Source organism: Aphelocoma coerulescens, chromosome 1 (genome assembly GCF_041296385.1).
Source record: "Aphelocoma coerulescens isolate FSJ_1873_10779 chromosome 1, UR_Acoe_1.0, whole genome shotgun sequence".
NCBI classification, from domain to species: Eukaryota; Metazoa; Chordata; class Aves; order Passeriformes; family Corvidae; genus Aphelocoma; species Aphelocoma coerulescens.
The window spans coordinates 66122253-66266431 of record NC_091013.1 but is presented as its reverse complement, the minus strand read 5'-3'; the positions used below and the strand labels follow the sequence as shown (position 1 = coordinate 66266431).

The following is a 144179-nucleotide window of genomic DNA, read 5'->3' as shown; positions in this document are numbered from 1 at the left end:
TTGTGGGGTGAAGGAGACAGAGCAGGAGATGGTCCTCAAAGCATCTGACCAAGGGGGAGGCATGGATGGTGTCAGCCACAAGGAGCTCGGACATGTGGGAAAAAAAGGAGTTCTTCCACATTTCAAGGCACCTCTTTGACATGGAAAGAGGCTTTGGCTTTCTGAAATACCAGTACACAGCCTGCTACCCCCATGCTCATAGCCCAAGGCCTGAGGTGCTGCAGGAGGAGCCTGTGCAGGTGCTCAGCTACGAGCACAGTAGCAGCTGTAGCAGGATGGAGAACCTTGCTGTCACCCCCCTCAAAGGGACAGTGTCAAAAGAGAAAGATTGATGACAACTTTCCAGCTCACAGAGCAGTTCTGAGCCAATTCCCAAAGCCGTCCCAGTGGTAATCAGAATAAGGTCTCAGGAAGGGTCCAGAGCCAGGTTTTAATAATGTCCTGCCATATTATTAAAAACAGGGTGGGTAAATTCAGTCAAAGACTTTGTGAACTAGTTCTGTTGATTGGGTGGCTTGAATCGATTCCAGGGGAATGGCAGGTCTTTTGCCTGATTGTGCACAGGAGAGACTGAGAAGAGTCAGAACAGGCTGGAATATCTCCTTTCCCAGTGCAGTGTGCAGAGGCAGAGCCTGTCCATCCAGAGACACTCTTTACTGAGCAAACAGTGGCAGAGTATCCACATTAAATCAGAGGGACAAATCTTGGCAAGGTTGGACTGCTCTCTCTCTAAAGTTATGTGGGCACATAAGGCTTTCAGCGCTTAACTTGGGAACAGAACAGAGAATAAATATCCAGGGGCCACAAGGGTGTAGCCATGGGATAGAACTGACCCAAATCTTCTTGTTATTTTTGTAGCTATTGTTTTTCTATTAGTTCCTATTACAGCATGTGAAAGGTCTGTTCTTGACCCAACAGTAAAACTGGCCTCTTTTGAAAACTGAGTCCCCCATGACTGTCAGGATTGGAAAGCTGTTGTATGGGTTAAAATTTGTGTTTTGACATTACAATTTTGGCAAATTTTAGAGATGGAATGAACCAGAGCTGGTAGCTCTGGTGTGGGAAGGAGAGAGGGGAAAGAGTTAAAAAGGTTGCAGAAGTGTAGATATGAAACTGAGGAAAGTTAAATATCACAAATCACTTTTGATAAAATGCAGAAAGTATTCTTGTTTGGTTTCTGGTTTCATTTCCCATTTGAAGTTGAGCTGAACTACTAAATTGTTATTGCAGGAGGTACGTCAGAGTGTGCAAAGGAATGCAAAAAAGAAATACCCTTCAGATTATAAATACTGGAATCATCAGTCATTAGCCATAGTGAGGTCTTCTCACTGCCTAGTGTGCAAATTAATTCAGAATAGATTTTGAACTTGAAAAGCAGGGTGTGCTCTCTTCTAAAATGCAACACAGAAACATTAAAGAAAGAGACAAGTTAAAATGATCTGCAGACAGCTCCCTGTGGCCAGACCAATAGGAACATTCAGCATAGAATTAGCTTAAAATTAGCCCTAGTTTTCATTCAGAGCTGGTACAGCTCAGAGTCATTAGCCACCACACTCTGTGTCAGCTGCTGCAGGACCTGCTGAAACCCAGATCAGGCATTTCAGCATTCTGGCCTGCCAAGCTTCTTTCTACAGAACAGGGAAGTTTTGCAAGAAGTCTTTGCAAAATGTTGTAATAATGAAAACTTTAAAAATACACAGCTGTTTTGCAAAACCCTTGTAACAAAGACTCCTTTGAGATCAGCTCCACACAGGCTCCATAGTGGATGTGCTACCATCAGTGCTCTCAACAGAGACATTATGCAGCCTAACATTTCCTCCATGCCTCTCTCACCCCACAGGTCCTCTGCCTGGACCTTGTTCCTTTCAGGCGGTGCTGCCTGCTCAAATCCCTGCTTCAGTCCCTTTATTCAGGTGCCAGAAACTGCTTGCAGGGGTTAGGCACATTTGTCCCTTGGGGTGACCTCTTCATAGGGCTATTTGTCCTTCCTTGATGCTGCTGTGGCTTAAACAGGACAAGCTGGTGCATCATTTCAGGTGAAATTTAGCTGCAGATGAACTGGGTAATACTGAGGAAAAGACATCCATGAGACCTACAGATACCTGAGCAACTGAGCTCCCACTGTGTTGATTCAGCCTTCCTCCATATGCACCAACATGTTTGCATGCTGTGAGCACTGTACGGGGTGCTGCTGTTCCTGAAACCTACTTATTGGTGGTTAGCATCAACCTGGATTCCTAGATCATTGTTACTGACAAGTGTTTAGTGGAATCCATTTTCCAACGTGAGTAGTTTATTGGGATTTGAATAGTTGAAGGGAGTTCATTGTTGTAAATAAGGTAGTGCCTGACTAGGAAATCTATTTATGGTACTTTTATTACCACAGAGAACATGGGGATTCAGCTTTTCAGTGTTACAAGTATTTCCCTGAAATACTGATCATTAGAAGAAATAACTCCTAGATTCTCAAATGCTGCTATCTGTACATTAGCTACATTTCCAGTAAATTTTAATGAAAAAAGAAAGCTGGCCAAGGCAGTACACAATGGCTTTCACTCTCCTGCAGAAGCCAGGAGGAATTTCCCATCAGTTTGAGCAGGACCTGGCTCCTCACAGCCTATGCTGCTGTATCTCTTTGCCTTAGAATCAAAGATGGGTGAGGTCGGAATCCCAAACCTATCAGGAAGGAGTAGATGGGGAGGAACCAGCCTGTCCCAGACATCCACAAGATAAAACTCTTATGTTTGTCTTCTGTGGTTCTTGTTCAGGGTCCTGAACACAAACAGGGTAAGAAAAAGGTGTGGTTATACTCAGTGGAATTAAAGCCCTGTCTGGCTTAGCATCCCATCTCTGAAAGTGGACAGATGCACTCCTCAGGAGAGAGAACAGAGGAAGCATATACCATGCTCCCTCAAAATGCCCTGCCAGACTCAGCATTCTACATCTCAAGGACTCCCAGTGGCCCCCAGCCAGGAGACCAGAAGACATTGTCTCACCAAGCATTGTGGTGGGTGCTGCCTTGAGGAGCTGTTGGACCAGGCTTTCAGGGGGGTACACACTCTGTGTGACACTGAGTCATCAGTGGTAACATTTCACTCATGGCTCCTGTTTTTTGCATAGACAAAAGACTGGAAGAGGCTCAGCTTCATCTGATCCACCACACTGCTGCAGCAGTTAGGAGTATATGACCCCTGACAGATGTTATTCTCACCTGCTCTTGAGGCGAGCAGAGGGGAGAGCCACAGCCTCCCTAAGCAGTCTGTGTTTCATCACTCTCAAAGTTGGGGATTTGCTTTGTAACATGGAACCCAAATATTCCTTGCTGCAAATTAAGCTAAATTCCTCTTGACCTTTTCCTGACAGCTACAGGGGACCATTTTAATCACTGGCCTCTTTGTTGCAGTCTTGCATTCTGGAAAATGTTTCACATCCCCCTTAGTCTCTTCTCCTCCAGAAAAACAAATCCCATTCTCCCAACCTTTCTTTGTAGGTTATGTTTTTTAAACCTCTTCTTGCTGTCTTTTGGGTTCCCATAAGGGTGTTTGCTTATTAAAATAGAAGCTTAATTTTGCAAAGGTTGCTATGTTACCTGGCACGGCAGAAAATAATAACAAAGGCTACACTGCCACTAGGAAATCCAAGACAAGATCTCAGAGAGGAGGGATAGGGTGGATCTCAAGAGATCATCCAGTCTGTTTCCTTGCACTAGGGCAAGTTCAAGTGAAACAAGAAAATCCCTTAAGATTTGTCAGGTCAATGATGACAACTTTCAGTGATGGCACATCTCCAGTTTCCTGGCAGTCTACCCCATGGATTTTACCGTCCTTGTAAGAATCTGTTGTATGTTGTTACAACAGTGAGGATTAAACTTCTTAAAGATTTTTAAATCACATATGACTATTGAGCTCCAAAGCAGAAAACAGTCTCAGGGAATAGAAGTATAAAAAGGGATGGATTTACTAACTGTGAAGATGAAGGGGTTTTTTTCAAAATTTTTCCCTATTCCTGCAATTGACTGTTAATTTCTTTTACCTTTAAAGCATTCAACTACAGTAAATGCATAAAATAAAGATGAGATAGGTAACATATTTAAGAACCTGGCCTAGAAATCCTGATACATAACTTGCACTTGGCACTTTCTTGGCAGAATTTCGGCCACAGAATAATTTTTCATGCTAGAGGTGGCAAAATGACAGAGTTCCCTGGCAAAGGCCAAACTAATTCTCCTCATCCTTTGGTTTTATTGGTTCTAGGCTGATCTCACCCAAAACCAGGTGAAAAAAATAAGCTCCTATTCCTATCAATGCCCTACCATAGATACATTGGCAGAATGTCAGCTATACTGAAGGTTTCCTTGGGTCTGAAGACCATGGTGGGTTTCTGAAGGCTGCAAGTCAGAAGACCTTTTGAAGGTTCCAACAGGAGCTGTCTGGAAGTTTCATATAGGCTCAGAATGTTCCCTTGAAGACGTGATTTTATGCCACTGCTCTCTTTCCAAGAAACAACCCTGTTCACGTAAGGGGACCCTCCATCCCAGACAGGGTCCTGTCTAAACCACTTCTCCATGCCCTGTATTTATGGCAGGGTCCCAGGCCAGCAGGTGCTGCCTGTCCCAATGTGGTCAGAGTGGAAGAGTTATCGTACCGGCATTGGCACTGGAAGGCCTTGTGTAAGCCCTGAAAGCAGCAATGCAGACCATGCATGTACGGCTGCTCTGGCTCTTGCTCAACTATTTCATTGTTACCACTGCTCATAAACAGAAATGTTTCACTCCACAGGATTTCCTTGCATGAATCCTGATGTCATCTCTCTCCCGTGCACACAGGCAAGAAGTTTCTACCGGGACAATCAGTGTGGGAGAATAGAAAAAGAGGAGTGATGTGCTTTTGCTTTAACAAAATGGGTCTTTCAAAAGCTGAAGCTAATGAAGATCCACTTAGCAACCTTTCATATAGCTCTGGTAAACAAAATGTTTCCAACTGGAACTTAAAAAGCTGAACATAATATTATGAAGAGGGAATAAGAGCTTCCCCTTGTCAACTGGCTACTAACAAAAGAAAAATATGAGGAGTGAATACTTAAAAAAAAAGACCAACAGTGCTGTAATATAATTAAAACCATTAAAAATGCTGTACTCTGGTTTTGCTCCCTGAAGCACTATGTTATTTTTCTTTTAAAGCTGTCACCACATTTTGATACCATAAGGAATAAACTAAATCAAGACAAACCTCCATTTCAAAGTTGAAGGATTTGCTAGAAATAGTAACTTAAACTTCAGTCACTAGCAGATGATGGTCAATCAACTGCAGCCATCAACATCTCTCTTTTTATTTGTTGACAGTAGGTATTCCTCAGGTACAAAAGCAGCACTGAAGTGAAAGAAGGACAAATGCAGAGACAAGCTCAAGAGAAAGCACCCACAGAAAGCCTGCAATTTTAGAAGCTCAGAAAGGACCCCATTCAGCAAAGCACTGAACTAGAATGATCTGTATTATATGTGTAACTTAAGAGTATGCAAAATTGAGATTTTTTCATTTGGCAGCCCTTCAGACAGAGGTAAGACAACCTTCTTGCCCCTTGCTATCACCTTCTGAAGTTTTCCCGATGCCATGGAGATGATGTAATTCTGACACATGAGCAGAGATTCCACTTGCCAGAAAACTGCATGGGACCACTCTTCTGCTAGAGACATAAAAGTATGAAACAAGGGGTTGCAGGACTGAGCCACCTCATGCATTTGCCTCTTTTACTTTTCTTCTTGAGGAAAAATGCAGTCCACTGTCATTGGGAATGGGACTAGAGGGCAATGCACAGAGCAAAGAATGTTCACAAAAATTATTGCAATGAATGTACAGTAATAAAATTTTAAGCAATAAACCATGAAGAAAAAAAAGGGGAAATGTATTAACTACATTCCTGGCTAGTCAAGCAAATTTGTCAGTTATCATTTTTGAACCTTGTGAAAAAACAGATTATTTAGGTAAGTCAGTCAACCTCTACACCACCACCTTCTGAAAACTCGAAAAGCAAATCGAGAAAGATGAGTATACACTAATAACAGATTTCTCACTGAATTTGTGGCACTACACAGTAACCCAGACAAGCAATACTGGACACCCCAGTTGTTATCTTCCCAAGGGTGAACAAACTGTTACTTGCGCCACTCTGCAGGACCTCAAGGCATTGCGGAGCTGGAAACTGGATGCATCAGATCCCGCACAACCTCTTTTTATGATCTGAAGTTGCAGACTTCTTCTTTCTCATCCTATACTGTCAGGAAAAAGAAGACGCAAAAAAATACAAGAAATATGCTGTGAACAACTCTTTCAGTGATAGGGGACAGAGGCCACAGTACTGACATGGCTGTGCAGTCACAATATATTCAGTGTATGCTTAGGAGATAGAAGAATAGTTGCAAAAAGAATCTTCTCAGTGTGGCCAATTGTACTAGTTTGAAAACAAACCAGTGGGAGGCACCAAGTCAGAATAACAATTTAATAGGGAAATTAAAAAAAAAAAAAAAAGGCAGAAAACAGTGGGTTAAACTGACAGAGTCAGGATACAACTTGACACCCTGTTAGTCAGGGTGGTGGTGGCAGTCCGATAAAATGGTGGCTGCAGTCCTCCTGTAGGGGTGGATGTTGTTCTGTTTAAGCAGTGATGCTGTAGAAAGGGTCTGCTCTTCCTCAGAAGGTTCAGTGGTGGCTGTGTAGCTCCTGTCCTCTGGGAATCCAGTGGAAAGGGTGTCTGTGGTGTTCGGAATCTCAGATTATATCCAGGATGGAATGCTTAGTTCCTCCCCCTGGCTGGAGCATCTCACAACGGGATGATGAGTCATGAGGCCAGGCGCTGATGGGCTCATTAACAGAAGATAGTCCGGAGGGAGTTATCTCTGAGTCATGCGGCAGGACAATGATGGGCCATTAACAGATAGTCTGGGGGCAGGAGGCAAGGAAACACTGCCCCACCTGGTTTCAACAGCTCATGAGGATGGTAATAGATACACTGCAACACAGGACACCAATTACCATAAATTGGCTACGTTTCAGTAAACTGTGCTGCAGAGTTGCGTTTTGCAGAGAAGCTTTATAGAACTGCTGGTAGTGTAGTAGAATAACAAAACAGAAATGAATGTTGTTGTTCAGGTGGAATGTAGCTCATAAAATGTTGTCTTCACAATTTCTTTACCCAATAAGTCAAAACCAAATTGTTTACCACAAGCCCTTGGTACACTGTGCCCTAATTTTACTCAGTTTGTTCCAGAAAATCATTGGTAGAAGAGAAGCATTGTTGATCCAAGCTTCCAAGATGACAATATGAAGACAAGTTTCTAACTAATATAAATTATCCCTGGCACCAGCCTAGCAGTCAAACACAACACACACTCTCAGTTGGAGATTCACAAACCTGCCCACTGAATCCTCAGAGGCCACATTTGTTCTCTGCTATGACATGTTGAACCTTTTAGCTGCATTCAAGTGCTTGCACATAAGATCTGCAGAAGAAAACATCTTCTTTTGCTTTTTTTTGTTTCCTACCACCCTGTTTTCAGTGACATCTGGACCTTTCAGATGAGGACAAGAATATTCCATCAGTAGGAGAAGATCCTTTGCCTTGACATCACTGATTTAAACGGGAAAAGGCCCAGAAAAGGCACCCAGCAGGATTTGAGATCAAATCCTGAAAATTGACTTAGCTGGCCCAGTTCTGGAGAGGAACTTCAGCCACTACTTCTTCCACAGGGATAAAACTCCGAACAGTGAGAGGAAAGACAGGCCCAAGGGTTTGTCTCAGGGGAATAAGGTACTAAAAAGAGTTTGTGGTAAAATAGTCTAGCAGAGCACTTTGTGTCTCCTCTGACCACAGATGAAATGATGGGGCCAGATGTGTCTCATGGGCCACCGACTAGAAAAAAACTGGTTGTGAACCTTTCTTGGATCAACATGAAAGAAGCCTAAGGTTACAGAGTACCAAAGCTGCCAACAGATGAGACTCTTTGATGTTTTTAATGAACAAAAAAATGGACAGAAACATTTTTAATTTTGCATTAGCATTTTGTGTTGTGTGGGTTTTTTTCCAACTGACTCTGTGATTGTTGATATTAATTAAAGTGAATGGTAGATTATCTTCTAAAGGCTATAATTTAAACCAGTAGTGGAATATAGACTAGAGTGTAACATTCTTCAGCTCAAACCACAAGGTATGCAAGCTGGGAATGAACTCTATTTCTTTCCTGTTGAAGGACAGATTAAATATTTTTTATTAATTCTAATGCTAGCAAAGAAAGTAAGATCCCCATTTTTCCTTCAATTTCTCTCTTCACTTAATTGATGTATTTTACCAAGCTGTCAAGCTGCTTTTAAAACCCATTCTTTTTCGTAGAAATATTATCCTCTTTTTATTAGTTTGAGTTGATAAATGAATCAAGAGCCTTTGAGGTATTGTGTACTGTCAACGGAATACATCTTTCAGATGCATCCACTGCAACAGAGCTGAAAAAATATATATCATGAAACACTTAATAAAAAAGATACACAGATTTGTCTTTTACAAGATCATGGGACTTGAGTCTTTCTCCAGGGAGGAGTTCCAACATGAGAAAGAAAATACATAGTTCAAAAGCCCATGTTTTCAATTTGCGGCCACATGGTTTAAATTATCCCTGTATTTATTAAGGGCGCTAAATGGGCAGCTTGACTTAGGGGAAAGGGTCATTCAAGTTGAGAATAGTCATGTTTAATCCCTCAGCTAGCTGCAGGTTAAATTTACTTTAAGATGCTGAATATTCTTTACATAGTGTGTGTTAAAATACCACATGAGACACAGCTGGAGGGTTTTTGCCATTTATTTTTGGTTTATTTGGGTTTTGAGTTTTTTTTTCTTTTATATAGCTGCATTGTGAACAACAATAGAAAATTGTTAAACACCTAGTGTGGAAGCACAGCATTGTCCTATATGCTGTACAAAACCTATCATATTGCTTGTACTTCAGTTTCACACATGAGTGTGCTGTGTTTTGTAGTCAACTCATGATTTTCCTGGTACACAATGTTGTACATGTTCATGTAATCGGAACCACAAAAGAAAGAGTAGTGTAAGATGTCTTTTCCACTTTGTGCTGAGGCCTTGAGATAGTAGGTTTTTGGATATCGCATGTACTTGCCTGTGAACTTGCTTGTTCAGCATTTCAGGAAAGAAAAAATGAAAATTAACCAAAATCCAAAAAGCAGAAATTAGAGCTAACAAAAGCGCATTTCCAAATGGACAGGCAATATGAATTTTAAGGATTTTCCCCTAAGACAACAATTAAGATGAAAATAAGTAGCTATTGATTATCCAGGCAGTTTATCCTAACATTATTATCCTTTTATATTGGCAGTTTGCCTACAGATATGCCCTGGTGGGAATTTAAAATACATTTCTTGTTCTATCTATTTGTTAATTCACCCACATAATCGCCTGGATTTCGTTCATGAGATGCAAATGGACGGTTGCCAACATCCAAAAGGCCCACTGTTTTTGACACAGACCTGAGATTGTTGCTTTTATTCTTCAGCTGGGCTGAAGCTGAAAGCTGTGGCCTAGGTACTCACATCCAGCTTCAGTGTCTGAATGTTTTCAAGGAGAAAAAAAAAAAAAAACCAATAACCAGAACACATAAGATTTCTGAGAAAAGTCATGTCTAAAGTCACTTTTAAATTCAAATAAATATTGGTGGGAAAACTGCTTTCCCTATTCTCCTAGCACTCATAATTTAATTATAGTAGCCGCCAGGCATCTTTAACTTTTGTGACCAGAAGATCACTCTGGGTCTCAGTGACCTTGGCTGTTGTAACAGGGTAATATTTTCACAAGGATGAAAAGTTCTTGAATATATTTCTCCAATGTACTGGTGTTTACAGGCATTTCTCAGCAGATCTGACCTGAAGTGCAAACACAATTCTTTTGTTTCACCTAGAGGTTTATTTACAAACTCCAGAAAAATCGTGTTCCTCTTACATTTGCAGAATCCCACTGTCTGTGAGAAGACAAAGCTGCTGGTGTTCTTCCTTTGAGTCCTCCATCATCAGTGGGAGTCTGAACCAAAGGTCTGAACCAAGGGTCCTTTGAAAACCATCCAGTGGCCACACATTAAACATGAAGATAAAAAAGAAGGCAGTGAAAAAGAGCACGAGAGAAAACAGGTAAGAACTCAATCCTCTGGGTTTTTCTTCCAGATATTTCAGTGTAATGTTTCATGTAATATTGCTCCTAAAGTTCATTGCAAACATTTGTCAACAAAGTTCAATGAAAAAACCCAGGCGGGTGGGAATTAGTGTTCTAAAAATGCCATTCTTTCACTAACACTTTAAGCAATAGTTGTGAAATGCAGGAATTAAATCATCAGCTCAAGAAAGATGCAATCACCAAAATTTCTGCATTCTTTTGTTGGTGAATAATCTTCTATTCTACACTCATACAATGTCACTTTTGCTGGGTTCTTCTGAAAACATCTCAATCTGTTTTCTCAAACTAAAGAAATCTCATGTATTAAGACCTTCAGCTTATGACCTATGGCTCGTTTTTCCACTTTGGATCATGCAAATGCAAATCCTTACCTTTATCACAGAATAAGAGGATCATAGGATGGTTTGGATTGGAAGGGACCTTAAAGATCATCTAGTACCAACCCCTTTCCCATAAGCAAGGACACCTTTTGCTAGACCAGTTTGCTCAGGGCCTTGAACACTTACAGGAATGGGGCATCCCCCACTTACTCAGGCAACCTGTTCCAGTGCCTCACCACCTTCATAGAGAAGAATTTCCTCCTGATATCCAATCTAAACCTACTCTTCTTCAGTTTAAAGGCATTCCCTAGTACTGATCCCTGTGGAATGCCACTCATCACTGATCTCTGCTTGGATGTCAAGATGCTGACTGCAATTCTTTGAATATGACCAACCAGTCAACTCCTTATCCACTAGGCGGTCCATCCATTAAATCTATGTCTCTCCAATTTAGAGACAAGGATGTCATGCAGGAAAGTGTCTATTTCTTTGTATAAGTTCAGGTATATCCGTTTCTCTTCCTTTATCCAATTCTATCAGGGCTTTAGTTTTCCTAGCATGATCTCTGCCTGCTCAGACAATTTATCTGTATTCCCCCCAGGCTACATATCCTTCCTTTCACTCTCTGTAGGCTTTCTTTTTTGTGTATGAATTTGTCCAGGAGCTCCTTGTTCATCCACACAGACCTCCTGGTGTTTTTGTCTGATTTGTTCTTTGTTGGGATGCATAACTCCTGACCTTGGAGGAGGTGATCCTTGAATATCAACCAGATTTCTTAGGTCCCAATTCCCTCCAGGGGATGATTCCATGATAATCTTCAAGTAGTTCCCTAAAGAGGCCAAAGTCTGCTCTCCCAAAGTCCAGAGTAGTGATGCTGTGCACTCTCCTTGCTGCCTTAATGCTCTTGAACTCCACCATTTCATGGTTACTGCGCCCAAGGCTGCCCTTTAATGTCACACTCCCCATCAGCCCCTCTTGTTGGGAAGAGCAAGGATTCTTGTTGGGAAGAGCAAGGATTCTTGTCGGTAAGAACAAGCATAGCACCTCTCCATGTTGTCTCCTCTATCACTTGGAAAAGAAGCTATTATCAATGCATTCCAGAAACCTCCTGGATTGCTTATGGCCTGATGTGTTGTCCCTCCAACAGCTGGGGTGGTTGAAGTCCCCCACAAAGCCCAGGACTTGTAAAAGTGAGGCTGCTCCTATCTGTCTATAGAGGGACTCATCCACTCAGTTTTCCTGGTCAGGTGGCCTATAGCAGACCCCTACTAGAATGTGAACTCTGTCTTCCTTTTAATCCTGGCCCATAAGCTCTGAGTTGGCTCTTCATCCATCCCCAAGCAGAGCTCCATGGTCTCCAGCTGGTCATTGACATAGAGGGCAACACAGCCTCCTCATCTCCCGTGACTGTACTTTAAATCATATTGATCTGAGTTGTCCATAAAATTTTCAAGGAAGCTTAAGAAGGCATTCTGAACACATTCATCTCATTCAGAGAAATTATGTACAGCTTAGTTTTCCAAATGCCATATTTTGGCTAAGTTAGCTTTATATTTTAGCTTTTCTCTGCTGGAAACTATTATGTTAGTCCTTGAGAAATTGTGGCAGTATAATATAGCAAGCATATGAGATACAGGCCTTAGGAAAAAAGATAAGGTCTTGAATTCTTGCATGGTTAAGGTTATTTTCTTGAACAAGAGGATAAAAAGCCCAAAATACTGGATATCTAAGAGGCAAGGAATAGGTCTCCTCAGAAAATGTTTCAGCTAATTTTTTCAGAGCCCTGAGTTTGAACAGATCATATACTGACACAAATATTCTCTTAATCTCTGGGCTCTTATGAAATGGAGAGATGACTCCAAATCAGTTTAGCCTTTATATCTAAATCAAAGGCAGATTGATCAACAAAACCCAGAAGGTTTTGACTATCTGAAGTGGTTGCAATGTGCTTAATGGGCTTCAGACACTTTGTACCTAAGCCACAAACTCAGTCTGGTTCAGTTTCATAATGTATGAAAAACTTCAGTGCAGAAGGTTTCATTAGCTAATATAATCTGATACATAACAAGGACAGGCTTGACCTGCTGGGTTTTGCCCTATATGCTAAAGATTTCTGCCCACAGTCCTGTTTTTCCTGAGAAGTGATAGACAATTATTTGTTATTTTAAATCAAAGGGAGTGTTTTCACTCAAATGGTGTCCTAACGCATACATCTTGTTCAAAAAGTTTATCTGACTGCTATGACTCGAAAACCACCATATAAACTACTATCAAGTAACCCAGAAGTCCAGAAAAACTTCAGTGCTCTGGGTTAGTATGCTGGGTAGCTTTATGAATCTGAAGTTGAAACTAGGAAATTTCAGTAAGAGCAAGATCTGATGTGCTAACAGTACACTTAATGACATCCATCTACTCAGAAAACCTCAAGCACTTTTGTCAGGACATAAATGTTTGCCTCTTCAAACCAGAAGACCTGTCACCGTGCTCAGAGCTTGACTTTAAATTCCTTGAGTCACATCTCATGAAGATTCCAGGATACCTGAATTTTCTCCCGTGTTCCTAGGTAATTATGCCCCCATATTTAGTGTGCCACTTAAAAGCCAGTCATTAGTTTAACATACATGTTGTGTTACTAATTCAAGTATGTAGGTGCCCCAAATGCCATATAAACTTGTATTTAAGGTCAGCTAGGTTACCTTGACTTCCCTGCCCATGCCTAGAACTGAGGACAAAGTGGCCCCATCACAGTAGTGTTAAAGCCTAGACCCTCTGGGTAGTAAGAAAGCAACCACACCTCCAAGACTATAACTAATATTTTTAATATGAATCTTTTATTCTTCGTACTTTTTCTTCAGATGGTTTGTGGGGAATTGACAGCATCTCATACTGCCATGCTGGATTGCAGCATTTTTTAGCAAAATAGGTAAATATGCAAGGTGTCAAAGTTCAGCATTTTGAGGGCTATACAGTCTAGTTCCTGCAATGGTCATGAGAACAGGGGGTGAGCAGGAGGAATGAAAGAGGAATCCCAAGTACAGATGTACTGAGCACAGACCCACTGCAACCAAGAACAGATTGTTCACTGATGGCCTGAGGCCAATTGGATGAGGTTCAACAAGGCCACGTGCTGGGTCCTGCACTTGGGTCACAAACAACCCCTGCAGCGCTACAGGCTGGGGGAAGAGTGGCTGGAAAACTGACCAGCAGAAAACGACCTGGGAGTGCTGGTTGACAGCAGCTGAACATGAGCCAGAGTGTACCCAGGTGGCCGAGAAGGCCAATGGCATCCTGGCCTGTATCAGCAATAGTGTGGCCAGCAGGAGCAGGGCAGTGATTGTCCCTCTATGCTCATCACTGGTGAGGCCACACCTTGAATCCTGTGTCCAGTTCTGGGCCCCTCAATTCAGGAAGAACTTTGAGGTGCTGGCTGGAGCATGGCCAGAGACGGGCAATGGAGCTGTGGAAGAGTCTGGAACATATTTCCTATGAGGAGCAGCTGAGGGAGCTGGGGGTATTCAGGCTGGAGAAAAGGAGGCTCAGGGGGGACCTTATTGCTCTCTACAGCTGCCTCAAAGGAGGGTAGAGCCAGGCCAGTGTCAGTCTCTCCTCCCAAGTAAACAGTGATGGGACAAGAGGAAAAGGCCTTAAACTGCACAAGTGAAGGTTTAGGTTGGATATTGGGAAAAAAATTCCCCTAAAGGGTCGTCAGACATTGGCACAGGCTCCTCAGAGAAGGGATAGAGTCACCATCCCTGGAGGCATTGAAAAGATGCATAGATGAGGCACTTGGGGACAAGGTTTAGTGGTGAACTTAGCGGTGTTATGTTAATGGTCATACTTGATGATCTTAAAGGTCTTTTCCAACCTAAACGATTCTTTGTTTCTATGGTTTATTTTTCTGCCAACAGCAACATTAGGGATGGATTTGCCGATTTTAAGAGACTCCAAGAAGCAGTGTGTTCGCTGTCTCAGCCAATATTTTAGTCCTGTGTTTGATTACCTTCACTACAGAGAGAATATAGTAAGTATGCTAGAGGGATATTACAGATTTAAGAAATCACAGTTAATAGCATTGCTCCTCTGCTATATTAGATCGTATTTTAAAATTAATTCTTCATTCAGTTTGTATCTCTCTGTAGATTTCTGTAGGTTTAAAAAACAGAACCATCATTTTAACCATTGACTTGAAATAATTTAGATTGCTGAAGGTCATCAAGCCCAGCTGGCTCAAAACAGGTCCAGCTGGGTTAAGCTTTTGCAGTACAGTCAGGCTTTGAACACCTCCAGGAACAAAGACATCAAAACCTCTCAGGACAACCTGTGCCAATATTTTGCCACCTTTCTGAGGAAAATCTTTCCTGATATCCATCAGAACTTCATTCATTGCAATTTCTGTCTGCTGTCTATTATTCTGTCAATGTGCACCTGTGTGAGCCATATAAACCTGTCTACTTTATCTCCTCCCATTAGCTAATGAGCAGCAGGACCAACAGCACATCTTACCTAATTGGCTCGTGGTCTGCAGTGTCAGGAAATAGTTCTTGCCAGTCTTTAGAAACTTGTCGGATTGCCTGTGCTCTGCCATGTTGCCCATTCAGGTGGTTAAAGGCACCCATGAGAGCCAGGGGCTGCAATCAACTCCTTTCATGTCTCTGCTGACTTCTCACAGACCAATAAAACAAAACCAGAAAAGTGGAGTGAAACTGAAATCACAGCTGATGGGCCTTATGAACAGTGACCGATTTTTTCAAGTTGGAACATTTTACCCACAGCATTTTGGTGAACATTTATTGTTCTCTAGTCCTTTTATGCGTGTACAAAATGACAGCAACTGTGTAGCAAAACTTCAAAAGTCACTCATTCTCACAGTTATGCTTGAAATTAATCATCATCATCATCACCTCCACAGGTAATAAATTTACACGTCCATGGCATAAGCTAAGTATTGAACATTAGCAAATCGCTCATATCTCTCTTGGTTACAGCTAACATTCCTAACCCAAAAGCCAGCATTTCAGATGGGCACAGACAAAATATTTATCCACCTTTCTCCCTTTTTTTTTTCAGCATTCAGGATTTTATCATGGGCATCAACAGGCAGAAAACTATTTTGGCTTTTTACAAACTCAAAAAAACAGCTTATCTCTTTTAACTACATTGGGATCAGACCTGTTTTCTGTTCTTTATATATTTTTTAATGTTTCATTCTTTCTTCATTTTACTAGGGAAGGGTTTTTTTGCTGGTGGTGTTCTACATAACCCTTTTTTTGTTGATGAAATCATGGGCTTTGGAAAAACTAGCATAATATTCTTGAACAATTCCTGATTTTTCTCAGTGCCTTTCCACTTAAAATGCGTATGCTCAGTCAGTTATGCCAGCAGATGCTTTAAGCTTTGAAAAGCTGTCTGTGTAAAAGTTCCAAATGGTCAGATTTTTGCTCAATGCCCTATTTCATTTGTATAAAATAAATCTAAATTGACTGTGATCTCTGGTTCCTCAGCAACTGCGCTTTTTTTGGTTTTTAACTAACACTTTCTCATTCAACAGACTTAAGTCCACTATCAGGTTACTTTGTACTGGATACAGGATTTCCTGTTTTGCAAAGAAAACATTATTATTATTTATAGAAACACTAAGGAAATTTGTTATTGTCTGCAAGACATCAGCACCAAATGGCTCTCTGGTTGAAGACATCCATGATAAGTTTCTTGCTTGCCTTTTTGACTGCTGTTATTTCCCACATCCCCTACAGATTATTAACTGATGCTTAAAGAACAGCCACTTTTATCTCCTAGAAATTGTTCCTGAGCTATAAAAGACCCTGACCTGTAACCTATCTTTTGCTTTAAATAACTGTGAAAACTGAGTTTTCAGGTTTAAACAACCTTAAAGATATATCTAGAGGGTATGAAGAACTGGAGTAGAGAGATTGGCACATTAGTAGAGACCCATGGACACAGCACAACACCTACCTCTTTAACAGGATGAGGCCCAGAGGCAACTTATGTCAGTAACCTGGACACTGCACAGGAGACAGTAAGAGTAAACACTGTGACCTTGTTAGTTTGGGCCCAGACAAACATGGCTACATTGCATCTGTGCACTTCCCTTCCTCCCCTAGCACACTTTCAGCCAGCTCAGGTGTCTCTGTACCCACCGTCATCCAACTTTCCTGTCACTAAGAGATCCAGGTTTAATGGCAAAGAGTAAGCTCAGGTATCTCTGAATCTGTCACTGTGATCAAGATCAAGATCTTCCCTCAGTCTTCTGTTTTTCTCCTTCCATTCTTCATCTGAACCCTTGGCTTTCTGGAGCAGAAGCAGGGAATGGCCAAAGACTGAATCAGGAATGAGAAAAGCTGACAGCACTGGTTGCCTCATCTTCCTTTTATCCATCAAGCATAAGCACTGTTTTAAATTACACAAAAATAGCCTGTAAAACTCTCATCAATCTCATTTGCTCAAATTCAGTTTTTTCACATGAATCATTTACTGTGACACAAGTAAACATTGCCACATGTTTCGGGTGCAGTGGTGCTCTTACATTATTCATTCAGCCTAAGGTGCACTGGTTTGCATGACATCTTACTCCCTCTTCTCCCTCTTAAAAAAATTACATGAAAAAGAAACCATACAACCACCTTTTCATTTAAGAGTCAAAGACAGGAATATTGAGGGAGCAGTTGTTTGCCGGCTGCCCAGCCAAGGAAAGGAAAGCATCACATTTCAGCCTTCCTGCACTCATCCTTCCTTTCCCTTTCTGCCCATAAAGACACCTGAACTAGCTCTAGCCAATCCTGATCAAATATTGGAAACAAGGCAGCTTCATTAGCACAGTGTGCCACAAAATCTAACTTCACCTGCCTCTAAGCAGACATATGGCTGTACTTCTTGCTAGCCCAAACCAGCTTGCTGTCTGCATCCAAAATCTTTGTTCTTTTTTTTTTCCCCACCCAGTGTAACATTTTGTTGTAAGAGAGGGCAGCATCCAACAGTTGTTCAAGAAAACCTACTTCCCACTTCTACACTTAGTGAGTTATGCTAAAAAGTCATGGACAGGTTTTAACAGTCTGTTCCTTGTGCTGTGCCATTTAGATGCACTTCATACAATTTTTTTATTTTCAAAATAGGTTTTAGAGTAGAAAGAACTTCATAAGCGGGAGGCTGAATTTCAAACCCACAAGCATTCAGTCCTGGGGTGTAAATTGGACTCCATCCCTGCAAAAAAAAAAAAAAAAAAAGTATAAAAACACTCCCTGTTGCTACCAGCTCTCTGGATTTATCCAATGTTTCACAATTGTAAAGCTGGTATTCAAGTCCCAGCTTAGAATGAAGACACTGAACAAAAACCTCAACTTTCATTCCTGCAGGAGAAGTTGCCATCCCTCTTGTTTGCAGAGAAAAGTTTGAAAACATGACCTGACTGGGCTCAAGCAAGCTGTTGGGAAGGGAGAAGGAGCTGACTCATGATTTTTGCTACCCAGGGATTGCAGTGCTGGGACATTACCCAGAAGGAAGCAGAATTTGTGACTTCGGAGCCTCATTCATTGTTACAACTGTGCTGTTACTCTGGAAGATGGCACTCTTTGCTAGAATGGAGGCCAAGGTAAAATGTTTTGGTTTTGAGGAGAGGTGTCAGTCAGGTGACCTCTCCTCACAAACAAACTTACCTTGGAGAAGGCTGTGTTCAGTGTAGTACAAACAGATCTCTGGTGCCCTGTTCCTCCTGGTAAATGACAATAAGCAATATACCACCACCACCACATTTGCCCACATGTCAGCACCTTCTGAGGGATGCCTGGCTTCTACCCATCACATTCAGTGGTGTTCCCTTCCTAAGGCAAGAATGTTGGCTGTGCTTACCTCAGTGTCATCATTTCTTACAAACTTCCTCCGTCAATGGCCCCTAGTGAAATAACCCAATGGCCCTGCCTGTTTGTGTTGGCTACCTTTACACAGAGTTCAGCCTCTTGACAAAGCTCATATTAAAAAAAACAACCAAACAACTGCTCTAGTTTTATAAGAACTTCCTAATTAAAAAGCATAAAAGCACTAATATTATGATGCTAAAGGGACAATTGCATCGGTGTGATGGCATGGGGCACTGATGTATAATGGTATATCAACTGACCCACTCTAGCCTTGTAGCTGACTAGGAAAAAGTAGAGAGAGAAGGGAAAATTGTGTCAGCTTTGTTGAAGAGGGAGAGGGAGAGGGAGAGGGAGAGGGAGAGGGAGAGGGAGAGGGAGAGGGAGAGGGAGAGGGAGAGGGAGAGGGAGAGGGAGAGGGAGAGGGAGAGGGAGAGGGAGAGGGAGAGGGAGAGGGAGAGGGAGAGGGAGAGGGAGAGGGAGAGGGAGAGGGAGAGGGAGAGGGAGAGGGAGAGGGAGAGGGAGAGGGAGAGGGAGAGGGAGAGGGAGAGGGAGAGGGAGAGGGAGAGGGAGAGGGAGAGGGAGAGGGAGAGGGAGAGGGAGAGGGAGAGGGAGAGGGAGAGGGAGAGGGAGAGGGAAGGGAAGGGAAGGGAAGGGAAGGGAAGGGAAGGGAAGGGAAGGGAAGGGAAGGGAAGGGAAGGGAAGGGAAGGGAAGGGAAGGGAAGGGAAGGGAAGGGAAGGGAAGGGAAGGGAAGGGAAGGGAAGGGAAGGGAAGGGAAGGGAAGGGAAGGGAAGGGAAGGGAAGGGAAGGGAAGGGAAGGGAAGGGAAGGGAAGGAAAGGAAAGGAAAGGAAAGGAAAGGAAAGGAAAGGAAAGGAAAGGAAAGGAAAGGAAAGGAAAGGAAAGGAAAGGAAAGGAAAGGAAAGGAAAGGAAAGGAAAGGAAAGGAAAGGAAAGGAAAGGAAAGGAAAGGAAAGGAAAAAGTTGTGAACAAAAGAAGTGCGATTTCTAGTACAATTTATTGCTGAAGCTGCCAAAGCTGATAAGAATTTCATTGTCCATATGAACACATGCAGAATTAGACCAATGGAGGACACCTCTAGAAATGCCAAGCATCAAGTATATTGTGTCTGTTTACATTCTAAAACCAGCAGTAACATAATATTGGATTTAAAAAAAGCCTTGGCTAGCTAGAAAAAAATACGAAACTTGGATTTAAACTGTGTATTCTGTAATTGCAAGAGGAAGACATTGACAGGAATGGGTGAACAGCAAGAGGTGCTGCAAGAGGACTATGTGAGAGCTGACCATTCTGCTAGAGTTCCAGCTGAGCAAAGCATGAGGATCTACACTGCTCCTTCAGAGCACTCAATACCCTGAGTACTGGCTACATGCTGGATGCTGAGCTACTTGCTAAGGGATTGAGACTTGTTTCAACAAGCAGAGGTGCTGTACCTGCCCAGGATCTGGATTTCTCTTCATAAATTCCATACAGCTAAGCAGCTATCTGGAAATCTGCTTAGAATGAGAAACTGAAGAAGTGAGGAAGGGCAGGAAGGAGAGAAGTAATGTGTGCATGTGTGTATGTGTGTGTGAGTGTTGAGATTTCTTTTACCAGATTGCATTATTTTTCTGGCATTTCATTTCTCACTGTTGTCCTGACCTTTGGGTGTGGTGAGTTCCGAGTTTTGCCGTGTGCCTTTAGAAACAATATTCTCTGGGCAAAATTGCTTTTCCATTTCATTGCAGCATTGTGGTTATGTATTTATTTCATAAGGAAAGGGGGTTATTTGGCAATTTAGGTTCATCTTGTGGGTGTGGTCCCTGACGATAGTTTTCTTCTGGATTAAGTCTTTGTGAACTGTTATTTCCCTGGTAGTACACCAGTGAGCAGCACACCACTCTCCAGACAGGATTTCATTTTATCTCCCATTTTGTGAAATCACCTATTTCATCTGGGTCATCAGCTACACTTTGCTGTGACAGTCCTGGGCTCTTCTCATGGCAGGTGGCTTGGCTACCACCATCACTTTACCTGAAGCACAGAGCCTTGCACAGGCATATTTTCCCATCATCACTGTCACCCTTGCAGTATCCCAGTGCTCTGTCCAAAACTAGCCAAGGTATCTCTTTGCATTGCATTTGACTGTGGAGCATGAACCTACCTACCCTGAAGAATCTCTTGTAGCTCTGGAGTGAGAACACAGGAAGAAGGAAGGGACACAGAAGCTGGCAATGGAAAGCTGTAGCAGATGCCATGTAATTTTTTTATGCCTCATGATCACTCAAGGAGCAAAGAGCACTTCTGTTCCATCACAGAAGCAAGCAAGAGAAGGAGTGTATTCACACCTCCCATGGCAGGTGTTTATGTTGCGAAGGGGGTCTCCCTCTTTACGCTGTGTATTCTCTCTCTTTCCAGAGCACAAATAAGTGCTTGAGCATGATTTCCCTCAGATGACTATGGATATGGAGCTAAGGAGAATAGCCTCTTAATTCCAGGTATGTCAGGTATTTGTCTGACATGCAGTGATGTGAGTGTATCTTTAGACCTGTTCAGCCATTTCAGGGTATAAATCTCTTTGCTATCCAAAATCATACTTTCCTCAAGAAAGCACTAGGCAAGCACCCCAGGGTTTGCACTGGTACCTGCCTGTTCAATATGTCCTGAATATATCATGGGAAATGCAATTCCTAGCCTGTGGATCAGGTCACATCTCGATGAACCTACTACTTAGACCCAAACATCTGGAAAATCAACCTGTTTCCCATCAAATTGAGGGGGGGGAGGAGGGGGGAGGAGGGCAGGGGTGGTCACTGGCCAAACACCAGGCAGACATCCCTCCTGCAGCAAGGCCTGTGCCTCCAGCACCAGGAGTGTGACCTAAGGCAAAGCTTTGCCTCCAGCTGCAAAGGGAACTGCAACTGTAGCAGAGCCATTACTACAGAGACAGTAAAATCGCACATATCACACCACGGTATTACAGACACAAAATAAGTCTGGTCTGAGGCCCTTTAAAAAAATCAAAAAGGTCCACTAGGTTTAATTTAGAATCTCCCTCCTTGCAAGTACAGAGCAGATTGACAAAACAGACTTTTTAAATCACCTATGAAACTTCAACAAATGACAGGATACCAAAAAGACTCTTTTGTATTAAAGTGTTAATTATTAAAACATGACCAAACGGTTAGTTCAATTTACAGCATCGCCATTAGAAAGAAGGCTGGAAACAATGTGCACATTAAAAGGCTATGTTATATGTTCTGTTACTTGGAGAGTCTCTGAAGTGAGAAAAGACAAGTTACGGAGCCAAAAAATTCTCCACTGGAATGGTGTTAGCTCTTTTTTTCTCTCAGTACAATCTCATTTATCTGAAATGCTACAGGAAGCAAAAATTATTCAACCAACAAGAGATTCAAATCACCAAAAGAAGTCCTAGGGAGGCAATTCAGCCAAATATTTGAATGGAATGGACAGTTTGGATGAAAATGTCAGTTGCTCAAGCTAAATGGCAGTTCATTTTCCTTCATCGTTAGCTTGTGGCTGAATCACTTGTTCTTGCAGTTTCCCATTCTGTGACCATCCGAATGATTTATAAAGCAATTTACAGAAGGTTTCCAAAATATTCAAGAACAAATGGATATGTACATAGCTGTAGCTTCCAACATTCCCCCTTGAAGTGTCTGTTTTTCTATCCTGCCCAAAAGACAAGGAAGGGTGTCAGGCTGAAAAAACCACTTTGCTGACTTAGAGAGTTCACTGCACAGTCAGACAAAGGAGAAAGATACCGAGGTTGCAACTCAGTGAATTATTTAGAAGCACCTAAACACCAAACTGAGATTTGGGTTCATTTGGTAGCAGCATAAATCTATCAAATGGAGACAATTGGATGAGTATTTCTCTATTGACTTGAGCTAAACAAGTACAGTGTGTTTTTTTAAAAAGTAACAAGCCATACACAAAATACTGAAACAAGTTCAGTAACAATTTCCATAATTATCTATTATTCATCACACCAAAAAATGAAACACACCCAAATCCCCCTCCCCCCAAAAGCCCAAATCACATCAGCTCTTCTGATGAACTCTTTTGAGATTTGTGTCATTTACCCTCATCTGGGGATCTGTCATGGAATCTACATGTATTTCACAATTTTTTTTCCCAGACTTTTTTTGTTCACTGAGACCTATTATGTACTATAACAAAACAGACTTTGAAGCTGTGTAGAAGTGTTTAGGTCATTGATAGCAAACTGGTGGGAAGCGAGAACAGAGCCAGATCCTGTGACTTGGTGTAGGGTTTTTTTCCTTCACTCTCATTCTTTATTTAATTTACAACCTCCAGTTCTGTTCATCTTGCTCCATTCCCAAGTTCTAAGTAATAACTCTATTTCCTTAGCTCTTTTCCCATAAATAATTCTCCTGAAATATCATGAGGAGAACCTACTTTCCTAGCTCAGTCCCCCTCAGAGAAGGCCAGGAAATCAATTACTCCCATTGAAACACCACGGGAAAAGGAGAATTTCAGAACAGGATTTCACACAACAGTTTATAACAACAGTGTGGGAGAAGGAAAAGCAATGAACAACTTTACTGTGTGCTCCTATGTAGCAAAAAGAGTTTAAAAATACCCAGACATCACTAGAAATTACTCTCCTCAGTGCTTATTTCCAATTGACTTTTCTCCACGTCTAAGTGTTATCATCTCAGTGATAGCTACTGTAGCAATATATAGACAACACTGTTCCATAACTGTTCCCTTTAAGTTAGCGTACAATAAAATCAGTCAGCTGTGCCACTGATTCACTGCTGCATTGTACAGTGAGACAATATAGGGAAAGGACTTAAAGGACTTAAAATTAATACTGGTTCAATGGAAAAGATCTCTAAAAAACCTGTTTATTAAATGTAGTAACTGCATTTACTGAACGTATTTCACACGATGTAATTTTACACCGTTTTTGAATAAAGTGGTTATTTCATTAGCAATAAAAATGCCCCATTGTAATTTTTTGTAGCTAATGTTTGTTGACTATTTCTGATGCTGTGCAAGTCTGTGAATGCAAATAGCATTATTTCAACTTAATGTATTGTTGAATTAGGACAATCAAAGGGTACAGTAGCAGTAGTTTTGAATAAAAAATACACCTTTGAGAGTGGGGGAGATAATAACCTGTATTTATCCATATGGTATCTAAATGAACCTTCTTTTTTCTTCCTCTCTTCAGAATAATTTCAACTCCAATTATAAGAGCACAAGTAAGTGACCTGGCAGCAGAAGGCATGTTTGAACATGTCCTCAATGATAAGCAGTTTCTTAATTTCTCTAAAGGTTCCCCACCTAGATTCAGTCCAGTCAGTTTCAAAAATAAAGATAAATATGTTTCAAGTGCTGCACTTTTTAATCTCTCATCCAGCTTTAGGGCACTTTACTGGCCTTTTCCATTTTAAAGAAGCTTTTCTTTCCTCCAGAAACAGGGGGATCTGGGCAAACAATAATGCTCTGTATTTGGATGCAGTGAACAGGCGATCATCAGAGATGTTAAAGGCTCAGTTTAAACACACCAGCAAACGAGCTAAATAGGAAGCACAGAAGAAAAATTTTCTTTGCTCTTTCAGTTATGTTTCTTGGCATATTAATATTAATTAAAAACAAACAGACAAATAAACAACAAATCCCAGCAACAAAGCTGTTCATTTTAAAGTCCCCAAATTGCCAGCACAGGGACAAATTTTCCACTGATGTAGCACAGCATAACTCAATCACAGAATTTTGCCTATTTACACTGACTTAAGATCTGTCATATAATCTTCTAATATATGAAGTTGTCCTAGTTCTTGACCAATGAGCAGGGTGCTATACTGATTTAGAAACATCCTTCCTTTCTTAAGAACTTGCCCTCTTACTTTTCATGCTGATTAGTGTCAGTTCCATCAATTTACCTTTGGGTTTACAGCCAATGCAAAAATATGAAGGCCAGACCAAGAAGATGGAGACAAACAGCAGTTATTTGTAACAAGAAAGTTTGATCTGTCTCAAGTGTAAAGGTTTTTTTGCCTCCTGCAATGACATCTCCTGGCTTCCTGAGAAAACACTAATTGTCAAAGGCAAAACTGTCTTTTAACATAGCAGATCTTGAGTAAGCAAAGAAAGTCCAAGGGCAAAGCAAGGAGGTCAAGAAAAAATTATTCGGTAGGAAAGATTGAAGGTCTGGTGCTGTTTAGTCTAGAGAAGACATGACTAGTGGGAACAGTATGGCACAAAAATCCCCACCCTTTCGTGCCATGCTGAATATAGTGGAAAATGTAAAGCTGGAATATGCTTCAGCTGGTACAAAAAGCTTTCCAGCCACAGGACAGGACTGGCTGGAGACATCTGCCTGCCACAATCTAAGCGTGAGACAAGCAGTCTTCGCCCAGGAGCGAGAGCGGCCAGGTCAGCGCAGTCCTTTGCAACTCCATGGAAAGGCAAACAGTGGCCGAGGAGAGAGAGAGCACTCGGTCTGAGTCAGAGCAACACATCTTTTAGAGGATTAAGAGATGATGTAGGAAGTTGAGACTGCAAGTTGTCGACAATGAATACCAGACGGCCGATGAGGAGCTGCCAGCTCATCAAGGACCTGACTCAGCAAACGGCTCTGCTTTCTGCGACTGCCGTGCCAAGGGTTTGCTGCTCCCACACTACAGTGCATGCCTTAAAAGCCAGAACAATCTGTCTTCTTTTCCTTTTTTTTTTTTTTTTAAACTGAGGGAAATCCTAAGCCAGGGTCTCCTAAACTGGGAGGGCAGAAGATAAGTGGCGAGGGAGCTGAAGAACGGAATCTTGACTCCAGGACTCCCTGTGCTTCATGCCCACCTATAGACACACAACAGTTCTACAGGCATCTATGATCTGTAAAACAGCTGCTTGCCAGTCATCCCCCCACCCCAGCTACTGTGGAAACCCTCCTGTGGCAACCACAGTGCCTGTGCTCCTCTTCTGCTCCACCTTCCTGGTGCTGGACAGAGGATCCCTCCCTGCAACCAGAGTGGGCAGCAGCAGTCCTTTGCCACCCACCTGCACACAGGAAGAGGGAAAGCCACCCAGTGCACAGACAGGGGGGAAAGAGAAGCAGGAGAGGACTTTAATGGATGGTAGATTACAACAGATGGAAGAAAATGGGGATAAAGTGAGCAAAAAAACTTGCTGAGTGGCACCATAAGAAGACAGCCAAAGGATCAACTATTGGTGGCAGTTTGCATCTCCCATGAATGGCAAATGAGCATCGCATTTGCCTCCCTGCTTCCTGCCAGCAATGCCCAGGCTCTCAGACAGTCTTTTGTTTGCACTGTCCACCAGGACACTGGCTGGTCCCATGGTCAATATGAAGCTCTGGAAATGGGTTTGCATTACTGCCTCTATTGTAGAAACAGCTGAAAAATGTGGATTTTCCATGTTACCTGTGAATTCTGATGCTAATAAAATTTCTCCTCAGAGCTCGAGTGACAAGACTGCCGCAGATCATTGTTCAAAAGGAAAAAAATTTAAAAGATCTAGCTTATTTATTCCAGAACAATTAATTGGGCTGTTCCCTGAGGTTTGGTGTCCAAGGCACCCAGCAGAGCTGCTGTAGCACCCAAGGTATCAGCACAGCCAACAGCCTGCTGTGAGCTCCCACAGAATGGATCCGATTCTGGATGGAAACCTGCCTGTATACACAGGGACACCTGTAGGTCTCCTCAAGACCCCTGCAATAAAATGCTTTTTCACCCACTCCAGGTGTTTAATCAGAAAGTTTATTGGTGCATTATTCACAGTCTCACCTGTGATATTTGGTCTACTTTTATTATGTTTGGTTTTAAATTGTTCATTATAAACTTTAATGCCCCAGAGATATATTTTCAATCAGTGTACTACTAAACTATTAACATGTTCCTCTTAAGAAGCAATAATAGGGTTAAGTATTTGCATGGCTCATTTATTAGAAAAATGTGTGCAAGTAACTCAAGGAGGTTTCAGTGAGTTACTCTTTATGAGTTAGATTCAATCAAGATTTCTCCTGGCTTCAAGGCTGCAGTAATTGTCCAAGGCAGATCAGCTGCCCAAGCCTTGGAGCCCAGCCTGCACCAGGCTGATGTGGCTTCTCATGGCAGCTGAGCATGCACAGGGTCTGTGGCCCTTCTCAGCCACCACGCAGCCAAACCCAGCAGGTCTCCAAGACTCAAGAAGAGATCCCCAGGACCCCAGCTGGCCTCTTTGCCACTGCCGTGGTGTGCTATCCCAAAAGAACCCTCAGATAGGCCAGGTTAAGTGTCAGGGAGTGCCAAAGGTGGATTGAAAGACCCCAGCTCCTCAAGAGCACCAAATTTGTCTGAGCTAAAGGTGATGTGGGAAGTTGTCTCACTGAGTGCACCCCTGGATCTTCCACATGGGAAAGAGTCCTGCTCAGCAAGCCCTTCCATTGACCTAGATGCAGACATTAGAAAGTGGACTTCTCTCTCTCTCTCTCTCTCTCTCTCTCTCTCTCCCCACCCTAATGGATTTTTCTTATCTCTAAACAAGATTTATTTGACCTGAAATAATAATTTTTATTAGCCTAGATGCATTCATTCTCATTTTCAAACTGAAATCTTCTTAAATTGGTGTTTAGAAGATGTTTTCAGTTAGAGACTGACTCGTTTTATTTATTTCTTTTATTAGGACTAAGCAGGCCAAAACCAAGATGTTCTATTTTGGATTAAATAAACCATTTCAGGTTGACTATCCCCTCTCATGTACTTGAAGTATGAAAAAGAAATAGGCTTTGTTGAAACAAAGATAAATGTATAAAACTCCTTCTGGCCCATTTTTCACACAGCTGCAGTGAAAACCTCTCCTACTTGGATTAACTCTTCCCACTTCTTCACGCAGCCTGCTCTATTCCAAGCACTCAAACAGAAGATGTAAAAAACATCTTCAAGTAAATAAGAGCTACCTGCCAGCTGCAAAACAACACACTGGAAAGCAGAAACAAATCTCTTTTTAATCTGAAACAGAAACTGTAAGCACTGAAATTTCAGCATGTGGCTCCACCCTTAAAACTGCCTATGTTGGCTCTGTTTTTGGTAAACCGAGCCACAAACAGAGAGCTAAAGCCTTTGGCAAACCATATCCCTATGGAGCAAATGCAGTGTGAATGACATGGGGGACCATGCCCCTGGTAGATTATATTGGGGTGGCTTTATTGAAGTCAAAGATGACTCCGCTGGAACAGCAACAGCCAAGACCCAGCATCCTGAGGTCTCTGAACCTTGGAGTAAATATTTAGTGTCCATTCTTCAAAAACTTTGCTCATTTTAAAATGAGATAGCCTCTAACAGTCTTTATTCAGAGGTAACTACCAAGGCTCTGCCTTCATTGGATGAGTGATTTTCAGCTCCTCAACATGTGTTTTTCACATGCTGGGGAGAATAAATAAGGTTAAATAAATAAGGTTAAAAAGCAATTCTGTTCCCTTAGCAGACATCAGAGAAATTGCAGCTTACTGCACAGACATCTCAAACAAGACAGGTTTCCAGGGGCTATCTTCAGTGCTGTTTGTACACAGAATATGGACCACTGTGACTGCACTGATCTAACAGTTATGGCAATAAAGTCCTTAGCCACTGGGACCCAGTTTGCATCCTTTTGTTTTGTTTTTGTTTTACTCCATTTCTTAGGGTCCAGCACCAGAGCCTAGAAGCTCACTTATTTTATAAGCAGTCACTCTCTGTTGCATCCAGACATCTCTAAGGTATTTTCCCTTCCTAAATCTGTTGCTTTTATCAAATCAGCCTTGTTCCAGGTTATGCCCTTTGGCAAACAGTCTGTTCTGTGTCCTGTCTCCCTTGCTCCTTCACAGAGAACCTGGCTGTTGATGGGGAGTTGAGAATCACAGCTCACAGGCTAGAGGATTTTCAGCTTTTTCAGAAGAGAAGGAACAAATGCCTCATGAATGTCCTCTCCTCCTCTTACTCCTCCAGGACAAGAGGCTCCTGGCAGGAGCTCTCCCTGCCAGGTTAATGGGGCACTGTGGGCACAGGGCTCCCACACTGTTGGGGAGCACTTTGCACTTTCCAGGACAGTCTGTTCCCACCACAGCAGCCTGTCTCTGACTGCAGTACCATTCAGATTGGTGTTGCTGAGCCAAAGGCTATCTCTGCAGCTTTTCCCATTATACAAAGCCAGGATGGGCTTGCATTGTGAACACTCTGTACAGTCCTGGATGTTCTTCCACCCACACAACTTAAAAAAGATACAGTGCAAACTGGAGTAGGGTCAGAGGAAAGCAACAAAGAAGGGTCAGAGGTACAGAGTTTTTTACACACAAGGAACAGCTGAATGCCCCAGAATGCTTCAACCTGGAAAAGAGAAGACCTGGAAGTAAAGGCAAGGGTTTAATGTGGTCAAAAATCAAGCAATCATGAGAAGCATGGAAAGCTTAAGTAGAAAATGCCCATTCACTGCCTTTTCCAGCACACACTGTGGAGCTCGCAGCTGGCAGTTGGATCAAATCCAATGGAAGAGGGTGGTTTTGCACAGGGCGCACCTTAACTATGGAATGCCAAGACCGTACAGGGGCTCAAGGGGAGATTGGACAAGAAAAAATCCCCTGAAGGTGGTTCAGTGTACTACAGAACTTCTGGCTCAGGTAGCCCCTGTTTTGTGAATGGTTGGATGCTGGGAAACCTTCTGTGGAAGTGGCATGTACACTTGGACCCTCATAATAGGCATTCAGCCCCTGTTGACCTCTGCCAAAAACTTGTTACCAGACTAGACAGACCTTTAGTCTGCCCCAGCATGATTTGCTACCATACATTCCCCATGCAGAATCATGCTGTTCCTTTTTTCCCCAAGGACTGCAAGTTCATTTTACTGGTATGATATGTAAACACTGATGCACAAAGTGCTTCCTCTCTTCCCTAGGGTATGGCACACCACATCCAGTCCCACAGCCACTCCACTCTGCTGGGGATCAAGCCACATTTTTGTCTTTTGCTCTTCTGTCTGCTCTCTGAAGGACAAAGCCTCCCAGCCCCTCTGCCATGTCCTAATGCTGTTTTGCCCTGGCCCAGTGTGCTCAGAGCTGACTGAAGCCTTGTCAGCTTCAGATGAACTTCTCAGGAAATAGGGGGTAAAGAGGGTGGGAGGTTGAGGATGGCCCCAGAGAGAAGGGATTTCTGCACCACTCTCTCTAAGGACTGGCTGACATAAGCAGCGGTAATAATTTTCTGGACATTCAGCAGTTTTTACTTTGGCTGTTAAAGGCAGCTTGGGTTAGGGATACCATAGTGGTATCTGTGCCAGCTCTGGAGGCATCACCAGAGCCCTCACAATGGGCTCAGGCAGACAAGTCCTTGCTGGGCCACCCTGGTCCAGGCAGAGTAGGACAATCACAGTCTAGTTGGGGAAAAACATTAATATAAGCTGAACTGACAAATTTCCTTTTGGGTCAGCCCAAAGCACTACATTTGACCCAGTGTGAAATATTTCTTTTACTTTTGGAAACAAAAGTATTTTCCCCATGTTCCAATCCAGTAAAAAGTCTTGTTTTGAAAGTGTTCATGGCACAAGTGTGTTTCAAAAAAAAATATTTTCTTCTTTTACATTTAAAGGGGTTTTTCTGACTTCAGCACATTTGACATAATTATTAGCTTTCCCCAACCCTCCCCACCAAAAAGAAATGTCACTAAGCTGACCTCACCATGGGATCTCTGGCACAAAGACTACAACGTGGTGCCATAGCAGTTTTTCACAACACAAATAATAATGCCCACAATTAAGTAGCCCAGTGTTGGGGATGGATCTGATCATAGACTGTTGAAGCCTAACTCATTCAAACCAGAGAGGAAGCAGCAGCACAACCAGTGGTGTATGGGCAGTACCACAGCACTGAATACAGAAAACACCCAGTTATGTCTTGATGTAGTTCACTCCTAGGTGCCAGTGCTCCAGGGAAGTTAATGGCAATTTTAGCCTTGTGTACAAAATCAGGTGGGAAACAAGGGCTTAGTGGAGGCAGAAAACACTGTCCTACCCCCCACAGCTCCTCTTCTCCTTGTACATGAGCACTTTGGCCTCTTCCTCACATTTTAGGAAGATTCCGGTTTTCACCTATGCATGTTCACAAGATATGCACTAGTTTCACTAAATTATCCTCGAAAGTCTATTTCATTCAAATTAAATTTGTTTAATAAAGTTGACTTTTTTCAGGCCAGTACTATGTTCTTCAGTCTTTTTCAAGTGTGTCCAAAGGCTGATTGTCTGTCAACATGAGTTACTAAGAAATCCCAAGAAACTTTGGAAAAAGCTGAGTCGACATTTGAAAAGAACATGCTAAGCAGCTCGCCAAAATATCATGCCTAGCCTCAGAGAGGTGTCTTAAGAGTGTGCAATGTGGGACTGTAGGATCACAAGATAGTACCACAGGTATCCTAAAGCCCTGAGTCCCACAGCACTCCCAGAGGTCCTATAAAAATCTGTTTCCTATTCCCATGAAAAGAGCTCACTGTAGCCCCTTGTCTAGAGTCATGACATTTCTATCCTCCCCAGAGACTGAGCTTTAATATTTCTTGTTTTCACAAAACTGTTCACCATAGTAGCCCACTCTGTAAGTGCACCTAATAATGGTCAGTTAATTCACCATTTCTGCTGGTCTCATTAATCTCCCTCTCCCCTTTCACAGATAAACCACATTTAATGGCTGTGTTAAACAACAAGAAGCATGCCAAAGACTATCACATACTTCAGGAGGGTAATGTCTTACCAGATTTATCTGGGAGCTTAAATCCCATTTTGAAAATGTTTTCTTGGTAACTGAACTACTGAATGCAATTTTCATTATAATTTATTTCAGAAGGGGAAAAGAAATGGAAGGTTATTAGTTTTTTGTTATTTGTCGATATGTCAATATTTCAATTTCAAATCCTACATCATAGGACTTTCCTCAGGTGCAACCTCATGTGTTCTTAAAGAATTTGCCCTGCAAATGTGTCTCTCAATTTCCTGTTCCCAGACATAACCACTCCAAGCAGAGACCTCATCTCAGCTTGGCAGGGGTCATGCTAAATCCACCTCCCAATCCTATCTGCCACTTGTGTTATCCCAGCAAAGAGGCAATGGCATCCTGCCATTGAATGCTGTCAGTGCCTGTGTTCCCACATGGCCAGGGTCTGCACTGATGGCAGCAGCACACAGCATTTAGTGCTCACCAAACCCTTGCTGTGTCTACCCAGCACACCCATATGCTGCAGAAACACCACTTTCCACTTCTTTGTTTATTTTTTAAAGCTGAGTCTTTGATCTTCTAGGTAGTAATAATTTTCCAGCCATCAAACAGGCATAAGGAGTGCAGTATGTGCCTGCCACAGCCCAAAACCACAACTGAGAGCTCTGAATACCCTCTATCGTTAGCCCCAACAGGACACCAAAGCCAGGCTCAGATGCTGAGCCCTCGCTGTCTCAGCTAAACTTACATATTTTGCTGTTAACTATTTTTGAAACAAGATGGGAGGGCGTGGCAGAAGCCAGACGTGGAGATCACTTGAATCTGCCTGCATCTTTCACTTAAAGCAAGCCCACCTAAAATATAGAATGGCTTATTACCTTGAAAGTAGAGATTTATTGGGGGATCCTATAATAGATAGGAAGAGGAAATCCACAGCCAGAAGGCAAAATTGCTGACGGATTTTCTTGGAACACAAACTATGACTAAAATAATGCATTTCTCCCAAACACCTCCCTTCCTTTTTCCAAATAATCTTTTAGTGGGTTTATTTCTTTTTAATTGCAACAGAATGTAAAATCTCTAATTAGGAAGCACAGAGAAGGAAATGGTGAAAAATGTCAGCATAGGAGAATCTATTACCAAAGTTAAATTAAAAATTACTTTGGATCCATAATCAACGATGTGTCTCTAGCCTCTACCATCCTGAGTGCTATCTGCTCCTGCCTCCTTCAGATAAGTCCATCCCAGTGTGGCAGGTGTATCTCTTCACAGGTTTGTTTTCAGCCATGGTCAGTTCTCTTTTTTGAGGGACTGTTTACATTTCCTTTAAAAAATATTTCTCTAAGTATCATAAGGTTATACTGTTCTGTGGCATTTTAGCAGTCTTCACGAGCTCTGATCTCTTGCATGCTTTCACTGAACAGCTATATTTTTCCACACCTAAAGATTTCAAACCCATCTATCACATGCACCAAACACGACTAAATAAGTGTGTGATGTCTGGAAAACAGTCTGATGAGAATTTTTGGTGTAGAGATGACTGTAAGGCAGAAAAAAAAAATAAGGAATTGAACTTTTATTAATCAGGTGTTTTTCTGCAGCATTGCAGCATGAAATGGTGTCAGTTTTTTGCCATGTTTTGGAAGGCTGCCAGCTGCCCATGCTGTGCGCAGGAGAGCCAGAGCCTCCAGCAGGATACTGCTGTGGCTACCCTGGCAAACCACCTGCAATTCACCACCTGTGATACACCATGGCCCCTGAAATGAGACAGAAATCAGGTGGGTTTGTACTTTTATACTCATAGATATTGCACAGACAGTTGCATCTCCTGTAAAACACACTAGGAATCATGGCCAGCATTTATAGCTACAGCCCCTGTCATTTTCAAACTGGAATAACCTATGCCTACTGCAGACCAGAGTGATCACTGCAGACCAGGGTCTGAGCTCATTACCCTGCAGTGAATATAACATAATTCAGTCACTCACAGCTGGTACTTCAGACTTGCACCAGTGTCACTGTTATCAAACTCTGCTTCTCTGCCTGTTTCAAAAAGAATATTTAGAAAAAGATGCCAAAAGTATCTTTTCCCCAGTACAGGCACAGGCTAAGAGCATGTCCTTGGTAATTAGAGACCTCTCATGATCTGGTCACACTTATTTCAAATATTACCATCACCTCTGCAAAATTCATACTGTCCTGCAGCATTGGGTGCTCCAGGGGGCACAGTGGGACCAAGCTCTGCAATGAACATAATGTCACTGCCTGCCGAGTATTTTGGGTCACTGCTTAGCCCAGTTGTTGACCAAGCCTGCACACAAGGATCCTGGCAAGGCTGGAGAGAGAGGCAGAGCCCACACAACATATACTTGCCTAGTTTCCTGTAGGAAATGGCCCCTTCTATCTGAATCAATGCTCCACGTAGGCTGGTTGCCTGCCAACACTGGGCTCAGGGATTTGACTGCCTGAGGAGAAAAGTGACACTTTCCTCATTGCCTTAGAAGTACAGATGGAGCATAGGGCATAGGTAGCCTGACTTGATTAGATTCTACACTTGTTTCTGAGAATGAGAATCAGAATTAGAACTGCCTCAGCTGATTGGCGGTGGAGACTCAGACCTGCCACCACAGCACATTGTGGGCATCAGCTTTTGTCCATTGGGACCTTGCAAATTGCAGCAAATCACCTTTACCTTGCATCCCCTGCTCCTGAGCTTGGGACTGACGAAAGACTTCTTCATGTGTTCACTGCTTGAAGGTGCTAATGAGTAGGATCAGATGGGAGCTAGAGGAAGCAAAATAAAAGCGGGTAAGTTTGCATTCACACAGTGTCTGGAGAACTAATTAGTCTTGGTTTTGGTGAACACACTTGGGGGTAATGATACTAATCAGCCAAGCTGACCTGCCATTTTCCTGGAGACCTTCAGTGCATTAAAGGAAAAAACATTACCTTATGATTTTGACACCCACAAAACTCCGTGCACGCTTTCTACACACCACTATTATTGGCTGTTTGTAGAGGAATTCAAAAGTGTCTCTGTCTTTCTGAAGTTCCTCTAACAGTCGTGGTCCTGCATCCCCACAATGCTTTCCCTGTGGGATGCTGGCAGCTATCATCATCTGGAATTAGCCTGGGCAGTTTGCCATAATTAGGGCCCTAGTTAGTGCTGTTGTGGGAGCAGGAGTCCTCAGGAGGCACAGTGCCTCTTAGGGTGCAGTCCCAGGGCAGAATAGGTGACACGAGCTGGTGCAGGAGGCTGAGATCATCAGAATATCAGACAACTTGAATACCATGAAGATGAGCAATAATGCAGTAACACCAAGTAGGATCTCCCTCAATGACTGAGCAATAAAAACTTCTGCTATAAAGTGGAAGTTCCTCAATATTGAACACCAAGGAGGACAGAAGTCTGAGTGTGCTGCTGAGCCCCAGCATAAAGATGATGCAAAGATGCAAGGGAGCCTTGTGCCATTGAGGCACACCAAAAGAGCCATAAAGGTCTGCAAGGCTGAAGTGCCCTAAAGACCTAGTGCCCTGTGACTAGAGCAACCCTTGAGAGCAATCTGTCATAGCAGCGTCAGGCAACCAGGAGGAAATCAGGCAGATCAGCAACAGGATGCCCAGTTGGTAAAATTAAAGTAGAAGCAAGCAAAACATTTTAAAGCAAGTGAATAAATACTGTAAATACCAAAAGTGAAAGGTTTACAGGCCTGAGGGCAGCGAAGACACTGTCATAATGAAATAGAAACAGAAATAGGTGGAGCAGGCAGATAGAGTGCCTGTCTAATGCTTTCACAACACAGCACCATAAAAGGTCTTAAAGTAAGGCTGGTCAAAATTTTCCATCCAAACTTCTCTACTGAACAGTAAAAGAGCACTTTTTTATGATTGCTTTTTTTTTTTTTTTTTTTTTTTTTTTACCCACAACAGCTGCTTTCCATGAAAATTTTCAACATTTTGTGGAAAGGCCAAAAAACACCCAACCCTCTGTTTATGGCAACTAAACATTTTAGGACAAAAAAAAAATTTAACGTTTTTGGTGAGAATTAAAGAATGGCCTGTAGTTTTGAGACATGACTAATCCCTTTCTTGCCAAACACTGAATACTTCTTGGTTTTCCACTAAAAAATCTAGATTTTTCTCTGGATAAGGGGGGCACTTTCCAAACCAGCAGCACTTTAAATATCCAAATAAAAAATTCAAACTCAGTTCCAGCTTTAAGGGATGGCCAGTGCTGAGATCTTTGTAAAGAAGGAGTACTGGAAGCTGGTCAAAGAGCAAAACCAAGCAGAAAAACAGAGTGATTCTGGAAAGGATGCAAAGAGAAATGGAAAAAAACAGGAAAACCTGTGGTGGGTTGATACTGGCTGGCTGCCAGGTGTCCACCAAAGCTGTCCTATTGCTCCCATCCTCAGCTGGGCAAGGGAGAGGAAATGCAACAGAAGGTTCCTAAATTAAGGATGGGGGGAGGTCATCAATTACCATCACAGGCAAACCAGACTCTACTTAGGGAAAATTAACTGAATTTTTTACCAATCAGAAGAGGGTAATGAGGAAATAGAAAAAAATCTTAAAACACTTTCCTATCATCCTCCCTTCTTCCTGAGCTCAGCTTTGCTCCCGAATTCTGTACCTGCTTCCATCCAGAAGCACGGGGGGTTGAGGAATGGGGACTGTGGTCAGTTCATCACAATTTGTCTCTGCTGTTCCTTGCTCCTCCGGGGAAGGACTCCTCACCCTCTGCCCCTGCTACAGCAGGGCAGTGGGTCCCTGCCACAGGAGACAGTCCTTCATGAACTTCTCCAAGATGAGTCCTTCCCACAGACTGCACTTCATACACTGCTCCAGTGTGGGTCCCTTCCACAGGGTGCAATCCTTCAGGAAACAGACTGCTCCAGCATGGGTCCCCATGGGGTCACAAGTCCTGCCAGGAGCCTGCTCCAGCATGGGCTTCCCACAGGTTGACAGCCTCCTTAGGGCATCCCACTGCTCTGGCATAGGGTTTTCCACAGGCTGCAGGTGGATCTTTGCTCCCCCATGGATCCCCATGGGCTGCAGGGGCACAGCTGCCTCCCCATGGTCTGCACCAGGGGCTGCAGGGGAACCTCTGCTCTGGTGCCCGGAGCACCTCCTGCCCCTCCTTCTCCACTGGCCTTGGTGTCTGCAGAACTGCTTCTCCCACACATTCTTACTCCTGTCTCCCACTGCCATTGGTCTTGCACAGTAACCATTCCCCTTGTGAACTCTGTTATCCCAGAGAATCCACTGTCCCTGCTGGGCTCAGCTTTGGCCAGTGGCCAGCAGTGGGTCCATCTTGGAGCTATGTCACACTGGCTCTGTCAGACATGGGGAAACTTGTGGTGGCTTCCAAGAGAAGCCACTCCTATAGTCCCCTTGCTACCCAAATCTTGACATGCTAACCCAATACAACCATCAAAAAAGAAAATAATTTAAGCTATTAGGTTGGGAGACACAGTGAGAGAATTGGAGCTCAAATTGGTGGTTTTGTCATAGGAAGTGTCAAATGGTTTGGTTTTGGATGGCTGAGAAGCAGTTTGCAACTGAGCATCTAAAGGCCTGGAGACCAAGTAGTTACAGTCTTGAATACCTGGCCACTCAGTGGCCCTGTCTGCCTCAGTATCTTTGGTTAATTTATAATGATAGAGAAATGCGGGACACATTTTTTTAATCTGCCTTTGCCAGGGCAGGCATTGTCAGGCCAGAAGGGTTTCTCTAGCCTAGTGAAATATCATCCAGTAAAACAAATATATTATTGAAATAAGTTAAATCAAAATCTAAAATACTGCAGGAATCTTATATGGTGCTGTATATTAAAAATAGTTATTTAAGGAAACTTCTGTTGGACTGGAGCCAGCTCTTGTGTTTTTAGTAATAAAATATTTCATCTCATTTCACCTCTAACTTTTGATCTTGCGGCAGGTATCACCAGAAGATGGCAGGGTAAGCCAAGGCAGCTGTAAATGTCATCATGCATTAGTATAGGACCTGGAGTTAATTTAAACCTGTTTATTTGTGTGATCCACTTGCTTTTGTATCACCTAGCAGCTTACTTTACAAATGCAACTGTAGCCTGGGGTAGATTTTTCTCATGAAATTTCAGGTTTAAACATGTTACTGCAAATGATTCCCAGCAGCTGAAGTGATAACAGAGGCCAAGTAGCAAAAACTTCTGGAGGAGACAAAAAACACTCTCTATGGGTCCCCTATAACCTCTGAAAGCTTCACCAAGCCTGAAGGGAGCTAAAATGTAACACATCTCTCAAAAGGATGCAATCTTCTTTGAAAGCTGAGGAAGACACTGATGGAGCTGATGGTCTGGTATCTATGATAGAGCAGAAAAGGTAGTAAGAAAAACACTCCTGGAATGAAAAAGACAGAAGTGTTGGAGCTCTGTCCGGCCATGTTAGACAGGAGGAGGAGAGGGAATTATCCCCCTGCAAAAGGAACAATCAGGTCACACAAGGAATTAAGGTGAATTAATCAGAGATTAAGTAAAAATTGTCAAAGCCTGCTTAAAAATCAAATACTTTGGTCCTGCATCCTGGTGGTAAAGTGGCACAACATGAACCCAAGGAAGGAGCAACATGTTGGGCACCCTCAGCTCAGCAATGTGGATATCAAGTAATTGGTGTCAGAAGCAAGAGCACTCCTGTCAGACAGGGGCACAGTGCTATCACATTGTATCACAAGGGGTGGTCTGCAAGCAGACCCCGTTCTGGTGCTACAAAGGTTCTGTCTCTGGCAGTGACCTGGTTGTAGAGACATCATCAGCAGCATGTGTCCACCTGGACTGGGGAAAACATGGTGGGAAGGAAGGAAGGAAGGAAGGAAGGAAGGAAGGAAGGAAGGAAGGAAGGAAGGAAGGAAGGAAGGAAAATAATATTTAAAAGCAAGCAAAAATGACCAGTCTCCTCATCACAGACAGTATAGGAATGGCAACAAAGGACTCGCAGAAGAGGAAGAGGCTGTTTCCTTGAGCAAGGATAAAAGGCTGTCTAAGAAATGAAAAGTCTAATCTTCAGTCTCTTCTTCCTTCAAAATTTTACCAAATGGACACACGCTGAAGGATATGGTTTTTGTGAGGGTGGAAGTTCCAGGTAAGCATGGGGCAAGCATCATGCTCACATTGCATTTCTCTTTGAACTCAGTGGAGATGTGAACTATTTGTTTGGCCTGTAAAAAGCCAAAGAGAGTCACAGCCAGCAGTGGTAGAAGAAGAAGATTAAGAACAAGTAGACACAAAGGGAGAAGAGGAAAGCATGAGTGGGACGTGTGGCTCAGTCCAGGGTAAGTGGCAAAGCTATGCAATTCCTGAATTTCCTCTGGGACCAATCCCAGTTAATTTACTTTAAAGAAGCTCTTTTCATTTCAGAGTAGTTACTTTGGGTTCCCATCCTTGTTCATAAAGTATTATGGCCTTTTCATTAAGAATGTGCACAAATTTCACTCTGTAGTGACATTCATGTCAGGCTGGAGTGCTGGCAACAGGTTAACTTCAACCTCACAAAATAAACATTGCTTATTTTCAGTCCTACTGTAGGGTGAAAAAAACATATAGTCCCTTCTGTTGGTTTGCTGCTTAAATAAAACTAAGAGACATTAATGTAAACTGTGAAATACAAAATCTTTAAGTTAATTAATTCTCCTTCACTAACTTGAATTTTTAGGCATTTTTCCTTAGAGCAGGATAAATTTAAAAACCTACTTCTGAACTCATTAAGGCCAGGATAAATACGGAGTAACGGCTCATGCTAATGGAAATACACTTGTGTATAAATTAGCAAAACCAGATTTAGTTTCACTCTGTTTTGTGTTATACTATGTCTAGTTTCACTTCGTCCTCACAGTTACATTTCAAGAGGTGTTGCTGTGCCTTGCACACTTGCACAATAAGTAAGACTATTAAATAAACAGGCACACAACAAAAATACGAAGTTTCAGAATATTCAGGAAATCATCATTTCCTGGAGGTGAATAAACATTTTAGAAAAAACTCACCCAGCAGGAAATGGAGCTATCTGAAGTGGCCAGTAGGTTCAGGGGATGTGGAAAAGGATTTGTTCAGAGGCGTTAAATAAACAGAGTAAAATGCCTTGGGAAATAGTTCCCTTTATTTGCTTTCTTGGCTAACAATGTTCATTTTACATTCAGCCTTCAGTGCAAGAGACACAAACAGGCCCCATGCAAGATTACCAAGCTGAGTGTAAACTGATACACAGCCTTCCTGGTTCTGCAGGCATACTGAGTTGATAGCTAAGGGAGATCCCACTGCTCTGCTCTACTCCTGAGTACCATAACTATGCATATTAAATATTAAGCAAGTTAAATATTATCAAAAAAACATTTCACTGCTCTCAAACATAATAGGTCTGCTTATCCCTTGGCCAACCGACCTCCAAGTCATAGGAAACAATACAAGCATATATTGATAGAAAAGCTTGTGGCATATCAAAACGTACTAACCAGGAGATGACATCAAACCTTAAGCCTAAACCTCAGTAACACAAAAGGAAGAATGCAAATCATGACTTTCATGCTTAGATCTTTACAGTCTTCTGTCTCAATACATCTGTGGAGCTGACACAGAATTTCATGAACACGGTACTGGAATATCGCAGAACACAAGGACCTTGCTGCATTTTTCAGCTCTAGCCATGCCTCAGGAAAACAGGCTTTTCAGTCCAGGCCCTTGAGCCACAGTCAGATGGTGAGCACAGACTACATAGTTTCCTTGTTTTTTCTCCCACTGTTCTCTCTCCTTCCCTTAAATTCTGGTGAGTTTTAATTCCCCACCACGACACTGTGGAGACAAATAGATTGTCTTGAACTCTCTGAGTGGTCTTGACTCGGACACCAAGAGCAAGTTTTTCTAAGTTTTCTACATGGGTGTCACTCCTATACCCCAGAAAAATCAATAGGTTGAATGTAATTAAGACAGTTAACAGGCATAAGGACATCAGACTGGGGAGAAAAAATGTGTTCACAACTTTATGTGTCAAAACAGTTTAGTAAATTTATCCTTATTTTCCATATGCCTCAGTTGCTGGTGTGTAACATTGAGGCTGTAACCCCTTTATGCCTTTATGGGGAGGACATGAGGACTTGTGGTATAAGAGCTGTGTTTTCCTGCCCAGCTACACAATGCTTTTTACCATGGGTCCTCAGCATTACTTGTTAATAAAATATTGACAGCAGTGATGCCATCTGGACCTGCATCTCATTCCCCCTCTGAAGTCCAAGAGAGCAGCCTTTTCAAGGGATATGCTCCATTACGGGAGTTGTCATTCATGGAGCTTCTGGAGAAAAGATGAAAATGTGGACATGAGGAGAAAAACAGGAGGGTCCTGAGAAATTAAGAGGAAGGGCAGAGAAAATGGAAGAGACAGTGGAGAAATACAGTGAAGGAAGAACTAATGCATGAAGAAAAAATGGGGGAAGAGATTACAGCCAAAGAAGCCAGAAAACCTATACTAGGGACTTTGAAAAGAAGCAGAAGTAAGATCTGGATGGGTGAGAAAAGATGGACCAAGAGAGCGAGGCAGAAAAGTTCCAGCAAGTCTGATAGCAGAGCTCTGATGAGGCTTCACACATTTCAAAATAGAAATATGGGCCCCTCCCCAGCAAAACTGGGTTTCCACTGCCAGCAAAATTGTTTCCACAGCTGAGACTGTGGTGCCAGTGAATGTCTGCAATCAGCCCATCCAGGTGCTCTGTGATACAGGCTGCACCAGACTCAACCCATCAAAGCTATGGGAATAAATATGAGGTCCAGGAATTGGGCCCCTGCTTGGCTGCTGCTCTGCAGAAACGAGAACATAAGTAGCCAAAAAAAGACACATTTAAGGTATAACTCAGCAAAAATAAGAAACAGACATTTTGATTGCAGCCATGCTAACAAATCAAGTTCATGGTATAAGAACCAGCTATCCTGCAGGAGGGACAAGGACTCTGGATGCTGCTTTAAGAGTCTGATATGCCAATTTGCAGACATTCCATCTATTTCAATTTTTAAACTGGATTTACACTGGCAAACTATCCCATGATACGGGGACTATCCCACTATGAGCTTTTAATCAATATTGTATGAACTACATGGCCTGCAGAGATTCAAAGCCTCATCAGTTTTCAGTCTCTTGCATACCAGTGAACACCAGTATGACTTCTCTGGTGGGCCTTTGGTCTCAGCAGGTGAGTGCACCAGTGTCAGTGGCCTCTACATCATCACCACTGCCAAGGTGCAGCACTGTTTCATGTTGTCTCAGGGGATCCAAAGGCAGGGCACTTAGTACTGCTTGTTCCACAAGTAGATGTACTCACTTTGTGGGGGATTTTTAATCCAGTCAGTACTAATAGGGGCATGACAATTCAGTCTGATGGAAAAGAGAGAGATACTATGACCCAGATCTGTTTTTTCAAGCATAGTTCCAACACGTTGAGTGCATTGTATAGCAAGGGGTAGGCGAGATTTTCTATGAACAAAATAGTAACCCAAATCCCAGTGAATACCTCCTCATGGACCTGTACCAGCAAACAATAAAATTAGGCTGGAAGGTGCCCTCTGGGGCACTATGTCCAACTCGCTGCTGTTGCAAGCAACCACATCATAGAGTCTCTTCATAACCATTAACTCACCTTTGTTTACTAGGGTGTCAGGTGTTATCTATCTAGCTATGTCAAATATTCATCTTTTTATCACTGCAACACAGAAGGTTTTGTGAAGGAATCCAGTTCTTGGACCGGAGAGGGAACAACATGGCTGCTCACGCGTCAGCTTCTCTTGGCCACTGTCTGGTCTTTGTTTGCACAGGACTTGAATGTTCACAACATATATTTAAACTCACAATCAAATCCTGATATGATTCAAAGTTATGGGAGTGTTCTACACTAGCGAAACTGAACCAAAGCCTGCTGGATGAAGATCATTTTAAAGATAACCACCCACTTTCCTGGGAGGCTTTCTGCAATCAACAGCTGAATGACTCTGAATGAATGTAACTGGGCTCACATATGGTGCTCAGCATGTGACTGGCAAGATCCCTGCCCTTGTGTTACACGGGATATGGAAAAGCTACCACATGAGGAGATGGTGTTTTCCCCAGCACCCCACAGCGCTCCATGTTATGCTTAGGCTGTCCTCCCTCTGCTAGCCCCTTGCCTGGGCTGGGCTCCACTTCAGCTGTGAGAGAAGAGACCTGGGAAACTTTTCACCATTGCTCTGTCTCGAATTCTCCTTCATTGCAAACTCTCCCTGAAAAATACTCTCCTGCAGTTACATCAGCACTGTGACAACACTGAAAGTTTGCAGTGGCACCCAGAGGGAGTTAATTTAAGCAAACTGTTGGGCAGTTTTAAAGGAGCACCAAGAAGGAGTGAGTCTTTAGCAACTTCATTTTGTATTTTCTCAGCCCATTCCCTAAAACTTCTGCAGCAAGGAGCCATGGATCCAAATTGGTTCTGTTGGCTGCCTAACATGCTTGAGGATGGTGCAAATCAAACAGAGGCAACCAAATCCCCTTTGCCTGCTTTCAAATCTGCCCAAACAGAGCATGCAGAGTCAGGCAAGGCACCAACTTGACACGGATTTTGCAGCCCTCATGATTTCAGTCTCCCTTAGACTGCTCTCACAGCCCCCCAGTGCTGACAGCAGCCCCCTTCTCTGCATGAGGCAGAGCAAAAGAGGATGGTCTACTGATCCCATCCAAAGCAGGAGGCTAGCAATCTCCCTCTTTGAAAGGCCAAATCACAGGCAACACAAAAGGGAGCAACTTGGCTCCTGGGGAAGCTCAAATCCACTGTAAGGAGAGAAAGGAATAAATAAAAATTTACCATGAACTTCCAAATGAATGATAGGCTTCCTGGGAAGAAGACAGTACATTTCTTTTAGTAAATCATTAGTCACAAAACAAATTTCAGGTTGGCTGATCATTCTCTGAAGTTGGAACAAATTCAGTAAACTGGTTTTGACGAAAAAAATGAAGATGGGGGGGTGCGTTTCAATATATCAGAAACAGTTTGTTTAGACACTTTCTGAACATAAGCCCTTCACATTTTGAAACATTTAACTTTCTGGGTACTTAGAATCAAGGTCATGTAAATAAAGGTCATGCAAATAAAATTGGTGGTAGTAAACTTTCCATCCAATAACACGAAATTAATACCCTCAGCTAAGAAATGGAAGATGTAGGTTGGATTTCCTGTGACTCAAGGAGCTGCATCCGCATTCCAGGAAACTCCACTGGCCATAAGTCACTGCTGGTGTGTTTCTGCTCTCCTGGATCCTTGTGGATGGTGCTGCAGTCTGCAAGTTAAGTGTCCTTTCTGATTAAAAGGACTGGCTTGAACTAAAGCCTCCTACCCCTTCAGAGGACAGTAGTCATTTAGCCAGTTGTTGGTCCCTCTCAGTTTTTCCTGGTGCTCTGCCAGTACCCCACATGTGAGGCTCAGGATGCTCCAAGGAGGAGAGCACTGACAGGAGGTGAGGATGACCAATGCAAAGGAGGGAGTTCTAGCCAGGAGCACGACTGGCAGAGCTGCCTGCAGCAGCACTTCCTACACTCCTTGGAACATGGGCAGAGGAGTAAACAGGGGTTCCTTTCAAGTCAAAGAGATGTGCAAGCTGCTGCCAACTTTATGAATTTAGCATCTAATTTTCTTGGCTTTTACCTCAGAACTCCAAGCAACAAACTTAAAGTGACTTTTTACCCCAAAATTTTGGGGGTTTTTTAACCTCTTTTCATTTGGGCAAATTAAAGATCCTGGTGCTGGGAGAGTAGAATATGATCTGCATTTCAGTTATTTATTTCAATTACTTTGCAGATCAGCAACAAACTTATCACTTGGTTATTTACCCAATCCCTACTTGCTGCCCTCATTTGACCTATTCTCATTTTATTTAGATGTTTGGATAAAACAGACTGGTTTTTTCCAAATTATCCCAAGAGCAGTTGTCTTACTTCAGATAAGGCACCAAGGAGGCCTAATTGCTCACCCTATCCCTGGAAAAAAATTAAAACTTAACCTTACTAACATATTGCTTCCAAATTAATTTCATACATCACTGTCTGCATTTCTAGTAGATAGAATGGAAAGTAAAGAATCCATTTGTTTGGCATAAAAAGATTAAAAACCTGACATAATTTTTCAACTTCATGTTTTTTAACATGCTTCATTGTACAGCTGAGGGAGAAATCAGCTGAATTTCCCTCATGCCTGACCATATGATCAGGAGGCAGCTACTGCGGGTACAGTTCTGTGAAGGAACTCTTTTGAAGTCAGAAGTCAAAAAGACGTTCAGGGGTTTAAATGCCTTTTTAATGTGGTCTCTTTTCTGTGTGGAGTGCAGTCCACACTTAAAGGGCTTTCTATGTGCCTGTGAGAAATGCCTTTCTTGAAACTCATTTTTCATCTCTGCTCTACAAAATCTGTGCAGAAGCTGAGACCACTCAGTAGCCTCACATGCTTCAGTGTGTGCTCATCTTAACCATGGTTCTGTGAGGTCCCAAAACCAACAGAAGTTTAGTCTGGATCCGATAATGCAGGTCACAGTCTAAAGGCTGAATGCAAATTACAAAGGTAACAAAAAACTTCTTTTTCTTCTTATTCTCTTTAAAGTCAAGGACATCTGCTTTGCAGTCAACTGATTTTACTTTTCACAGGGCAACCTCATTGTATTTTAATTTGTGGGCCATCACTCAGTGAGGCTGCTACATGTCCCAGGCAGACATCAAGCTTGTGGAGTTCAGGTAGGACCAGGTCTTTGTGTCCCTTCAAACGCAGACTGCAATCCTCAGGGGCAGGACAGGCATCATTATACTCCAAAAAAGTGCCTTCTTGGGGAAATATTAGTAGGCATTGCCTCAAATAGGATAAAGGGGTTCCTAACATGGTAGAGTTTCCTACCTTCTCTGGTCATGACACATCTGGTAGGAGCTGCCTCAGGCACACAGTGGTTTTGGGTAAAGCTTGGTCTTTTCTCCTGTGGCACAACAGCTGGGAGATGGCTGTCTTGTGCCAAAACATGACCTGCAATGTGCTGGGCACCATCGGTGAGGCACATCATGGTTATGGAAATCAGGTGGCCATATGCCCTTCCTTTGAGCTTTGAGCAACAGCGGAAAGAGTGGGTCTGGAATCGCTTACTTCTCCCCTTCCTCACTGACTTTCCTTCCCAGTGTAACCATTCAGGCTGCTGTGCACCCCCAGACAACAGGGGGGAAAAAAAAAGAAAAAAAAAGGGAAAAAAAATCCAAACCGTTTCTTGAACACATTTCAGTTTTCATAGTCTTGTCACCCAGTCTGAGTGCAACAGTCAAAGTAATTATGCAACCTTTTAAAATATCACAGTGACATATGAGGTAATGCCACTTTCTACTCAGGCTCTGTTGGGAGCTGCTAGGCTGAGCCCTGCAGTCAGCAGTGTTTTTGGAGCAAGCATTCATCCACCTTCATTTTCACAGGGAAACAGGAGTTCCCAGAGCCCAGACAGGATGTCATGGCACAGAAGCACCCCTCTGATGTGAAAGTCCCCTTCATTTCTGAGTGATTGTTTGACAAAAGGAGGAGCTGCTGTAATTCTGATTTGGGAAGATAAAATGTTTGTTATCTGAATAGGTCATGGATCAAACTGGCTGAGATCAGCTGTGAGAGTGTGTTCAGCCATTGAGAAACATGGAATTGAGCTAGAGCTGTAACATTCTTATAGCATGCTTGCTAACCCCTCTCCACAGGTTTTGCCTAAAGTCACCTAGAGTCTCTGAGAAAGCAAACAACATGTTTTCTTTTACTAGATCCATTAGTTGTTATTTTAGCATTTCTTTCATAATGAGCACATGGAACAAGCAAAGCCTGACTAATCCCACAACCTTTTCTTCTACTCCATGCAACACAGCAAACCCATCACATCCCCCTGGACTGTAGAGGAATGAGAAACTGCCCATTCCACCCCACCCCACCCAACCCCACCTCCTCACAGTGGGTGGGAGCCCATCACCCTCATAATTTCTGTCTTTCTCACTGGATATTTCTTCAAATGTGGCCTAGACTTGAAGCTTACATAAAGTGCTGAGGAGTAGTCATGCTTGGGGCATGGATCAGCAGACCTAGCAGGAATGTTTGGTCCTTCCTCTACACAGTCTGCTTCAGTGAACAAGGTCTTTGTCCTGTGCAAAGGTGCCAGACGTGTTTAGGCTCTCATAAACAACTCCAAAACTCAGCCTGTGCCTACACCTGAGCATATGTTTGCATGCAGACAGAGAAGTCTGGATCAGGAAAAGGAAAGACTCATGATTAATAGACGACACTGACGTGTCTGGGGACATTGAAGAGCTGTGCCCCATGAAGTCCCTGTTCCCCCAGAGAAACAGAATATTTTTAGGTTGGAGAGGACAGACTTGATTATTTACATGATATGTGATTCCTCTGTCCAAATGTCTCCATGGAGAAGAGATGTCTTTAGGGAAGACTGCCTCTTTGGGTCTGCAGTAAGAGAAAAAAGTATTTCTTAAAAAAAGTGACAAAGAGGATCCAGGCAACTAAAGATAATCACTCTTTCTTTGCTTCTTGGAAAAATTAAGGAGCAAGTCTTTATGCAGATCATTTCACTGCAAGTGAAGGCAAAGACAGCAACTGTGAACCCAGCATGGATTAACAAATGAACTCATCAATAACCTGGACAGGAGAACATAATGAGCCCTCACAGGGTCTTTTGGTGACACCAAACTGGGAGGAGTGGCTGATACACTGCATGTCACCCAAGGACTCAGACAAACTGGAGAAATAGGTCAGAAGGAGCTTCATGAAATGCTACAAAGATGAATGCAAAGTCCTGCACCTGGATAGGATCTAGCCACCCTGCTCCGCACAGACTGGGGCCAGCCAGCTGGGGCACTGCTTTGTGGATATGGATCTTGCTGATCCCAACTGTGGGAATGAGGGCTAAGCACATACTGAGCTGTATGAGCAGAAGTGCAGGCAGCATTCTGAGGAAAGTGGTTATTGCTCTCTTCTCAGGACCTGTGAAGATACATCTGGAATAGTGTGTCCCTATTTGGGCCCTGATCAAAAGTAAGGAAAAATTTTTACAGTGATGGTGGTTGAGCACTGGCACAAGTTGCCCATAGAAATCGTGACATCTCCATCCCTAGAGGTACTCAAAATGCAACTGGACAAGGCTGAGCAACCTGATCTAACTTCAAAGCTAGCCCAGCTTTCAGCTGAAGGCTGGACTACAAGACCGCCAGAGATCCAGCCTGAATTTTTCCACAATTCTATGATTTATGATAGCTCTCAGCAAATCCTGTGCCATTATGTTGTTGAAAAAATGGTCTATACTTTTACAAGGGGAATGTTTCAAGCAATATCAGCACTTCCTATTAAAATTTTGGCAAATGCATATGTCAATATTTTTTAAATGTATTTGAACATTGTTGCTTTCATTATTTTCCCTAATTTCAGGAAGAAAACAGTTTATTAGTAAACATGAATTTTCTAAATTTATATAATAAAAATTCTGGCAAAACTCTCTGGAAATACATTGTAAAAATAAGCAGAAAAAGTATCAATTTCAGATCATAAGGAGTGGAAAGATCTTCAGAATGTCAAAAATAGTGAAATAATTTAACTAGCTCTGTAATTTCTATAATGCAATAAACATATGCATTACCTGCTGGGTAAAAACCATGAAGACATTTTCCATTTGAATTAAGCGAAGTCAATCCCATAATTTCCATTCTTTGGTGCTCATTTTCCTTAAATTATCTCCTGAAAGAGTTTCTTGGCAAATATGTTCCCTGGAACAATTCACTTTAAATAAATGTTGCACACATTGCAGAAAAAGCAAATTTCACTTTCACAATTGCCCCACATTCCCACTACAAACTGTAGCATGTGAACAGTAACACTGCACATAACCTTTATGCAAGTCTGGATGCATGAGTTTCCAGTAGCAAATATTTATGATTATTTTCTCACAAACATCCAGGCAGATGAAGCTGGCCCTTCCTTCTTTGTTTATGCTTAGCTATGCCTTCAACACAATGACAGCAATTCCTTCTTCTGATGTTCCTATTGGCACTGCCAAGAAAAGTAACCCCTTTGTATATCAAAAAGCATTGGTTTTATGGGAGCACCTGGGAATCTAACAGCCTATCTATCTGAGAAACAAAGAGAGTTCTGAAATATCAGAGGAGGCACAGTCTGCACCCTTTCCACCTGTATTATTTTGTGGGCTTGCACAAAATGTTGCTAAGACCTCAAGCAACCTAATATAACTCTAAATTGTCCTGATCCTAATGATCCTTGTAAACTGATTTAGTTCGTGTGATTGCATCATCTCAACATGATATGATGATGGATTTTCCTCTACAGAGCTCCAGACCTTGGGCTGAAATAATGTCCAAGATATGGCTGAGTGCTCATGCAGCACATGGTTAGAAAATCTCATTCTGGAGTAAACTCTGACCAACATGGATCTGAGAGCAGAGGCATATCCTTAAGACAGAGTTAATAAGGAACAGATCCACATCAGTTCCTCCAAAATCACTGCTTATCAGGCTGGCCAGTACTGTGTCACTGCTCTTTCATTTTCTCTTTGATTGCCCACATCTAAATCTTACCTCTTCTCTTGTAGTAAAAGATTGTTCTTTATTATTCTATGTACCAAAATACTTCCAGTTATGAATATTAATAAATGCCAGTAACTGTGTCATGTCAACACCAAGTAATTCTCTTCGTAGACAATAATATAAGGAAAAGAATGGAAATCCTTTCCACTGAACTTATTTAATTGAAATGAAAACACATACATAGAAGACACAGAATTTATGACAGAATACACGCAAACCAAAACTGGGCTTAGATCTTCATGCAGTAAAAATGGCACTACTGCTGTCATGTTTCTTCTTCATTCTGAATATCAGTATTTTTTATTTTCTTCCCTTAAAAATATCATATTTGCATTATTACCCATCTTTTCTCCCTAATTCAGTGTAATTTTTTTTTTCCCAAATGTTTACAGCACATACCAGGCTACATTAATGAAATTTGGACCTTCCCTGGATCATTAACAAAGCCAGTAAATAAGATACATTTTAGAAACAACCTTTGCAACACCTAAAGGCATTCCAAACTCCTCAGTTTTGTGGACATTTACCCAGATTTCGTGTTATGTGAAATGTTTTTTAAAAATTTGATTTAATTTTTTGGGTAAAACTTTATTAGGCTTAGAGAAATGCAGTTCTGAAGTATAAATGCTGTTCTTCAGCTTGCTTTAATAAGTATGATGAAGTCAATATGGTTATGTTTCCTTTCTCCAGCTGAGACTCTGACCTTCAGCATAACATTTACCTCATTTTCTTCATCCACTAATTAGTCTAGGCTATAAAAATGGTTTGTCTGGCAACATTCAGTCTGCAAAAAACAGTGCAGGTTATTGATCATAATTTTATTGTCTTCTAGATGTTCAAAGACTATTTTCCTTATCAGATGTTGAGTTTTGGATTAAAGTACTTTAAAAATGGTAATTGCTAAAAATATTCTCTTTTTTGAGGATTACTTGTGTCCTTCTCTTCTCATTCCAGTCATTCCTCAGTGCTTTCAGGTTTTTTGAAAGTAACTGCCCATGGTCTGGTAAATCCTTTAGCTTACTAAGACCTAGTTCACATTTCTTAACCTGTTTGTCTTAACCATATGATGGAATTCTGCAAAATTAACAATGCTTTAACTGTTTTAGAGAAGCACTTTATAAAGGTATTAATTGCCTCAGTCTCTAATTGCCACTAATTGTGCGTCTGTTCACAATTCATAGTGGATTTTTTTCCTAGGCTTTTTATCTTGCACTCTTTAAAACTTAAGGGTGAGGCTTTTATTTATCTTATTGATGTAGAAGAGAACCATTTCTCCTCAGAAAGAGAAAAAAAAAAAGGAGAGAAAGGCATTTTCTTTAACCTCAATGAGTAATGCACAGGACACACACAAGTTCACCCAGTTTACACTTATTCCACACCAATACCAATAAAAATCACTTACTGAATAGAAGAGTTTCTGAGTAAACTTGGCTAGGTTTCCTTGCCCTTCACCTCAGCTGTATATTTTATTACCTGTCCCATTGTGATTTGAAGTCACAACCACTGGAACAATCTCTTGTTGAGGCTACATGTGCTCTTCTCAGTTACAATCTTAATTCTCTTCCACTCATTGGAGAATCACAGAACAGTTGAAGTTGGAAGGGACCTTTGGAGCTCATCTGGTCCGACCCACCTGGTAAAGAAGGGCCACCTACAGCAGGCTGCCCAGGACCATATCCAGTCAGCTTCTTACTGTCTCCAAGGAGGCCTCCCTGCACAACCTGTGCCAGTGATTGGTCACCCTCACAGTAAACAAACATGTTTTCAGATGTTCAGAGAGAACCTCTCCTCTCCTCTCCTCTCCTCTCCTCTCCTCTCCTCTCCTCTCCTCTCCTCTCCTCTCCTCTCCTCTCCTCTCCTCTCCTCTCCTCTCCTCTCCTCTCCTCTCCTCTCCTCTCCTCTCCTCTCCTCTCCTCTCCTCTCCTCTCCTCTCCTCTCCTCTCCTCTCCTCTCCTCTCCTCTCCTCTCCTCTCCTCTCCTCTCCTTTCCTCATATTCACAACTTTCCCAGCCTCTTCTCACAGGAGAGATGCTCTGGTCTCAAACATTTTTGTGGCCCTTTTTTGGAGTGTCTCCAGTATGTCCATGTCTCTCTTGTTCTGAGGAGCCCAGATCTGAACCCAGCACTACAGGTGACTTTGCCCATTCTCATCAAAGAGGCCATGGACAAATTTTTCGGTTTTTCGTCAAATATTGCAGAAACTAATCATCTGTGCACTCCTACAATGAGTAAGTCTGTCCTTGTTGTAATGAATCAGAGAAGCTTTTGGTTGCCAGCTTCCCCATTATTCTCAAATCAGCACTAAGCAACACAACAAACCCCATTAGAGTCAATGGAAAAACTCTGTGCTGGTTTCTGCTGGTGGAAGTTTGACCAGGACCCCTCTGGGCTGTACTGCACCTGGTTAGCTTGAACAAAAATTATTTGTTACAGTTTCTTAGATGGATTAGAAACAATTTTTCAGTTCACTTAGGAGGATATTTAGATGAGTTTTTAAAGCAATGTTTTCCTCTACTATCCAAGGAAAAGGTGACCGCTACACTCATGTTTACCAGACTTAAATTACTCATCTCTCCAAAGTCCATTAAGAAATAATACAATTTTTTTATGATTTTGCCAAACAGCAAGAATGTAAGCTTTCCTGTGCTACTCCATCAATTACTTCATGGCTATAGTGGAAAAGTTACGGCATTCAGGGGCCAAAGGGTGATTTACTCAGCACAGTTAGTACACTTAACTGAATCTTTGGCTTATTTAGTGGAATGACAGGCATCTGCTAACACAGAGGCAACAATTTTTGAAAAACTGTCTGTGAAGAAATGACTCACGTTTTGGGAAGCTCTCAAAAAGTCATATTTAAAGTGAGGGCACTACAATTTGAAGAATGTAGCCAGTGTAATCTAACAGCATCAGTACTTCAGTAGCAGTTTTGGGAAGTATCGGGTTTTCTGATCACTTTGGAGATGTGGAAAGTGAATCTTTAGTGATTGCACAGATATAACCTCAATTACCTCAGCTATAATCTCAGATAGTTGCTACAAATGCCAACATTGTTTCACTCCAGAGAGGTGACCATCAGGCAGACCCTCCATGCTCTCTTAGCTGGAATTCAATCACTTTTTTTTCTCTCTCTCTCCTCTCTATCATCCAAACTCTTCCACCAAGAGCTTCCACTGGATGGCTATCTTGAAGTAAATTTAGTAATCCCTTACAGATTACAGCAAAGCACTGCTGGTTGTGCTAAATAGGCTGGGCCATACAGAAACTAGCAGTAATTCTCTACTTCTGGACTTCCTCACCCTCAATGCTTTGAACTATGAAAATGGCTTTTCACTGGAAAAAGAAGCTCCCCAATAAGAGGTTCAGTGGAGGGAGTAAAATGTTCCTGTTCAGACCTGGAATGAAGGACTGTAGGCCAGACTGGATGGGGCTTTGGGTGACCTGGTCTAGCAGAAGTTGTCACTGCCCATGGCAGTGGGGTTGGAACTTCAGTAGGTGATCTTTAGTGTCCCTCCCAACCCAAACCATTTTATGACTCTCTGACCATACAGCATGGTGAAGGTGTCAGAATGAAGATTCACTTAGGTACGTGTTCTTACCATGATGGTAGCTTTCCTTTAATTGACTGATTGCACAATCTCACTTCAAATAATATCAGAAAAAACAAATAGTCAAAATAAGATTCATGCACTTATACTGTAATTTAAGGATTCTGCTCTTTGAAAACCTAACTTTGTGCATACAGGCATCAGGTTAATGCAGAGGTATCCTAAATTGGCACCAGCCTCGTTAACAATGCTGCTATAATTGTCTACTGGCACATTGGATTACTGCCATGAGCTGAAATAGCCTTAAATAACTAATCAATGAACTACCAGGACACTGCCATACATGCGTCAAAACAAAGATTATAGGCTTCAGATTCCTTCCCCCATGGACATGTGTTATTGGTTCAATTCCTACAGCATTCTCCAGGCGGTGCCGATCAGAAACTGAAATAAGGGGCTGCGTGGCTAGAAGCAGGAACCTTGAACAATATGACAAAACTTGTTTCCCAGGCATGACTGACCCATGGAACTGCATACATTCTCAAAATATAATAAACACAAAGATGAAAGAAGAGATTATAAACTGCAATATTTTTCTCATTAGCTCAGGAAGAAAGCTGCTGATGAGAACTGACCTCAAAAGATGCATGAACAATGAGGAATGAAAACCAGCATTTAAATACTGTGTAGGAAAAATATAAAAATGAAGTAGTCTCAAGACATAGATCATTAATAGTAAAATCAAGGAAAATTTTCACATAGATTTTTCTCCAAGATGGCAGCAGCTCTTAGGAGCTGATCCAAAGCGCACTGAATTCAATGGAAAGATTTAACTTCAATGGACTTGGGATCATTTTTACTTTTGGCTGAAAGAGTTGCATTACTCCAAGTTGAAAGAAAAAAACTTGGCAAACGATAACTGAGACTACATCTCATTTAGGGTCAAAAGACCTTAACTGCTAGACCAATTCGTTCCTGATATGATTCTATCATATCCTGAGGATTTGCAGAGTCAGTTTTGTGGTGACTGATGATGCCATTTGTGACTTTCAATAAGTTCAGTTTGTAGGCCAGGGTAGGATTTGATCCAGTGGATGCGACTGAACTGTAAAGTTTAGTTAATTTAAACACAATAGCCCTATTGGTTTAAATAACTGCAGAAGTTTTTCTTAACACATTAAATGGCTGTATTTTATGACTATAACCTCACAGCTATGAAATACAGTTCTCCAATGATATAACTATTCTATATAATTTTCTTCCCAACAGCTGCTGGTGGGAATTTCACTGTTTCTGAAAAAAATATGATATGCATACACACCATACATGGAGGGAAAGGGAGAGCAATAGGAAATACAACGAGCTGACTCAAGATATGTTATTTATTTGCACACATTATTAATGATCTCATAGCTCAGAAGTGGTGGAGGGAACCTGAGCCACTTGTGAATTATGAAAGGTCATCAATAACTCATAGCAATATATGACACATCCATTCAGGTCATCCAGACTTACTCCATGCTTGGATCTGTTTATCTAACACCAGTTTTAGTTTAGTCTGTACTGTGTGTTGATTTCATAGTACATCATGTAGCAATGAGACCTCTTGGCAACACTCCCATGTAAGATGACTAAGTTTGAAGTATAAGAGAACCTGAAACAAATTTTCAGTGTCAGTTGGTTGAACTGAACCACACATATCTACTTCCAATGACATGTTATGAGCATTAAGTAAAATAACTTAGATATAAATATATCAGATTGGTTGTGTGCACGTGCATCTGTACAAACACTCTCACATTTCATACAGTTGAAACTCAAAACTTTTCCTCGTGCTTGTTTCTCTCCCTAAGAAACTGAAATAGCAAACATGCAACAGAGATTACTTTGATAGTAATAGCAAAAGACACTGAAGTACTACAGAGATGAGCAGAGTAGAAGAATGAAATTAATTACAATCCACTTTTTTACTGTCTTAAAAGAAAGCTAAAAGGGGCATTTTATTCCCAGTCACGTATCTGAAACTCAACAATTAGGTATAATCCATATAGAGACAAGGGTATAATTTACTTTGCTATTCTTAAAAACTGTGCAGGCCACAGTTACACATGTTTTAATTATAGCTACTTTGTGACAGCTCTCAGACAATAAACCATATTTGAAAATGCTATTCTGAAAAACCACATTATTTTCAACGGGTTTTGTACAAGGAATCTTAATAAACTGATTAGCAAATATTAAACTCCTCCGCTAGTTCCTCTTGGTGATACTCACTATATCAAACTGACCAAGCAGTGCCCATTATTCACTGCCAAAAGTTCATGGTAGTACCCAGGGGCAGAGCTCATTTCTTCCAGCCCCAAGCACCCCTGTGGTTACCACTTCTTGAGCTAATGCGAGCTCAGTGTGGGAAATACATGGCACGTGGCACACCATGGGGAGCTGTGGTGAACACACGTTCTAGGCAGTGCTGCATACTTATAAGGTGCCTAATGCTAGCACCATCATCACTGCTCACACGTGCAAATTCTCAGTACAGAGCAGTATCCAACAGCTATATGGCAAGACAGGATGCATTTTAGCAACCTACAGATGTACTTTTTGGGACGGCTGCAAACATTCAGGCCTTTGAACAAGCACCCCACCTGGCTCTATATGAGCCCAAATGCTACATAAACTATTTTGTAGTGTTCTTGCATCAACTTGGCATGAAAAAAAAAGTCTCCAGACCAAAATCCTCTGAGGATTTCTCACATCACACATGCTGTTTGAGGCAGACACTGAAGTCATTTATCTGCACAGTTGTTCTCCAATCTGAAAAAAAAAACCAAGCCAAAGGGTCTTTGATATCAAAGAAAAATTAATTCCATGCACGCAATTCTTGGTCTTTTCAACTACTTTAATCAAACTCTCATGGTAAGTCATTTCACATTTTATACATGAAATAGAACATTTTGTTTATAAACCAGAACATTGCACAAACATAGTTTTTGTCAGGGCAGGAGAACAGCTCTCAGGCAAATGACAACACAAAGCAACCCTTTCTACAGGCTGCTGGGCACTCCACACCACAAGAGAAAGTGAGGGTTACCTGTTTACAGCTAGAAGATGGAAGAAAGCTTGGTCCTACCTTTTGCTGTCAAAATCTTCCCTCAACTTAATGGCAAATGTGCCTATCTAAAAGTGACAGGACACCCTGAAATTAGTTTTAATTCTTTCTCCCTCACCCTTTTAGAAAGTTTCTTGCTTTTTTCCCTCCTATCACCTCAAAACTGGCTTTAAACAACTGAGTTATCAACTTTTGTCAAACTGATTTTTTTGGTTGGTTGATTGGGGATTTGTTTTTCAAACAGGACAGACAACTTTCTCAAAGTTAAAATAAAAGTATTGGTTGTAACATGACAACTGAGTGAGTGGTGAAGCATAGTGGAGGACCTCCATCACAAATTCCCAGAGCTGCAACCCACAAAGCTCAGAACTGGACAATTTTATCACTGAAAGGACCACCAGATTTAAAACTGGAAACAGGTGGTTAGGATGGCTGAGGTTCTGCCAGGAAGTGTTTCCACACCTGACATGTTTCAGAAAGTAAGTGCAGTATAAAAAAGGCCATATCTGCTCTTTCAACAGGTTGCCTACTGGTCCTAAGTATTAAAGCCAGCTCAGAAAGCCAGGCTACATTGAATTTGCCTCCTAACCCATGAGAAGACGATCTCCTGGGACCATGGGGAGATTATTTACAGAGCTCTAGAGAAGCACATATATCAGCTACCAACATTGCTCCTGCCCTGGGGATAAATGGAGGCCCGAAGTCTACAGTGCTTCCCACAAGGCTACAACTCTTCAGATTCAGATGTATAAACTTCAAGTAAAAGAAAGAAAAGCAAATAGCCTATTGTTTTACAGTTAGCACTTCTTCCAGTTATTGAATGAGCACAGCAGATCTAATCCTACAAACCTGATTCTGACATCACCACATTAAATAAACTGAGATGTATAAATATATACATCTCAATATATTGCTCTATCTCTGTCAATTTAAATCAAATCACTGCTGATTTTTCCTCTTATTAGATCAGAATTAGGCAAATGAACTGTTCAATGCAACTGCAAAAATCAGGTGCTTTGAGTGCAGTGTTGATGGCTCCTATGCACATACTTAAACACAACAAAACAGAATACGCCAGAGCCTGACTAACATAAATCTGGCATGAGACCAGGATCTAAGCCTTGTTTGTCTCATTCATACATCACCACCACATTTTTCAAGTGCCACTGTCATTAAGTTAAGATACAGAGCAATCCATCATTTAGAACCATTAAGTAAACATTTTTGGGTCAAAAATATGACCTTTCATATAACTTGGTCTGAAAAGAAGAGCACTTTCCCAATGTGGCAAAGGGAATTAAGCAGAAGAATTCATCACACTAGCAACAAGTTAAATCAAAGCGCTTCATCACTAATTAATTATGATTTCCACAGGATATATGCTTCATGGTTGACTGCACCTTCAAACAAATCACAACAATGAACTCATCCTTGTATTACCTACAGCCCCACTAAAATAACCTCAGTTCCCTCCTTTCTCTTCACTGCAGGGCTCCTCAGTCCCCTACCACGACATCCTTATGCCCTTTCTACTCTTTCTTCTCCTATCTATATCTTTTATCAACTTTGTCTAGCTTGCTGGTGGGCCAAGAGATGTCAAGACCTTTGTAGGGACCAGGACTACATGAACGCAGTTCGACTGGCCAGGACACCCCATGCTGGTTGCTTGACCAGTCAGTCAGGAATCAAACACTTTTCCACAGCACAGTCCACAAAAGTGCTTCAGGTGCCCTGTGATGAATTCTGCCACACTTCTCTTTTGGAAGGATTAGACAGGACATGGTGAAGGTCAGATAACTATAGATCCTTATGCTCTTTCACCGTACATCTCACAGACCTTTTGCAGAAACTTTGTATACTGGAGACTTAACCCTCTGTTAAAATTTGATGAAATCGGCTTGTGAATTGAAACAATAACAGTGAGGAAAAGAACTGACATACCCACCCACAGTGTGACTACATACATAATCTCCTTACCCTAAGAACTACCACTGATATCACACAAGCACATAAAAAGGTGCCACTTTAGTAGAAGGCTCACACAATTTAAAATGCTTCCTGTTGTGCAATTTTCATGTAACTGCTCAAAACAGTAATGCACAGTTCAAGGTGATAGAGAAAATCTGGGAGTTGCAGAGGTAGGTTAGAATTACTCCCCTTTGCTGACTAAATCACCTTGGCCGATGGAAGGACACTTTAGCTGCTCTTCACGTGTCAAATCTAAAAGTAAAAATTATCAGGGCTAAGAATTACCTAGGGTCTTTTCGAAGCTTCTTGCAGTGTTTAGAGGAAGAAAAATATGTATTCAACTCACAGATGCACAATCTTCTGTTAACAAAAAGTTTCTATGCTTTTGCAAGTCCTGATGTCAATAACCACCCTTCAGCTCCAGAACAGCTCTTCTGTGCTCAGGCTTTTTGCTTCTATCCTGAACAATTGCTTCTTCTGCATTCAAGCCATAGGCACTGCAACTATTCCCAGCTACTTTGAATTCTAGTCAATATTTTTGATGTCCAATGTTTCCTCCATTTAATTTATTTAGGCATTTGTAACAGATGAGTGAACAACAACAGCTGGTAAAGACAACAGCAGAAAGGCACACCAGCTGAATAAGTTAATTCACAACTCCACTTAAAAATCAGTCTGTTCTGGTTATCACCTTCCTCTACTTCGGTTTCAGCATGATTTTTAGCAACCATGCTTCTCACAAAGTCCTAGACTCAGCAAATAATGCTTAAAAGTTAAACCACTCAAAATGGAAGTAACAATGTTCTAAAATAGTCTACTGCCTCCATCCTTTAGACAGCTGCTGCTGAAATAAGGATGGAGTGGAAGCAGAGAGGAAAATGGAACAGGCAATTATTTTTCATGTGTAAATCAGTAAGATTCTCTAGAAAGATTGTGTTAGAAAATAAGCATTCCAAAGCAGCACAGTATTTTTTTCCTGTTCATGGTACTTCATGATCATGAAGGTTTGGAAATACCAATTCTTTTCATCCCAGCAGGAGCTAAGGGTGTTAGTCAACATGCCAGGATGCTTTATTACCACTGGGAGCTCGGGTCAGTCCATCTGTACTGTTACGTGAAGATGGAGAGTTGTCCTCTGGTAATTAATACATTTCCACCTCTGTCTAATTAAAGAGATCTAGTGCATTCATTTTCATTAAAAAAGAAATGTGGAGCTTTGCAATTTCTCCAGTTTGGGATTGTAAAAGAACTTCAAACACCAGAATAATTTTCTAAAAGTAATGAGTTCCCTCGTTCTAGTTGGTGCTGCAGCCCTGGTAATAAAGCATCTTTGCTAAAAACTGCTGTCTGCAGACTGATTCATTCTGGTGGTATGAGAGAGAGATTCAGACTGGGAGTGCTCTGCAGGGAATCTGTGACAGTCTTTCATCAGCTGCATATTCTTGACTTATAAAAACAAAAGCAAAGGCATATTGTGAAGATCATGGGAGCCTCATTGTTGGGCTGCAGAGTGTTTTAGCTGAAGATTTCAGATTCGGATACAACAGCGTACTTGAGAAAAGGGAGCCATATAAACTTAAAATCAAGTGTGAGATTTCTGTCTCCATTGCTGTCTGGACAAATCAACGAAATCTCAATTATTCTCCCTCGAGGCATCTTGTGGATTTTGCTTGTCTCTTAACAGACCCACTCTACTCCTTTGAAGTGGCAAGAGGAGACAGTGGCTTGCCTCTCTGGGGTAATATGCATAATGAACTACCTCCTTTCTTGGCATATCTGCAGGATACTTGCACCAGATTCTAATCCAGATCATACCAGTGTAAATCTTGAATAATTTAGACAGAAATCATTACAGCTGAGGAGAAGAAGTGCCCAACAGGCTCCAACCGGAGACTGGCCTAAGCAACTGTAAAACTACTGTAACGACACCTCAGAGAAATGTCTTCAGAAGGCAGTGCCAGCGCACTAAGATCCTAATTTACATGACCTTTCTTGGCTTTCCAAATTAGTCAGAATTAGGGAAGAGACAGAAGCTTGGGCTACATCCCACCTTCCCTTTGCTTGCGCCTTTTGACACTTTGGGCCTCCTGGGAGGAGCAGTTGTTCTGCTCCTCCGAGTGTGGGAACCACAGGCATTTCTGGCGCTTGCATGCAGAACTTTCAATATACTCTCCCCTCTACTCACACCCACGTTAAGCATAAAAGACAGTGTTTTCCATCAACACTTATCAAATGCCAGTATTCTGAGAATAAAAACTAAGGGAAGAAGGGGAATTCAGCTAAGAAAATGAAACCACTGCTGTCAACCCATTGAAAACTCTTCTAAAAGCTTTTTTTCTTCCATATTCCCTACCAGAGTGCCAAACAAATAGTAATTAAAATATATATTATGCTCAAAGGCACAGATTATTCTTCCCACTGGATTTCTTGAGTGGTTCTCCTGTCTTCTTGCATCAGTGTTTCAAACTGTGAGCTTTCTGAGACATGAGTTTCATTATCTCTGGGTCATTAGCAGCTCATAACTCAATGTCAGATAATACTGATAAAGAGAGACAAAGGGCAGACCCTTTTCAAATTGTGGAGCCAAATGTATTGCACTGCATTGTGTAAAGTCAAAACTGTATGCATTAGTTACCAGGCACTGACAATGCTGGACACTCGTCTGGCTAAGAAAATTGGATGGCATGGCACATTGCCTTCAGCAGTGGGATTCACACAGCTGCTCAAAGGCATACACTGACCGGCCCCTATTGAGTCAAAGATGGGTCTTCAGGGATCTTGGTCACCGGAACAGAACCCAAGACCCAGGTTAGTTCAGCTAGGGTAGAGTTGTAACTTCAGAAAAATAATCTAAAAATACTCCTGAAAACCCCAAACCTTGCATTCTACTGTGATCAATAGGAACCACGAGCCACAGCAATGTGTTTGGACTCCCACATAACCTTGGGATTTCTGCACCAAAAGCAGAAGGTGCCTCCAGCTACACAGCACTTGCAGTGGGCTCCATGGGATCTGCCAAAGTCACCCCGGAAAGCAGGCCTAGGATCACTCTTAATAATCTCAGTATTTTATAGGGAAACTAAATTTTTAAGAGCATCCTAGTGATTAGCATTCGCTTGGGAAGCAGAAGACCAGCCCTGGGGTGCACTGCATCAGATGAACACCCTGACCCTGAGCAGCTTGAGTCATCCCCCATCTTGGTTTTCATTCTAGCCATATGAATCCCACATTATATGCAACACCATAACACCACTTCAGTAGGAAAGGTTGGATGAACCCTTCCACACAATCTTATTTTCATGGGTATGACTCAAGGTACTCCCCAGTTCAGTAGCGAATGTGGGTTTGAATGCCCTCAGGCTGATGAGGGTGGTGTACCCAGCTTACCTACTCCTTAGTCGTAGCACCTAACTCACAACCTAATATGTAAAGGCACTGAAGTTTTCCTGTTGGGGCTTTTTTAACTGAGGAAAGGACTGCTGATGGTGAGCATGTTCCTGTCTCATGTTCTCTGTGCAGGTGATGCCATGAAGATTTTTTTGCCTTTTCTTTTATACCCCTGTTTTACCTTTTTTACAACCTCTGTATTCTTAGTGCTTTTTGCCTACATTCTTGGATTTGTTTGTCAAGCTGAGAGACTAAACATTTTAGAAGCTTTGTAGGTAGAGTATAGTGTGCCCCAGACCCCAAGGTCCTCTCCAGAACACATTCTGTAAACTAAGATAGAACCATGCAGGGGAAGGCTCCTTGGGGAGGGGGGCTCATTCAAGCCTCTCATTGGGGAATTTTTGATAGATATGCTAATCAGTAAAACTTACAATGTTATACCACATCTTTTGGGGGAATTGCAGTGTGCATTTTGGTGCATTTGACCTGGATGTGTGCACCTAAGGATCCTTAAAATAAATACCAAGGTCAAATCCCTTTTCCCCTTCTAACCGTGTTTGACTCTTGATTTTAAGACAAAGAAAAGGCATCACAGGGAGCATGACTCTGCAACCACACCCTTCGGGTAACCATGAAAAATACTTGTCTGATAGCTGGGAACATGGTGCGGCCCAAAGACTCTTGGTTCTGTCAGCATCCAGAGGCTCTCTGGGACCAAATTGGAGATGGCCAGATGAGAAACCTGCTGAGAAAGTGAGTTTGGGGAATCACAGATTTAATTCACCTAAAACTTACCGAGGTGGTGGTAATCTTACTATAAATCTGGCATCTTGCATTGGTTAAATCTGGTTTTCTTGCACTCAGCTGAAATATCCTCTTCCAGGGCACTGCCACTCATCAGCAAACCTCACCAGCTGCCTGAGGTAGGGCTCCAGAGCTCAGCCTTCACCATGGCTCACTTGCAGCTTTCTGGAAGCAACTGAACAAATGACACTAGGGTGTGGATACTCTCTAGGACAGCTGGTCTCCTAAGAAGCTGAGTTATTAAGCCGCACTGAGAGCAGTATATGGGGTTTTTTTTGCTAAAGGTCGTCAAATAAAATAGCTTTATCCACATGACTTTCAGAACCTTGTTTCGTCAGCAGAACAAAAAAAAAAAAGGTCAATATTGCTAATTAGGGACTCTTTTTTATAATTTTTATGTCAATAATTTTTCTTTGCAACTTTTTCTTTCTTTTTCTGCGAATAGCTGTTGTGCTTCTCAGTTAAATAAACTAAAAAGCAACTTCAGCTGTGGTCCCAGACAGACACTGCTGAGCCATGTTTAATTAGTCTGGATTTTGTTGCTAAATATATTTTTAAAACAAATTCAACATCTTTGCAAGGATGCTAGGGAGAAAGGATGAAAATGCAGTATTATACAACCTGTTGAAATTCTCTGTTACTCTGATGTAACACATCACTGTGCTAAAATTCCCCTCTCCCACTCCATACACAACTGAACACATTAAGAGGGAAAATGGTTTTAAAAGTTGGAGAAACTCCTGATCAAGTTTAGAAATAGGGGAATGAGTCTGCCATTTTCAACATGTAAAATTATAGAGACATCTCAACTTAGGTATAAACCCTATGCTTGAGGCACAAAGGTAGGTGGCAATTCTACCAGTACTTGGTGAAATATTAACGACACAAATTTGGCTCCCTGATTTCAGAAGAGCAAGGAAAGTGGATTGGTTCTCTGATGGACTCACGTGACAAGGCTGAGATGTTTATCTGCCCCATAGCTCAATAGGCTGTGGGTACTGCAAAGCACCAAGTGCCAAAGGGGGAGGAGGCTGAATATGGAAACTCTGAGACTCCAGAGTTCATAGGATCAGAGGAAGCTTTGTGTGCATAGGGTGACATGAACATGGCTTTGGATGTCAGGCCTATATAATCAAGATGGCAGGAAAGTGATTTGAAACAACAGTGCCTCCACTGAGAAAAGGCACCTTGGACACTTTGGAAACAGAAAATCTAAAAAAACCCAGTGTGAAACCATGCGCTTCCTTTTTCATGTAAGGGTCTGCTGCCACCTCCAGCTCAGTTTTCACCATTGCTAAGTGTCTCCTGCCTTCAATCTAGTGAGGTAAACAACATGATCATGATCCCAAATGGCTCCACCCGCCCTATGGCACCGAGTGACCTGAAGGTCTGATGCTGAGGCAGCCAGGATCCCCCATCACCCATCTGGAGCAATACTCACCCTACCAGGCTGCAGAAATCCCAGCGTTGCTCACTGGGAGGCACTTAATCTCCAGCCAGGGTTTTTACAGGGCCATCTCTACCTGCAGTGCAGGCAGCTCCCAGGTTCCTCATCTGTTCCTGAAGTTGCCATGTCAGGCTGGAAAGGCTTTAAGGCTATATGATCCTTCCCAGAAGAGTCACGATAACATCAGGGCAGGAGCTGTGTGCTGACAGCCCAAGCACAGACTGCATGTCCTTAACTGAAATCACCAGTGAAGACATCATGTAACCACACCTTTCCCCTAACAAACCTTCCCTGTGGCCACAAGGAGATTACAAAGGGTGAACAAACTATTACACATTTCAGTACTATTTACAAACAGGTGTGTCTCAGATATTACACAACTGCAGGTGAAAGAAAGAGTTTTAATTATTTCTGCATTGCAGAAGTAACACTATTAGGAATGAAAAAAGCTCTGCTCTGAAGATTTTTGCAGCTGAATGGTCAGACCATGTTTTGTGATTATGAATAACAGGGAGGAGCAGTTCTTTCTTCTTTCCATTTGTACCACCCGCAGTGGTGCCTCTGTGAAAATACAAGACAGTTATGGAAGACAGGGGCTGCAAAGCAGGACTGCCATGGGATGGTTTAAAAGCAGAGAGGGAGATGGACAGTTAATCCTTATAACAATGTTCTAAATCTGACTAAACAGAGCCTGGGATTATAGCACAGAAAGCACATTCAGGAAGGTCACTGTTTCATTTAACTAATGTGAGGTCAGGGCAAGGTAGGCAGATGGAAAAAAGAAATGGAAAATGTTCATTAAATGGTTTTATTAACCATGACAGGATCTTGTGCTGAGGGTGGGAAGAGGAGAACTTTATTCTTTTTATTAGCATTTTCAAACAGTCCCACCTTCAGATGAACACGGTAAGGGAGTATTCCTTCAAGCAAGGGATAGTGAGGAAGACCTTAAAGCAGGTTTCTGGAGCATTCATAGCTTCTTCCTTCATGGTTTTCTACATCCATAACAGAAATAGTAACAAGCACTGAAGTCTACACTGGTGAATACAGAAGTAAATTAAATGTGCTGAGTTCTAGTCCCTGTCCCTGAGGGTAGCAACCTTTGAACAGCCCCCATATGTATGGCTAATTTCACTTACTCTCCAAAAATGGGTGGCCGTTATCAAGCCATTCATTTGGAGTTTCTCCTCCCCTGCACTAATTCTTGACCTACCGACCAGACACAGAAAGTGACAGCTGACCTAGGCCAAACCCATGCTAAGGACTCTGCTCACAGTTCAGCACTATGGGCAATCACTTTCCCATAGCCAAAGGGGCTGGAAATATGGAGCCACATTCAGCAGCTGCAAGCAGGCAGGACCTCACTCCCAAGACAAATTACCTCACAGACAAATTTAATTTAGCTTAATCCTCTTCCCTTTTGCCTATGCTTAAGGTGGAGCAGCTAGAAGTCTTTCACCCTGGTCATTTTATGCCAGTGGAAACTTCTGGTATAAAGGTCCTACCTTAGGTCCCTAATCAGTTATGTAAATGGCTCTTCTGGACCTGAACTTATAACGAAGACTAGTTGGTCTTTTGGGAGTACAGAACTGACTAGCCTTTGATGTGCTCCTGCTCAGGAGTGGCATCCAGAGGAAATGGGGCAGGGACCCAGTCAGCAGGTTTGCAAGTGAGGATCACAAAATTTGAAAAAAGTTCTCTCATTAACAGGAGACGAAAAGGTGACAGCTGTCACCACACCCCCGCCATCACATTAGCAGTGTTCTAGTCCCAATTTTGGGAAAAGGACCCTGTCCCAGCCCCCAGTCCATGGAGAGGGGGCCCAACAAAGCCTGTTTATTAATCTGTTAAGTTACTGATCTTCCATATTTCATCAAGCACAGGACCTACGAAAGGAGACAGGAGCTTTGCCTGAGAGGATTCTGCAGGATTTTGGCCTTTCATTTTAATGGTTAAGCAGCTCTGAGTCTCGACCTTCAGCAGGACTGAGGAGATCTGTGCAGATGGGAGAAAGCTCTTTCTTTTCTTGTGGTAAAATTAATAAGAAAAAAAAGATCATACATCATAAAACGTGACAATTCCCAGAGTGGTTCTTTTGGGGCTCCTTCTACCAAAGAGCTGTAGCACTGCCAGGCAAAAGAAGAAATGGTCTTAATCACCCAGACCCTAGGAAAACACTATATTTTTTTCTGAATCAAGTTTAAACAGAAGTTATGCAGGAAGGACCAAGTCAAAAAACCCTTTTTCCAGATGTCAGAAAGATTGAAATGCACATGAGGGAAAAAAAGAGTGTTACGAACTTTTAGCTTGATATATCTTGTAAGTGAAAGAACTAATGCTGTAAAGAAAATGTTTGTCTAGTGCCGCTGAGTCTGCTCTAGAGTATAACACTGGTCAAACAGCACTTTCACCAAATGTTTCTTAGCCACTCTACTGTTTGAAGAGCAGAAAGTAGAGGGAGGAGGAGAAAAAGAAAAATCAAAATGTGAACACTAAGTCCTATTTACTGAGATAAAGATTGAAGAAATAGATATGGATATAGAAAATGCTCTTGAAATATGTTCCTTGTTATAAATAAACCATGTTGCCAGCACTTAAATAAAAAAAAAATAAAATAAAATCCCTGTTGAGAGTCACAGGGGAGCAATACCATCGCCGGAATATCTGCTGATGCAGCTGAACTATGCTTAAGACATCTGCTGAGATGAAACTACTTTGTGGCTGGAGGTATTAGGAAAAAGAGAGTTACTTCAACAAAAAAATAGCCAGTGTGTGAAAACAAAACCACACCAAACTCTAACAGATCACACACTTCTACAGCTGTGGCACCACCATACAGTAGTTATTCCATCAATCTGTCTGCCTTGGAATTGAAGCAGAAGATTGTAAAACAGGCTGATAAATGAAGAAACCTCCCCCACAGCACCGCTTTCTGTTGAAACCTCAGATCCTGAGCAGACTCGCAAAATATTACAAGAAAGCGAGGATCAAAAATAAGTGGGATTTTCAGCCAATTTATTCAAAATGAGCGCCTTGTTCACTTGGCTGCCAAAGCTCTGAGTTCAGCCCCCGCGAGGTCTGCCTGACACTCCCTGCTGCTGTCATTAGTCCCTGAACCGAAGGCAGCAGTGCAGTGCCCAGCACACGCCCTGGGTGGAGCCGCTGCAGGCTGGCAGAGAAGCAGGGAGCGGGCAGTCAGCAGGCGCGCATTATTCCTGTGACATGCACCACTTGACCAAGGGTGAGTTTTAAAACAATTTCCTTAACTTGGAGTGGCTCTCACTTCACTTTGCGAGTGGTTTGATGCTGGCTTTGCTGCAGTTCATCCTTTAGTGGCTGCAACTACACCAGATCATCTGCTTGACCAGAAGAGACATAAGCACTTCATTTTAATTAAACTGCTTTAAAAGTCAGCTTCAACAAAACACAAGTTGTTTCTGCACACAAACCATACCTTGCCTTTTGAAGGCTGCAGCCTTCCATTTAGTTTTTTGTAATGAGTACAATTCTCTGCACTTCTTCTGTAAGGAAAGTAGGAATTATTTTTATCACTTTTAGTATGAACTCCTTACTCCTACTTTTTGAAACACTCCATAATGATTACTAACCGTCAGTCGGGTCCTCAGGCAATAAGGGCCAGACTGGCAGACCTAATGCACATTTACATTAGAGATATAATCCAGGAATACTGAAGAACAGGTACCTCTCCTATGTCCAAACTCTCACTTGAAATAGCAGACGGTTACTGCTTCTCTCCCTTCTCCCCCCATTCCCTTCTCTGCGATTTCTGCTCCTCCTATATAAAATTCTCACAGCTGTTATATGCATTTGTTGTCTCAGGTGTCACTCAAAAAGCATCTTCACCCCGTCTTGCTCTTTTCTTCTGATGCTCCTCCATCAGCATTCTAAAAAATATTTGCCAGCCACCATACTTAGAGTTCCCATGTTCCCCTTTCCTGCCAGCCTAATGATATGTTTCCTCAGTTCTTGGTTTGTCATGGGTTTAAAACATAAATCAACTTCAGGATTATCTTTTATTCTTCTAGAAAAACTTGGGGGGGGGGGGAGGGGGGCGGAACAATCCAAAACCCAGTTTCTCAAACGGTCCTAGATGGTACCTTTTTAGCTGTACATAAGGGTCAGGCCCAGACATCTGATGCATTGACCAGCCAAGAAAGTGCCATGACTTCCCAGAAGGAGGATTCTACAGGTAATTTACCACCCAGTGGCAGCTTTTTTTTTTGATGAAACAGCACATGAAACTTTAACTCCCTGCTCGAGCATTTAGTGAATCAACAGCTCAGAAAATGCTCGAAGTCCCCTGTTCACATGGAAAGCAGTGGTAACGTCTCTGATTTACCTCTGGTCCCTTAAGTAATAACTCAGTAACTGAGGTAACTTTATTAATATCTACTTGACAGACAAAAAAGGTAATGACAGTCTTGTCATGACAAGTCTCATTGTGGCTGTTGCTTTTCCTCCCTGCTGTTGCTTTCAGCTCCTGTTTACTGGAAAACCTGACTCATTTGCTACTTTTGTAATACACAGTAATGCAGAGTTGGGGGATTCTGTGATGGAAGAGCTATTTGGATTCCCTGATGGAAGAGCTATTTACAATTCAGTTGTAATCATCACAGTTCATACAGGATTGCAAGATTTTGTGTATATGTATATATGTGTGTGTGTGTCTGTGTCTGTGTTTGTACACATTCTCTCCTGAATCTAAGGTGGTCTTGTATGGTTGCTTTTGCAAAACAAAATAGTAAGGACAAAAATAAGCTTCTTATGGGTACTTAAAAGTACCTCCACAAGCAAATTAAGCTAAGAAATTATAGGCTGTTTTTATCTTCCCTTGATGTATATGAACTTAAGAAACCTATAGGCCATATAGGCCTATTTGATCACAGAAAAAGTGTACAAAAAGGCATTTCTCTGCGGTCAGACAAAACACAAATATTAGCCATCCCAAAATTACTGAAGGAAGAGGAGGTGTTTGGTATTAAGTATACCTTTTTGATCACAAATAGGGAATAGGTGACAACATGATGCAGGTGGTCTGTATCATATTTTGATAAACACTTAATAAAAATGCTTGAAACTCTCTGTCATAGGTTAGCAAGCATAGTCCCAGAAGGGATGTCCTTGCAAAGGGGTGCTTACAGCTTCCTCTGGGACCTGACAGAACCTATCAGCTGGCCAGTTTGAATATGGACAATTCTTTAAGCCACTTAAAGTTGTGACCGCCTCTGTGATCCACACTTAAGAATAGACAAACTCCCACCCCAGCTCTCTCTCGTTTCTGGCGCTGGGACAGGTGGCTGCAGGCCCGTGCGGGGGCCAGTGCTTGGGCCAGGCCCTGCTTGGGCCAGGCCGGGCTGGGCCACGGCCATCCTGGAGTCGATGGACCTGTTCCAGCCGTGGAACCCCCCCCCCACTGCCTTGCCGTGGGCAGCTGGAGCGGCTCGGAACCCCGCCTCTCCACTACGATAAGAAAAATTCCAGCTGCAAGGCCGAGGTGAGATTAACCCTTTTATTGCTGTGAAGAGCTGAAAACCTGAGGGAAGAGAGAGGAGATGCTTAAAGCTGAAATTCTGTTGTGAAGCTATGATATATCAGAGTATCCCCTTGTAATTTCATGAAGATATGGGGGGTGCAGTGTTCAACTCATAAGCAAAAGCACCTGCACTGAGATAGGCAGATGCTGACGCAGCTGTAATTTCATGAGAAGTTTGAACAGGGAGAGATGGACCAGATCAGGACTTTTGCTCCAAATGGGAAAGGAGAAACCTCAGTTCCTAGAGATGCTCCCAGAAATAGTCCTAATGATGAAGATGACAAAGACCCTTTGCTCCCGGGGAAGGAGAAGGGCCTCTGTTTTTGTTTCTGAATGGCTCAACCTTAAAATTGTACCCCAAAAAACTTCAAGAGTGGACCCTCGAAAGCAGTTGCGGGAAAAGCTGCAAGTCGGGGGAAGGGACTCACATTGTGAACAGAGACTCCTCTTCCTAAATGGACTGAACAATATTTGGAAGTGGGTGGCTGTCTCGTTGTGATAATGTTTTCATAGCACGAGCAAGAGAGACTCTTCTTTCTAAATGGACTGAACAAGGTTATTATGGAAGTGGTAAACAGACTGAACATCTTAAGGGTTGTCTTTTTACATTGTCAGTGGGAGAAGGGAGGAAGGTGGGGGGAGGAGGAGAGTTCTGAAGGTGGTATAATTTTTTTTCTTCTTTTAGGTCTGTTAATAAACTTCTTTATATTCTTTCAAGTTTGGTGCCTGCTTTGCATTTCTCCTAATTCTTATCTCACAGAAGATATACAGTAATGAGTATTTTGGACCAAACCACTACACTAAATTGGTGTTTCTGCCCAACACTCTCCCATTGTGATAAGTGATTCACAAACATTCTTGTGGCCATTTCAGAGGGGGCGGTTCAGTGGGACTCATTGTTCAGCATATCTGTATTGGTTGCTCACATGTGTTCTAGTTCCATGTATAGTCCTTTCGAGCATCAAATGCCAATACCAAATGCAGAAGGTTTTGAAAATTGGGTTGTACTTACAGCCTTTGCAGGAGTGCATTCACATCAAGAATAACTTATGACCTAATATGTCTGTTCCAAAATAAATTTCTTCAGAGGAAACAAGTGATGTCCAACATGGAACACTATAAAATAGAGTTCTCCTCTATCCTGAGAATCACTTTGGAGCAGTCATGCAGGGAATATGTACCATGTTCATTGTGAGTAGAGCACACGCTCATCTCTCACATTAGAGAACATCCTATCCCAGTGGTGTATTCCAAAGGCCCAAAGAGAAGAGAAGGGTTTTTATACAACTTACTGTTGCAAACTGGAAAAATAAAACCATCATAAAACAAACAAACAAACAATACAGAGATGTGAAGTATTTCCATGAATACATACATGCTGGTCTTTTCCACCCAGATAAATCTTCATGCTACCATAACTATTCAACTGATTTTTCTTCAAAAGATATGGGCAGATCTGCAAACATTTTCCCCCACATTTTTGTGGTTTTCACCCTTTCAACCCATTTTATGCTATGGAATTAATTTACAAACAATGTTTGTTGTTCCCCAAATGACTGTATGTGAAGTATACCCTGTGCAATGAGGCATTTCATACCATTAGGGCCACCCAGTCTGCCCCTGGAGACACATCCTTCTGAACACTGCATTAACGTTTCCATTTTTATATAGTATTTGAAGTTGAGAATTTTCTCTTAAATGCTTGGCATAATCTTTTCATTACTCTATAGTATACTTCTCACACAAAATAACAGGCAAAGAGGAGAAGAGGATCTGAACATAATGGTGTTTATGTCACAGAACATCTGGTATTACCTTTGATTTTAAAATCCTTCTAGCATTTATGTTAGAATTTGTGAAATTATTTTGATCAAAAAGCATTTAGTCCATATATCTTGATGTGTATAATAGTAGCTCACTAGGTCCTGAGAACTAAATGATACCATTTTTTTGACAGAGGAAAAATTTTTCAGAGGCAGTGTGGGTGGGGTCTAGCATCAGGTACCTAGAACAGGAGGTTAAACCACAAAACATGAAAAACTTAAGCCATGACAATCTTCCACTATTCTAGGCATGTTGGCACATATGTTTGTTCACAGAAGCATTGTTTCAGATTAGGATAGATGTAGCTGATAGACACAGCTCCACACTATTCCTGGTACCTCTGTAACAAAATTTAAGGCAAAGCATTAGGGTTCACAAAACCAGCATGCAGTAGCCCTATACCCTACAGGCATAAGTATCCTGAACAGTCTAAAAAGAAGTGGTGATGCAAGTGCTGGGTGTGTTGCTTGCAACCAGCATTGCTGCAACAGAGCTACTCCAAACAGAAGTCCACACACGGTCCTTGTAAAGTTCTTCTTACGGGTTTTTCAGTGCTGCAGCCAGCTGGTCCTTCGTCCTCCTTCTCCTCCTCCTCCTCAGGCCTGGTGTGTGGGGCCCAGGTTTTGGAGGTGTGTGGAGGCCACGCACAAGCAGGGGCAGCTGCTGGCCTCACGGCCCTGGCCCACCACAGGGCAGGTACCAGGGCAGAGATGCTGGCAGAAGCTCCTGCCCTGAATGCCCGTGGCAAGCTGGGGTGCACCTGGCCCCCAGCACTACAAACAAAGCAGAAAATCAAGAATCTTTGTCTGTGGCTGAATGTTATTTGAGCCCGTGAGCTTCACATTTTCTAGCTTTTCTGCATGACCACAACAGCTAAAAGGCAATTTCCTTTTTAATTTGTTAACCAAAGCCAGACACCTGTCTTCTAAAACCTGGATTTGAATTCCCCTTGTGCCCAGCTAGTCTCTCCCTTCTCCTCTCCTCTTCCTCCTCTCCCACAACACTCCAATGCTCAAATTTTGGAAGATTTATGCTTGAGCTGCTGGAGCTGGCAGCATTAGATTAGTAGCAGAAGGTGGTATTCAAGTAAGGGCCAAAGCAACACAGAATTGCAGAGCTGGATACAAGAGCAAATGGAAAAGAAACACCTACCATAAGGTACTTTGCATCAGAGCTGGCTGCAAATTTTTCACTAAAGCAAAATTTTAGCGAAAATTATTCTTCTTGGTTTTGGTCAAAGACAGATTCTGCATGTGAGGTGTCCACTTTTGCATTTGGCCTTAAAATAAATGTGGACTACCAAACAAAAGATATTATAGTAAGTATATATTCCAGTTTTCAGCCAAATTGTGTTTGACAAAAATCTGTCAATTCCCAGGGGAGAAAAGAACCTTTTTTCACACAGTCCTATTTTATAAGCCTACAGTATACAATACCTATTGTTTTCTGTGTTGTTAAACCTCTTACCATGGTTCAGTATTGCAGCTGGCTGCCATGGTTGTGTTTGTAAACTGAATATCTGTGGGGTAGATTACTTCATCATTTATGAGTATCAATTCCCCATCTGGAAAGGGAACATACCACATTTTGTCTGTTCAGCTGATAAGCATAGCAACTACTGTCTCTTACTGTGCTTGGGTACAGTGCCACTTAAAATGGGCCTTCAGTTTCAATGCACTAATGTTGTGCTAATGTCATGCAAACAATACAGAATAATAGCCTTATTAAATTAATATCTTCTGATCAGCTCCAAGCAGGCAAAGAAACACATGCTCAGGTTATTTTTTTTCCCCAGAGAAAGGCCTCATGAAGCAAATCTCCCTGGTTCTCTGACAGAAGATGATGTCTATAAATCTTTGCATGTCCATGCTGTTTGCTGAGCAAACAATGAGGACAGGGGTATCCTCTAGGATTATTTGTGCACTAGAGATAGAAATCACATTGATATGAGGCTAACTCATTCTCTCCTGTTCCTCTAACAGCTCCCCAGATTATTCTCTGTCTCTTTTTTTTTCTCCTTTCTCAAAAGGATTTTATTTCTGCACTGTCAGTAGAAATGCCCATTACATAGTGGTGCCATTTCATGGCAGCTGCTTTAAACATGCTTGCCATCAGCAGATCTGAGCTCAAGTTCAGCATGGAGAGGAGCTGTGTTTGCAGGACTGTCATCTCTGTGGGCTCTTCCCAGAACAAACCAGTCTGAATTAACTGACCACACCCAGAAGAGAGGGTCTGGCAGAAGAGGTCCAGCGAGGCCTCAGCAGTGCTTTCATATCCCATGCCCATCACAGGGAATGTTACTTGTGTGCAGGAGAGTTGGAGTTCCTTCCCAGGTGGGCCTTCATAGGATGACAGAATCCTGAATTGTCAACGCTGCCACTGTACAGCACCAACAGTGTCTCCAGCCACTTGTGTCCCACTGGACAAGTCCATCTACACAGCATTGTAGATTGCCTCCTGGCAGGGAGGTATAATCTGGCACAGCATCGCCATCAGAAAAGGGGAAAAGCTCCAGGAATAAAGATGAGAAACAAACTGAGGATGATGCAGTCTGCTTGCTTTATTCTAGTCTCTGCTTTCAGGTTCTGATATGGCTCTTCCGCTGGCTTCCCTCTGAATCGGAGCCCTCACACAATAAGTAGTGCAGACCAAGTTGCAGAGGTGTGCAGAAACAGTATGATTTAGGACTCAGCTCTAAACAAATTGCAGCAGTATGGTGCAGGCAAGCAAAGGATGTCACAGGCATACAGAACTCACTGCCTTCCCTGTGTATCTCAAGTCTACAGATCTGTAGCACTTGGCTTTGGTTGCCTCTCTGAACTTTGCCTAAAGCACGTAACACTCATGAATCTGCAAAATTGGACTGAAAGTCTCCAGAGAAGAGGATTACCCAGGAGAATTTTAGTATTTCCTGCTTCCAGTTGGGCTGGAACCAACACAAAAACAGCTATAACAGTATTTGGCTCTGACATGCCTGGTCCCAGCCAAAAGGCAAAAAATTTAGAGGTATGTAAAGATGAAAAAAAAAAAGATGGGAGATTGGGGTGAGGAACAGAGCTGAGCTTTTGAGAAACTGAAGGGGAAAAAAGATTAAGTTCCGTCAGTTTTTATTTGTTTCTGAAGGATTTTGCTAACCTGCGAGGCTAGGTCCTCCCTTCTGAATAACACCTGGACTTTTGTACAAAAGAACAATCCCTAAAGGCTAGATTTTGGGCCTTTGGCACTGTTTTATACCTCCCAGAACAGAATAAAACTGCCAAGTCAGACTGGGATCTAGCCCAGAGTTTGTATTAACTAAATTATTTATTTAGCTGATAATTACAGGCTTCCTGGGCCTGAGTCTCTTTACACAAGTACTCTGTGGAGACCTCTACTGAATTCAGAGGAAAGCATAATCTTCTCACTGTTCTTCAGCAGATCTGGCAATAGTTAGAAGGACTGCAGCAACCCTGCACTAGTACAGATCCATGCACAAATGTAGCACTTCAGAGAGAAACCACCTATCAAGATAAACAGTGGGAACTTGCTTTGTGCATACATCTGGAAATGAAGGCTTTAGATGTAGCACTTGCAGATTTTTGCTGCCTGTGACCTCCACCAGCACAACAAACTGCACTTTGTCAAGGGGGAAGCTGGATTTGTACATCTATGTGGCACGAACACAGTCTCTCTGACTGCTGGCTGCATTGTTCTGCTGCATGCAAAACAGAAAACAGACCCTTGTAAAAGCAAGCAATGACTTCAATAGCAATCACAAGGCATCACAAGAAGTTTGTACCTACTTATAGCAAGGTTGGCATGCAGATTGCCTGGAAAGCCCTGTGGTTCTGAAGGTGCACAGCGAGGTGCCTCACCAGCCTCTCTGGGTCTCAAAACAACTCATCCCAGCTGGCACCGCACTGTAGCATCTGCGTGGATGAGCATGGTCGTGCCTGAGGGCTGCTGCTCTGTGGCCATGTTGCCACTGGCTTCTTCTTCTCACTCTGATCCCACTTGAAATTTATATTCTTACACCCAATCTACATATATTCTGTATTTTTGCCTTTACTCTAGAGCTGGATAATTCAGTGTAGACCAGCTGCTAAAAGCTCTTGTGCTCTCATAACCTGCCATATTAAACAGCCTGAGCTGGTAAGGGTAGTTCACACCAGGGGATGAAGGAGCATCTTGATTGAAGCTGTATGTGTCTGCAAAGAGTGTAAGTGCAGCACCAAGGCTGCTGGGTAATTTGCTTGTCCAGCTGGGAGAGAAGGTGGGCAAGGAGAACAGCTCTGGCCAGTGTCCCTGGCAACCCCAGGCACCAGCTGCATGCTTAGCCTGAAGCAAGTGGGCAGTGTGTGGGATCTCAGCAAAGGTCTTACTCCTGGGTCTTCCCTTCCCACAGCCCTCTGACAGATGGGACAGCTGATAGTTCTCAAGTCTTTGTATATTTTGGTATGAAGCTCAGAAATTTGGCCATCCCGCTCTGGTGAGTCAGCCCACGTGCATCTTGATAACTGGGGATGTTCATCGACTCCTGAAGAGAGGGAATAATCTAATTAGGTTCTCACTAGTCATAAATTTGGAATTGTAACAGAAAATTTTAAAAACTGAGTGTTTCCAACTGGGTTTCATATCCCTGGAAGATAACTGCATAAATGTTTGGGTAATGGTCGTCTAATTAAGACACAGATTTACCTGAACCCATTCCATTGTGGGAAAAATAACTTAGAAAAATTGGCCTTGAGTGATAGCTTGCTTTAGTTTTAAAACAGTCACCAAATGAAAACCCTTTTAATACATACTCAATCCCAGTTTTCATTCAACAAAAAAGGGGCAAGCACTTTGAATACCAAGGGCCAAATTAAAAATTAACCTGAATATAAAAAGAAGATAAAAATAAAAGCCTTTGGTTTAACTTTCAAATAAAAGCATAAATGCCCTTGGTTTAACCTTTCTGTAGCCTCTTACTCACAATATCATTTACACTGTCACCCAAATGCTTGAAGAGGAAAGCTTTCCCCCAGGATCGTGACTTTCTCTTTGTTTACTGTGGTCTTGCACCCCAGATTCATGGATATAACTCCTACTGCACATGCTACCAGACCACCCCATTTGTAGCTTTGCTACATTTTTGTCAAAGAAAAAGCTTTGGCCAAAAGCTTTTCCTTCAGTTGTCTCTTTTTTACTGGCATCTTAACTTTGACATCTTTCACCACCTGGGGCTTAAGAGGCTTCTTGTAATTGAGAAAGGGCAAGTCCCGCACTTTTTTTCCGTGGTCCTGTGCCATGCAGGTCCCACTTGGTTATCAATGGCAGTGTTATGAAAGTTCAGCAAGGCTAAACACTCATTAACTACTTACAGGATTTTTTGGCTCAGCAAGTAAATCCTTCAACAGTTCTGCTTGCTTACTCTCATTAGACAGCATAACTTTGGGGCTAGACAAGAGGGGTTTTCACAATCTATGCCTTTGCAAGCAGAAAATCCTGAGTGTCTAGGTGCAATTCTTGCAGAGCTGAGATGACACAGCCTCTTTATGCACAACTGTTTTTCCCTTTCCAAAATCAGAGTACAACTGTGAGTGTAAAGGATCCTAAGGACTGCAGCAAAACAGATACTAAAAAATAATCTCACCCTCCCACATTCTCTGGGTCTAGGAAAGCGGGATGGTTGTTGTCACTTCTTTTTCTTGGGAAACGCCTACCTGCTTCTCCTTCAGAACACTGGAGTATCAGGGACACAGAACTAGATCTGTTGATGCCCAGGGTTAAGGGGAAATTCAGACAGTACCACACTATGATCCCTTTGACCCAAATTAATCTCACTTGAACTCCAGTTTAGTCCCTGTGCACCTTTAGACCAAAACACTTCTGGGGTCCAGTGAGAGCTAGGAACACCTTGATTTAGACACCGCGATGGAATTTAAGTTAAATGAGGATTTTTTTGGTGATGAAGTTTAGAAATTAAATCCTTATCTGGATGAGGCAAATTGGCATTGACTATAAATGTGCATCAGTACTCTTGCTTCCCTTTCAGTGAGAAGAGTCATTTGGCCTGGGCAATAGATTTTCAAATTGCCAAGGACAAGCAGAGAGCTTCCACAAACCTCAGTAGCAACTATAGTGTTTCCTTGGCGTAGTGAAAGCTGTGGTTATGCCCTCTTCATTCTCCCAGCCTTCCCTCTGTGCAGAATTTCTACAGTCTGGATCTTCTTCATCCTTTTTAATAGCAAATAGCCCTATCTTCAGTTTCATACCCAGTTCAAACTCACCCTTTATATCTTCTACATTTCTTTCTTCTGTTTGGATCCACATGACAAATACCAGCTCTTTTACTGACTGCTTTTTCCTTCTTATAAAAAATTACAGAAAAAATGTAAGTGTCTGTCATGATTTCCCCCCAGCCAGCAGCCAAGCCCCGTGCAGCCACTCGCTCATTCCCCCACCAGCAGGACTGGGGAGAGAATCAGAAGGTTAAAAGCTGGAGAACTCATGAGTTGGGATAAAGATAGTTCAATAGGGAAAGCAAAAGCCATGTACACAAGCAAAACAAGGAATTAACTGACTGCTTCCCATGGGCAGGCAGGTGTTCAGCCATCTCCAGGAGAGCAGGACCCCATCACGTAACAGTGACTTGGAAAGATAAATGCCATCACTTCAAATGTTCCCCCCTTCCTCCTTCTTCCCCCTTTTCATATACTGAGTATGATTTCACATGGTCTGGAATATCCCTTTGGTCAGTTTGGATCATCTGTCCCAGCTGTGTCGCCTCACAACCTCTCATGCAGCCCTGACTTCCTCACCAGTGTCTCAGAATGAAAAGCAGAAAAGGCCTTGGCTAATATGTAATCCTTGCTCAGCAATAACAAAAACATCTCTGTATTATCAACCCTGTGTTCAGCACAAATCCAAAACACATACCAGCCACTATGAAGACAATTAATTCTACCCCAGCCAAAACCAGCACAGTATCAAAAACTATAAAAAAGATATGTCATTAACCAAAACATAACATATTCATTTTAGGCCAGTTTCTTAAGAAAGACAAAGTTAAAATTTGCTTCAGTATTTTCATAATTTCTGCTTTATAACAGAAGTGACTGATTTATTTCAATAAAATTTGACAGGTGTAGAGAAATCTTAAAATATTAAATTCCAACAGCTTTGAAATATTATCGAGTGCAGCTGAAGATATAATTTCACTGGGAAATATAAATTCACTGGGAAATCAGAGCTAAAGAGAGGAGAAAGACCCTAAACAGCCCTTCTACCTATGGAAAAGCTGCATTAAGAGCTGACCATCTCTCAGGCCATATGCTATTTTAATACTACTTCCCTAGGTTTCCATTCCCTACCTTTAAGCCATGTGTCTCATTTGTGGGGGTTTGGGGGGTTTTTTCCCTGTGTTCGGGGAAAGCACTGGTTTCACTTGTCGAATGCTTTTATTTTCCCTTTCGTAAGCCAAATATCTGGTCATATCAATAGTCTTGTGGGGAGTTTGTCATGCATCATACTGCACAAAATCACAAACTTGGCCTTAATTTTTAGGCCATTCACATACTGATCTATTGTTTCTGCATATCTGCAGGAGTCTGATATCTGGTAATAAATAAAAAGAGATATCCAAATGTCACATATTTCTTGGAGCTGAAATAGTCCTGGAACTGATCCATTAGTAGAGTTAACTTTGCATTATCCTTTTACATTACAGAGCTGAGACTAGTATCAATACATCATGCCCAGTCACGTGAGGGAAAGCAGATGCTTGTCATTTCTTTCCTCACCATCTTGCTGGTACATAAATACTGTTCAAGCATTTGTCTCCCTCTCTCCCATGCTAGGATAAGATCTCTGTAAAAAAAAAACCAAGGTTTGTCAGGGTGCCATGTGTCTGCTATTTTCCTCATCAGTCCAAAGCAGTAACAATCCAGCTGTGCTGGGGTCAGAGACACTGTGTGCAGGAACAAAGGCAAGGTGTGAACTAACATGTTGTATGTAATTGCTCTAGTCAGGAGCTGAACTAAGAGACTGAGGTCCTTGACATAAATCCAAGCACCATGTAAACTGTTCCAATCTGGTTAATCTGGTATCTTGCAACCATCATGTATATCAGTATAATGTGTGCTTATGCTAGAAAACCAGATCATGCAAGAAAAAAAGACCCTTGAGAATGAGGGCTGCTAACACACTGCTAAATATTCAGTGCAGGCAGACACCGTCATGTTCAGCATTGTGGCAGCTGGTCAGCCCATGGGCTTAACCACAACCAGCTGATGTGATGTTAAACATTACAGTCCCTGTCTGTGTTCAATGTTTAACAGCATGTTTAGCATTGTCTTAGTTACCAGGATTCCTCGGGGTTGTGTTTTATCATGATGAAATTTTCCAGTGTGGAAGAGCTCCAAAAGGCTAGTGTTTTACAACCACTGGAACATAAGACAGACTATAAAGTGTCAAAGAGGAATAGATGGGTTTAGCCAGTATGCTTGCCTTGTGGCTATTGAAGAGATCTTCCTCCCACACATGATATTGCCACAGGTGCAATCCTGAGCAAAAAGGTCCTTTGTTTAGGAAGGAGGCCCTGATAGCAGGCATTTTTCCTAGCTGGGTCGTCCATTCTGGAGAAGCCTCCACCCTCTTTGTATGAAAAACCTCAAACTCATTGACTTGAGGGCATCCTGGCAAGATCTACCTGTTTTCTTAGTTTTTATTGGAGATGACAGGTTGAGTGAATCAAGATTTCAAGTTGAGAAAGCCTTTTGCTTTGGCACAGGAACTGTTGCAGTAGGGCAAATTAAGATACTTGGACTTTTATCCATAGCTCTGTGCATATTTAAAATAATTACCCAAGTGTGTGGAGTCATCATGATAGGTGCTTTTAAAATGAAAGTGGAGAAATGGGAAAAGATAGCACATTATGTCATCATATACCTCCTGGAGTCTTGAGTTCCCCACTGAGCCCCTTCCCAGATATTTAAGGAGCAGAACTATTCAGACGCAAAATCAACTTTGGAGAAGTTTGGACCTAGGTTGACAAGCAAGTTCTGGATCTGCGTCTTTTATCTATTAGGAAATAAAGTCTCATTCTTTGATCAAAACCTTCCTGAACTTTGAGAAATTATGAGTGTGCTTCAAAAACGGACTTTTGCCTCCTTCGGTTTTTGTCCCCTGGACAGATGGATTCTAACGTGATTAGTCCTCAGGTTCCTGGCACAACTGCAATGCATCAGGTTGCAATGGATCCTTAGATCCTTGACAAAGGCTCCTTAAGGAACTTTGAAGTTCTCCTGCCAAATATGGCAAAAATTGTGCAACTCTGCAAAAGTAAACCTCCAAACAATACATCTAAGTATTTCCTGTGCCCTCTTTTGTTTAAGAAACAAAGGAAAAAAATGGAGAAGAATCCACTTCCCTGAAACATTAAAGTTCACTAAAACAGGCAAAATCAGGGAACATACAAGTAAGGCACCTCTCACTAGTGGCGTGTCCTCCCACAAAGCTTATTGGAATTTTAGAGAAAACAAGTTATCTTAGACACACATTTTATTAAAAAATCACTGAAAAATGTTAATTGGAAAAGTATTTTCTGCCCTTACCTTTGCAACCATACTGGCTATGCATGACAGGAAAAACCAAAACAAATTTGTATTGACGCTGACATTCTCTGGCTTTTGAGCAAAACAGGGCGAATGATACATGGTGGCTTGATCCAAAGCCAATGAATGACCATGGAATGTTGCCCGTTCACTGCAGCAGGTGTAAGATCAGGCCACACTATTTTAATGCAGTCCCAAGCAAAATGTAAATAAATTATTACATTAATCTCTTCCCTATCTCTGTAAATTGACCATGTAAGGTCCAGGAACCAATATTTACATCTTTTATTTAAACTGGTTTTTCTCATTACTGTTTTTGGTTGCTTCTTTAGGAATAAGATAACTTTTCATGTACCTCTGCACATTCCAAAAATCTCTTTCTTTGGGCAGCTGTTTTTAAAAACCCTGACTGTCGGAGAGTCGTCTGATGCGGATACAGCAAATTGATTTTTTCCATTTTGGTCCTTTTCATCAAGTCAGCTGCCAGATAAGACTTGCCACAACACTTTTGTCACTTGTATGTCTGCGTCAGTTATGGCTTCAAATTCTGGAAACCCAAGACATGAAGACAGACTCTTGTGAATAGCAATGATGTTTCATGCTTTTCAGTGGGGAAAAAAAGTCAGACAAAAGCCAGATGAGAGTCCCAGCCACCCTCAAGAATAGATCCTGCAAGGGGAGAAAAGGAGTCTGTAGGAAAAGTTCTGGTTTTCTTTTGTTTTCTTTAATTAGCATCCCAGACAATTATGAGAAGTCAATGTCTGGTTGAGCAGTTGAGATATTATCAAGGCTTCTATCACAGCAGCATCACGTATACTGTGGTGTTCATAAAAGGTACCACCTTCAGGACAGTTTCAGTAAGCAAAAGGGTTGGAAGCTATGTAAGGTAAACAAGGCTGTTGGTTTGTTGTTTTTATTCCTGGTGTACCCACACTTGCAGCTGCCAAAAAACAGGCAAGCTTTTGCCTCCAAAAATAAAAAGTGATTATACTCTGTCTAACCAGCTCTACCCTTAAATGCACCACTGCCTATCACAAAGAGAAAGACAGATATGTATTTTGTGGTATTGTTTTTGGAAACTTTCCATTCAGGAGTTTGCAAGAATAACGTGGGTGTGTTGCTGGTGTGGAGCTGAAGCTTCATGAGTGTTAACTTGTGGTCCTGTAGAGCACCCCACTGTTATCTTTGCATCTTTCTATGGGCACTGGACACCGATTTTTTTATTCACCAGAATATCACAAACTCTCTCTAAAGGCCTGATTCAGTACCACTGACATCTGTAGGAGCCTCTGCACAGACTCCAACGGCAGTTATGATCAAGTCCTTTGAGGAATGATGATCTTTCCCTAGGAGATCACCTTCAATCAGCAGAGCAAGGGTGTGTGCAATTGTCTCTACATTCAGCTATGTTTACCTGGCCTCAGACCAGTCCCTGTGATTCTTCTTCCACATCTGCTTTGCCCAGACTTTTTCCGCATCATTAACAAAGACAAACTTTGATCCAACTTTCAGGCTTCTGTGCAAATTTGAGTAGGGGTCGTATCATAAGCCTCATGACAGGAAGAGCAGGAACATCAGTAAGGCTGGTTGTTGAGGTATTATTTCTGGTTGAAGACTGAAATTCTAGCCTGTCTTCATTACACATGCATGTGAACAGATCTGAGCCCCATCCAAGGGCATCTCACACCTAGTTCTCAAATGGTGAATGAATGGCCTCTTACACCGGATTTAATTTTCGTCTAATTTTGTCACTGCTGCTGGCTTACTGCCTGATCTTGCCTAAGTCACTCTTTCTCTTCATGCCTAAGTTTCTCTCCCCATCCTTCTACATCTTACCACTTGAGCTCTTCAGTGTCAGGGGCCAGGGCTTGGGTTTCACAGGGTCCCTAATGTGCTTACAGTGTTCAGCCCTGACCATTATTTGGAAATCATGGCACCATCACAACACAAAGAGTAACAGCGCAATATGGGTGATTTCAGGCTTTAATCCCAGAGCAAGAGAAGAGGCCCTGGATGTGTGCTTTCCTTGCACTAGCATCTGAATTCTCAGTGTCCCTATGAGATCTGCAGAATGATGGAGAAACAAAAGTGATCCTGAGTGGTTCCCTCTCTGCCCCTCTTGGTTCCCATCCACCTCTCCCACCAGACCAGGCAGATGTGAATGGCCACCTGGTGATATGCAAGATGCATAAGAGAAGGGGGTTGGATCTCAGCTTTGTGTTTCTCTGCATTTCAGTTCCCTGCTAGCAATATGGCACTAACAATGCATAGGCTTCCTAGCTAGTCTGTTATTTGGAGCATCAATTATTTAGAGATTACATATGTTTCTAATACCTTTGGGCTGTTACCCAAAAAGACTGTGCAAATTTCTGAGTTTGAGTCAAGTACAGAATTTATGTGACTAGCAGAGTATACTCAACAATGTTCGCGGAGATAGCAAAATAAACCCATGCCAGCAACCCAAAGAACGGTCACAATTCTAACCCCAGGATAAACTGCGAGTTTCACATATTCTTTGTGAGTAAATCTTTCCAATAATGTTTCTCCAAATAGTGAAAAATTGTCCCTCTTTTCCAGGAAAAAAACCTCCCCTGTTAACAAAATTGTGAGAAATAATCAGAACAGCCAAGTAAAAATAATGGAAACAAAATTAAAAAATGACTGAAGCTACCCCCAAGCCACAGGTACAGCTGCATTCTCCAACTGGTATCAGTTCTCTAGAGAGTGGCATGTTTCATAAATGAAACACTTCTTTTGTGTAAATATGTTAATTGTCTTTTGACAAGCCAGAACTATCTTCCCACATCTGGACTGCCCCAAGCCATGGCAAGGACACCACATTTTTTCAAAGTCTCACCTACTGTCACGCTTTTTAGGCGTAGTATTACTTTTTCACTGTATTTTAAAGGTCTCAATTAGCAGAACAGGGCAGCAAAATATTAGCCAATTATCACAGACAAGCAGTTCTGCCTTGCAAAGCCTTTTCCACACTCAGAATTGCACTGGTTTAATTAAAGGTGTGTTTTAATATCAAATTAGTTAAGCCAGTGCAAACACTGGAATATATTTAAAGTTGGGTTGTACTAATTTAGATTAATGTGATCAGGAAATGATTTATACTAAATTGATACAGAGTAGATTTAAATCAGTCTGAGTGACCACATCTTGTACCAGTTAAACTAAATAATTTTAGAGTCAATTTTATATGGATCATATCCCACTGTGGTGCCAAGGAGCATGAGCTGAAAGGATGAATGAAAAAAACAGATAAAGGAACCTGATTCATCACTGTGATACTTCGGTATAAGTCTGTTGTAGAGTTGTAGTTGACCATAGCAGTAAAACTCAGAATGCAGAACAGTTTGATAGTGTGTCCTCTAAGCATTTTGTAAGGTTTCCAATCTGAAAACAGGACAAGCTATTTTGGACGTTTGGGTTGGGGTTTTTTTTAACAGGCCTGGCAGTAGTTCTCAGAATAATTTCCTGAGTTGCATACTCATTTTTCATTTTTTTTATTTACATTTTCTGAAAACTTCTATCATCTCAGGCCTAAAGAAAACAATAATACTAAACCTTACTTGACTCCTTTTAAGAATTCTTGCTTTCTAAGCAAGGTTGACAGTCTTTCCTTTCTTACACAAATGAGGTAAGCTCATTTTTATAAATTGTGTATTTCCATCCAAGATCTGCTCTTTTCATTCTGCACAGGAAAGAAAGAAAGGGGGGTCTGGGGATATTGCACTTTCAAATATAATTTCCCCCAAATTAAATCCTACAGAAGCTTAAGGTCTGAGAGAGGTTTCTTGTGGTGCTTTTACATTGTAAATACTGAGGGTTTAGATTACTTACATAAGTTCTAGTCACCAAAAGCTCTGGCTTTAACAAAAAAAAAAAAAAAAAAAAAGAGAGAGAGAACTCTGAAACAGCTATAGCACTGTATATGAGTCACTTGGACCATGGCAGAGATGTGAATGCTGAGGTAGGAGTATCACTACTGCTCTTCGAGCTTACCGAGGCGCCTTGTGCCTCCAGGCAAAATGTGAACAATGTCTGCTGGGCTCAAAATGAACAGCGTGCTGCTGAAAACCAGGCAAGGCACATCAGTGGTTTCTTGAAATGGGTCACCAGAGAGCCCGTGGGTGAAATAGCCTGTCCAGCACTGTGGGCAAACAGGAACTGGTGCTGCAGAGTTGGGTGTGCGTGTTGGAGGGTCTGCCCTGGTGACATGTGCTGAGAGGGAGGAGCAAGACATTCTCCAGACAAGCTTGGGCCAATGGAGATGGGCAGAAAGATGAACATAATATTGATAAATTAGGGCTTTTGGAGGTCTCTCTGCAAATCAGCACAGATGGCTCTGTCACCCACACCCTAGCAAAAATTGTCATTTATCTCTGGAGGCAGCAAGCACGTTGCCATGAATTACAGAAGTTTAAGAGGCTCACACTTGCAATTGGGAGCTGGTAATTATTTACCAAGAGATGCAGTCATTACTGTCAGGTGATGATGACATTCCCCCACTTTACCCATTCAGTAACTTTTTGAAGACTCTGTGTGAAGTCTTTGTGGGGGGTGGAATGAGGAGCACTGGCTTCCCTCCATTACTGCTACCAAAAAGGGTGTGTATTTTGGCAGTGGTTTTGCTTGGAATATTCAATTCAGATTAATGTAATTTCAACATCTACTATCACGAGTGTGTAGTGGTGCCACTAAACATACACATTTCCCAACTATGAAGTGCAGGCCGTGTCATTCAGCACAGGAGTGAAGTGATTCTTATCTGTCTCCCATGTGTGTACCTTTCAGATTAACTCCACCAAAATCAATGGCATTACAAGGGTTTAAAAGCAGCAGCAGTGGGAACAGGTCCAAGAGAGCCAGTAGATTATCAGGCCATTTGAGGTTGGGAATTGTGATCGTTTGATTATTAATAATTGTGTTAAATAAAGATGTAGCACCATATTCTGGTTGCAATCATCCAACCCAGTGCCTTGTCCACTCCTTCAAATGTGGGGGCAGCTGGGAGGTGGCAGGAGGAGAATGTCCTTGCCTGGGGCAAACAAAGCCAAACCTCTTTCCAATCACCAATGTCCCTACTCAAAGGGGCTATTTTGTCTGGAGGTGTGTGTAAAGCAAGCCCATGTTGTAATGTCTTAGGGTGGAGGCCATCCTGGGACTCTGATGTAGCTGTTCCTTCTTTGTTATCTAATTCATAGCAAACACATATGTCAATCTCCACAGTATTAACTGAGCATTTCCTACCCTTACGAATCTAATACATTCTTTAGAAAAAGCCCTTGGGTTGCAGACAATGAATGAACACCTTCTGCTATTTTTCTTCTGTCCCTTGCATGTTCACTGTGTGTATTGTAAATTCAGTCTACTGCTGAGACTGTCTTGGTTTCCCAGTATATCATCCACATAATTTTGTAGGGATAGATGTCTTCTCCATTCTCACTGCCTGGTTGTTTGTTTGCTTGCTCATTTGCATGTTGCTAGCCTTTCAAACTTCATCTCTTTATAAAAGCATTTTTGGTCTTGGGCAGAGGAACATCTGGAAAAGAGTATTCATGCCAAGAAAAAGAGACTAATTTTACTTTGTTGAATCATCTGATCTCTCAGAAAAAATTACAAGCCTCATCCTGCAAGAAACTACAGATAGACAGACCACATAGGGAATTGCTCCTACACAGGTACAGCTTACTACAGCCCAACAGTGCAATTTTCCTTTGATCTTGGCCAGCTCAGTGAAAATCCTTGTTCTTTGGGCAATCCTGTTTTAGCATCAGCCTTTGCTCTTGAGCAGCCCCATTCAGCCAGACCCTGCTCTGAGAGATCTGTAAATATTCAGAAAACAGTGATGATGACCTCCTCAGGGTTTGAGTCTTTTACTTGAGTTACTTTTAATTGCCTACACTACATCTTTGCTCTCCCAAAACCTGGCAGTGCTTTCATGAGACTACAAAAAAGCAGAGCTAGGCAGAGAGCCCAGGAGATGGGCCCTTGTGTTCCCAGTGACTGCACAGGCTACCATTTTTTGTATGGATGCTGTTATACATGTGAATAGATTACTCTGTCATTCCTGTCATTTTTAAATTCCTCCATCTGCATGGATCCTTTCAGGCACAATATTTAATATCCAGGTGGTTTTGTTTGTGCTTTCACTGTAATAAAATGTTATGGGAGAGCAGGGAAATATCTGCCACTGCCCCTAAAAATGTTGATTGTTTTCAGTCTATATTTCTTGAAGAAATAGCCTGGTATATGCACAGTGTGTCAGAAGGCAAATGAACATGTGTCAGGGAGAAGAATTAGCACTTAAAACCCATAAAAGAAGTAATTTATTAACAAAAACACAATGTGAAATACTTCAAAAAAAGAGTTTTGTCTTCTTTTGCATTTTTAAAACATAAGACAATCCATCTCTTTTCTCTTCATGAAATATCCCTAGTTTGCCATAAAGAGAAATTTCACTGTCAAAAAAATACCTGAAAAAAGTTCACAGTAGATAGGAAACTTGAGGAAGAAAAAAGCCTTTGTCCTGCTCATTACTTTGTCATATTGACAAAACTTTGTGATGTTATCTGAATAGCTACTCTTTTGATTTTCTCACAGGGACTTTTCCATGCCAATGCCTAGTTTGGTGCTGTACCAGTGAAGCAGAGCATCCTCAGCTCCTGGGGCTCTGAGCTCCTCTTCTGTGCTTGGGCACTCCCTCACCCCATCTGGGTTGTCATCTGGAGCGAAAGCCTGGTCTGTGCATCCCAGAGCTTCTTGGGAAGTGGGAATGTGCTTCTGTGTATACAGAGATTGCTAAATCTAATGGTGAGTTACTTTGCAGTCTTTCTGACCAGCTGTAGCTTGCTATTTGTATGACTCTGTTATTCCTGGCTCATGCTTTATTTTAGGGACATTAACCTGCCTGTGTGCTTCTGCCGGTGCCTTACTGGTAATGTTCTGTGCTATGCCAAGCTCAAGACTCCTCAGTAAAAGACTCTTTGTGAGTCTTCATTTTAAACCTTTTTTTTGTTTGTTTTTTTAATGTCTCCTTCTCTTTCCTGCCCTCTCCCATACCCTCTCTCTTTCTCTTTTTCACCCTCTTGGCTTTTACTCTCTGTTTTTTGTTTCTCTGTCAGAGAGGGCATCCGCACCAGGAGCTGGGTAAGGACATGTCACCTGTTAGCTCTGCACTGCCAAAACCTGTCAGTGGTTTGCTGAGGGATCCAGTGACCAGCTCCCCATCCACAGAAAAAGCCCAGACAGCAGCTTCTCCCTTAACTGTGAACCAGGGCTCCAACAGAAAGCCTCAATTTGTCCAGGTCCCTGTGGGTTGGAAAGGGAATGAGTAACTAGGCAAACCTCCTCAAAACACCATCACCAGCAGTAGCAACAGGTAGGATCTAATTCTCAGGTTGAAACAGGGCAGAGCAGGAGATACAAATCCTGATGTAAGCTGGATGCTTCAGGATGCTCCCTCCATCCCTCCCACCACCAAAGCTATAATCAACCTGACTTCTTCCTCATTAAAGCTAGGAAGTGGGAAGAGAGGAGCAGAGAGGAGGGGAGAGAAGGGGAGATTGTCAAAGAAGGAAAGCAAGCAAGGAATTAATCAAGAAAGACACAAGGTAAAGAAATAAACACATAAAGAAAATGCATGTTACTCTTAGTTTATTTACTGTCCTTTTTTTCTCTCTTGTAAAGTTCAGTCACAGTTCAGTCACACTGACATGATCAACATATTCCCTGGTTTTCCAGGCCTTCACTGGGATTTTTTCACTCCTCAGATCATTCATCACCTTTTTTAAATATTCTAATTCAAATAATTTTTCTCCAAATTACAAATTACCTTTTAGAGCATTTCTCCACCAAAGTGTAACCATGTGTGGTTGAACATAATAAAAATATTCTGTGGAAATACGGTCCTGGGTAAGATACAGAGAACTATATCAAACTAGCAGTGCTTTCAGTTAAACATTTGATGCTAAAAGTACCTGGCAGCCTCGAGGCATTTGGTGTTGGATAGTTGTTCACCAGGAAAAAAACGTCAGGGGGCAATAGGTCAGTGTCAGGAGGAGTTAGGCCTGTCATGCTGTTGACCTTTTATGAACCTGGACAGTGTTATTTCTCCTTTCTGTGACTTTTTGTCATTTGTCTGTTTCCCTCAGCAGGAGTCCTGAAAGCAGGGACATGCATGTTGCATGTTTACACACTGCCTAAAATGTGCCTGCCTGGATTAAAGACTATCTCATTGTCTGATTAATAACACCATATCATTGCATCACTGTATTGCAAATCAGTTTGCAAACACAAATTGGCCTTCTTACTGTAATTTGGGGGTAGAAGGAGGTGTATGGGGGTCAAAGCGAATGCAGTCACCAAGTTCTGCATGCTCCCGGCTGGCCAAGGAAAGCTTATAGAAAATAACACACGTGGTGGGGCTGCACATAGGATTTTTCACCCACAACCTTCCTGCTGCTCTTGCTTGGGCTGTGACTGAGCATGTTTGGTGGCAATGATCCCCCATCTCCCTGATGTCTGGGAAAGTTTCCCACTACCAGGCGATTTCCTTCTGCCAGGATCATAATCGCCTTCTTTCTTACCCCTCTTCTCTTCTTCATTGCCACTTCTTTATGGGAGACCTTTTTTTTGTGGAATTCTGCTTTCCAAGTTACCAAGCCCTACATTTCACAATCTAAATAGTTTATGTGCAATAGCACATCATGCTGTCAGTCTCCTAACAGGTGTCTCTGCTTCACATCTCTTTATTAATGGGAGAATTCAGGGCATGAAACTTCTGTTTAACCCCAAAATTGATAGCCAGCATGTATTAGTTGCAGCTAGCAAGCAGCAGGCTTCTGCTTGATGCTCAAAAGCTCATTTTGGGCCATCCACACACGCACACACAGACACACAATTTTCCTCTCTCTGTTAGCATTCACAGTTTAAACTGTTAATCATCTGCAACATCCACAGTTCCTTGTTATCCACTGTGGGATTATCTGTCCAGGAAAAAGGCCTGAGCTGTGAAGATTTTCACTTAGCTGGAGCATGTGTGACACCTCCTCTCCCAGGAGGCTCACTGGATTTTTGTTCAGGCTGCTCTTCCCAAACCCTTTGGTAGGGCTTCTGTACTCTACTGTGCCTGAAGGAAATATGTAGGAACTAAGTGTCCCTAACATAACTACAAGTGAAATTGGGATGAACTCGGCCAGCTGGGGCTCTCATGGGCTGCTATTCATCCAGAAAACAAGAAAATGAGCAGCCAGAGGGAGGGTGAGTGGGATTTTCTGAAATTAATGAAAGAGATGAAATTTCCTATTTGTTTTTTTAAGTTTTTTTAAGCTAAAGGAATAGGCTCTGACCTGGTGGAAATGCCATGACTCAGGAAAAATTGGCAAGACACTGACATGCTTCACATTTCTGACCCATTTGGGCATTCCCATCAGTGTCATCATCACAGAGCCAGTCATCCAACTAGGGAAGGAAAACCATACCATGTGGCTTACTGTTAGTAGCATTTTTCAAACATTTTCAAGAGAAATAACAACGTGCTTGGAGAGTTTTCAGGGTGAAATATATCAACAAAATTATTCAGTAAGAATAATTCTTACAGTACTATTTACTGCCACGCATTAGGATCAAGAAACAGAAAAGGACATGTGGGAGAGAGAGCAAGAGAGAAAGAAAAGCAGGCAAATCTCCTCCCACACACTCAAAAGATGCATCATTTCTGGATTGCTTCAAACTGAAAAGAACCCAATAATTATGATTTCACATTTCCAAGTGAACTAAGCCCAGTCCCACACAAATAGCCTCACTGTAGTAATATGCTGCTAGCCACTCATCCTAACCCTGAACACACTCTCCAGAACTGATCCAGCAGATTACTAGCGCTAATTCTGGTTGTGGCTAGCCTTCATGTGTTTAGTTTTCATTAACCCTCTATCACTCAGGTCTTCATTAAACCTATTATTCTTCTTATCTTCTGATGTGCTCATCCTGACATGTCTTGAATGGTCAAAACCCAGACTGTATGCTCACAAAATAGGAGAAGGTTCAGGGGTACCAGCTAAGAGTCTGATTTGTGTTGGCTCATGAAAGGATAACATCTTACAGATTTTTATTCATGTAAACCTGAGCCTGCTATGGTTTTGCCAGGAACAAAGCTGCTGAGTGGCCTTCCTGTGAGTAAGGGCTGGCTCCTGGGATACATGGTCCAAGTGCCTGCAATGCAGGCAGACCTGAGCTCTGTTCTCAAAGAGAAATGAAGCAAGATCCAACTTGTATTAACTTTTCAAGAGTTGTAAGACCTTCCCCTAGGGAGCACCTTGTGTGTACATTGGTTTAAGTTAACAGAGCTCAGAAATGCACAAGGCCAGAGCAAGGCTCAGGCTGACTCCCTGAAGCCAGCTCTGCACCCACCCTTTCAGTGGATGGACACAGAGGGGCATTCAGCTTGGAAGATGGTAAAGAGGTTTTAGTTTAATGACCCTGTCTATGCAAAAGGCTGTTGCAGCAAAACTCTCTTGTAAGAAAAGTTGTTCCAAACCAAAGTCCATGTAGCAATGAGAAAACTTCATGAAGACCAGGTCCTGAACACATGCTTAGGTCAATGCATGCAAGCAAATCTTTCGATGTCAGAGGACTTGCTCCCAGGAGTTACTCTCCTCATGTGCACAGGCCACTGGGCACAAGGCATTTGTCTTGCAGCAGAACAGTGAGTTCACAACCCCACAACAAGAACAATTCTGGTTTGTATACATTATCTTTTATTTTTGAAGCAATATATCAGCTTTTTCAGTGTCTCCTTGAAAAAGGAGATTCCTGTTTGGCAGAGCACAGCAACAAAAGGGAACACAGAGATTTTTATGGCTTTTGTCATCTTTTAATATTATTTTATGAACTGTGGTTATAGCAGTTTCAAACCATAGCCATTGCTTGCTGCTTTATTTCTACTTATCAGATGCAAAGCCAAAACTAAAAGAAAAGCTAACATGTTTGACATGCTTCATCCTGTGCAAGAGAACAGCCTATAACAGTTTGGAAGAAAACACTGAATTAAAAAATAAGGAAAGAAAGAAAAGGAAAGGAAAGCTCTTGTTTTTATAGAATTATTATTTGAAAGCCGTGGTATATAACTCTGAAGCTGAGTGGTGTAGCTGTACATTGCACAGACTAGTGTATGCTTCTGACGTGCTAAACACTGATATCTCCTTATAATGATGTGTTAATGTAAAGGGAGTGATTTTGCAAAATTTTATGCCTTATTAAGGAAATGATTCAAGCCCAGGAAATGTGCGGGTTAAGTACTTGCTTTCATAAACATGGGTTATGGTGGAAAAAAAGATTTTAGATATTATGTGGAAAAATGCAGTAAAAAGCGCTGAATTAGCCCATTCCATTACACTGAATTGTTCCGCAATTATGGTCATCCCCCAGCCTAGAAAATTAAAGTATATGATGAAAACCCAATCTAAAGATATCCACTGCTGTGCTACTGAAGACACAGATCTCATGCTTTAGAGTCACTTTAGGCTTCAATGACCAACCAAAGTTATCTGAGGAATAAATTTAAACTAGCTATAGTCCCTCTGCTCTTTCCTTTAACTTCTCATACCACTCATACAAACAGGAATTGCAGCAGATTTTCAAGGGCTCAGATGTGTTCTTCGTAAGCAGAAGATCTTGTACAAAACGCTCAGTTGCAAAGCAAGAGCAGTCCTCTTCATTCCAGAAGGCAGGATCAGGCCACCAGGCAGTGTGATGGGGATGGCCCGTCTTGCTGCGGAAGGAAGAATGGAAGAAATAATTTCCAAATATTCATTTGAACTTGAAAGCCACTTTGTATTTCACCTCTTTCCCTTGGCCATCGTGTTCCGTCCCCACAGCCATGTCAGTGCTGGGGGTATGTAAATCAGCACGGAAAGCTCTTCATGCATATGCTTGAGCAGCGTCTGCAAGCCCCTTCCAGGCTGAATCTCTACCTGACACTGATCTTCTCAGTGCTGTTTATGATCTAGTATTTACTAGAGACATTCACACCTAGTGCATATTAACTTAGCAGATCTTTCAGCTCCAAAATCTGCTCACTGACCCTTCTTTCTTGCTTTCTCTCGGCTGCCTCTCCCCAAAGTTTAGAAGGAGTAACTTCAGCCAGATTCTTTTTTCCTAAATTTAAAAATAATAACGTGTCTCCTTGCTATAAAATGTCTGTCTCCTCCACTCCCAGCCTCCTGGGGTTGCCGTGGGCATGGTCTGTAAATTAAGTGGAGGCACTCAGCCCTCAGCTCAGCTCTAGTCAAACATTAGCTACAATGTTTACCCTTGTGTAATCTTCAGTTTTGCATTAATTTAATACTGCTCAGCACTTTTTAACATACTCAGCAAATCCGTGGCACGTAGTGTTTTGTGTCTGTATCTCCCCCACCAAACCAGGTTTTGATTTTTAACCAAACTCATCAAAGTAAAGTCCTCGCAATACTCTCCCTCTACTTTGATCTTTACATAATAAAAAAAGATATGTTGCTTTCTGTGGTAATTCAGCTGTACTCTGAGGGGTTTTCTCCCCTTAACTTCAAAGACAGCAAATAGGAAATTGTTTTCATTTTTCTTTCACATTTCACAAACAACAAGTTCTAGTTGGTTTTGAGCAGCAGAAGGTAGTAAGCATCTCCCAATTAATAATTCCCAGGTAATATCATGGCCTCTTGGAAGCATGGATGTCAAGAAATTCAGTTCATAACACAAGCAAATAAAATTCTCTTGGAAGGTCTGGCTAAAGGACAATCAGAAACAGAATGGGCACACATCATTGTTTTTAATCAGTCTTCTCTCTTTGAACCTTCTTCTGAGCAAAATAAAACAAACTGAAATCTTGGAGTACATAGTTAAAAAGCCAATCACCTCCTGGCTTCAAAACTGCAAAATCCCACTGCGCTGGAAAAATCAGCAGCTAATACCACACAACCTGGAGATCTCACCCCAGTCTCGTTACAGGTAATCCCATAGCGAAGAGGGAAGGGATTTTGTTAAAGCAAAGACTGAAGTACAGTCAACATCAGACCTGGGGCTTTTTGGCTGATCCAGTAAATAAAAATCCAGCATTTCATACCCACCAAGGACACTTGTGTGACTCCCACCACACAGCAGTGTGGGCAATCAGGCTCTTGCATCAGCATTTGAATTGCACGATCTTTTCTGGACTGGTGAGGTACATCAGTACATGCATCATCCCACCTACACCTATATTAGTAACTCTGCAAGGATCAATAGCTGTGTGTTGAAAAGATTTCTAGCTCTTTGTGCTTTCATCATGTGGGGGCTCAGGCAGGGCCTGGAGAAGAGCAGGAGGAGCTGGAGGCAGTGGGGACCATTTTCACCCACATCACAATGCCCCGGTGAGAAGCTCTGGCAGCAGAAAGGGCACTTAGGCTGTGGTTGGAGGCACAAAGTCCAAGAAAAAGAGCTGCTTGAGCTCCACCACTTCCCCTTGCAGCTGATTTTTCACCAAATCTCCCTAGCTGTGCTGCTCTCACCCCAAGGACTTGACATGTCTGAGCATGGCCCTCAGGGAGGGGGGAGTTGCACTCAGTCTCTGGCATGCTAAATTTAGCACAAATAGCAAAAATCCCAGAGCAAACAAGGGAAAACACAGAGCTTGCTGTTCCTGGTACATGAGACAATTCCCTTCAGCTTATTGACACACATCACTTCCTTTCTTCTCCCGTTTAGTGAAGTGTACAATTACACGTGTGGCCGGGAGCAGGGAGCACCAAGCCGGTTCTGCTGGACGGTACCCACCGGCTGAGCACTCCCCAGGGACCCCTGGGAGATCTGCTCACGCCTATCTGAGGCCCTGCTCAAGTCAAACAGATTAAGGAAAAGTCAGTGAGAATTTAGGCACGCCTGGCTCCAACAAGCTATTTGCACCAATTCACAAAGGGAAAACTTTGGAAGTGTTTCCAAAAATACAGGCCAGTCGTGTGAGTTAAGCCTGCAAGGGAGCCTAACGTGCAGATTTTCCCCATAATCAGGGTTTACCTCAACTCTGTTTATTCTGTAAACTCTGGTTTCTCAACAGAAACAGCTCATCACACTACACCCTGGCTTGACAGACATGCAGAAAGCTTTTGTAGAGACCTAGAAGTAGAACAACCCAGCTGTTTCTTTAATGAAAACCATTGTTAGCAAACTATCTCATAATTTATCCCAAGAATTTTGGGGGGAAAAAGAAAGATATTAATAATAATTACATGCAATGGGAAGCTGCCAGATTGATGGCACTGAAAAGGAAGGGAGTATCTCAGGCCATGGACAATTTCCAGTGTGAACAGTAGCAGCATAGCTGTCCCCACAGCCTCTGGTGAGGGAGCAGAGGAAGAAACCCAGGCTTTATCCTGGAAAGAAGTGAATTACTCAGAGCAAAACATTTGCCAGTGCGCTTTCGCTTTTCTAGTTTTTTACTTTTGATTTGAAGAGTGAATTTTTGCAGGGCACTTATGATTTTAGAGATTTATTTCTCAGAATTGTTGAATAACTCTTGGCCCACACGACATCCACAAGCTGTTCACACTGAGGTTGCACATGTTGAACAGAGTGAGGGAGGTTAGTTCTGGGCACAGGTTGGGGCTGGAGGCCACCAAAAGCAGGGGAAGGAACTGGACCACTCACACTGGTCCACTTCCACCCCAGGGTTCAGCCCAAAGTTAAGAGTGATGCTACGTGTCCCTCAGCTGATGAGAGAAGGCAAGAGCTCAGTGTCTGCGCAATGCAAGCTAAGTTTGCAGTTCCTGTGCTCATTGATCCGTGTCAGTCCATCCATGCAGTGACATCACATTGGCTGTGCTGCATCCCCACAGCTCCCAAGGGAGGTACAGAATGTACATGCAGATGTAGCCACCAGGCTCATTATTTTTCTGTCCCTATCTTTTGTAATCAAGTGTCAGGACTGAATACCTGTATTCATTTCTTCAGCATTCACTTGGCTACTGAGGTAAGTTTCCATTGAAGAGGGGCATGAACAGCATCAGCACAAATTCAGTTCTCAAAAAATATCCTTCAAATATTTATAAGAAAATAAATGCGCACTATTTTGTCTTGTTTATTGTTCTACAGAATTGACCCACCAAAAGAGTCTGGAGGAGAGACAGTGATTTTCCTCCAGCAGGATGGCTAATAAATCAAGGGCAACACAACCTGGATCAAATTCAAACCACTGTAGGCTCTTCCCTGTATTACTGCCAAACCCCGAGCCACCCAGTCCTTCTCTGTCTCACCCCCCAAATATATGTTTAGATGCCAAACACAAAGCTTAATTGTTTATTAAGGAAGTGGTTAGGATGGGGAAATAATGCCGCTGTGGAGGAAAGAGCAGGAGAGTTTTACAAGATGCAGTAGAATTTATCATCATCTCCTCCCGATCAACTCCCTCGCTCCTTTGTTCTTTCTTTGCTTTTGCTTTAATTCATATTGAAATAGAAGTCACTTCTCTGGCTGTGGACAGGATGCTATGCAAAACCCACACAGGATGACTGCATTGTATTGATATAATGAAGAAAGATCAGCTTTCCTTGTATTCGTAGCCCTGTGAGACCTCTGATTAAACGTGGCCTTGTTTAACCCCTGCTTTATTCTCCCAGTGCAGCTGGTGTAATTACAAACCAAACATATTTTGCACCCTGTTGTAGTGAATTGATATATCTCCTGTTAAACAGAATAAAGTCATGCATGGAAAGTGACGTGAATTTTTCCCTCTGAGGGTATAAGACCGTGAGCTGGTACCTAACTACCTATTCCATGTAATTATACCCATGAAAACAACACAAAAGTCTGTAGTCACATATTTTGGCTGTTCATATCTTAGCAGCATATTTATGTGACCAAAGCAATCTCTCCATCATGTCCTGTGGAGCTGTACCTTGGACAGGCTCACACTAATAAATTACTGAGGGTAGAATCAGAAAATTCTCAATAATGGAGCAAGGCACAAAAAACCCTGGCTTGTTCCTAAATCTGCAGTGCTCACATCATGTATATCTTTATTCAGTGATGCAGGATGACTCACAAAATGTTAGCTCAAGATATATTTTAAACTCCTGAGCTAGCACTGTCCTGAGAAGAAAATTCTAATTTTGCTTCCTGTGGGCACACTTTTGAGAGCAGATTACAAATCTGAGTAGTGAAAATTGCTCTCTCTTTTTTTCCACACAGGCAGTTTTGGAAGATCAGGACTTTTCACTGTAAAAACAGCAAATTGCCCACACAAACAATTTACATGCACACCCAAAACCACACACCCCAAATCCCATGCTCCTGTTCTCCACCCTTGCAGTGTGTTGCTCTCTTTTCTTCTCTCGTTGGTCAAAGCTTGGCTTTGTGAGATTGTCCCTAGCTTTGCTACAACAAATCTCAATCTTTCTACTAAGGCAGAAAACATTCACTCTCTAAAACCAGCAGAGCCTTTTCCATTTCTGCCTGGATGCAGTCAGGACCACACATGCATTCTGGGTGTTTCGACTGGAAGGCTGCACTGAGGCCATATTGAGTGTCTAGCTTTGAATGTCAGGCATGAAACAAGTCTGGGGAAATCTGGTCCCGTTGTGGGACACAAGGCAGCACTAAACAAATTAGAGCTTCCAAAGGGAGTAGCACAGCAGCCTTCCCATGCTGGCCCATCCAGGCTGTCTAGCAGGCTCTGCCTCTCCCAGTGAAACTGCTCTTCTCCTGGGAATCCCTTCCCGCCTTTTAGACCCAGCTCAAGGTGATCACCTCAATCCCACCTTCAGTCCCATGTCCTCATCTCCTGTTTACTTGGCACATCTTGTTTGTGTCTTTTGGAGCATATCAAGTACTTTTCTCAAAAAATTAATCCACGTATGATTTTGGGAATTGCTGGCTTCAAGGACTGCTCCCTATGGACAGCACACAGGCAAGAGGACATCTGCTGTAGTTTCCTACAGTATGGCTGTGCTACCTTCCAGTAGTCTTTCAGAATCAGTATCACAGAAGAGTTGAGGTTGGAAAGTACTTTGAGAGATCATCTGGTCTGTACTGCTCTGGTCTCTTGACCATCTCTGTGGTCCTTCACTGGACTCTCTCCACTATGTTCCTGTCTTTCTTTTACTGAGGACCCCAGAACTGGACACAGTTCACTTCATAAGAAAGCCATACTTTCAGTGAAAAGCAGCAACAAAAGACAAATGTCAGACAATTAATTCAGTTCACATCTATTGGCTGGATGAATATGGCTGACATGCACAAAACAAATGTCTCCTTGGAGGGAGTGAAAGTACATCCTTCTCTTTTAACCAACATTACATCAAAGGTAATGGTAAAATGGGTTTGCTTTCTGACAAGAGGATGTTACCAGGTCATGGACTTCATTTCCAGAGATCTCTATATTCCTCAGCATTTGTCTGTAGTTTTCAAAATTTGCCTGAAGCAGTGGGTTTGACAGATTCCAGGGGAGGTCAGTCTCCAGCAGGCAAATGCATTTGCGCATTTGAACTTGTTATCTGCCTTTTTGTCATCCCTTATGCATGAAGATTTACTCTCTGGTCACTCCACATTAATGAAAATGGGACCATAAGTCTGCCTAGGAGCTAGTGTAATAAACACTGCCCATGTCTGAGGTTAGCTGTCTGTACTGCTTGACTGATAGAATGGACCCTGTGAGATTTTTCAGGTCAGTCAGGCCCCAGACAAGTTTCAGGGACCTTGAAGAGGCCATGACGGACACACAGCATGAAAAATTTAGGCATGGCATTTATCCCATGCCAGCTAGCACTTTCTCACTCAATTTCCAGGCATGTTTCAAGGGCTAACATGAGGAAGGGGCTGTTCAGGTGGGAAATTTGGGCAGGTGCCTCTTCTGGGCAGATGGAAGAGTCCAATATGTAAGTGGGCCACTCTACAGTGGTAAATGGTCTAAAGGACGTTTCATTTACCAAAATAGACACACAGCAAGATGAGCCAGAGCAGGGTTTTCAGTAGTTCCCATCCCTAGGGATGTTAGTCCACATTGCAAAACCCCTGTGAGAGGCAACACGTCTCTGACTCCCCAGAAGACCTGTGGCACCAGCAAGGAAGAATGCATCTGCCCCAGGGATGGGCAGAGAAGGCACAGCACGCAGTACACCAGAGCCACCAACTGCTGCTTCTCCATTACCACAGGCATGAATGCAATAGTTCATCCCCAGCCCACCCCATTCCTCTTTAACATAACACATTTGTAATGGAGGGCGGATATTACAGGAGTCTTAGCCATGCTATGTCAGCCTAGATCTACCCTGTCAGCAGCCCTGGGCACATTCCCAAGCAGGAGGAAAAACACCAGCAGCTTTTTAGAAAGATGTTTCGGCCTAACTTGGGCCCCAGATCACCTTCTGAGATCTTTCTCCACTGAGTCCTGAGGAGTCTCAGATGGCTACCACCATATCTCAAGGATGGTATAAACCTTAGTATAAACCTTAGAGGTAAATCTAAGGCAACATTTCAGAGTGACATCAACTAGGAAAGGGCTCTCCTCTCCTGCAAATCCAGACCATGCACTCCCCACAACTTTCAGACCAGTTGTACAAGCAGTGCATGGCATCCTTTCCACCTTACATCTCACAAAGGGTCTGAGCAGAACAAACAACCCCCTCTGAAACCTGGATCTAGCAGGGGGTTAGATGACCACGTCTCACCTTTTGTGCTGGAAACTCAACACGTGCTTGTTGGGAGACATCTGGGCAATGCATGATCTGGCTGCTTCTTGAAGTGGGGGTTTCAAAATCTGCCCACACTGGCCCTCTTCTGCTTCCATTTAGTAGCACAAAGGTTTTTAAATCCATCATCTTTTTTCAGTAATTAGTGCATAATGGTATTCAAGCGGTATATCATAATTAGCTTCTCCCTTGACACCCTTCTTTGCCACATGCAGATTCAGAACATCTTTAAATTCTTCTAAAAGGCATTAATCTTTACAGTCAGGCATTTTGGCTTCTTTTTATCCCCTATCCCCACCCCAACAGAAACTGTCTTCTCAGGAGTCAGTTAGGCAAACCTACAGAGTGTTGCCTGAATGTAAACCTGAAATCCAGTAGCATCTCAAAACAGACCTGCCGCTGTAGTTGGTGCAAATGTTTTCCCCTATTTGAGCCAGTTTCTGTAATACATGATGTTATGAGCCCAGGTGGTACTCTCTGCACAGCTTACCCCTGAGTAACTTAGTCTGATCTCTGCTCATGGATGACTTTTTTTTCTTCTTAAATTTGTTTGTTCAGGAGATGGAAAGAATGCTCTGGGTTTTGAAGAGGCTTTATGGTTTACTCGAACCAAACTGCAGATGTTTTGTGCGGCCATCACACCCATCAGTACCGGAGTCTGGTGTTGTCCTGGGAAGAGGAGGGTTAATTTGTCTCAGTCCAGCCACTAGGCATAAGGGAAGAAGGAAGAAGGGAAACTGTGATTCCAGTGGACTGTTCCTATTTACACTGTACATTAAAAGATAAGCTTTCCCAAAACACACCATTCTCCTGCTGCTGAGCTTGGGGAGGTTTTGGGGGGGTCAGATTAAACAGGGTGGGACCCTGGCTCTGCCTCTCTTCACTAGATGTTCATTATGTGCATAATGTTCCTTGCTCTTGAAATTTATTTCAAGGTCAGAGAAACTTACCTTCTGTGTATATTGGGTTGAGGCATGTTTTGTTAGGAAAATTTATAAAATGGCTTGTTTTAACAGTTGTTACTGTAGATTGATTGGGTAATATTTACTCGTGCTATAATTATCTTATTTCATAGCAGTGAATGTAAGGAGGCAGCTAGGCATGCTGAAACCAGAATAACAGAAATCAGGAGATTTGCAGCAGGAGGCAAGGTGTTGTACTGTATATACTGTTGTGTCTTGTTATTTATATCAAGCTAAACTTGTTTTTCCAGCTATTTGTGCAAATCACCAGCTACCCAATAAATTACATCATTTCCAGCACTGAATGGCACCATGACATGTTAACTAGGAATTTAAGCACCAGAAAATAATCTTGACTGACTTGAAAGTGCAGCTATAAAAGCCCAATGAAAGCTAATTTTCTGAGGTAGGATGGGGAGGGGGATAGGTAGGAAACAGGCAGGAGGAGGAAAGGAGAGAGCAGGGTCAGGAGACAGACAAAGAGAAAGTCTCATTCGCAACCAAATTCACATACACAAGTTTTATAATTCTAAGTCTATAAGTATATTCCCTGTAAATATTCATTTCTAGGTTGATCAGTCTCTCCTTCCTTGGCTGATCCAGCTCTGAGCCCTTCTCATGTTTTCAGGTGTAGACAAACATCTCACTGGAGGTGAACTGCAAAGAGCTGGTGCAAAACTAAATATGTGTAACTATATGTGGCAAATGCCGCCAAATAGAACTGTAAAAGCAGAGATGCATTCCCCACTTTTGTTTTAAACCTTTTGTATACAGGAGCAGGCCAGTGTGGAAAAAAACAAGAATTCAAGAATTATCTTTCTTTGGGTTTTTTTTAGCTAGGCAGTTACAAACTACTTATACTTTTCATGCCAGCAAACAACCTCACAAAGATACCATGGTCTGAGACAGCAAGACAAGGAATGACTGACACTTGCCAACAGCAGGCACTTGGGCAAGGCTGAGCATGTCACCTGGCACACTGGCTCCCCAGGACATCCAGCCCAGGTGGGGCTGGGTCCTGCTGGGCCTTCCTGCAGCCCACTTGCCCTGGGTGGCTTCATCTAGGGCTCACCCTGACATGCACTGGGGCAGTGAGAAGGATCCCTGAGCCCTGCAGGACAAGAGGGAGCCTCTTCTGCTGTGGTGGCATCCCTGTAGGTGGTCCTAAGGCAACAGCCTGGGAACAAATTGATGAGAAGGATCCGTGGGCGAAGGAAAACTCTATCCTCTCATCCCACAGCAGTCCCAGGACCATTTCCCAAAGCCTGTCACCAGGGTTTGCTCCCCAAACTAAGGCTCACTTCAAACCAAAGCTGGTGTAAGTTTTGGTTAATTTTAGCCTAGGAAGTGAGAATCCCAAAGTTGTGCTGCCTGCTTTCCTGCCTGTCTTTTAGCCTCCCCTTCCTCTCAGTACACACACCCTAATAAATTTCAATTCCAGTTTCAACTAACATGAAGTGAGGGATATAGAAGAGAGACTTGAATTTGTGATCCCAGTAAAAGAAGGGAGCTCCAAACTCAGCTGTTATCCTTGGCAGTGACTGCCCTGGCAGCCAGCACAGCCTTTCAAATGGCTGGCAACTGAGCACACAGACAGGCTACAAATGTGAGATCAGCTCTCTGCTGGATAGGAGCTGGGGTAAGCCAGGGCTATCATGACAGGGTCAAGGCATTCGTAGTCAAAGGATGTGAGTTTGTATGAGACAAACCACTACTGACTGAAAAACCCAGGGAGTATAAAATGGCACAAAAGGAATTATTCATGGCAGTTCATTCTCCTTTTTACTTTTTTGCATAATCACTTACAAGAACAGGTATTGGCAGTGCAATACCTCTGGGGATCCCTGGACACCTGTCATGGCTGGAAACAGGGTCTGCACCTCCTTCACAGATTGTACAAATGAGCACCTTGCCTTTGGTCTTCCCCAGTTTCTCATCCAGGCATGCAAGAAAAAAGAAAAAGATCTTCACACCATGCTGAAATACAGGATGTCTGGGAGAGTCTGAAGGCTCTGAGGATCCAAGCTCAGAGCAGCTGGTGTCCCAAAAACAACAGTATCTGTGCACCTCTCATTGTCTTTCCTCTGAAATCCACAGGTTCACATGCCATAACATCCTGGCGTGAGTAGATTTACAAGTTTCGTCTGTCCTATCTCTCAGACAGCAGGGTGCTCAGAGAAACCAGTGCCACACACGCTTTCATGTCAGCCCTGCCACTTACCACACATGCTGCCACCTCTGCAGGCAAGGACAGTGACCACACTGCACCGGGTCCTGCTTTCGGCTCCTTTTCTCCAGGGTCAGTAGGTCTCCCCCAGTGTAAGTGAGAGCACAAAAGCTGGCCCTTTGTCAGTGGATTTTGGGGCTCTTTAATGGGATTAAGCCAGCTCCACCCAGTGCTGGTTGCTACAAAGGGTTTTTCTCCTGTCTCAATGACGTGTTGCATCTTAACGTGTGTGGTCATATCTGCAGTCGATTTGTGCAGCTCTTTGTTCTTTGCACATGTTTTTATTGCCTGGGGGGCATGCAGCAACCAGCCAGCAACCAGCAAGCTTTTGTGGTGCCTAGTTCATTCGACTGTTTACTCAGTTAATGCACTGCAGCCAAAATAAGAATCTGCAATATCAATTCGTTGAAAGTAAAGCTGAACGACAATTGCAGAGCACTTTCAGATTGGCTGGACAGAAAGGATGCAACACTGCCAGCAGTATAGCTGAGGCACCTCTCATTTGACTTTGGCAACCTATTTGCTTGCCAGCTATATGTTTAGCACCCTCCTTGATAAAAACACATGAGAAGCAGCACCTTCAAAGGGCAGTTCATCCCCTCTCCCTTAGACATCTACTGAGGCTGAGATAAATCATCATGCAGAGGTTCCTCTGTCACTCTCCTTTCCCATCCAGGATGGAGGGAGCTTCACACAAATGATTTTTCAGTGGCCAGTGCCAGTAGGGCATCATCCCAGGTATCATATTCCACAGGACTGTTCAGAACTCAGAAACCTCAGAGTTCTTCTCAGATAAGCCCCCAAACCACTGTTGGAGGGTACACATATCAATAATGACCTGAGGTGCCTGTGGACACTGTGTTAGAAGTAGTGTGGAAGTGAAGTGCTCTCTTGCCTGCTAGCCATGGGTATACGCTGTTCCCTGGTCACAGACCATTTATCATGAGACCACGAATCAGCATGACCTGACAAAGGTACTGGCCACCCAGCAGGGCATGAAGTGTCTCCCAACACTGGCACATAACATTATTCTAGTCCAAGGAGCTTTCACCAGCATTTCCTGGTAAATAGTACACAACAACCCAATTTGAGTTAGTGCGTCCAAATTTGGGGGAATATTCAGGGAGGCATCAGCAGGAAAAAAAGGAATCTGGAGCATTTGGAACACTTTATACTGGAGGAATAATTGAAGTTTTCAAAACATTAGTAGAAATATATTTTTAATAGAAATTTTTTTTTTTTTTTTAATCTTGCTAATATAATCAGTCATAAAATTCAGGAGGAATATTTAAATCTTACCACTGTTTTGCAGAGAACTAAAAATTCCTCTGCCTGACAAAAACAATTCATTTTTGTGCTGGCAGTGGGAAAAGTTCATTCCTCTATTTTAGTTTTTAGTTTTGAACTCCTTTGTGTTCTGACCACTCTTTCTTCTGTTTTCCTCTTCTTTTTAATTTCTCTCCAATTTTTCAAATTAAAAAAATTGGAAGATATTAATTTAAAAAGTTGTGGGTTTCATTTTCTTCTTTCCTACCTTTTTTTAATCATATTTTCCTTTTCTCCAGGACTGAAAGAAAAAAAATATTGTCAAAGGATCATGAAATACTATCTGTAATTCAAAATATCAGACATTATTTTGGGGGGTTTTATAGTAGATAACAATGCTTTCCGGTGCCTGCCCCATTTGGGGAGAGCTGCATAGTGAGCTCCAGGTTTCAGTGGTGTCCTGTCTGAAGAGAGGCCTTCTCAGCAGTCCAGAACAGAGGGTACTGGTTGTGTGAAAGCAGCTCAGCACCTCAGTGCGACCCAAAAGCCAGTGGGTGACTGAGCACGGAGTGCTGGGGGAAACCTGGTGTGGGGCAGTGCTGCCTCTGCATCCTCTCTGTTGGGAGTACCCAGGTTTGGCTGGCTTGGCCATGCCCTGCTGCTGGGGCTGGAGCTCAAGAGCTGGCGTTTCCACCCAAAACTGACACGTGCACTCTCCTGTAATGACAGCCACTCCAAAAAGCACCCTCAGACCATACAGGTTAAGACATAATAATCAAACTGGAAACTCTCTGGCGCTGCTTTTCTACACACTCAATCCTCAATACCAGATTAGATACCAGATTCAATTCCAAAGCCTCTGAGAAAACATAATGACTCCTCCCAGTGCTCCCTCCCCTCAGCAAACCTATGGCTTGAAAACCTATAAATGTGCTATTTCAGCTGTTTTAAGCAGCTTATCATGGTTTTCTGAAAGTCTGGACTCAAGACTCTGGATCCCCTTCATAATAACATTTAATGCTACCATTATGTAATTGAATCCATTTTGTCTGTGTGGTGGGAATATTATTAAACTGTAATTCATTTCACCATCTTGATGCACTTGGACTTTTAGGTCCAAGTCTGGAATGACACAAGCTTTGGAAAAAGAGGGGAAAGGAAAGGGAAAAGGAAAGGGAAAGGGAAATCTAACTATCCAGCACCTTCCATTATCAGCCTGAATTTCTTCCATAAAGAAGAACTATCAGTACATTTATCACCCCTGTTCTTATATTTCTTATTTTTTACCATGTGTGCACAAAGCTCATAGGGCTCCTATTCAGTTTTCAGAGCTTCATCCTTTCCTGATATGGGGAGATTCTTCATCATCCCGATTTGCTGAGTCTTAACTTTTTTGCCAGAGAATTTTTGGAAATGCAATCATGTCAGGGATGGTACTTTTTTACATCTGTTGCCCTCTCCATATTAAGTGCTTGGCTTGTGGCCAGCCATCTTACAAGTAGCCATATTATTATTGAAACCACATGCTCATTAGTGAGGCTGGCACTGGCTCAACAACCACTGTCCGAGGCTAATATTATATTCCATTATATCCCAGACAACAGGACAGTGTAGCATACAGTTTGTTCTGGAGAACAAACAGCCTCAGTTAAAAAAATCTGAATCTTAAACTGTCAGAAATGCAATCCATTTTCTGTCTCTTTGTATGTGGGCTCTGGTAGTTCAGGGAGAGATGTGTTTTGAAAGAAAATACTGTGCCACTAACTTCTCTTCTTGATTTTTAATTTGAAGGTTGCAGGGAAAGCAGGAGTTCCTGGGCCCTTCTCTATTGGGTTTAATCACTTTATCCCTTGGGAGGCAAGCAAGCGTATTTCACTTAATATACAGGAATGACTCATGATCATTGCTTTGAATTAGAAATGTCCTCTGGGATTTCTGGGAATGGTGTTTTCTTGATTGTGGGAGGGGAAAGAGAGTAAGAGGGAGAAACACAGACAGAATCAGACTGGTTCAGACCAACTTTTCCAAGAAATGCATTTCAAAGTGAGTAAGATACCACTTTCTGTCATACTTCCAAGTCATTTGCCTTCCCCAACATAATTACTAGCACTGCTCTGTAGATACCATTTTCTCAGAGTAAACCAAGGATTTATGTGAACTACATGTTTCATTGAACCCCTTGCTTGTTTATCCACGATAACCATATAAAACAACACTCAATAACATCAGAAACCTCACAGGCTGGAAAATGGACTGGGATGTTTTCAGTGTTTCTTTTCCTGCTGGAAATAGCTGCAGATGAAGGTCAGTTCCTGTTTCTCCTGCTGAAGCAGGTATTACACCAATGTCTGTGTGCTTAAAGTCTCAGGTGCAATATAATATTTCTCAAAGACTTCTGGACTGACTTAAGTTCAGAGATTTCTCACAGCGGTAACCTTATTCCATTAAACTGCTTTCATGTTGGTAACCGGGACTTGCAGAAATACACACGGTTGAGTCCAACAGTTTTTAGGGTCCATACAGAAAACCAAGACCATTCCACCCCCACCCCCTCACCCCCCAAAAGAACAGGGAGTGAAAGCACTTTCAGGGGAGGAAAACACTTTCCTTGGTTTTAAGGGTACCCATTCTTGCATGAAAGTACTGTGTCCCGTTCCCAGAAGCAGGGATAAAGTTGCATTTATCATAACTCTGAAGAGAAATAAAGGCTTATAAAACAAAAGGCCACTATAAATTCCTGCAGTTTAGAGTTTTATAGAGGCAAGACAAATTTCCAAATACAGACTACAAGAAGATAGAAAATAAGCTCCTTTCCTTTGAGGAGGGGAAGGGTTAACCCTGACAAATGACATACTAAATTTAGAGTCATTTTTGCATGTGGTTGCATGTCTAGTTGGAACGAGTCTGCCAAAACTCATTTTACTTATGACCCTTTACAGCTAGCAGAGAAAGAGGTCCATTGTTTTCTTTGTATTAGCGAGATTAAAAACACAGTCCCCCCAACTGAAAAGGCAAGCACTGGAAGCACTGAGGCAAAAAGAAGCATTTTTAATTCTCAATAAACCACATACAAACACACATACATGTGTGTGCATCCAACACATGCAAGCATGTGTACTTCCTAGAGGGCTGGATCTCGTTCTATAAGCAGCTACATGCCATGTGGGTGAAAACAAAATGAGACAAAGAGGCATATGTCTCTTGCTGGCCACCCTTGCTTCAAATACTGCAGCAGAGTCTTCCCCTCATGGCCCTCAGGAGGTGCCTTGTACAGAGAATCTGTTACTGCATCTCAACCAGATGTGACTGGGGAGGGATGCAGATGTGCCACCACCCTTCTGGCACAAGTAGCAGGCAGCAAAGCATATGTGTTGGGGGCAGCTTCTCTCACTCTCTGGAGCAGCAGCACACTGTACACACTGAGACACGTTCTATGGGTGCAGCCAGACTCAGCTAAGAGGCTTCCACCCGCCTCACCTTCAGCAAGCACCTGCTGAGGATGGGGTAGGTTGGATGTATATGTCTATGTCTGACCTAGATAGCACAGGGCTCATTTGGCATAGGGGCAGAGGGGAGAAACAGATGCTTTTGGACACATTTCATCTTAATCTAACCCAGAACTAGGTCTCCGTGGGCTCTTGGGAGAGCTCGATGACTAACACTGGTGTGAATGCCTCTACTCGTGACATCAGCAGCTAGCCAGGATCAATCTTGCCCTGGATATTTCACTGCTCTTCATACTTTGACACAAGTAGTCTTTGCCACCTGCCTGCTCCTGATGAGGAGCTGACCTTTACCCTCCCAAATCTTGTTCTAGCTGGAAAAACTCCTGGAGCAGCTCCCCCAGGGTACAACCAGCTAGGAAAGGAGTTGGTCTTTCATGAAAAACAGCAGAACAGCTACACAGCTTTTCTGTGGGGAGCACAGTGGCTGAGCAGCAGGACCATAATAATTGTCTTTACCTACACAGCTCTTCAGTTCTCTGCCAATGGTAGAAAACTCACATCTCCTTCCTCACAGGTTCAGAACGTTTTTATTCTGGTTGCAAGAGGTACACAGTTAGATAAAGTACTTGGTTTTCCTTTGAGCTGTTGAGAACACTCAGTGACATTGGATGTGTCTTTCCCAGAGATTTAATCCTCTTGTACATGTAATGCTGTCATAGAAACAAGGTAAAGCTCATAGAAAGAAACAACATCTTGCATCATGCCAGCTGAAATGGATGGGAGAAAACAGATGAGGTGCAGGAACTGTTCATTACTTCAGAAAGGGAGACAGCAAACTTCAGAACTAAATCCGGAGTGTGAACAATTGCTCTGAATTTGGCTATTTTAATCAGTGAGGTGGTTTGAGAGAGAAGATGGTTTCTACCAGTTGCGCAAAACATTATGCTACTGAGAAGGCAGATCCCTTTGAGACAGACACTCAAAGACAGGGAAGTAATTATCACCAATATAACACCAAAGGGTTAGTTGGAAGGAACTGGAAAATTACAATGTGCACAAACCGACTTCTCAAGCACTTTAGGCAGAATTTAGTCACCCATGTCCAAATGTGTGATCCACAAAGGATTTGCTTAGTCCTTTAGATGTGTGAGAGTCTGTAAGCGCTTAAGTTTGCACAGGAAAGCTTAGTTTGGCGTCAACATTTCTGCTACAAAGCATGCCCAATGGAACCATGATACTGGCTGAGCCAAATACTTTTTCTCCATCTCTGCCAAAGACTGTGAGATTCATTACTTGTGCTTCAGTTCAAGGAGGCTGGATCCAGTAAATATATTCAAAGCACACCTACAGTTTCCTGATAATCATGAAAGTTTGTGATGCTTTCATTAGCAGGGCTGGTGATGAGAGTCTTATATATAACAGCTTAGCAGTTGCGCTGTGATTTCCTTAAAGGAAGAGGTAAGTTCCCTTTGGGTGGTCAGATTCCATATCACCCACTTCCATGAAGATGTCTTAGCCACCCATCTGTAGACTGCATCAATTGCTTGTTTCCCTGGGAGGTGGGTGGAGCAGCTCCCACATCTCCTGATGAAGATAAGCCTCCTGTGCCAACAGAAAAAGGAGAATTCATGAGGCCAGAGAAAGGACAGGACAGGTTCTGCAGTCTTCTGCTCTGGACACTTTCCCCAAAAATGGAGACTCCTGAACTCTAGCTCTTGAAAGATGTAGGTTCAGCTCAGCCAAACCAGCAGGACTGCTCAGTGTACACAGCTGCAGAGTTGCAGGACCCTAAGAGCTTTTTTGGCTCAAATTTCGGCACCTGGTGACAGTTTAAATCATACATTAGGCATCCACATCCTTCTTTGGATTTTGGCCTAGGGGTCTATAGTTATTTATCCATGTCAGGGGCATCTATGGACCAAGAGGTCTTGGGAGCTGTGGATATTCCCGCTGACAAGGACCTACCACACAGTTAGGTCCTGTCCCTGATGCCTCATTACTCTGTATTTCCCTTATGCCAAACCCAACAATCCAACAAAGGCTAGCAGTTGCCAATGGTTTCAAAAGGTGCTGATGGCCACAATCCTCAAAGCACTGGCACAGAGAAGCGGCCACCAACCCTTCTCCCTCATCTCCATCCTCTTGAGACACTTTCCTTTCCTTTCAGATGGTTTCTAGGGCATGATCAGGGACACCAAATAGTTTCCAAATACATAGAAACTAGATTCAGAAAACAAAAGAAAGGTTTTACCTGTCTCCCACCAAGTCTAGAATAGCTTAGGGGTTTTTTTCTACTTATTTATTCATAGTTAAGATCCCACGGGTGTTTCCCCTACAGATAAATTTCAGCCTCTTTCATGTCTTCTATCTTCCTGATCTCAGTGATATCCCAGAATAATGACTTTCATAAGGTAATACCTGTTGTGCAATTGTTTATAAATTTTAATTTGCTGTCTCGGTTTCACTGTGATCCCTTGGGATTTTTTTGTGTGTGTGTAAGGAAAAATGGTAAGGAAGAGCATCTGATTTATCTTCTCAGGTCTATTAACTAGCTTGGATAGAGCTACCATATACTTTTTCATTTCCTTTCCAAATGATCCCAACTTTTTCATTCTCTATTCATATGGAAGTCATTCCATGCCTCCAATCTTTTTTTTATTGTCCACCTCCCTATCTAGTTTTACTGTATTCTCTCCAGAGAATAGGGAGACCAGTGGAGAGCCTGCCATTCCAGACAGCTGGAGGAGCACCATTTATGCCATGACACAGTGGGATCTGGCAGTCTCAAACTGTGAATTCCATTTTGTATTTGAGCCTCCATTTTGCACAACATGTTGAATGTGTTTAACCCTGAGCCAAAATGTGGAAACATGCTCCACTGCTGACAAGGCTGTCAAGGAAAGGTATTAGACACTACCCGAGAAAGCCATTTCGTAGAAGTCTGGACTCAACCACTGCAATTGGCTTTGAACTGTTGGCCTAAACCCAAAGGAAAAATAGATTTTAAACAGAAGGTGCTGGCATGCCTGGTGGATCTGCAGCTTCACAGTCTCTGCACATGGCAAGAGGAAAGACATTTTGCTTAGCTGGAGATACTGGTCTCATCAGACCTAGCTGCCTACTGCCACATGATGAGCTACTGGTAGGAAAAAAACCTCCTCTTCTGACTGATGGACAGATTCTTAAAAAAGTGAGGCTGTGTGGAGAGAAAGGTGGAGTGTCCAGACATTTGTCATGAGGAAAGTTTTACAGTGACTTAAAAAAAAAAAAGGAATGGGAAAATACTATATGGCAAAGAAGAATCACCAGACTAGCCACAAATCATAAGGGAACTGGAGTTTCTGTGATTTAAGCACAAATTTGATCTGGTGTGGGTCTAGTGGATACCACTTTGCATGGTGGAATCCCTTATATTTTACATTGTAGCTTTTACTCCCGCCAACTTTTTCTCTATTGTTTTGATTTGTAGCTGTTGTGCAATTCTTCCAATCACTGCTGCACACAATCTTTGTAATAACCAAGGCTCTTCCAGTCAGTCACAGCATTATATCTTGCTTTTCCAACATGCTCCATGTGGCTGGACAGGGGCTGGCCCTGCTCCTATGATGTTTCCATCCAGCCACACACTGCCCTTTCACACTACATTGTATAGAAAGTGCTGTCCCACCATATGTGTCAGCATCCTACATCCCAAAGCTTGGTGGTACTTGCAGTCTCCACTTCTTGCCAACCCATCCCATATCCCCAGGGCATTGAAGGCACCTGTGCAGCTTCACACCTGCAGAGCGAAGCAGAGACAGCTCTGCTACTGTCAGCAAAACATCCAGGTAGGCACAGTTTGTAAATGGGAAAGGCCTCTACCTCAGAAAGTGGAGTCTGCCACCCACTAAAGGCCTGCTGAAATTTTGGACAGAACTCTTGAAGCTCTGGGTGGAGTGTCACACTGTTCTGGGGAAGGAGATGGGGTGTAAGCACTGTCATCTGCATACCTAAGAACCACCTCAGATTAATCACATCAGGAAAACATCCTCATGCCCCTCTAAATTTTTCTGTACTTAATCCCGAGCCTTTTATTCATCTTGTTGCCCTCTCACACGATGAAGATGATCCTCTGAATACTCCATGATGTTCCAGACATGCAAGACCCAGTTTACCTCCATCTTTGCCTTGTCCTGCAGCATCACCTGCAACCTCAATAGTCAACCAAGTGCATGACAAAGAACAACAAAATTGTTCAGCTAGAAACTTATGGAAGCATAGGCGAAGGGGTCACCTCAAGGATTCATAAAAGCTGAATCAAACACAGAAGTGAAAGAGCAAGTGCTCTGGACACTAGGAAAGGCAAAGACTTTGAGGCTTGGATAGAGGAGCAGTAGGGAAAGCAGGAAAGGTTTTTCCAAATAGCAGAGATAAAGGGGAAGAGCAGAGGGAATGGTAATGGATGTATTACTCCCTGTAGTGGGAAGCTGTTCTTGGCTCTTGAGATTGGTTTGTTACATGCTCTGCACACATGACAAATAAATATTTCTTTTCCCCTCACCACAAGTTATTTTCTTTCTTTGTGGTGAGGCTGAATAATTGTTTCTAAAACACCCATACTAATGAATGACTTTGACTCGCCAGGAGCTTTTTCACTATTTATAACTAAGCTAGCAAATTGATCAGTAAGTCCTCCCTATTACACACTAAGAACTGGAGACTCAATTCAAGTAACTGAATTTACCAAATTAAAGCAAGTGAAGAACAACAATAAAAAGTAAGGGTAATGAAACACAATGTGCACTTACTTGGACAATTCTCATTGGACTGTAATTATTGAATATGCCATTGTATAGTTTATAGAAAAAGTAAAGCCTCCATTATGCAAGTCAAAATTACTGCAGTTTTTCTGTCACTAGGTACTCAATGACACACAGACTGAAGCTAACTTTTCTGCTGTCTTGCCTTGTGCCAGGCAGTGTAAAGGAGAAAGGATCCTGCATCCTCTAGTATGGTTTACCTTACATATGAGCGCTGGGAAAGTCCAGGATAAAAGTTCCTGTGTCTGAAGGAAATGCCAGGACAGAAAATGAGGTGATGCTCTTTCTGGTCATGCCATTAATGGGATCATCTTCATGAACAGACAAAAATCACTGGACTACAAGTGTAAAAACAGTGGGGAGAGGAGGGGGTGGTGAAATGAATTGGTGATCAACAGTCACCTCAGGTGCACTCTAAAATTCAGACCCGTAAAATGCCATTGAGCTTTTGGATAGCTCTAGGGGCAGCTTAGAGCTGTTCTTTTCCAGAAGTACTTGTTTGTCCAGGCATATTGGATAAATCCATCTTGTCACAGATGTGGGTCGAAGAAGCAGCAATTGTAAGTATACCACTGCCTCCTTTGTGTCCAAGCTTAGTGGGAAGAATATTTATCACATTTATAAGAAAGAGGGTTCAGGGTCCTTTTCTAAATTAATCCAAGTCTCCTTGGAAGGAATTCAGACACTTGATCTGTGACCTGACCAGGAGGCAATGAGATTGATTCTCCTAATCCTTACAATCCAGCTAATATATCCTGGCTACAGGGAGATGTGGGGATAGCGCAAAAAGCAAAATTGCTAGGTTTTCTTCTTGCATATGTCACATGCTTTGGGTAAGAGGTGGAATAGGGAATAACACTCTTTTTCAAATTATTCACTTGCTTTTTTCTCAAGAAAGGATTTGAGGGCTAGTCCCAAACCAATAAGTCAAATTCCAATCTATCTCATCATCACAAGAGAGGCAGCAGGCATTTCTCCTCCATTTACAGTCTGATTTGTTAACCTGGAGACTGCAGGGCTCGTCACATCCACAGGCTCAGCTTGGCAGAAGAAATAAGCCCTGTGCCCTCGGTATGGCAACCTTCACTGCAAGAGACTCCAGTCTGCTCCATCAGAGCATGAACTTTCACCAGGGTTTCTCACATCCCTAATAACTAGAGAGCTAGGGGGTGTCTCTTCTTTCTCCCTGATTCTCCAAGATGCTACCTCTTCTTTGTTCTGGCCAGCAGAGAGTTAATTTTTGCAGTAGCCAGGATGGGGCATGGCTGGGACCCAGAGGTTATTCTATACCACCTCATGTTGTTGCTGGGGGTGAGGGGAAGGGACTCTTCTGGACAGAAAAGGTCACTTCCAGTAAAGTAAGAGTGGCAGAGGGAGGAGTAGGGTAACACTGGTTCCGAGGAATCACATGCGAATCACTTGCCTATCTCGTACAGCTTGATATTAACAATGTTGCTGTTACTGTTTGCTTTCTTATCTCATCGCTGTTTCTAGTAAATTGTTCTTAGCTCGTGATTTTCACCTTTGTGCCTCCAATTCTCCTCTCCAGCCTGATGCAGAGGAAGAGAGGGGAGTGAGCGAGTGAGCAGCGAATGGTTTGGAGAATCTCTGTGGGAGCACTAAATTTGGGAGTGCCATTCCTAAACAATGACTTATCTGTATCCCAAAACAGGGAAGCTGGAGAGGACCAATGTTCACAAAATATTGTGGAGAAAGGCAATGGGTGCCTGCCCTGGCTGTCCTCCAACTGCTACATGATGACCGAATTTGTCCTGGCTCTCTGTTACATTAAAGCTACCTTATGAGTTTAGCAATGTAAAGAGCTTCAAAGCATAATTTATAAGGTACCTGAAGGTGTTTACTTTCACTGCCTTTGGTGTAAATGGGAATCAGACTTGTAGGCTCTGTAGGTTGTAAGGGCTTGTGTAAGGAAACACTCACACTTGGTTTGAAGGAACTACTACTAGCCAAGGAATCAAAAGCAATCATTTTCCTTCGGTAGAAGTGAAATAGATCATACTCATTAGACCAGACAATCCTCATCAGGGGGCAAGGGCTGTAACCAGCTTGTCTGTAGTAGAGATTTCTAATGTGTGCAGTTTCCAGTTGCTAATGAAAACGCATACAGAGTTGCCAGACAACATTTATCAGCCCACACAATGAAGAAATATTAATGCTGTGAAGAAAAAATTTGGCACTTATTTTTCAATTAAACCTGATGAGGAGGGTGAGGGGAAAGTGTCCTTCTTCCCTACAGTCTCTATCACCTACAAGGGAGTATAGACCTGTTTGGTACAGGAATTCTTTCCTTCAAGAGTTACCTAGTGACCTAGTAAAGACAGTAACAGGATTAAAGGTAGCATTTGAGATTTGAGATGAATAGATTATTTTATATTTTGAAAGCTAAGCAACATAGCTTTACCATGTACAGAACAGACTAGAACTTGGCTGCAGTCAGTGCCTTGAGGAATAGACTCCTGGCAATCCTATTCAATAGTGCAAGAAACACCCAACCATCCTGACTGAGAAAGTTTTTCCAAAATGTATGGTAGGGGGTGGACAAAGCTTTTCCAAACCCATCTTTACCCTGAAGAATCCTTCCACTTTGCTCTGTTCACTGAATCACACATTTGAAAAAAACTCCAAACCTCCTATTGACTCATTTAGAAACTGTCAGAAAAGCTTGGGGTGCTCCTGTTTAATCAAACGCTTGCCTTAAGAAATAAGCTCTGTTGTCATTTTAAGTTCTGGCAGATGCAGTAAACATATTTGGGTCCAAACCACATTATGTTATGTGTGCACCCTACTTTAGATCAAATACACTAATGTTTTCATAATATGTTTTACACATGAAGTGATGATAACACAACCTTTTCGCATGTACTATAAAGAGTCTGCAGATGAATACATGCACAGAAGCCAGAAAACATCTACATCTATGCTTAAGAATAGGTTTATCATTCTCTCACATCAGTTGTAGAACTACAACGAAATTAATTAGGAGCAGAATAATGCCCAAGCTGCAACATAAGCTTGTCACTTCTGCATGAAGTCCTGAAAACATTCATTCAGTATGGACAGAAATTTGGCCTGACCCACATTTGCAAATCCTCTTGCTTTCATTTTCTGTGAATACTTGAACATGATACTTCTGCAGCAAGATATGGCCACCTAAAATCACCTAAAATTAATAATGCAGAATATTTGTGCAAAGTCAAAGCTGAGACTTTTAATGGAGAGAAATTGCACTGGAAAAAAAGATTCAGAATGTTAAATGCAGTCGTTTAGAGATCATTCTTTGCATGCAGCCAAAAGAGCTTGAATTTCAAGTATCAATATGCTCATGACCAACTGATTGCAAACAAGCTACAGACCAAGAATTATTCAGAGATTATCTGATGAATCACTCCAAATAAATTTCAATAATGAGTAAATGAATGAAAATTATGGTCAGATGATGGAAACTTTGTGAACAGAAGAGAGGAGGTGAAATTTATTGAGTTTCTTATTAGGAATTATTTTCCCAGATTTGCCTGCTACCATACAGTCACAGAAAAGCTGTAGGAAGCATCTGTGGAGCAGATGAAAAAGTGGGCGGAGGAGTTCTTGTCCTGTTCTCCTGCCACAAAGCCCATTCAGTCAAGACAGCTATGGTAGAAATACAGCTGCTTTTGTACTGCCAGTGCAGAGCAATATACAGCATGAAGGAAACTATATTTTTCACTTTTACTAATTTTTTTTTTTCATTTGCCTGTGGAAGAACACAAATCGTTTTAAAAATACCCAATTCTCTGAGCACCACCTTTTAAAATGTCTTTCAAGCTTGTTACTACAGAATAATTCAGCTGATTCAGCAGAGTCCTGGCATTTTTAAAGTGGCATAAACAAGAGCAAAATTTGGTTATTAGTGGAATTCAAGCAATTTCTACTCAAGTAATTGCTACCCAAGAAAAGAATTGGATCTTGTTCTGAATGTATAGGAAACCCAGTTACTTTTGATTGAGTGACTAATAGGGAATATATACACTTTCTCTGGAGCTCAATTCCAGTTCTTCAAAAGACTCAGCATTTCTCATGTTTACTTTCACTACATGGTACCTCTTTCCTGCATCTAGGATTCTTGGCTCTGTACAAGTATCTATGCATAAGGAAGGGAGATTGTATCACTGTTGATAATAAAACTGCAACGCAAAAATACAGCAAGCACTTTGGTTTATGAGTGCAAATAAAACATTTCACTTCAACACACTGAGGACAGATTTATTTTCACTTACTTCTTTATGAAATGGCTCCCTATACCACCGCATACATTTGCACATACGTGCAGGCAGAATAGAAAAGAAATCGTGCTGGTTCTTGGTTGCCCCCAGAACTGCCAGAGTTAATGTATGGTCCAAGAAGAGTTTTCCAATGGAATTTTAACCTTTTCTTCCAACAGAGATTCATGGATTTGATTCCTGTCATCGCTGAAGCCAACAACAAAACTATTGTTTATTTCTGTGGGAAAAGGATCAGGTGCCTTATTTGCAATTTCGGCTTTTTTTCAGAATCTTGTATTTTTTTATTAAAAGGAAATAAATCCCTATCTGCATTTAATCACACAACTAGCATGAAAATGAACTCAATGAATAAAAATGTCAGGAGTGGGAAACGATAGGGTTCTCTCTTAGCCAAGTTTTTTGTCTAAAATTAGCCTGCCTTTTTGGATTTACTGCTATTATTAAGTGAATGTCCTTTTGACAATAAAGCAGTGCTTCTTGGATTTAGACAGTGTTGTGAAGAATATGATAAAGTGCTCTGTGATGTATGACTTTGATTGACTCAGGGGACCTTACTGTTTCGATGCTGTGGTCTGTTCTTTGTTTGCTAGATGAAGACTTTCTGTTCATTTAATACTCAGTTCAGGACTAGAAGTTGGAGAAGGATGTGTGTAAAGATGTAGAGTACCTTGTTTCTGCCATACTAACATGATGAATTATAGTGTATTAAGAAAGTGTTGACACATGTGGGAATAGACTCTTGACATGCTTGCCAGTAATTAAGGCACATTGTATGTAAAGTCACTAAAAAAGTTGGAGGCTTATTCTTTGTTATAGGGATGTTTTGCCAAGTGCTGTTATTCATAGTCTTGATGGAAAATACTTGTATCTTCAAAATTGTTGTGGTTCACACAATAATGAAGGCAACAGAAAGAGATTCATTACAATGAATTTTTTTAATGTTTCCAATAGCTGGATAGGTAATCCTTTTCCTGCCAGAGAGGAAAAAGTGTTCTAAGACCAGTGCCTCACTGATAAATTACCTGAGCATTACCAAAGCAGTCACAGGGCTTGAGGAGCTGCTCCTCAAGTGAAAGGGACTCAGCATCCTCTGCACAAACACCCTGAGCCTGCCCCTCACCTGCTCTTGCACCTCCTCACAGTCATGGCCAGGGCCAGAACTTCCCTGCATTTGGTTCCTGAGAGCATGCCAAGGGTAGCCTTCATGCCTGGAGGAGGGAGCAGATGAGTACCTTACAGGGAGCTGCATCTGCACTCCCTGGTTCCCCTGTGGACCACAGCAGCTCAGTAACAGTCCTGGAGTGTGGCCCTCAGGCCCTCTGCAAGATGCCACCTCCTAGCCCTGGTCCATTTCCACGGACCCTGTGCAGCTCTGGGGCCCTAATTTCCTCCAAGATTTATACTGCTGAGATAAGCATATTAGTCCATCAGACACCTTGTGCAGGGCACAGATCTAGCTGCCCACATGATGTGTTGTATCATGCTGCTACCCCATGCTCATTCTGGAGAAATTTGCCCACTTCTCTATGTTCCAGCTGGATGAACCTGTTCCTTTCCTACAACTTAAGCACTACTGCTGCTGACACAAGGCTCTCATGTGCCCTAAGGTATGTTTAAACCTCTTTGGCTTTGGCTTTCACTGGTGAAAGGTGAGTGCCTCTCCATCATTTTGAGGGGCAGGGTTTGGCACGGAATTAGCACAGTACCAGTTTCCTTAGGTTTCCCCAGGGAGCCTGTTGAGTTCATTGTAATGCAGCCCGGGCCCATCCTCTCTTTCTTGCTTTATGATATTTTGTTTCCTTCCCTTCTGAATAAATTTCTTGAAGACTGAAAAGCAATCATGAGACATTTCAGCCAACTCCCTGCTAAGTCCTAAGATATGCCCTATTTAGATAGTTATTTAATGTGTAATGCATACATTTAGCAGAAAGATTTTACTGAGGGAGTTGGCAATTAGTGTTTGGTAAATGCTGAAAAATTTGGTCTGCAGAGAGAATTTAGTACTTGATTCAAAATTACAATACGCCACTGAAGGACAGACATTAGAGAGACTGAGCAGAGCTCGTAGGCTGACAGCTACTCAAGCATTTAGTATGAATAAATGCGTATCTCTCAATGTGAAATTTCTCAGCAAGACTGTGTGCAAGTGTGGCTGCTGAATACATATCACCATGTTTAACAAGTCAAACAGCACCTATATCAGTTCCAGAAAGCTCATGGAAATACGCCACAGTGAGTGTTGCAGGGCTGAGCTGCATGCGCCCATGTCGGCACAGTTCGACTCCCTGAAAAATGTGACATTCTGTGATTCAAAACCATCCTTGGATGTTGAGGGTAACACCATTCATTTATGAAGCAAGTGACAGGTTCAAAGACAGCACAACTAAGCACCAAAGCTCTCAGAAGACAAAAGGAACTGGAAATTATTCAAGAGCACTTTTTAGTCTTTCTTTCTTTTCCACCTTCTGGTACACTCTTCAATATCAGAATTTTCCTCAGATTTCCCTACAGTACTATGCTTAAACGTGAATTCCAGTGCCTTTTGATTTATCCAAAATATTTAGTTCAATGAATTGTATTGTTTACACTGCCAAGTTCTTTTAGATCTTTCCATTGGCCATCATAGCCTCCACAGAGTACACCAGCCAAATATATAAACTCTACATATGTTTCTACTAGAGTAACTGGACTCGCAATTAAGTCCAATTAGTTTTTGCTCTCAAGAATTTAATCACATCCATCATAGCATACTCAGTAAATCAGAGCTTTTCTTTCCTACCTCGTTAGAGATTTAGTTTAACATTCAGCTCCTGGGACTGTATGAACCTTTCAGCTCTTTAAGGAAATGATAAAGAGAAAAGGATGGAGAACAAAATAAAATCCCAAATGGTATAACTGAGGTAGGTGGGGAACAATACCACCGCTTCTCACAGTACCAGATCCAAGGGGCATCCATTAAACCATGAAGCAAATGAAGATGTAGTTTTACATGCAAAGTCCCGTAACTGATTGCAAAAGAGGTTTGTGGAAGGCAAAGGTATAAAAGTGGTCAAAAAGGGATTACCCGGATTAGTGGAGAATAGGCCATTAGTGGCTATAAAAATGATGGCTTAGCTGCAACCTGAGACAGACTGTGGGAAGGGTGGTGGGGGGAAGCATCCCTACAGCCTGCCCTGCTCTCTTCTCTTCCAACTCAGCCAACTCTGCTGTTCAAAAACCTGTTAGGTTATGGCAACTTCTGGTCAGACTCAACCAGACTGGAAGCCCCAACTTTCCTGTATTTTCATTATGAACGTGTTTTTTGGGTAGCTCATTGCACAAAGATCCTAAACTACTTTTTTTTTTTTTTTTTTTTTTTTTAATTAAAAAAATGAAACATGATCTAGACTGTTATGCTGTGGAAAGGCTGAAGACGTGCTCTCATCTACAGCACTGGAGTCCTTTTTGATCCTGTTTAACAGGACATAGAAGACATTTAAAAGGTTCCAAATGCTGCAATGAAAATGATTCAAAGAATTAATAGTATGGGAGGGAATTTCTACAGGAGAGATAAGTAAAAAAAGAATAAACAGGACCATTTATTTTACAATGGACAAAGGAAAACATATGGTAGAGATATGTAAAAAGTGCAGTGTGTGTAGAGGTCCAAAAATATGTTTCTATCTATACTCTTCCAGACTAAAAAAAAATGCACTCAATATGAAGCAAAATGCAACAAGTGAAAGAAGACAGATTTGTTTGCAATTCCTAAATACCTTCTAAAGATTACTGCTACCACACATCTTTGAAATAAATATATCCATGGCACACAGATTTAACTGTTTTCTTAGGGAAGAACTTTTTCTGCTCTGTTTGCTCTTAAAGAGTTCCAGCCCTGTTTCCACTCGATTAAAAAAAAAAATGGTGTCATTGACATTTTTCATTTTTCAAATTGAATTTCAAAATGCATTTTCAAGCCAAATTTTTTTAACAGTCAGAATGAAAGTTAAGGAAGAATCTTATTTCCTGTCAGCTGGCATTGGTTTTCATATGTTTTTTGTCTGGTATTGAGCTGTTTCACTTTTTATGGGAAAACAGATTTTTCTCAAAATTGGCTAAACAGAAAAACAACCATACTGTTGCAATGTAACTTTCAAAAAATAATTCTGAATTTTATTTTCACAAAAATTAAAATTTAAAAAAAAAGAGGATGATACATGAGGGAGATTTTCATGACAGCCAGTTCATCTTTTGGAAATATACTTCAAAGTAAACACTGAATTTACTTTAGTTTGGAAGTTTCAAAAAGAGATTTAGAGGCAAAATGAACAGTAGGAGCATGCACATTCAGAAGTGGTGACGCAGAAGGGAAGAACTGCAAATGGATATGGCTCTGTTTATCAGCCATTCTTTAATGACTGGTTAATGTGATCCTAGAGAATAAGCAGGTATAAGCAGACTTAGCACAGAATACTGAGTTAAGAGAAACCTTCATAGAAGTGTTGCAGCTGCTGTCAGTGTTTCTGGGATACTAGTGTAGTTGAGCTATTAGTAAAATACAGCTTAGTGGTTCCTACATTTCTAGCAGGTATTTATGTCTAGTTTGGGGTTTGATCTAGTAAATCTTATTCTAGTGAAAAAACACTGTCCAACCAACAAAAAAGTGCTGGTGGATCATCTTGTGGTGCTCACACTTGGACTTTATTGGGTCAAAACTTCAACTGAAGGTGGCAAAAGTTCTGCCTGAGTAAACTCCGAGTGAGGACTTCCAGGTCTGTCCCAATGGGACTTCTCTCAGGAGTAAGGGTTGAATTGTTATACCACAAAATACCAGCTGTAGTTACGTTAACCAGGATAAAGTTTCAAGGGATATCCAATCTCCGTGCCTCAATGTAAAGCTAATCACCAGCTGGGCTACAGAACAAATTTCCCCTCTGGTATAATATCACACAATTATATACATTATGAGGGTTTAAAATCTGGCATTGGCTGTGCTATTGTTGGAACTAGGATAACCACTCCAGTTCCAACAAGAGGCCATTCATCTGCACTAATTTGTAGGTTAGAGAAGGTTTTAAAATAGGAAGTCTTTTCTTATGCAAATAGGGACCTGGTAAGAAACCAGGGGCTTGAAGGCAGTGATCTGGAGCATCACCAGACCACAGAGGATGAGCACCAACATACTCATGCACCAGGGCAACCTTTAAAACCAGGTTTTCATGGCACCATAAAGTAATGAAAGCCTTAAGGCTGGGTCTCTATACGGGGATGAGTTTAACTTAGATTTTGTATCCAGCTTTTAAAATATTGCTAACAACCCTCCAGTCCAGAGGACTGGGAAGAAGGAATAAAACCAGAGAAATTAATCCTAATAAATTGTTCTCCTGAACAACTGTTTTCCCTTTCATTGCTTTCCCTGGATTCATACACGACTGTATTTGAAGTATTCAGCAAACTGTGCAAACAATGAGCACTTTCGCTTTTGATCCATGACTGTGGGTTGTTTCAGGGCTGTGCATTGGATATGTAAGACACATGGCCTTGGTTTGTTTTCTACAAGCTGACTTTAGCCCAAGGCTACTCCGGAGAAAAAGTTTCCTCTCTGCCTTATTTCTTAAAGCTATATCTCTTCTTGAAATCAGAGTTTCTCTCCTCACTGACCAGGGAGCTGGCTCCTTCCACTCCTTTCAATTCTGAATCTTCCAGTGGGGGAGTCATTCCCCCGTACAAATCTTACATAAAATGTCTGCTGTATATGAGCGTCCTGCATTCAGTCATGTCATGCACAATCCCTTGAACCCTTTGGGTTCCTGGGGGTGACCACTTTCCTACATCACTGGTAGCCTTTGGGAACACCCTGCAAGACTGATATGAAGGGGCAGGATAGAATCAGAGGCATAGAATCTTTTATGTTGGAAAAGACCTCTAAGTCCACCAGGTCCAACCATTAACCCAGCACTGCCGAGTCCACCACTAAACCATGTCCCGAAGTGCCGCAACCACATGATTATGAACACAAACTTCCATTCTTCCAGCCTGAGCCTTTAACATCACGTCTTCTGTACATGCAGCTAAGCTCAATAGGGGTTTCTTCAGTAAATACTAAAGCGTGGGTTTTCCATTGTTTCTTGACAGGTGAATCCAGGTCTTAGAGAAACCAGGACAAGCGGAAGATATTTAACACCTCGTAGTCCCCTGGACAATTACCCCAAAACAGGCTTCCATCTGGCACTTCCCACACAGACTCCACACTGGTAGCCTCCAAAAACATCCTCTGCTGACAAATACCAGCATGGGGTACCTTGAACTCTGCTTTCTCTGCACCTGGTGTCTCAAAGCAGCCTCTGAACTGAAATCACCCTATGGTTTTGCAGCTGTGCTAGTCAGCCTACGGTCTCACGTGCTACAAGCTGGCATTGCAAGCCTGGGTGTGATCACAGTTATCATCTCTTGTTGAAGAGACAGGCGAGAAGCAGAGCCCACTGGACCTCAGGCACAGACACAGTGATCTGCAGCTCCTGGTTTAATAAATATTTCCTCATGGACCTGCCCCTTTCGTTGGATAGCTGAAAGTAAAACCTCAGCTTTGTGTCATCTGAGTGTAAACCATTAACACCAATATAATTTAATAATTTTAAAGTTGTCAACAGCCTAGATTCATCATGGCAGATTTGGATATTTCATGCAGGTAGGTAGGAAGATGGTGTTAAACATGCTTGCAAGAAGAGCAGACTAAACTTCAGACACAATTTCATATGCTCCCCTTGGCTGTGATTTGCAGGAGAGTATCACTCTGTGGGACTGCAACACACTAGTCACACTTCCAGGTCCAGATATTTCTGCTCTTAAACACTGGGAACTCTTTCTGTTCTTTCTTCTTCTACCTACTTAAGAAAAACAACCAACCTTCCAGAGTAAAATTTAAATGCAATGGAAAACACTTTGATAGGTGAAAAGAATAATGTAATGCCTTTAGTCGCCAAGTATCAAAGCACCAAATATGTATTCCCAGCTTATATGACTACGGTTATAAACACATCAGATGTTACAAACACAATTCCCATAAGTGTAAGACAATAATCAGAATAGGCAAAAAAGACAAGGCCTTTGGCAGCGATGCAGAATAGGGCTGTTTTGTCATTAGGTGGAAAATGGTGCATTGGTGGGTACATTGGATAACATTCAGTTCTAATTCAATACTTTATATTCCCAAACTCGGCAGGGTGTTTTCAGACAGCAGCTACAATGGTTCACACATTCTTACACAACTCTTCCAACGCTCTTGCAAATGTCCAAGTTCAGCACAGCACAACACGCCAGAAAATGGATCTTCTAGAAAGACAGTGTAGCACATAATAAACACAGGAAGAAATGAGGAGTCCCCAGAGCAACTCAGTGGAGAGTGCCCTTACAGTGAAGATATTTTACAGGAGGCCCATTTTTATTTGCTTTCATTATTTAATATATTTATCTGTGATCCAGTATAAAAAATCTGCATCCATTCCTTGCAAAGTGTTCAGATGACACAAAAATCACAGAGTGGTATATAATGAGAAAAGCAGATCTGTTCTACATGGAATCTAATTTGTATGGTAACTTGATCTCTTTAGGAAAAAAAACTCCAAACATATTTTAATGTAGAGTTAAATATAACTCTGAGTATCCCAGACAGTTTGTACACTGAAGAACTGGACTGTATTTTAGAAAGAGAGATTTAGAAAAGGATTTAGAGGTCACAGCTGATAACCAGCCAAGCCGCACAAGAGTTCCTCATTCAATGCAAAGAAGAAACAAAAAGAGAAAATGGGATTTTGGTATTTGCAAGCAGAGGACTATAAAACACAAAGATGGAAAGGCAGATGCTCATTGTTCCTTGGAATATTAATAGTGAAAGGAGAGCAGGTCCAGCTTCAATGTTCGCATTTTAAAAAATACTATTGACAAACAGGAAAGAGTTCAAGAAAGAAATGCAAATATACTTGCAACTGGAAAAAGCTGTTTGTGAGATCCTAAAAATAGTAAATCTCAATTAATTTAATTTATCCAGTAGGAGGACAGACGGTGATTTATCTGTGGTTTATAATAGAGCTGGCTGGGTATTCTCTCTCAACAATAGAAAATGAAATTTCCACAAAAATTTCTATAAAGAAAAATTAATGTTAATTTTCCTTCAGGACAAGGAAAATGAAATAGTCCACTGTAAGCCCCTCTGCTTCTCATTTTTTTCTGTTGAAGGAAATTTTAAACTTCACCTTCTTGTGAACACATTTATCTGTTCTATAGGTACCTGTTTTCTCCTACAGACCAGCCACAGAGTAATTTGTCACTTAATTCAGAGTTGTACATAACATTACAGGAGCTGTAGTCCAGCCAAGAAGCCTCTGCCTAAGTTGAATAAAGATAGTGTTTGTTCAGGCTGTAATTCCCAGGAGCAATGCAGCATTATGGGAAAATATTTGGTTTTAATATTGAACTGACACAAAAGAAAGCCCTGGTCAATCAATTTAGTACGTTCAAACAACAAGGGTCCTACATTAAAGAAAATGATAATTTTGTTTAGATTGATTGATTTGTTTGTATGTTTCCATTCTGGGTTTTCTTTATGTTAATAAGGCTTTTCTCTGTGTGTCATTTGGAGTGAAAACAAATGTTGACAAGTCGCATCTGCCCACTGTGTGAAAATTCCAAATTGTGTTCGGTTTTAGCTTGCAAGTAGATGTATTGTATTTCCTATACCAGGGGGGATCTCTGAATTAGTAGACAGAGACACGACATCCAGTAGGTGGAATCTGACACTATTTAATCTGAACAAGATAAATGCCAAGGTTTTAACAAGGGAGGGAATTAAACACTGCAACAATTTATCTAGGAATGGGATAGACTCTCTTCCATGTGTGGTATTTAAAGATGGGCTATCTTCCTCTATGTTCTAGCTGGAGAATCAATTCCACAGACTTTGTTGTAACAGATAATAACAACAATCCCTCCAGCCATAACATCTAAAAGTGCAGGAAGCAGGATTGCAGGGAGAGAAACTGCTAGAAACCCTCAGTATTCAGGGCCAGAGAAGAGGGATGGTTATGTTACACCACTGGAACACCTTTCCTTGTCCACCCATAATACTGCTTGTGTAATTAAATATTTCATAGAATTACCTTGTAATTGGTCTGTGGCTTGAAGTCTGACTTAACATTGGAACTGGTACTGTGCCTTGCACCCAAGGAGCCTTTCCCTTGTTTTCTCACTTTTCTGATACTCTGTTTGGAAACAAATAAATAATCTTGCAAAAGGCCTATTCTGGTTCCCAGACCAAAGGAGGACAATTAAAGCCTTATGAAAATGTTTTAAAATTATAGTTTTAATTAGCATAGAAGTATTAAATGAGAACGCTGTATGGCCACTTAGTAAAAAATGGTAGTGAAAATAATGCAGACAGAATCTCTCACCTCCCACAATGTCACTCTGTCAGTTGACTCCTGTTTTCTGGAGGATGTTGACAAAAAGGGGAGAGGTGAAAGCAATAAAAAGAGTGGGATATTCTAAGTTCAATTTAATCCATCCAGAGAACAGGAAAACCTCTTTCAGTAACAAAATAAGCCTTCTTAAGGTGAGTAGTAGCAGACTTCATCGACTGACAACAGTCTGCTGAACACAAAGGAAGTGTGAGTTTTCCTTTTTCTTTGCCATGGCTCAATAGCTTTGTTTCAGCTTGTCAGTCAGTTTGTTTACAAGAAAAACCTCTTGTGCAAAGAGTACCTTTCCTTGTGCAACATATTCCTATGTGCCCACCGAAATGACTCTGCACCACTGTGCTACCTGATAGCCTTTCACACGACAAAGTGTTGGGGTTACATGTCCAGCAGTGCAGCAGGGGCTAGTTAAGGTTTCCAGATATACAGCACTCAAGCAGGGACCAGCCTTACCGTAGGTTTTCCCTCCACTATTGCCAAATGACAAAACATTAAAAACTCAGCAGCACGCAGCACCATTAAACTGACTGATTGCAAGAAGTCATCAGAAAACACGGTTCCCTGCACACATAAAAACTGGTCTCAGATTTCCCTGCCCCCTCCATGCACACACATACACATTCATTTCATAATTTCCCAGGAAGCCTAAACAAATTGCACTGGATTTGAAGCACTACCTCACAAAACAAAGCCCTCAACATCTTATTATTCAAACACTTGAGCAACATTCATTATGAATTCTCACAACTAATTTCTCCCTTTCTGAAGCACTGTAGGAAAATAACAGTCTCCCACTTTAAAGACACGGAAACAAAGGGAAAAAAGAGGTTGATGTCACCAGGGTTTTGGAGACTGAGCTTGTGTGAGATGCAGCTAGAGGCGAGGGCTCACGTATCTGGGAAAAACTCTCCCAAACATCCATGGGAGATCTTCACCCACAGCTGAGGAAACAATGAAAACTCAAAATTTCCTGGGTTTGGTTGCACTCTGTGCTCAGCCCCAGCTGCTCTAAAATTAGACCTGTTTTACAGACTTGGCTTCAGGTGCCACAGGAAGCAGAGGCAGCACATGCCAGTCCTCCAAATTTATTATTAATAATAATGGGGAGGTGCTCCCGGGCTGGGGGCAGTCCCATGTGCCAGCAAAGGCATGGTGGACGGTCTCCATGCAGACACATTCACTATCTGCAATGACTGAATGGAGCAAGGGTCGAGCAGTGCAAATGTTGTTATGATTAGCCCTCACAGGGGATTTTTTTCATACAAGCTGTCCATTTGTTTGGCAAATCTGAAGTGGCCAGCAGAAATGTATCACCGTCAATGATGCTCCTGTTGGAAAGACTTTTTCAGGCCCACTGTGGTGTGTTTAGGAGGAGAGGTCCCTCCTGGACAAATCATAAACTACTCCAGGTCCCACAGGAAGGTAGAAAATAAGGCCCATTTTCCTGCATGACCTGACAGCCAGTTTAACGTGAGCCAGAGTTTTGGTTAGTGCAAGTGGTTCTTAATTGAGCTTGCACCCCTAACAAGTCAAAAGAAAGAGATTTGTGTATGAGCCATCAGGTCAGCCTTTGCTCATGCTCCTGCCCCGGGGTGGACACTGGCAAGACCCATGAAAAGCTGGTTGGTCTCTGCTCACAGCACTGCCTACACTGCCAGGGCATCCCCTATATTGCCCAGGGCATAGACATACCTCACAGGGATACAAGGAAGGAGGGGGCAGGCGCCTATAAGTGCTCTAGGACTCCCTCTCCTGCTCTTGCCTCTCTTGAGATTTGGCCTTGTCATCTATCATTAGCATTTCCTCCTGGTCCCTGTGATGCCTGGTCGGGCCTGTGCAGTTCTGGTAGAAACAGAGGACCCAAAGGATCCTCACACCCCCTGCTGCTAGGGGAAAAGAGCAGCACATTTTGCATCACACTAAGTATGGGAGCTCCACGAAAACCAACATTCCTCCAAGGAACAGCCCCACTTACACACTTTCTCCCTAGAGAAAGTTGCCTCCACATTGCTTTTAATGACTTCAGTAACCAACACATATAGCTCTTCCCCATGAAACTGACTGTCATCAAACTAAGAATTTAACTTTTTCTGTACTGCTATTAAGAACACATAATATTTATGGTCCTGACTGTGAAAAATGGGAGCTTTCCTAAGGTTCAGAAAAGAAGGACCAGTTTATCCTCTGGTCCCCAGAAGCAGCATACAAAATCCCCCAGTTCCCAGTCCCTTGCTTTAGAAATATTGGCTCAACTGCTAACCCAGAGCCCAGGCACTGAAAATAAAAAAATCCCTCCAAGCATTCAGTAAACAATGTCTGTCCCCAAAATAGCTTTCGAGTTTTCTTGTAATGTACTTCCATGCATCAGCTTATGTGACCTTGAACTGGTATCATTTCTCCCTTGGGAATTTCCCCTAGTATTTGTTGCTGCAGCTCTTGAAATATGAAGAATGAAGTGCTGGACTCTTACACTCCTTTGTTTCCTCCTTTCATTTATTTTGGGCTTGATGGGGAAAACATATGACTGGATATGTCATTACAGGCAGACAATCTGATAATCACTAGCTGATAGGACAGCAACTCCAAAAACTCTGTCTGTAGCCAGCTGATTCTCTTCCTATAACCTCATGAAACTGCAGGGGTCAGGGATAAAGATACTGATACCTTTTTCCTTTTCAAAAAATGCTTTAGCCTATGTCCACCATGCTCAAGACTTTTGAATGAACTATTTTGGAGCATTTCACATTCCTCTTCTTCTTATTTACAAAGACCACCTAAAACCTCTTTACAGAGATTTCCGTACTAGTTTGTTTCTGTGGATTTGGGACATACATTCTGGTGGTCCTTATGGGTCTTAAACAGATGCTGCCTTTCACAAAGCAGTTGTACATCTTCCCAAGGTGCAAAGAGGGGGTCCCAGAAGTCCCACTACCACTTCTCCTGTAGGAAAGGCAAGGTCAGCTATCGGCCACATCCTCTTTGTGCAAGGGGGCCGTGCTTCTTGGCAGAGGATGTGCTCTGTGGCACTGAGTCACCAGAGTGAATGGGCGTGGAGGAGGTAGAGGAGCTGGTCTTCCCATGCACTTCCTTACCATCATCTTTCAAGGCCTTTTGTTGCTGTCCTAGTTCCTTTTTTGCTTTTTACTCATGCAGTGAACTATAAAATAGCTATAGAACCATAGAGGAGACAAAGGGCCTAAAACAGCCACTCTCCTGTGATGGTAGATGATAAAAACAGACAAAAACCCACCGAGAGATGCAGTACCTGAGCACTGGGGATGCAGAAACTCTGCCAGACCAGCCTCAGCCGCCCCCTGCCTGGATTTCCAGCACTCTGCAGCAGTGCTGCAGGGAGGGCAGGCAGGGGCTGCCGTCTCTGATGAAAGCACCTGCGACTTCTATGAAAGCCGACACTCACAGCCTGCGGTGTCCCTGCCACTCCGGATCCCAAGGCCCTGGTTTCCTGCAGGAGCTGTGAAGGACAGCCTCGGGCTTCACAGCAGGAAAAAATACAAGGGATCAAGTATACAGAGGCACCTCATAAAGTACCCCTTCAAACCACATGCGGATTTACAAGAGGGAAGTGAGTGGCCCTCGGGGGGCTTTTACTTGCCTATTAGCACTGGCCAGTGCAGGGTGCACGCCCATACCCTGGGATGGAACTGTCTACACAGCCCCATGACTTCTTTCAAGTGCAGACAGGCAGCTGCGTACACACCTCTGGGCTGCAGCAGGGCTCGATGGGGCACGGCCGCTGCACCAGGTCAGGCAACAGCATCCTCCAATTTCTTTTCCACCAACTTCCTTAACACTTCTGTCCTCCGCTGGGGAGACACAGAATCAACCGGAGGAGAGGCTTGGGACAGCACACTGACAGCCACGGATGTCATCTGCTCTGAAGCTCCACAGGTAAATGTGGGACTGGAACAGGCACGTCCCTGTCAAGCAAAACACTTAAAGCCTGGAAACAAGTAAAGGCTGAAGGCATAGAAAGAAGAAGAAAAAAATAAGGCAAGAAAAGAAGGAAGAGCAGAGTGGAATAAAAGAGGTATGGAAAAGTGCACAGCTGGAGGGGTGGAGCTCCTTTGCAGAGAGAGGGCAAGAAAAGCGGTCCCTCTGGATCATAGTTCATTGCACTGGAAGAAGAAATGTAAAGGAAGGAGAAACATAAAGGAAGGGGGGAAAATGAGAGATGGGGAGAGGTACAGGAGAAGAAGGGATCTGACTAAGGGAAGAAAAAGATAACATCAGAGCAAACAAATTCAGGACAAAGGAGGAAAACTATGTACTGGAGGAGCTGAGTAGGAGAGCAGAGCAGGAGGAAATAAGCATCTAAATGAAGAGAGATTAATGCAGAACGCTCCCAAAGGAAATGAACTGGGCACTCTGAAACAGTGTCAGACATAAATAAATCAGACAGGCATATTTGGACACTTGGAAAAATGAGAGGAAAAATACAGGATGATATATTGTAACAGGAAAAATAGTGGGGTGGCAAGAGAAAAGAAGGAAAAACTCCTAAAACAGAGAAAAAGAGGGAGTGAGCCAGATAATGCAAGCAGTCCAAACATATTTACATGCACACTTTGAGGTGTTTGCTCTAATGAGCAGTAAGGACAGCAAATAAAGTAGAGAGTAATGCAGTCACATCATTTATATGGGCAAGTGGGGATTTTGCAAGCTGGAAGATATATGCACGCAATAATTGTGGGTGAAAGTTGGGAGGCCAGTAATTACAGCAGTAAATCATAATCCTTTTAATATATTATCAGTTTGATACTCAACCAATAAATGTATATGCATAAGGGGTTTCTGCTTTAGAAGTGGCAGGAAACTTGACTACAAAAACAAAGGGAATGGAGAAGCTCAGCTCTCCCTTTCTTCTGAGTGAGAAAGTGTAATGAAATCCACTCTCTCTCCCCCATCTCTGTCATGACCATCATTACTAGACTTGGCTGGGAGTTTCACAGTGCAGTTATTTTCTAATGGGAATGCACTTACTACAAAACTGAAATTTTCCGCAAGAAGATTTTGATTTTGCTGTAGAGAAAAATCCTATGAGAAAAATCTGAACCAAGTGTTTCATTTTGGGTCACTTAAACCTCAGCCAAAATTTAAAAAAAAATCTATATGAAAGTTTTTATTACACTACTATTAGTGGAACCTGGACATTTTCAGTTGGGAATAAAACATCTTTAAGATTTAACAAACCAGTTTACTCAAAATTTTGTTACAATCATTGTATCTGTAGCTTTGTAGTGGGAAATACTCTGTGTGCACATGCATGTGCATATGCACCCTCCATATGCCAACATATGAACAAGCAAGTCAATAAAATTGAGGGAAATAAAGAGAATAAACAAACATACAGAGTTTATCCTAATTTTGAGCTGATTGCAAATGAAAGCCATTGTGTAAGCACTCAACTAGGCCATCTGTGTATTTCTTTTTTTCGGAAGGGATTTGGTGATCCTCTGGCAGGAAGGGAGAAGGGAAAGTTGTTAATTAGAAATTTAGAGCCCATATGTAATCAGAAACACAAATCTATGTTCTGAAATGGTGAAGGGTAGGAAATCTACCATAACCTTTACTAAGGAGTTCCAGTGATTAATTATCTTTTTGTTTAAAAATACATTGCTTTCTTCTTGACTGTGGTTGCCCAGTTTCATCTTCCAGTGGTTGGACTTTATCACATCCTTTGTCTGCCAGAGCGAAAGAGTGAACTGTGACCAAATTTCTGTTCCCTATGTACATATTTATAGATTGTGATCAAGTCACCTCTTAATCTTCTCTTTGCCAGAGAAGATTAAGATTAAACAGAGCAAGCTCCTCAGACCTATCACAGTAAGACATATTTTCCAGACCTTTCATTATTCACATGGCTTTCCTCTCTGAACTCTCTCCAATTCATCCAGCACCTTTCTCCAACTGGGGAAATCGGCACTAAGAACAACATCCCACCGTGGTGCCAAAGGCAGATGTAGCCTTCTGCTTCCTATTTAGCAGCCTCAGGACCAGCTCTTTGGAGGACAGACTTTTCCAGCAACTCCTACTTTACTCACACACTAACACTCAGTCCCACCTTCTTTGTAGATTTAATGGCCAGATCCACCAAACACATGTGTGTAGTGCAGGAGAGAGGTTTAGGGGTGAGTTGTGGTGTCCTCCTCCCAACCCCACTTATTGGATCTGGGTGCAGGTCACCCACTTGGATTTGATTTGGGGGAACTGAATCCCTGCCAGGGTAAAACAGTCAGGAAGCTGCCTCCCACACGCATCCCAGCCACTGCCGCAGGCATTAGGATCTGAATGAGCAACTGATGATTAGTCTGGGGAGCTGAACTAAGTCTGACTTGACATCAAACACTGCACCACATGTAGAGACCCCAGTGTGAGATGCTTTAATCTGCTACTCCACTCTTATTCAGCCAAATCATTTGCTAATGTAGATATGGTTAGTGATGTCCAGAACCTGACTGAAATCCTACTAAAAAAAAAAAAAAAAAAAAAAAAAAAAAAAAAAAAAACAAACAAAAAACCCATTTGGTTGAATTCAGCTTCTTAAGTAGTCATGTCTATCCATGTCTGTATTTCACTCTTTTTCCCTCTGGTGTTGCTTTTTAGGAACAATTATATGTAAACTCCAAGAAAAACATCTTGAATGGCAGAAGACCTGCCATCACTTGTTTGAGGACTGTATTCAAAACATCAAGCAAATTATAAATTTCCACTGGCAATTTCATTTTCCAACCAATCAGTGTGCCAGCATTTAACGCACTTTCAGTGTGACATGTCAACTTCATACCTGTATAACTAATATTTGTAATTAAGGATATATTTGTTTTCTTAATCAAGTTTACATCATGTGACAAGCTTGATGCCACACAGAATTCAAAGTACATTACATCAAATACTATTAGCTCTATTTACCACAATAATCCTGTTTTAAAAATATATCAAGTTAGCTGCATAAACATTTATAAAAAGTGGGGTTTTTTTTAATTGCAATCTCTTTCACAGAGTTAGTAGCAGTCTGAAAACAACTTTAATTTCTCTAAGACCAGATAAAGTCAAATGGAAATGCACGATTGGTGTTCTCATCCTATATGTGTCATACAAATAAGACTATATCTTTCCAGTTCTCTCAAACTTTCCTAGTGTTCAATGTCTTCTAGAAAACCATTATTTATAGTCAAAGGAGTTTTTTGACTTGTTCTTTTCAAACTTGTGGACAGAAGTTTTTCAAGCTGTGCATTTAACATACCTACTTTAGTAGCTGCTGTTAAAATATATTCTTGAATTATTCTTGTAATGGAAAATACATCATCACTATTGCGGGATTGTATATTTTCAACTGGCTTTTTCCAACCAACACAGAAAGCTATGCTCGTCTTCTCTGTGTTAGTATAAATAATTCTACCATTTCTATCCACTGAGAGAAACATCACTGATAGGTTTTCTTCCTTTACGTACATCAAAAACTTCCTGTCCTTAACTTCTATGATCTTTAACTCTGTTGGGTAAACACCTCTACTTACACTTTTCTTGCTTCCTTGCAAATTTATCACCATTCCTATCTTCTGATTTAAATTAATTTTTGTTGTGTTACTCTTTCTTTCAAGCGTTACATGTGGGGTTTTGTACAGTACAACAGTTTTCACTTAAGCTATGTTGTTTTGGTTTATAACAACTATGGCTTTTTAGTAAAATGTTTTTAAACAGTTTACAATTATCCTTCACATTTTTCTGTTTAAATTCTCCCAGTAGATCTGACTTATAATTGTTTTCAGCTTTACAAAACTGGCCTTTTTAAAGAACCAAGAATCGATACTACTGGTTCAGATTTTACTGGTTTTGCACACAAATATAATCAAGGCACAATCTTCTGCATATAAGCAGACATTTACTTCAGTTGTGTAATCAATTTCTCTCTGTATGTCATATTACTTCAGGTTTTTGCTGAAGAAATAAAATCTCTGCTCACTCATAAGGGGAGGATGGACTCAAGGCTCTGATACACATTTGGCTGAGAAGTTTGGACCCCTGTGGTCTTGGGTGGGCATCCTAATCCCTGAATAATGACCCTTTGAACCCACTCTCCTAGCAAATCTAGCCTTTGTTTTAGGATTTTATTCTGCCTTTAAAAATGGAGTTTTAAATGCTGCTGGATTGTTGTTAATTTTTGTGGTCAAAGTTGCATATTCATTTTCTTTTATACACACTTAGAATGATAAAAATATTCAGACTGCCTCAACGAGATCTTTAAGTAAAAAAAAAAAAAAGAAACAAACATACTTGTTTAATCATTGCTATCCACTTAATATTCTACTTGTGCATATTATCTTACCCAACTTTGGTATCGTTGCATGAAATATACCCCCAGTTACCCAAAACTGATGGGTCAGGAATGACTGAATTTGTTGGCATCATGTCCTTAGACAGCTTCATTCTTTACTTGTGTGGGAGTCTGATTTTCTACTAAGCAAAAGTATATTGTTCCCTCTTTTAAACTTCTTCTTCCTTATGACTTTAATATCCTCCTGGCTATTCAAACCAACCCCTGAATCAATAAATTGTTTACCTTTCCAGTGAGTAAATTATATCCAAACTTTACCTGCTTCTCTTCTCAGGGAAGGTAGACAAACATCCTCAAAGCCATCCTTCTATCTCCAAATACGGTCAGCTTGCAGCACCCATATTGTGCTTTGTAACACGTCTGTGTGTTACATCCCAGCCACTCTCTTCAGGTTGCCTCCCTCTGCTTTAGGGACCCAAGTGTATGTCCCAGAAGGCCACCTAACAAATTCAGGGCTGTCATCACAGAGTCTTTTTCTTTGAATTCAAGGTAATGAAACTTAACAAGACCAGTAGTTTAAGACCTCCTCAGTTTCTCCAAGTCCCTTGAGGTCTGTAATTGCTTCTGCTACCCAGTGGTATCCTCTGCTGAACCTCCAGCCTACAATTCATACAAAGGCCCTCTTTCCTAGATGGTCTTCAACAGGGCTACATTCACTTCTGACAGTGATTCTCAGAGATTCTATTACACATGCCTGCCTAAATAGCCACAGTCATTACTTTCAGATGGATAACTTCCACTCATCATGTGTGTTTTTGTCATTTCTGGTTTAGTCCTGCAGCACATCTTTCACATGGGGCTACATTGCCATTTTATTGGAAGCAGGTTGTGGTACACAAGGCAATCACACACCTGGGATGCGGATCTCTGCTCTGGGACACAGGCTGCCTACTTTTAAGTGGCCTGACTGATTTGAATAGGATGGTTTGGGCACAGGGAGCCCAAAGGCTCCAGGGAAGATTCTTCCTAAGACAAATCCTTGGTCATGTATCTTGCAGACATGCAGGCATTAGAAACGTTGAGACTGGATTATGTTCCCTTCAATATAATAGAGAAGGTATAGCCAGCAAGATACTCACAAAAAAATCTTCCAGGGCTTCATAAATTCCTTCCTGTAGTCTGACACCACCTGTATTTATTGACTTTTAGACATGCTACAAGACCCATGTGTTGGAACAGCTCTTTGAGGAGCCTTAAGAGGACTGGTTGATGAATGGGGCTCCAGTGTTTATTTACTTCAGTTTGGTAGAAGCAGTAAGTCAATTATATTGCATTTTGATTTTGCAGTTCTAAATTGGCAGAGTGCTTACAGCCTATGTAGAAACATATTTTGTTTATTTTAAATATCTGAAAAAAAATTGAATAAATAAAATGATGCAGTTGGTGTAAGATTTATGATGTCCTGAATTTTCCATGATTTTAAGTGGTTGGGTTTGTACATGACGTGTTACTGAAGTATGCAGCCCAATACCAGTCTTGTCTGGCTTTTGAAACAAAAGGTCTTTTGTTGTGGTGAATCACAGAGAAAGGTCCTGTTTTCATGATGACACTTACAAGCAAGAATTCCCATAAAGTCCCATAACTCTTTCTGGAGAGGAAAGGTTAGGATTCCTACAATAGATATGCTGCTATCTGACAGAGTCAGAAAGCCCAACAATGAAAAAAAAATTGTTGAAAAACTTCACTTTTTGCCATCATTTTCCACATAAGGTATCCAATATGCATCATTCAGCAATGAACAGACAGAACCGTAAAGTCTCTCAACACCATTCATCCAGTTACGTGCCCCATTAATTTTCCAATCAAATTAACTAACAACAAACTGACTGCCTTCTAAGACGAGCTCAGAACTGAAAATTCTCTTTGTCCTGGTAATGTTGAGAGTAGATTTATGAAAAATACTCTTACTTAATAAAACAAACTGACTAGGTAGTAGAACACATCCTTCATGGATGTTGTACAGTCCTGTGAATGTTAACATCTTCAAAGCAGATACTCACTTTAGCCAGCTCCTTGCTTAAGTGTTCCAATAAAATTTATCCTGAAGTCACTGAAAGCCTTTCCACTGGCTTCAGTGGACATTGGAGTAGCTTCTAAAAACTTATCAAGGCTCAACAGATGAGTTTTAGAGGCTTTTCTGACTCTTAGGACAAGCTTTCCTTAAAATAAATTTTGATGTCAGGAAGGCTTCCTAACACATTACCACAGGGCCATGAAATGTTTGGCTAATCACAAATCCTTCCACACCAACCAGAAACTTTCTAATACACTGGATAGCTACAGTTAGGTCTGGGAAACTCTTACTTGAAGCACTTTAAGGTAAATATGGAAATTAAGAGATTAGAAAAGCAATGTGTTGGGTGAGTTATTAACCAAGGTAATCCAGGCCCCCTTACCCATGTGCCACCATATGCTCTACGTTCTTCCTTAAGCTTATCCTAATGTGTTTTCCTTAAGGCTCTTTTCCACTTCCTCAGTTCATGCAATAAAGCAACATTAGCTCGTCTCAGTGTTAACAGATGTTGTGAGGAATTATTTTAAAGTCACTTGTATCCTGTATCTCTCCATATCTTTCAGCTCAATTGCAGCAAATTTTAAGAGGTTTTGCCCAGGAAAAAAAACCCCAAACTATAGGGATTTACACCACACCCTCACTATCATTAAATAAACCTAGCATGAAGCTAAATCAATGCAGTCCAAGTATTTTTATACATTTTAGAAGTCTTTTCACATACTCAGTTCTCCCTTGAACTGGCAGAGATCCAGTTTGGGACACAGTTCATACACTTTATACTGTTCATGTACAGCTCTGATTTGGAAAATCAGAGTGGCGGAACCTCAGAGCAGAGAAATATGATTGCACTCACCACTCCCTGCTTTACAGACATATAACAAATCTGAAGTTTCAGGAGCAGAGCAAGAAGCTCTAGTGGATGCTTATTTATATTATTATTATTATTATTATTATTATTGTTATTGTTATTATTATTATTACTATTATTACTACTACTACTACTACTCACTGCCTTTCCATGGTATTCCTGTCCAAATACAGCTTCCTAGAAGACAAATTGCAGTAGTTAAGTACTTAGGTCAGTAGAGAAAACAAGGAACATATAATGGGGAAATTTTGGAAGTGTGCTTCCAGTAAATTCAATTGAGCACACTAAGGAGCTTTCTTGGTGAGCATAGACCCAACGTTCAGTGAAGTAGGTGGGAAAAAAACTCAAATGTACTTCAGTGGGCTGCTGTTTGCACCTCACCTCTTTCAGATCTGGGAACATTATATTTAAAGTTTTAATGCCACTAAAAAACCCCAAACAAAGAAACATCTGAAATGGGACTGAGTACAGACCATACTTTCCTCTGATTTAGGCTCCCCACAATTCCACCAATATAAACAGCAGGACTAGAGCACATTCATGTTAGGGCAGAATTTGGCCCACTGATGTCAGCCATTTGAATACACATACAATATGCTGTAAAAGCAAGTATTTATGAAGACTGGACTGTGAACGTGAAGAGACGGGGCTGAATCATATTCTCATCATGAATGAGTGATGACACCCTTTTATCCAAACAAAAGAACTAATGTCTACTGGAAGGATAGCCTGGGGCAGGATTACTTTAGGAGAACAAAGGCACTTGGTTTGTTGGAGCATATGCAGTAAGAGTGCCGACAGATCAAGCAAAAAACACAGTTTAGCTAAAGAAGGACATTTAGATCTGCCCTGTGGATGGGACCAGGGGTCTGGCATTTACAGATTACACATTGGTTAATGAAATAGAAACTGGTGACAAAAGTTTGATAACAATAGTAAGAGGGGGGAAAGGGATAACAAAATGCGAGTTCTCACATGTGGTCACTGAGGAAGAAACATGGTCCACGCTCAACTTAAAGGCCCACAAGATATGCAGGGAAGCAATATCAGGTCTGATGGATGAGAGCAGAAAAGTATTTCAATTTGCATTATGATGCCTTCAGTGCCACTTCACCTGCAGAAAGATACATTGGAGAAGAGCAGACATCAGAGCAGCCTTTAGCTCAGAAGGAAATTACTCCAAAAAATCAAATTGCGATTTATATGTGAGCACCAAGTAGTGCTCACATATTTCTGGAGAAACTCTTTCCCTCAGGTGAAAGACAGTGGCCTACACCCTCTAGGCTTCATTGCTATTCCTCCTGGTCTGCCCTGTCACTCTGCTTTGGCTCCAGCAGCCCCTGTCAGAGGACCAGTAGGAGCAGAGTGGGAAGTTCTCCTGGACAAGGGCTTCATCCATAAATACCACATCACTCGGAGGAAATTTCAGTGGCACACCCATATGGGAACACCAGCAATTCTGGACCATGCATCCTGGCCCCAAGGCCCACCTCCACCTTGCTAAGGACAGTTTTCTGAAGGCACAGGCAACAGCTACATACTATTAGGCCAATATATGGCATTTCTTTTGACAGAAGATTGCATGGTATCCTGCAATGTTGACCATCATGGCAGGCTGTTGGGTTTGCAAGCCACCCTCAGCCATTTCGAGCCTGGCTGCATGACTGCGCACTTGTTCCTCACGAGCACTTGCTTGGGGGATGAGGGCCCCCGAACCCATGCCCCAGGAATTCAGCATTTGTATGATTTATATGTGCATTTTATACCACGTATGGGATACATATATGTAATGTAGCCATGGCCCTGCCCTCCCCAGATGACAACATCACAGCACAAACATCACGGCATCACTGATGCCAAAACACAAACACCATAAAACAATCATCACGCTATTGGGGCTATAAACATCACAACATCAACCCAGGCCCTAACAGGCTTAATTCATTCCTTTAGGCAACGCTCCAGGAAAAAATGACAAAAAAAAAAGAAAAAAAAGGGGGAGAGAGAAAAAAAAGGCAGGGTGGTGGGTGGGTGGCACATGCAGGTGGGGAGTGTGGGTACCCAAACATCCCTTTCCCCATGGGGTCCCCAAGGGGTATCTGCACTTTATTAAAACTGGCTCTTCTCATCCCTGGATTCATGCATCTCAAATCAGGATAAAATCCTGTAACCACATTAGTCAATCCAGACAGATTCGTCCATTACTTAATGCATTACTCAGATTTCAGTAACAGAAGGTATGTGATCTAGAGTCAAGTTCTGTTATGCTTGGATGAAAATAAAAACACTAAAAAAAAGTGCGTGGTAACTGCACCTGTGAGACAAGATTCACTGATTTGGGGAATGATGGCTAAAAGTTTTCTAGCAAGTAATTTAAAAAATACATGTTTTCATTTACGTTAACAGCTTTGTTCTGATGATCATGTCAAAGGCCTAATTGACTAGCAACAAGCTACCTCTGTCAACAGAAAGCAAAGGGACCTTTTCCTCATCATTATTTCAGCAACTAGGTTTGGTCCTGTCCAGTTTTTCCTACAGTAGCAGGATAGCATAGAGGATCTGTGGCTGTTCATTAGGAAACCAAAACAGACAGGGAAAAAGACAAAGTTAAGGCAAGAAAATCATGCCCACTATTTCATGGTCCTATTTGGAGAGAGAGAGAAAAAAAAAATCTATATCTGAGTGTTTCAATCTCAACTCAGATTTATCTATCAGAGCTTGAGTGGGCAGGAGCATAACTTGCTTTTTTGCCAAGAAACATTTCCCAAAGGTGCACGTGATTTGAAAACAAAGAAAATAAATTTTAAAAGGTAACAAGCCTCCACTGCTCCTCACCCGCTCTTGGTTTGACACCCAGTTTGGGCTTTAGTGAATCCATTGAGTCATCATCCACAGTTCTCAGCAGCATGATTGGTGGCTGCTCCCTGTGGCCACTTTGGCTGGAGGTACCCCTGCCAGAAGATACAGAGCTGTTTGCCACTTTGCTGTTGCAGCTTAGGAAGCCTCCTTGGTCTCTCATGCCAAGGACAGAACCAGATATATGAGGACAGGTGTTGTTTTTCCAGTGTTGCCATGCTGGTTCCTGGCCCGGCTTCCTACTCTCTCCTCTCCAACCCAACAGGGCAGCAGCTCTGAGGCACTCTGTGAGGGTCGAGGGAATGAGATGCTTTTGGGGACTGGGTAAGGATCTTAGGGGTCTCATGCAGGACAGGAGGAACTTCCCTAATCCTAAGCACCTTGGCCCAGCTGTGCGATGCTGCTCTTCCAGGAAGGTGTTAGGAGAAAATCAGATAAAAGCTAAATCAGAGCTAGAAGTCCCCTGAGTCCCACCAGTATCAACATGCCCTGAGATCCCTACATCCTACCACCCCCTGCACCCAGCTTGGTACGTCCTCTGCTAACCCTGCCTGATCTAGTCTGCTCTGGCCCACTTGTGGGCACCAAATGTCTTGCTTACTCCAGGCTCAAGACAGCTCTTGCGGTTGGTCCACACTGTTCATGTTCAATATAGAGCAAATCAAAGTGCACATGGGATTAAATAAGAGAACACTGATAACAAGAAGTGACCTTAAGGTCATCATTATGCTTATACCAAATAAAGAATATTTGGTAATATTTCGCCAAATATAGCAAAAGCCAGGAAATCTCCTGGAGCTCAGCTCCATCTTTCACCCTCTCTCTTATCCTATCACTCTCTCCTGAGCATTGGGCAGAGGAATTCAGCACAACCACACCCTGTGGTCCTGGCTTCTTACCTCTTCCTGGTACTGCCCACGGGTAGGGAACTTCAGTAAATCCTGCATGCATCACACTTAAATTTCCTGTTGGGGTGACACCATGCCACTCAGAGCCAGTAACAGGGGCCCCTTGAGAGTGACTGTAAACGTCAATGTAGAAATACCCGGAGAGTGTTTGGGAGGAAAGCCAGGAGGTGAGTTTGTGGGACTTCATATCTGCAGTCTTGTCGATGTGTGTGTTGAAATCTCCCAGGATGACAAGTCAGGGTATTTCATCACCATTGTCAACAAGGTATCAGTGAACTCCTTTATGAACCCTTTAGTCTGTAGAGGTCTGTAAATGAGCATAAAACTCTGTGTTAGCTTTGGCTCGGGTTTCTATTGTCAGATGAATGAATTCAAACCTTACTCTCAGCCTTCATAAGAGCTGCCAAATCCCACCCAGAGGAACCATCTGGGGCAGCAAACTGCTTTATCAAACCTCTGTGCCCCTGCTCTTAGCTGAACTATTTGCCAAGTGCTGTGCATGATCTCCTTGCTTTGCAGAAAAAATCATGCACATCCAGGAAGGTTCACAAACAGCACAGATCCTTTCTAATCCTGTTCATCGAGTGACAGGAGACTTCCCACCCTGAGGGATACTATATTCATTCATCAAGGGCTATCAAACACTCCCATGACTGTAATCAAAGTGCAAGGTTTGGGGCTTCAGCAGCTCACCTGCAGGAACCTGGAAGTGTGGGATTTTTTTCCCCAGTGTGCATCTGGTTGTGTGTTTTTGACTGGTTAGTTTCTTCCTTACCTTGCTCTGAAGTCTTGCCACAGATGAAGACTCAGTGCTCAGGTGGGTAGCACAGAAAACTGTCTCTTCTTTCTTTCTTTCTTTCTTTCTTTCTTTCTTTCTTTCTTTCTTTCTTTCTTTCTTTCTTTCTTTCTTTCGGGTGTGTCTTTTTCACTTCTCCTGAGATAGCAGAAGTACACTAAACCTTTCAAAGCCTTTTAACTTCTACAACTCCATTGTCATCTAGGAGAAGCCACTGCTCCCTGTAGTTCTGGCAGACATCCTGTCAGAAGGATTCAGACTATTTGAGGGCAATTATCTGAGACTCATTCCACCCTTATTTGCATCTTCCCTAGGTCTGCTCAAGGATTGTTTGTGTCCTACCCAGGCAAGTATGTGGAGCCCTAGATAACGAATCCAACAGTAAGAATGTGAGTGCCAGCAGTATCCACAGCTCCTGATAAACAGACAACCAAGGCCACCCCTGGCTAAACAAGCAGACAGTGACCTCGCTGCTAAGCGAAGAAAAGCACCCCTTTTCTTGATCATAACACATGGGCTATATGTAAAAATAGCCGCTAGTCAGCAGCACCGTGTTGCTCACATGTGTGGGCAACATGAGAACAAGTTTACTTCCAAGCCCCCTTTCTCCTATTAGTTCCTCATATTTGATTTTATGTGGGTTATCCAAGGATGAAGGTTATCTGAGGACTTATTTTCAGCAACAGATATTTTTAAAGGGCTGGAGGTTATCTGAGGTTTAGCTTGAAAATAACAGTACTTTGGAGAGTTTGCAGCCCTGCCTAGTATCATTTAGTTGAAGATATGCCCACATGCACAACTAGTCAATTCACTCTGGTAATTTAACAGCGTTGTTGAATTCTTCACTGATGCAATTGTTTCATTTGCCAGCTTTTATAAATAACACTTTCTAAAAATCTCTGTTTACCCAGGACATCCTGGCTAACAGTGTTTTGGCACAGAGTACTCGTTCCTTCGTCATTTTGTAGCAAGATCTCAGCAAAGCAACACACACAGACATGAAGCTGTCAGCCCCTACAAACTCCAGTTCAAAACACAGAGTAAAATCTTCCTCAATAGCACTCGTTATCAAACCATACTAAACCCATTCTTCAACTTCAACCTTACCCTCCCAAAAGATTCAAATTAACTGTCTCAAGTTTTCTCTTCAAGGCACCCAGTGGTCACAGACTAAGGTGTCATCTAAAGTTCACATTAAGCTGTAGGAAGAAAGGTGGTTAACATGTGCACTCTTGGCATATTAAAACTACCCACAACAGGGGAAAAGCCTGTCTGGGCACAGTGGTTTCTTATAGGCAGATCCTGAAATGTGCAACAGACTCACCAAAAAACTAAGGGGCTGGATAAATTTCATTACAAGCAAATACTCTATAAGACAGTACACACTTTAGCTTATTTTTCTTACTAAAAACCCAAAGAAATATCGATGAAAGAAAACAGAAACTGAAAAGACTGTGGTGCCATCTGACAGACTGTCCTATTCTCCATGTCCCTGAGGAGAGGAGGAGAGAGCTGCAAGGATCAGAGTTAGTCACCTTGCCCAACGCCAGCTGGATGGGGCTGGGAAGTCCTGGTGATGAGACCAAGCTTGCCCCAGGCAGGTTTCACACCACTGTGTGCTGGTACATCTCAGGCCATGGAATGAGCTGGAAGAAACTTCTCCTGCAATGCTTCAGGCAACTTCTAAAACTATAAAAACAGCCACAAACTGGGACCTTGTGTCCCATTACCTGCACGTAAGCAAACATCGGCAACTTGCCCTTTCCATCAAAACCCATGTCTCTGCCTTTGTTTTAGTTGAGCTGCTGAAGAGAGGACACCAATGTGGTTAGAAACAGCATATTGAGAGGTCAAGAATTCAATCTGTTCTAGAGAGGCCTACCGCTGGTTTTCTTGGCAGGGCTCACAGGGGCTGCCGTCAGCCAGTCCCCAGGAAGCATTCTCACTGTGGAGCAAGGGTGGTGCGAGTGGCCAACATTCAGGCTTGGCTGCTGAACCAGAGGAAGGTTTTCAAAATGTCAGCTTGGATCAACCTAAATCATTTTTCCGAGGCACAGAGGGATGGAGGGGGAACTGAAAAGTGTCCTTTATTCTGTTTCACATCTCACAGTTTCATTTTCAGTTACTGGAATGAAATATAGAGGGAACAAAAGGCCAGGCAGGTCCTATACCTTCCCTATCCCACAGCCCAGCTTTTGAGGAGTCCAGGATATGAGTAATCTAAATTCACTTATTTTTCCCCATCCGCACTTCCTCCATTCACTTCACAAGACAAGAGTGTCTCAGAAACCTTCCTCATGGCTTTCTGGCCATGACCCACCAGTCAAAGCCAGCTGGTCCCCAGCTTAGACCAAAGATTCTCTTTCCAGGGTATTCCATGAGGAATATACTCATTGGGGCTGGTAATGTGGGTTCAGAGGCACTCAGACACTACTGCAAGTGATATGTGGCTGCCTCATACATTCCATGCATGCTCTATTTACCTTGTGATTGCATGAGAGTGTTAAGACATCACGACGAATTTCAGGAGTGCCCCCTTGCACAAACAACTCCAAGCACATGGATTCATGATTCACTCAAGATGACTGCAATCACATGAATGGAGTGTCTTGTTTCATCTTGCTTTTTTTAAAACTTCAGCTGGAGGGAGACAGTCCATCCCAAAGCCCCAGGCTTTGGCCCACTGCTTCACACATCTGAAATCTGATGACTGTGTTTGGTACAAGGCTGGCTGCAACCTGCAAAGACCATGAGAATTTAAGCCTTGCTGTAGTCCAGTTCCACAGGATACTAAGCAGCAGCATCTAATCAGAAATAGCCTGTCGGGGTTGCTGTGTATGATGCTGGGATTGTGCAAACCCTTGCATTAGTCTCCAAAGGAGAAATACAAATGGACTCAGAGGAAAAATACATTTCTAAGAGCAAAGCATCCTGCTGAAGGCACCGGTATAGGGAAGGGCAACATAAAGTGCAAAAGAAGACTTCAACATGTGCTGTGAGGGAATTGTTCAGCATCAAGAGAATGCAGAGAAACAGACAGATTTCCCTTCAGAAAAGATGCCATGGTGCTGTGTTCAGTGTTCAACATCCCCATGCCCTGGGCAGCAACTAGAAACCCTTAATATTAATGCCAGTAAAGGCATAGAAATTGCTTTCCTAAGTTACAAAAACAGCCTGGGCTCCAGGGGATTCCCTGTCCCTCCGAGCACTTTGTGCCCATCTGTGTTGCAGATAGCAATCATTATCTCATCCAAG

The 144179-nt window shown here is 42.2% G+C and overlaps 2 long non-coding RNA genes across 5 annotated transcripts; both read right to left on the bottom strand.

The window, feature by feature from the left end:
- Positions 1–33518: 33518 nt before the first annotated feature.
- LOC138118876 (uncharacterized) lies at positions 33519–43032 on the bottom strand. Of its 2 annotated transcripts, none has more exons than XR_011155314.1 (3): positions 42983–43032; positions 33828–33919; positions 33519–33600 (listed from the first exon to the last, which is right to left on the bottom strand). It is a non-coding gene; the product is annotated as an uncharacterized lncRNA (long non-coding RNA). The 2 variants fall into 2 exon arrangements; XR_011155315.1 differs by lacking the exon at positions 42983–43032 and adding an exon at positions 35483–35557.
- Positions 43033–90757: 47725 nt separating this feature from the next.
- Positions 90758–141331, bottom strand: LOC138118870 (uncharacterized). 3 transcript variants are annotated; one of them, XR_011155311.1, is made up of 5 exons: positions 140904–141331; positions 140120–140435; positions 137340–137478; positions 136506–136541; positions 90758–91772 (listed from the first exon to the last, which is right to left on the bottom strand). It is a non-coding gene; the product is annotated as an uncharacterized lncRNA (long non-coding RNA). The 3 variants fall into 3 exon arrangements; XR_011155313.1 differs by lacking the exon at positions 136506–136541; XR_011155312.1 differs by lacking the exons at positions 136506–136541; positions 137340–137478 and having other exon boundaries at positions 140904–141324.
- Positions 141332–144179: the final 2848 nt, after the last annotated feature.